This window comes from Rhopalosiphum padi, chromosome 1 (assembly GCF_020882245.1).
Source record: "Rhopalosiphum padi isolate XX-2018 chromosome 1, ASM2088224v1, whole genome shotgun sequence".
Taxonomy (NCBI): domain Eukaryota; kingdom Metazoa; phylum Arthropoda; class Insecta; order Hemiptera; family Aphididae; genus Rhopalosiphum; species Rhopalosiphum padi.
In genome coordinates this window covers 23,645,846-23,751,073 of record NC_083597.1, presented here as the reverse complement: position 1 = coordinate 23,751,073, position 105,228 = coordinate 23,645,846, and the positions used below count along the sequence as shown (strand labels likewise).

Here is a 105,228-nt window from a genome sequence, read left to right as displayed (position 1 = left end):
CTGTCATACAAATTTACGACATGGCAAATTAGTATTCAATTAAACCAATTTTGTAGTAAGTTCGATTTAATATTAAATTAGAATGACCAATTTTTAAACAACGGGTAAGGACATTGTATTCTCTCGTTGATTTTTACAATATTTTAAATTCTCGTAACCCACTTAAAAATTATAGTATCATATAAACCGATGAAAAAACACAGTTCTTACCTTTAAAAGTATAATATGTCAATGCACTCTAATATGATATATCTTAAAACTAAGGCTGTATACTAACTTATTGCAGTATACAATTTTAAAAAGATAGATAATAGAATCTAAAAAAAAATATACAGTTTAAAATAAACTTAGAAAACCAAAAAATGCGTAAAAACAATGTTATACATTTAACATGTTTTGTTTTAAAACAATTTAAATTTAAAAAATATCTTTGGCGTCTAATGCCCTCTAAGTTTGCGCTAGTCATGATACCCGTACACACCTAATATAATATACGTAATATTATTTATATTTTCGAATTTTTCTCGTTTATTGACTTTTCTACTGTGCACGCGCGTTCACGGAGCCGACAAGATTATCTGGTACTACGATTTAATTTCCGGTTAAAACAACTTGGTCTTGTGAATTATATTTCCATGACAATGTCGGCGCGCCGCAGCAGCGGAGTATAGTATAATCAGGCAGGTAGGTCGGTATAATAAGTGTATATATAATATTATAATGTATTATATATTAACATAAAAACCGCCTTAATATAAAATCGTGTCGCGTCGTCGTCGCCGGCAACGAACGAATCGGCGTCATAGGCCGTAGACATATAATAATGTGTTATATATATATATATATACATATAGATCCAGGCCGACCACCGACTACGCGGTATGTATACGTTCGAGTCGGCGATCGAGATGATACGTATTTGAATATATGCAGTATACGCACACACCACGGTGGCGTGGTTAATGGTTTACAATAATTACGGTAAGTATATCCGGAACACGAGGGATGGGCGACCGCGGCACCGTGGCACCGTCGTCGCATACATTATTAATACACGTGACGCATTATTATAGGTGTATATACCCACGCGTAATGTACAGCAGTAGGTACGCGATGCGGTTTTTCGAGAGGTAATATATTATTATTGTTTTCGGGTTTTAATCATCAATTAACATCACATAAATTATTATGATGCGCGTGCAGGTATATATACTGCGCGTATTATTATAATAATAAAGTTCTGCGGCCGAATGCCTCTCGCGTGCGCGCGCGCGTGTTCATTAAGCGTGCAATTTAGACGGCATATTATGCGTGTGTGGCAAACAATGCGGAAGGGGTTTTACACGCGCTGTTTAATTCCAGACGCTTTTGTTACGCCGAAATACCTGTTCATCAGCGAAATCAAGAGGAACCATTAGTAACCGTCAAAAGTTCGCGGTACGATAAATTGAGCCGGATTTAATGCGTCGGGACAAAATTGTATACAGTTATCGGCGATTAAACGAAATGTGCTTTGCAACGGATTTTTAATGAACACCGCCGCGACTCGGCGGCAACAGAAGCTTTATATATTATATTATTAATATGTTGCACGTACGCGACCTAGGAGCTACCTGCGCGGCGTATATAATATAATCACGAACCATAAACATGGTGGTTCTTCTAAAGGTTTTTAACACTCGGTTTCTCAAACGGCTTTAATGCGTTTTTGGGAGTGATTTTTTTGGTTTTCAGATAATATGATACAAATTCGTTACAATACGACATTTTTTCTTCTCTTTTTAACTCTAACTCTTTTTATATTGTAAATAGTGCGCAAGTTATTTCACTCATAATTTTCGTAAAAATGTTGACACATCGAAATTAAAACTCGAACGAGTACTTTTTGAGTTGTTTAACTTTGTGTTCTAACCATAATATAGATACATTATAGTATAATTGGTTTGGAAGATAAGGGAGCTACGAGTAATTTTACAATGATTATTCATTTGTAAAATTCACAAAAATCCTAATAAACACTAGATCCAATATTACATCTACTTTATGTGTTCGTAAAACCATTTGTAAGTATACTATTATTCTTAGTACAAACATTCTAATAGCTGAAACACTACTCGTTCAAATTTTGAATTAGGTGCATCAACATTTTCAAAACAATATCCACTAAATAATTTATAGAAAAAAGTTAGTTCTCATTTGAAAAACTGAAATTTGTGTCAACACATATACTGCTCAAGGGATAAAAAAAATCGCGATAATTTGATAAATTTTTAAATGGAAAAAATGGGGGTAAGCATGCGCTTGGTGATTCACCCTGTGTATTACACATGCGTATGTGTAAGCTTATGGAATATTGTGTATTTATATATTAAATTTATATTATATATATTTTTATTTTATATATATATAGATATATATTATTTAATTTACTATACATACTTACATACAAATATACAATCATAACATAAAACTATTTATTAAATAATTATAAAGTTATACGGTAGTCCGTTATTAACAATCATCATTTTGCCTTTTAATATCACATCAATCTATTTACTTATAATATCCTATGAAAATAAGTTATTATTTATTATTTATTACTTTATTTGCATAGAAATTTATTTTTAATTAATTTTCGCCCTATAATATCGGATGAACTCTAGACTTTCATTATAATTTAAACTCATGAAATTATTAACTGAATCAGCCATCGATAATAGTGTATAAAATATGCTGAACGTTTTAAAAACCAAAATACATGTAATTATTAAATAGTAAGCAGAAGTCGCAAATGGTAGATACAGATACGTAACAATCAACGGTCAAATATTGTGCATGTTGCTACAAAAACCTAACGTGACAATATTGTCATTCTCCGAAACCATTATTTTTGTATGTTGATTACGAATTTTGAGAATTTTAGATACGTCACTTTACCGTGACATCACCAGCGTTATTCGTTAATTATTTAATGAATATCATTGTCGAATAATCAAACTAAAATACCCTGCAATTGTTAAACCAACAATATGATTTTGATTTTACTTTATTATTTATAAATTTATAATATATAGGTAGGGAATAGGTATAATAGATACAGTAAAGTGCACCTATATATGTACTATCACTACGTCTGCAAGAGTAGATAGATTTTCAAGGACGACTGTCTATCATTATTATAACAGTTATAATTGAATAGTTACTATAAATATTGCAAATTTAATGTATAATATAATATAGGTGTCTACTTTTAAAACGAAAAGATCGGTGTCCATTATAACAGTGAGCAGTAGATCGTTTGAAACACGATTACGCGAAGTTATTGAGTGTTTAAATTCCAAAGGTCCATAGAAAAAATAAACATTCTAAAACCAATAAATTTCTCCCATCGTTTGCATTTTTAAGGTACAAAGTATTTCTGTGTATACCCATACTATAGTCTGTATAGACAATAATAATTTAACAGCATTTTAGTTCTTTTGTCATAAATCAGCGTTTTGAAAAATTAACGAAAGTTATGTGATTTTTCAGCGCCTTAGCATTTAATTCGTGTTTATTTCAAAATCAGGCGGTAGTATAGTATAGTATGATAATAACTTCAATAAGATAAAAATTAAGATATTGCGGTCTTCTTAAAGAAATCATATTTTTAATGATTAGCATGTTATATTTTAGTTTCATTCGTTTTTTTTTAATTTTATAGTTAAAATTTTACCGTTTTAGTGCCGCTCGCCCTGTTTAGCCGTACCAACAAATTGACTTAGTGATTAAAGAAAGTTTATCAATCGCCGGTATAAAACCATTTACCTAAATTCTTTCACTCCGGAATGATTGTAGCTAATGTCGGCCTACCTAAATTATAGACTATACTCACTATAGTGTAGTCACTACACTGACAGAATTTGATAGTTGAAGAAATAAAAACTATTATCTTCATTGATATTGCTATATCGGATATTGCTTGCATCAAGGTCCTATTCATTCATACTATATAGTCTTACTGCATGTGGATATTCGGTTTTGACTATATTAGCTAATATTGTATTGATGACAAGATGATCGTTTATAGACGGTTTAGATAAACGATTTTTCATTATAAGTAAACGTGACACTATTTATTACTACCGATTGTTTAAGATTGAATATTTTTAACAGGGGGCTATAAATAGTGAAGAATGGTTATATCCTATACCTAGTTGCTTAAATGACTAAACGGATATATACAGTATCCAACACACAGTAAATCATCTATACAGATCTTGCTGAATAAATTAAATTAAAATTACAAGGTAATATATTATGCTATAAATATGTAGATATATACTTAATTAGTCGAAAGAGTATGGATAATTTCGGAAACAGCTTGTAAAACCGGAACAGATTAAGGTTACGTCGGTATATAATATAAAAATAGTTATTGAAAATTATAGAATTACGATTAAAACCAAAAAACTATTAAACATTCATCATATTTTATCATCACTAATACACACAGTTTAGTGTTTACGTTATTTATTGCAATTCCATCTGTATTACGGATCGATCTGTATATTAAATTATACACACCAGTTTAATATAGTTTATAATTTATGTATAGCCGTATAGGTATAATTCTTAATTTCTTTATCAAAATAAATAATATTTACTTACATCACACCGAATAAAATGTATATACAAAACATAAATAGATTATCCTATACGCATATACTGGTAAGTACCTAATGTACCTAATCTATGACATATAAATACCTAATGATATGTGTAAATATATGTTCAAACACATATTATTATTATATATAAATATATAATTATTGAATATTATAAATATTTAAAAAGAGATAACACGTACTCTACTGTACAGTAGGTATTGAGTGTATATCTGGTCAATTCGTCATTGAGTAGGTAGGTAAGTCATTGCAATACATGTGTTAAATTTGAATTCAATAATGAAAACATAAGTGCTAAAACGGTTCTGAACGAAGTCTGACCTACATTTCTAATTATATTTTATAACATATTTATATAATATTATATTGCTATTAAAGTAATTTATTTTATTATTATTAATTTCAGCAGGTTTTATTTAATACAAATTACACTTATATAATTAATTTTTGCCAAAAACATTGCATTTGAAAATGTCATTTTATATAAAATATTATCATAAACTCGTACGACAAAGGTTTCAAGTACTCACGAATAATATTTTTAGATTACAACAAAATAAGTAAAATTATTATTCTTTGTTTAATTATCTAATTTCGTCCAAATTTCAACTTACATTATCTATAAAAAAAAATATGTTTGTATATATTTTAAGATTTTTTAGTTACAGGACAAAAACTACTTCTACAAAAGTATTTGGAAATTTCGTAATTTTGATGAATTTTGTCTAAACTTGAATTTAAAATACTTAAAATATTAAGATATTAATTATCTTTAATAATATTAAATAGTTATGATAACAATTAATAACTAGTGAGAAATATTGTATTCAATTTTCAAACTATAAGTACCAACGAAACTCGATATACTTCCAGAAACCACCCCCCAAAATTGGTAAGGTTATACCTAACATAATATTTTTACCCACAAAAGAAGATAACAAACACAAAAATAAAATGGTAGACAAAAGAATATCGTTCTGCTGTACATTAGGTATCGAGTAGGTCACTATTATAAGTGTATAATTAAATTAAAAAATATAATATCAATAATATCATAATACACGAAAAATGATTCTGTGCGAGAAGAACTGTCAGGCTATATCACTGAGTAAATTCCATGATATGTTTTTTCGATAAAGTCATTTATATTACTTTTAGTATTACGACAGGTTCATATCATTTTTTCCTAAAATATTGCATTTATTTAATTGTAAGTAAATATATTTTAATATTTATACCATATTGTATCAACTTATATAACTCAAAATATAAATATGTAATAATACCTTTCTGTAAATGCCATATAACAATAAGAATAAATTCATAGTAAATATAGATAATATCTTAAATTAAATCTAAAATGTTATTGCGTATAGTAAAATTCATAATAATGATATTATATAAGGTACATAAATGTGTTAAGATCCCGCAAATAATGTTTTTAAATTATAACATAATAATAATTAATCAATAATAAACAGACTTACATCGGACACATTCGACTAACACAAGGATATCTTATGACAAAGGAAGAAAAACCTATGTGCATTACAACCTGTGGTACCGAATATCAGACAACCATATTTTTACAGAATGTCTCCAGTACAAAGATGTACTCAACCACTTCAACATTCCCAACACCCTAGACGCAGCACTCGGTCCAAACGCAGACGTTTTACAAAACATTGTTATCGACTTGTCGTTCATTAATTAAATATATCATCTACTATAAAAAACGAAAATTGTTCTTTAAGTACGCATTTTAGTTAAAATATCCACTTTTACAAGGAACTTTGTATTAAAATTTTAAACATTTCTATCCAGCGAATAATTTTTAATCAACATTAATAGAAAATAAACTAAAAAAAGATAGACAATTTCTCATGCCTATATAGATAACTCAACAATCAAAATATTTGTAAAAAAGTTATCGTAAATAGAAATGATAAGACAAACATTTGGTGACAATTATCTACAGTTATTCGTTCTCAAATTTCACCAAAAAAAAAAAAAACGAAATCGACTTTATCAAAAAATTAAGTATATGTGAAAATTCCCGTTTTTCCTCATTTGATTTTCGATTTTCCTATTCTAAAAAAAAAAATGGGAATTTTTAATTCTGATATCTTTAAATAATCAATACATTCATGTCTCTGCTCAGAATCTAAAAATATATAAATACGTGTATGTATAATATACCCTCATATTGTACAAGTTTCTCCTTTTTATTTCCAAATACCAAAATGATTGATCAATATTATGATATTATATAGGTTGGATTATTATATTGGTCCAATTCGTTTTACAACAGTCTCAAAGTAATTTAAGCTTGCGTATTATTTTTCTTTATTGCTGTAAAAAAACGTTTCTCAAACGTTGAAATTGCATTTTATAAGTTTATACAAAACGGATAATTTATTATTGTATAATTCTATGAAACCAAATTCTCCCGAGACCAAAGATAGGTACGGCTAAAAAAATATATTCTTAAAGTTTATACTGCAGCAATGTGTTGAAAGAATCGAATTTGTTTCTAGAGTTGGTTCATATAATACTTCTCATATAATATATAGTGTTCAAAACTACAAATTAATCTACTAAATCGTTCAAATATTTCTCCTATCATCGTTTAATCTATCTATATATAGATGGCTAATGGATATTGGCTATATATATAATGTATACTAACTTAGAAAAAAATCAATACACCTAACGATATTACCGCTATAAGTGTATTAGACAAAGTAAATACATCATAAATAATTACGTGTGTTTTCAAATGTATAACATATATTATAGTAAACGTACCTCTGCCTACATTTTTCATAAAGAAAATTTAAAAATAATATAAATCGTTTCTAGTTATTTTTTTCCCCCATTTATAATTCATAGCTATATTAGCGTCCCCCCCAAAAAATAATAAAATATAATATTATGACATCAGTGAAAAGATTGTTTTTTTTTCCATCATTAATTTTACGCGATAAAAATTATTAGTTGATTACAATATGATTTAACGTATATTTCGGTCAGATTTTATCATCAAAATATTTTAATTGACTTATTTTCTCGTAACGTATTTTTCATTGTGTTCCCCAAAAATAGCTAATTTTGTTGTCCAACATAACTTATCCACGTCGATTGATATTATCGTTACTATATTTATGTATATATTACTAATTTATTGAGAAATCAGATTATAAAGTTATACTATAATATCTAAACCTAAAGTCCAACAGGTATACCAGCGCATTTCAATGATTTATCCCATTCTGAACAAAAATTCATCTATATAAAAAAAATGCTCTCTCTTAATTTACAGACAAATTATACGCCCACTTCTCACCTACGCATGTCCAATTTGGGGTAATTGCGAATCATCGCCCATAAAAAAAAATGCAAACTGTCCAAAACAAAGTCCTCAGAATAATTGCAAACGCCCCGTGGTTTGTTAAATCTCTACAAAGAGTTTCAAATTCAAGAAATCGAAGATCATATAAAACCTTTGGCAAAAAATGTCCATTGCTCTCTTCCAAACTCATCAGGTGCAGTTCATTATAATCTCCTCACTCACCCAACTCAATGTCGATTAAAACGAGGCCGTCCCCGCGACCTTCTACGCTAAGCCACCCTCACAACATTCAAATCTTTATACTACGCGTCCGCTTCTTCCAAAGCACTCTTACACGCTAATCACTCTGTAGTTATACTTATAGTTATTTAAACATTGTAAATATTAGTATATTATATAATATATGTTAACTTCTATAATTTATCCCATAGTTCTTATGTAAAAATATTTATAATTCCCGCGTTAATCTGTTAAAACTATTGTAAATTGTCTAAATATCCATAGATATAGATATCCTATGGCTAGGAATATCTTATTTATATTATAATAAAAAAAAATCATCTCAACAATTACTTATATAAATGAAAAATAATATGGTTATATAGTATACATGAAATATTATTCCTGTACATTACAATAATATATAAATTGTATTTATTATGAAATATAAATAATAGACGATGGAAAATTATTTAATAATGTTGTTAATAAGTATATTAGGGGCCAACGAGGGACTTAAGTTCTTCGAAGGATTTGTAGATTGTATTTTTTAGTTGAACTGATGGTGACAAAATTAGCTATGATACTGATTACTAAATACTATAGCCAGTAAAGCCTATTATTGTTTATATTTTAGATTAGAGCTGGGAGCGAAGTCACTTTGAGACATTACTACAAAAGCAGGGATAAAACGATTATTGTATTTGAGTATTTGACCAATTAATTATTTATACTAGTTGAGATGAGGTTTTTGTAATGAGGACATACTTTATATGAAGCTGTATAAAGCTACGAGCATAAAGCATACTTGGTGGAATTCGATGGCGTTATTGTTGATATTAAATAGTCGTTTTGAAAAAAATATTTGTTTTAATTTTTTAACACTTGTTAGCAGTTACGTATTTTTATTGAAAATAATTTAAAAACTATTTCTCGTTAAAATAAGGAATGAACAAAATCAACACTTCAATAATATTATGATGACGTAATTTAATCTAGATATTGAAGACGTATTTATAGTGGATAAACGTTTTTTATTTTTGCAACCATTTTATATTTCAAAACAATCGATGGAATAAGACAGCTAACGTTTAAGGCCTAAAACTATGGTCGAATGTGAATGTTAAGGGAAATCACTTAAGAGGGATTGTCGGTGCACTGTTTATTTTCTCTATCTGACCAACGCAAAACATAACAAATTTAGGACGTAATTAAATAGGTTTGATTATATATTATATATTATAGTGACTATGACGATTTGAAAATTAGGCATAGTAATTATTATTTATAATGGTAACTACATAAATGTTTTAAAATATGTAAACAATTTCGATTATCATGATAGTCATAAGTCATAACACTCATAACTATATTAGTCAAAAGTATATTGAATTGTATTGATTTTAATGAACAACCATTATTAAACAAATAAAGACTACATAATCATGAGTATATTATTATATATTTTAAAAACTAAAAAATATTCAAATATATCAATATTTTTCAAAAACTCACTCAGTGAAAATTAATATAGTTATCATTTGAAAAAAAAATTCTGATCACTACGGGACAATAAATTCGTTTTCCTCTCCCTCAAAATTGTATCAAAACTGCTACTGCCTTAAATTGTGTAAACATGATTTAAAAATAATATGTTCCTTAATAGTTCACTTTAAACGCAGAATTTGAATAAATGCATTATGCATTATTAAAGAATTAAAGGGAGAGAGTGAGCATGCTTGGTGAATTACCCTATAGACGTGTATGTATAATGACGCCGCCCGTCATCAGCGTACGCCCATCAACTCTCACTACAGCATGGGCTATACAAAACATCAGATCGACCGGATAACTACTTTACAACTGATGATATCGCGATTCGTCTGACTTACATTTCCGACACGGGTATACGCGTACTTGGATTTCGATTTAAGCCAGAGACAGCTCACTCCGGTAAGTTTAATTAGTCACAATCAATTAAGCTAACTGCAGTAGGTAACTATATAATATATAGGTATAGCCGTTGTTTCAGCTAAAGTTTGCCTCTGCTATAACAGTCGTTTATTAATTAGTCAGAGCCGTAGGTAAACCTATAACTATTCTATAGCCATGGACGCCATGGTGGGGAGGAGCATAACAAATTGCATCCGTTTATTGGGAAAAATCGCTAGTTTTCACTCGTCTGTCGCCTTACCGATTTGTAACAGGCGCCGTTAATATAAGCTATATAATATGATATGTACAATATTTACACTTCATCAATGTACTTCGTCATTAGAAATTATAGATTTGAGCGCAATTATGAATGTGTCGATTTTACAATGCTGTAATATTTTATTTTATTTTTTATTTTTTTTTTGGGGGGGGGCGGTTGTATATGGTAGCATACATCTTAATGATGTTTTTGGGGGTTAGAAGAAAAACAATTTCCATTACTTATATTCAATATTAGGAAAATACAAATACAATTGAGCAAAAATAAGAATTTTGGCGCTAAACAAGTTTTGAAAATATTGATTTCTTTATTTTGTTATAATTCAAATACAAATACTATAAATTCTTGAAAATTAATAGAATATCTTATAAGTTATTCTTATATCTGTAAAAATTCAAAAGCATAATTATTTTTTATAGATATTTGAAATTTAAATTTGGACGAAATTACATATTTAAACGATGAATAATGATGTTCATTATTTTGTCATAATTTAAAAACTTTACTCGTAGGGCCTTTTAATTTTTATACAGTAAATTCTTATTATGTTGAACGTCGCTATCACAATTTTTTGTTATCTCGAACTACATTAAAATCCCCTTGAAATTACCATTGCTCTTAAAGTTTTAATAACGTTTTGCTTTCGATAACTCGAAATAAAATTAATCGTTTTTCGTTACCTATCTCAAATGCATAAATAATATTTTTATTTCTATAAGAACAAAAAATTAAAAGTATATTCAGTATTATAGTGATTGTGATTTCACACGTTGGTAGTCAATAACTGTAGACATTCGTATACAATACAAAGTGAATAGAAAATAAGTGTAAATTAAATTTCCTTACATAATTTTTACATTCTTACAAAAACTAAAGCGATATTAAATAAACTGTAATGACAGATTTAAAAAAAATTAATCTATTCATTATTGTAGTTTATTTGATATGTAAGTAGTATTAGCACTTTATATAAGTACTCAAACTATGCATTTTAAATTTTCAAGCATTCAAATTATTTACCAATTTTTTCAATTTTTTAAAAATGTTAATAAAATTTGATATCTCGAACTTTTTCCTGTTCCTTTTGAGATTTTACATAACGAGAATCTACTGTATTATGAATTTTACTTTACACAATAACATTTTCAAAATCTGTTTATTAATTTAAAGATATTATCAATTTTTACAATTATACCATAAATCTATCTTAATATAATAAAGTCAATGTTTTTGACAAAAATTAGAGCAACCTTCTGTAACACCAATAATAAAATAAAGTACTTTAATAGCAATATCAAACAACATTATATAATGTGTTATATATAAGTGATATAGGCTGGCAGACCGCCTCTGCTCAAAATTGTTTTTCGTATATTATAATGAGATATTATTGAATTCAAATTAAACACATCTGTTACAGTGACCCACTTAATACCTACTATTATACAACAAAGTGATACCCACTTGCCCATCATTGTTTAGTTTATTATTTGTTAAACTATTAACTTCTAACTTAACAAAAAATAACTTAAATATTAATAATAGAATATATATATTCTCGTGGTGTTATGTCAGAGGACTCCTGATGTTGGATTATTGAGAACTTGTCGGACCCGATGTACTATTGAGTATTTTGAGCAGGGCTGGGCCTAGGGCCTGGCAAGGTGGGCGTCTGCCAGGTGCGCAAAATATCGAGTAGGAATGGGGGCGCAAAATTTGATATCATAAAATTTGAATTTGAAAATCTAAGCCAAAATATTTTAATATATTAATATCTGTTATTAGATGCGAGTTGATTAATACTGTGTTAATTCATTAATTGTGCTATATATTTAACACTTAATTTTTATAATTAAGCAAAAAATTTACTACAGAAATTAATTTTCATACACGACGATCGACGATAATTGTTATTGAATGGTATCGTAAAAGGAATATTATATTTTATTTATAATAATGTAAAAAATATTAATGCGTTTCCCATGGCCGACAATTATAAAAAATAGAACAACTATGATATATTATGTATATAAAATGGTTATCAGTTTTAAATCGACCAAAATAATATTTTCAAAGATTATATTAAAGCATTGAAATAAGCTATACAATATACAGTATACACATACACAATCGTATTATTATATTACAAATTACAATAATAATTATTCGGTTATTTTACAATAGCATTCGATTGAATGACAACGCGCATTACGGAGTTATACCTACCTAATCTACGCTATTAAACAGTGAAGCCTGAAATAGAACAAGGTAATTAGGTAAATATTCTAATAGAATTTATTTAAAATTTAACGATTATGAAAATTTTTTAGCATTAATATTGTATCATTTTTCCCATTATTTTTTCATTATTATTTTATTCGCACAAATTTGCGTGCTTTTGGATTAAAGGACATCAAAACACTTTTTTTTTCTTAATTTTAAGTTTATTGGTGTATTATTGTAGTTAACACAATGAAAAATGTTTTGATTAAAATCCGAAGTTAAAAAAATGATTATTTAACAAAATAATGAGAGTATAATGAGTAGATGGATAGCCGCGTGACGTCATAGTGCCGACGACCGAGCAGCCGCCTATGTTTTACGCGTAAAAGTAGTTTGATTTACACAATGATATTAATAACTTAAAATTGTATTTCAGAATTTTTTTTTCATAATCCGAAGTATATTTATGTGCTTAAGACGATGGTGTGATTTAAAATTGAATATATTTGTTGTTGCATACATATTATAAATTATAATTTAGTAAAATTATTGAGTTCACAACTCGCATTGTATTGTTGCGCAAACCAAATTTTACGAAATTGACTATAATAATTTTATCTTTTATAAAAAAACTAGAAAGTATATTAAAATTATAATCACACCAGTGTCATTAACACAAAAAAACACTTAAGGTTACATAAAAAAAATTTAAAAAAATTTATTTTTTTATTTTGCAGGGACGCAAATTTTTATTTCGCCAGAAGCGCCGCTAATGATCGGCCCGGCCCTGATTTCGAGTAGTATATAATTATGTGTTTAATAATATTTATATTTTAAGGGCTAAAAAGTGTATTACATAATTGTCTGTGCTCTTTGATCAATGATGATATGATAATAGTAGATAAGATGTGTCGATGGGAATGCCCTGTTCTATTCATGATTATTTGCCCTCTCTGCTAATCGAGTAGTTTGAAGTATAAGCTTATTTGACCATTTTTTTTTTTATGTCCCATGTATTAAAGGTATATAGTTGTTACATTAAAAGGTTTATACAATTGTTTGAGATCGTACAGCTTAGACAATCGTATATTACTAAGAGTTTTTTTTTAATTTATTCATATGGTGAATTAAAAGTTGATAGGCCAAAATATGATATTATTGATATTCTACTCAATTTGAATTATTTTAAAACATTACAATATTATCGTTATCTAACAGTATTAATCATAATACAAATAATATGATATCACTACCATTCTTTAATTATTTATACAATACTTAATGATACGTATATTGATATATTTTAAGTTGATCACTACTTTTAGTAATTATTTACAAATAATGAATGAAAATATACAAAATTGAATATATTTATCAATTTTTATATATTTTATGTAATATTATAAATAATAACAATAACATAATATTTGAATAATATTATGTTATATTTTGATATTTTAAAACAAAGTAATTCTATCGTATTATTAAATTCGTTTAAATGTGCAAAACATTGATCATTAGGTATTCACTATGTGTTTTTTATACGGTTGACATATCTAATTGTATTTTCGTTCAATTTTAATTTAGTCCAACATTCTTTAATCCAATAATACAATGGGTATTTACTTTTGAACCATGCACACCAAGTGGCACAAAAAACTTATTTTTCTAATTTGAATGAATTGTTTTTTCTATTACTAAACGATATTTTATCACAGAGTTGGCAAATTAATTATTCTGAAATACGTATAAATAATATAATAAGAATAACGTTTTTATTCTAAACTTCATCCATCTTCACGAAGATTACCGTGTACCTACTTATTTTTAACTGAAAGAATACTGCTCTCGGCTAAATACTGATTTCATTATTTTTTTCCATAACACTCATTGTTTCTTATTATCTGTTCAGCTGTTCTTTTATTAGAAATGAAATATTTGAAGGTAGAGGTTTAAAGTAATTTAAATCATAAATTGAGCCTAAATAGAATTTAAATTTGAATTAATTAGACAACGTTTATTAAGTGTAGCAAGGATTTTACAAATTATTTTGATTCGACCTTACGTTAGAAATATACTTTCTGAACCTTTTTAGATAAAAAAAAATAAATAAATAAACGATATACTTGGTTACGTAATAATTGTATCTATACGTAGCACTCATCAAAGGGGTACATAAAATCGAATTATTTGAAAATATGATCCTTAATTATACATACAAATTCCAAAAATCATGATTAAAATAAATTCATTATTAAAGAAAAACAATTTACACGTGAGGATGCTTGTTGTGCACTATGCAGCGTATGATGATACGATAATACACATATATATATATATTTAAGAATACAATATATTATCATAAAATATAAATTTAAACATTTTGATCTCAGTTAGTGTTCATATAACCATTAGATTGTAGCAAATACGAATAATTAAATTTATCGATACAGACTTCACACAAATTTATTTTACATAATATAAATTACGTACCAATTACAACTATAAATTTTAATATAATATTAATTAGTTATACCAACTGCAAAAAAGTAATATGCTAGCTAATCCTGTACGGTGTTGCTTGTGATAAATTGAATAATACCAGTGGATTTACCCTGTCTTAAACTCCGTTAAAAAGTAAGCTACACATATTTTTAACACAGTCATTTGGGTGGTTTTGACCAAAAATAAAATACAGGTTTAACATTTTAATAATTATTTTATTATATGTAACCAATGACAACCTTATACAAACAAAAACATGTTCGTTTTTCGTGAGCCTACAAATCCCTGTGTGAAACCCCTCTCTAAAATGCACAGTTAAAAAATTAAATTAAAGTACACATCATACTCGGGTATAGGAGGGTATAGGATTACCTATGTACCAAATTTCAAAACCATGAATGCGATAGACTTGGCTGTGAATCGCTTACATATACACGTCATGTTATAGCAAATAAATATACTAAAAAACTATGAATAAACAAATAACAAAATAATTATTAATAACCACTAATAAATTATATCGCTCGTATAATTGGGAGTTTCAAAAATATTATACAAAAAACCAGCATTCAAAACAATATCCCAATATCTTACTTGCAAAAACGCCCAATACCAATGCCACTGCTACGAACATTAGAGCCCGTGTGCAAGGATTTATTTGAGGTCCCAATTTCATATCAGTATTAGAATCTAAACTCTGAGTGGAGCAATAATTTATTAATTTTAAAATTATGTTATCGTCTTTTGAAGTAGTAAAAATACTTCAAACTTCTTTTTTAATCTTCTAATTTCTTAGGCTAATAAACTAAGAAATCATCTTTTCTCAGAATCGTTTATCGTGTGCAATGATTTATCATGTATTTCAAATTTAACACATCCATTACAGTGATCTCAATGAAAAGATACCTTCATTAATAATATTAAAAAAAATTATTAATTATTAATTAGAAAAAAATGTGAGCTTAAAGTCAAACTAATTTTTTATGAGCGTTTGAAATTTAAAGTTTTATATTCTATAATCATCAATTAAATAACTATTTTATCCTTAAATAATTTTCGTTATTTCGTTATAATTCTAAAATGAATAACCATAGAACAGGTGTGTCCAACCTTTTTCAACTTGCAAACCACATTCGAAATTTATATTTATAGGTACTGTAAGCCGTATACTTAACGGTTTTCTTGTTAATTTTAATAAATACAATAAATGTAATATTATCTTTCATCACATATCGAATATACAATTGTATTTATAAATGTTTATTAATAAACAAATATCTCGATTAATACATAATTAAATGATAACCAAATCAAGAAGTAAAATTATAGCAAGACGGATGAGATGATTAGTATTCAAATTTCAGGCATACCTTTGCCCAACTGTGTTTTTCGTTACACAAAATAATAGTATTATTGGGGAATGGCGAGATTTAAAATATGAATACATAATATTTTTATTTAGTTACGTTAGTTCGATACGGTTGTTTATCGTATGTTACAAATTATATTATAATAACTGTATTCGCCCACTAGTACATTTAGAATTTATTATGCGCTCTGATATCAAAACTCCTCCCTCTCACCAACTAACATTAACATATCACAAAAATTATATTTTTTATAAAGTTTTATATTTTGGGTAAGTAAATAAAAATGTAAAAATAAATACTATATTAGTATATTTCTTATTTTAATTAGGTGCAATTGTTTTTTCATCTAGACCGCGGTCCATCACTGTTGCCGCCCCTAAAATTTGGCAAATGGGAATTTGGTCCTTCCCTATTCCTTCCCCTTAATTTTCCACTGTATTAATCTATTACGATAAGACATTATAAGAGTATTATTATATTGTACAATATTAATATTTATAGTATAATAAACTAATAAAGTATAACGTACTTTGGTTTTGGGTACATGTAATTAAATTGCATACATAACGCGCCGTCATGCAAAAAATATTCGTACTAATAAAATATTATTATATAGTGCGTATTTTTTAATTCTTTAAAAGTTATGATGACTTATAACGCTGTTGGTCTTGTTCACGAAATTAAGAAGAAGTCAAAAAGTGATTCCTCTTTTCATTTTTATATTACACGACTGAAATATTTATACATGCATACTTTAAGTTTTAAAATCACATCATTATTATTTTATAAATTTTACTAATATTATACCTATTGTAAAACATAATTTATTATAACTTACTTTAAAAATACATTATAATTGGTTTTATTTCTTTCTCGCGATATCCGTCGTGTTATTTTCAAAATTTAATAATATAACCTGAATACTGAAACGTCAGAATATAAAGGTAAGTGTATAGTGCGTATGTGCTTCAGTTAGTGTAATGAATCACATCGTTTAACGATAGCAATTACAATTTTTAATTAAATTGAATTTTAAAATAATTAATGTGAATGTATAAACACTTTCGCGTAGCTTAATGCATTTACTTAATTTTTACGAATACAAATTATAATACCTGTGCCTTAAAGTATATTATGTTCACTTTCAAATATATTGATTTATTTTTTTTTTTTAAGAATTTATTCTAATTTAAGAAACAATGTATTCTTATATAAATGATAATACAATATACTCGTACATAGCAATGTTATGACAACATTATACCAAAATTAAACGGATAGGGATATTTATCAAATCAGTAGCGGTAATCCCTCGTGGCAACTTTCAAATTTGGCCTACAGTATATTAGTCAATTTATAATATTGTATAATATTACGACAAACAAATAAAAATTATTTTGGTCTTTAGTTACAACTTACAATGTGATTTATATTACGTAGGTATACAGTCTGTACCAATGCAGGCAATACTATATATTAAAATTTATTTATATTACACAACAACCGTGGGTTGAATTTTATCTAAATATTTACATATATAGCCGCCATACTGAGTTGCATTTATAATAACAATATTTTTAAAAGTCCACTTATTAAAAATGATTTCCATACTATATAAGGAACATAAAAGCAACGCTCTCTATTTCATCACGTCTGAACTATACAGTATCGTTTGAAACGTTATGACCGAGGTTAAAATAATTATTAAGTTATATAAATTATTATAGCTACAGCATTGTTCTGTATGTTATGTTAATTGTATGGAAACGCAAACGTCCTTATTATTATTATATTTTTTCACTTTCTCCGGCCCGCGCCGTTATATATATATATATATTTAAGGCTCACTCAGATGATGAGTCAAGATTGAAAAAATAGAACTGTTTTAGAGGTCAACCATAATTGTTTGATAATAGTTGGGAACGATAAGGGGACTTCAGCAAACTGTTTTTATAATTAAAAGCCTATTCGAACACAGATTATAAGAAATTAAGCTGTTAATACATTTCTTTCAATTAACTATATGTAAGTGCTCACTTACGAGGGAAGTCTTTCGTGCGCGTCTATTATAATAATGGAGTACCTATACCTAGTATGCCTACTAAATGAGGTTTAATATATGGCAATTTCAATAGAATAATGAATAATATATACAATACTAATAATAAAAATAATGATAATAATTTCATGGAAAAATGATCAATAATTGAAGTGCGTGTTCAAATAATTTACAAGTGGTATCGTGCCAGTTTATTATTGTTGGTTTTAACTTATTGTTAAGTTACAACAAAATCATTTAAAAAAAAAAAATTTTTTAGATGGTTTAGTATAATATAGCTTTTGCTTTCATTACAGGATTAAATCGTATACTCGTATAATACAATATAGGAATTTAAATGTTTACACTTCAGCTGCAGTATACAGAACAAAGCATTACTGTACCTATTGTAGTTTGAACATCGTTAATTTACGTCCAATAACATAAATATGACAAATGTTACATCACTTTATAAAAAACAAATTACTTTTTTTAATATAAAATTAAAAAAAAAATAAGACGATGTAACCCTAATTATGTTGACCTGCATATTGCATACACGTTTATGTTCTATTATTATAATTTCGACTGATGTGGCCCGAAAACTCTTATCTCCGTGGGACTTTTTTTTCTCTCATCAAAATGACTCGTGTGTGGTGTGTCTCATCGTTCTCTAAATGTTTGATAATAAATAAACATATTCAGTCACTTTGTACTATATCCAGTGACGTACTTACTGTAGTGGGAAGGTCAGTTGCTATTGTACTAATCATGATACCCCCTCCTCCCCGTCAAGCTATCGTGTATCCCGATTGAGCCATTACACTGCTGTCACTGCCGGGTCTGCCCACCCGATAGTGACAGACTAAATACAAATATTTAACACTGTGATAATGTAATATGTATCATTATAATATAGATTTTAGTTTGTACTTTGCACATTAAAGTATTCAAGTATCTACATAGTATACATATAATAGTGTTGACGAATTCATTCTTTTTTCACTAACCTATAGTAGTATAGTATATTTACGCTCAAACATTTTATTTAAAAATTTAAATTAAATCCGCGGTACTATATTGTGTTGTAATTTTCCAAGTGAGTAATAATAATTATAAATACACAATAAAATAAACTACAATTTATAAGTGTAATAAATACATAAATTTAGGTGATTGGTGTCAATATATAGTTATGACTTATGTTAAATCTAATACAATAACAAGAGCTATTATTAATTGAAAATTAATCATTCAATATTATTCAATATTTAAGTATAAAAATCAAGTTTAAATAATCCGGTTGGAAAATTGAAAATATACGGATTGCCATTTAAAACTCAAAAATCGAAAGTGGATTTACCAATAAACGTGTAGGGGTTGGATAAATTAAGGATATTATTACAATTGCATTGATATATATTATATCACATCCCAAACTCTGAATTTAAATTTTCTAAAAGTTCCATTTAAAATAATTAAATCACTTAGCTAGCAATTATTATGTTCTCGAGAAAAGGTACGCTTTTTTGGTAAAATATTTGTAGTTTCTACAAACTAGTGGTGTAAATGGCCTATAACTTACTCTGCTTGTTTTCAGTATCTAATTGTTATGCAAAAGTGGTGGCGGAAAATTATGCAAATGTGTATAATGTTATTTGCTAATTTTGCCTCATTATTTAATTAATTACTTAAATAATATTATTATATGACGTAATATAATAGTTTTAAACTGTACTTATTACTTAATACCTATATTTATATCTATATAAACATTTCATCACCCTGGAACACATCAGCATCACTGTATTCACTTATGAAAACATAACATTTTCAGTAAGTAGGTACAGAGAAAAAAAATTTACCGTATAAATTAGATTACATAATTATAATAAGTATTATAATTTATGAGACAAAATAAAAAAAATAGCCATATTACCTCTATTCACCCACAAAAAATGTGGTAGTTCCCTAAATACATCCTAAAATAATCCTTATTTAATGTCCCAAGTGCATCTGAAATAAGGTATCATCCGAATGCCTTCAATAAAATAAGTATTTTAAAATCGTATATTTTACGTAGCCCGAACGCGTCCAGTTAATTTAAGTTACCATAAGTGCACTATGAGAAAATAAACTGCGGACTTCACCCCAGATATATTTGGTTATTATTAATTATTTTATTAATTTGGCATAGCTACACCTATCTTTTACACATTTTAAGTTTAGGTAAATGTACTAATTTTTAGTATATAACTGAATCATATATTTTTTGAAATTTTTTGAAATTTAAAACACGTGTAAGCGTTTAACTACTTGTCTATATTATCGCACTACTTCACACATCAGTTCATTACTCACACTTACAAAAAAGTTACAAGTATATATTATAGTGATCGTAAATAAGTTTTAGTCGTTCTCAGATATTATCAAAGATAAAAATGAATTGTGGTATCCCCCACCACTGCCAATTCCTAGTCATTGACCATTGCTGTAAAAAATACGTATATAATTATACATTTATACTATAGTATATTATTTTATAATATTATAATATTCAATTGTTGGTTCTGTCTCTTAAAGTTTGGACTGCAGATCGAATACGTACTTAGACTATTATAAATTGTTATAATATATAATTTGTGGATAAAACTACGGACGCATTTGGGCTATGAAAAAAGTAAAATTAAAAATGAGATAGGTACACTCACTCGGGACATTCCCGAATATAAACCTTGTTAGTTACTCTACTTCATACATATAAATATTTAAAGTATCTAAATATCTTTTAGTTTTCAAAGAACTTTTCCAAACAACGAGTATTGTTATTTATATAGTATATTATAGTTTAATATAATACGTATTTCTACTATAAGGGAAATGCAAAAACTTAAAACATCCAATACAACATTCAAACTTTCCAAAATATTTCGCTATGGAAATTAATTAATGCCCCTCGCCTAAACATTTCTACAATTCATTTCAATCTCAAATTGAAAACAGTCCATGAAGAAGCTAAACTATTTATTTACAAACGCTTCTATACTAGTCGTCTAATCTCACACTCTAATCCACTTGTAATAAACAACCTATAGGTGTCTCCATAATTCCTGATAATCCACCAAACGTCTTAAACGTTAATTTTGTTGTGATCTGCTATAGATGAATATTAATTACCAATTACAAATTATGTACAATATACATACTCAAATTAAAATACATTTTTAAAAAAATCATCTCTCCTCAAAGTTTGACTGACGTATATATTTATTTTTTTAATATATAAGTATAAGCATTAAGCACTGCATATATCAAACATTTTTAATCATACCATTCTTAGTATTCCATAGAGACAGATTACATATATTTCTTGTATAAATAAACAAAATAAATATTTATATTCTATATGTTATACGCAAATTTATATACATTAATTATATACAATCACATGAAAAATATTAATTCATTTCCCATAACTTTGTTACATGGAATATCATTTATACTATGGTTATAATAGCAACATACGAGTACATATAATAGTGACGATAATTAAGTGTATTATGTTGAAATTGGGGAATTTATCAATTCCGCCAATTGGCGATTACTACTCATAATTATATCTATCTATCGACTCCCGCTGAGCTTAAAATTTATAAAATTAATAGAAAGAAGCTTTATAAACCTTATACTGTAACTGTTTTAATATTTAAATAAATAAAGATTTATGAAATTGAACACTTGTTGTAACTTGTTGCACTTAAAATTATCGAAATATGCAGTCAAAATCATCAAAATATGCAACTCATTTTTATTTTGTTTTTGAAACATATAAAGCATATTATAATTATAAAAATAAAAATTTAAAAATTAGATAGGTACAAAATCGTGACTAACGAACGAACGCATACTGTTTTTTATTTCGTCGTACGGTTTATAATGTAGATGTCATTATATTAGGTTTTACTACAACAATATACAATTGTCAATATTGTCAATAAAAATGTTGATTTTTAAGCGACAAAGAAAGTATCGTAAATAGACATACTAGTCAAATACGACAGACTACGACCTTAATTTATTTAAAAAAATATTTTTGAATGTTTTCCAAAAAGGATTTTTCCAGACAATTGTACGTACATACAAATTTAAAAAATGCAAAATATGTACAAATATGCTAAAAATTACTCAAATATGCACTTTTCCAAAAATATGACGAAATATGCAAAAATATGCAAATTTAAATTTAATATTTAGTTTCTCCATTTCCATTTCATGCAAATGCAAGAAATCCCGAACCCTCTTATAACTTTTGATAATATTGGGTCACATATTTTAAGTAAGTAAATTTAGAAACATTTATTTACAAATATTATACTAAATACTAATACCTACATAATTTATTAAGTTATGTTATTAATAAATACTTACTATTTAGTATGAACAGCAAATAGCCGGCTAAGTCGAAACAAAATAGGTGGTCAAATAAATGCAACATATATGCGGTATCTAACTAAAAATATTTAGGTAAGTTTCTTATTTTCGCTTTACATTGAATTCATAATGATACCTTTCGGTTATCATCAAAAAACAAAAAAAAAGCATAAAAAACTTGATACAATAAATTTATACTATAATATTATATCACGTTCCACCTCCGTAACTCGTTGAATACTTGAATATCGTCGTTTATTACCGTGTTTTATTATTAACTCAATGACACGAATATTATGCGTGTTCTTATATCATTCATGTATAAATAATTTGTTTTATTGTTATTGTTATACACGCGTTATAATTGCACTTGTAAACCATGGCTCGTGACGCTCGTGCAGTCGTGTGGTGATGTTCTGAAATCACCAAAATTCAAACGGAAAATATTTACATTCTACATTTATTGGAAATCGTTCATTGCGTCCTAATTATATATGCCAGGAAACCACCTAACTTATTATTATTATGCTGTCGGATGTGTATATGCCCGCGAATACATTGATGTAGATATCGTGAATATAATATACCTAATATCACACGACCAATGACCATGGCTGTCGAATTAACAAAAACCGCAATTATATAATTTATCGGAGTTGTACATTTGTAATGATTAGTATTATATGCCTTGATCCATACGCCAGTCGAGGGGGGAAAGCGGTAGAATGAAAACGGCGTGGCGGTGGTGTGGATTTTCGAGGTATGAATTCATGTTGATGTTAACTTCCTGCAAGTTGCAGCCCCTAAAGTGTATAATATGCGTTATTTCATTGTCGATTACCATATTATGCCATATAATATATGTAGCTAATGTTTTCGTCTAATAAAATCAGAATTACATTTTTTATTACATCGATAAAAAAAAAAAATGCGCAAACTATACGCGTGTACCTTATTGGCTATTGTTAAAAATTACTTTGGACAACATTGTATAAAAGTGAAAAATTCCATTTAAAAAATAAATATTGTGTTCAGACTTTGAAAGTTCTAATTGTCTGAACGCCGCTTATCGCATATTATATACGAATTTGTATTACCGTTTAATCAAATTACCTCTTCTAACTGCAAAGATTTACAATTTTTGTTTTAAAGGATGATAATTAAAAATATTTCTTTATTGCTCTTTACTATGATTGACCTTAAACTACCATAAGAAAAACTTTAGTTCCATATTTCAATAAAACACTACTCTTATACCAGTATAGCGTAGCCAGAATTTTAAAATGGGGAGGGCACACCCAAAGTACTAAAAAAACATAATCAACAATTATTTACAATAACAGTTCATTTTTATATTAAGTTGATACAGGCGATGGGGGGGGGGCAATGGCCACTGCCTCATGGGTACTAATCTATTTTTACATTATTGTTATTTAACCATATTTTAATTTTTTTATTACATAATATTTTTTTTTCGTTAAAACACGCAAGTTATTAGAGCCTACATTTAGAATTATTATTTTAACCATTTTTAAATTGTAATATTTTACATAGGTATTCCTAACTTTAAGTTAGAATAGGTTAATTTACTTTAATATACTAAAACTAACAACATGAAATTTATTCTGATCAATGAAAAATTGATAGGTACGTTACAAGTTTTGCAACGTATGTGTTAGACAAAAACTGGCAAAAGTTAACTCCTCTTTAGTAAATTTTCTTAACATTTCCATTCAACCATAGTTTCAGGCCTTAAATATTTGCCTACCTGTGTCATCGATCCTTATATCAACCTGTTGCGGCTACGGTCGTGACTTATGTTACATGGTTTTGGTAGCATTGATTATAGAATAGACTATTTCTTAATTAAAAGATGATAATATTTTGGAGGGCAAGGCGATGAGTTCTTTTTTTTAATTGAAATTTTGTAAAGGTTATTTAAAAATGTTGAAATTTACGTTATTTATAAACGATATAATGAACGTTATATTGGGAATAATGAAAAAAACTTATTGTCTTACCCTCAAAAATATTGTCATCTTTTAATTTTATAATATAGGTATATTATTTACTCTAGAACGACTAGAACCAAAATTTAGCGAGTTCTACTCAGACTGCGTAAACGCGTTTTGTCCATGTCGTACGTGTGTAAGAGTGTAAGACGGAGACAATACATTCGGGTGTGACATCCTCTTAACAGGGCGCAGAACTACAGAAGATAATAATTCTAATATAACCATTAATCATGGACTAGTAGTGCGCAATGTGGGAGTCAACAATAAATTAATAAATTACCTAAAATTAACGATTTAATTTACATTAATAACATTTTTGTGTACTTATAAAGACCATTAAGCAAATATACTCGTATATTATACACTTACCTACATAATGTAGGTATGAAGGGGGTCGTATCATCAAAATAAATAATTTTGAGGGTCGTGGATCAAAAAAGGTAGCGCACCACTGCCATAGACCAAAGTATTATTAGTAAGTGGAGTGTGTCGTGTGTGGTAAATATGGTTTAAATCGCAACATAAACTTTTGACACTTAGTCGCCACGAGCCATAATTGTTATCATAAATTCAAAACATATACTGATATACTTCAATAAGCTACGGATGGGTCATAATTTTCAACAGAATCAAGTGTTTAAGTTAGAGCTTAATCACAGCCCCTCGTATACCCTTTCCAACCTGAGTAGTGAAGAGTAGTGAATCCTGTTATTTCTGTCACTATTATTGTTCTACACATTTTCTCGTTTTCAAATGGCTCTATTAAAAAAGAAGACAAAAAAAAAAATCACTTTTGTGCATATTTTTCCCATGTTGAAGATCAATTCTCTAATGTCATCCTAATTAAATCTGTTATAAATTGCTTATTAATCACTAATCAGCTAAGTTTTAAAATTAAATAATCATATAATATATAATATTTTGGTTTTTATAAGTACACTTACTTCACATAGGTAACGGTTTTTTGTCATTATTCATGAGATATTTATTAATATTTCATTAAAATAACTACATTTCAACCTATATTAAATTAATTATTAAAACATAAATATTTAAAACATACAAATAACAACGGCTCTGGGGTTACTATCATCCTGGCTATCTAACGTGAATATCACTGCTTGGCCTTCCGCCGGCTACATTCAAGTGTTAGCAATCGGAATGTCAACGATTTCAATTTTCAACGAACTTACCGGAAACAGCAATCTTTTGGAAGGACCGCAAGTACTAGCCCGACTATTGACTAACTAGCACAATTAATATTTAATTTATCATTTATCGGTAACATTCGTAATGAACTAATGAGTAACTGACGCAGTGAGCGCTTTACGTACTATATTCAATGTTGTCTAAAATGTAATAAATAACAATAAGGTAGTTAGGTGGATAGGTGCGTCATAAGCATTACGTAACCGCAGTTGAATGAAATAATCACGAGACGACTAACAAATAACAAAAATATAAAAATAGCGCGGCCTATGTTATTTTTAAAAACGACGGTGCGGATATTTTTGGCTTGTCGCCGTGAGCCGCACTGGAATTCGCCACGCGCTATGCGAAGGCGATATTAACATTTAACAGTATCATCACTCATCAGTATTGACATTATAAAATTATAATATTATAATAATTATCTACTAATATGGGTAGGGTCGACCACCGCACTACGAAAACAAGTAAAACGATATCGTAAGCCTGCAAATGACACGTTTTTCTTATAAATTGCGTATTTAATATTTGTCCACGCTGGTCCGCCAGTTACCGCCACCACAGCAGCTGTTCCCCGCTCCGCTCGGGCCGCTCACTCTGCTCGACGATTTACACTTCACTCTGCCGCGCCACTCCAGACTTCGCTGGGCAGTCGCCAATCGGCAATCGCCAGTCGTGTCGTATCAGTAGCTTTGCACGGTCTTTCGTGAGTTGTTGTTTGCTCGAGCCCGGATCCATCACTTCTTTCCATCGGCCTTGGCGAACGGCCGATATTAATGTTATTTTTATTATCATTATCAAATGCCGACCACCGCAACAGCCTTTATCAACGAAGAAAAAATACCGAGAAAAATAAGAAAACTCAGAATCGTTCGCGTTATTCTGCATTCGTAATCATCGCCACCACTCGTCGATCGTGGGTACTTTAATCGTTCTGTTATCTTCTGCTGCGTGCGATGGACTAAACAGAAAGCTGTGCACGCACAGCCCGCCACTACCGATCTTTCGCCAGACGCGCGTTACGCTTATGTCCGACACGCCGCGCCGTGCGAGTGCAGTGCGTAAATTACTGTTGTTTAATAATATTATTTATCATAATATTCCATCGACGGATATTAAATCATAATATATTGTTATTAACTAACCGCACACTGCTGTTTGTTGTTTATGGTTTTGTGGTGTTAGTAGGTATCGTGTTCGAAGATCACAACATCTTGGCAAACTTAAAAGCACCTATGTTAATGACAGTTTGCAAAACCTGAGTATCTACAGCTCGATAATAATTGTAGTAAGTCTTACCTGTACAAGTCGTTTGGATTCGTGTATTACACGAAATAATATTATAATAATATGAAAGCGGCTAGTCCGTTCTCTGTGAACAAAATGGAAAACCAATATGTCGACAACGACGAAGACAACTACTCAGATGCCAGCTCATCGCTGGCTCCCAATGGTTCAGTAGTATCAACAGTGCCTGACAGACATGGTTTCCTAGGTGGTGCCCAATACCTCAACGAATCGTAAGTGCTTGATCACCTATCAGTATAGTGAGACCATTTTACATTTTGATATTAATTTTAAATTGTGTACAATGTACATGACCTATGGCTTTTGTGGTTTATAATAACTAATGACATAATCTATTATAATTATTATAAAGAATTTTGGAATAATTGCATGTTTTATACATAGTTTTCTTATAATAATCATCATTTCAATATTTTTTTATTAACAAGTCAATTAAGTATAATTATTTTCTTTTTCTGTAAATGGATAACAATAATTTAAATACATAACATAAGATGTGATAACAAAAGATAATTATTGTTTATAAATCTAAAAATATTATTTTAATACTACTCATAATTTCTTTTAAATTGAATGAAATTTATTGCATTAAGTCACATTATGTTATAGACCACCTTTAAAATAATACCTATCTAATAAATAAAAATATAATTATCATAATCATTATTATTTAAATGAAACAAATTACAGTAAGAGCTAAGTGTGATGTGTTATAGATTGTTTTGTATTGTATTGACCACACCTTGATTATTATTGTGAAATCAATGTTGACACTCATAGACATCTAAATAGAATTCTTAAACTTTCTTTATCATTGTGAAAGTTTCATAAAAATAACTAATCAAACACAATAATATAAAATATGATAATAAATATAATCATGTAAAATTTATTATGTCTGACTTATGAGATTATAAAAAAAAAAAAATGTGCTATATTTTAAAAATTCCGTAACATATAATTTTGACAATCCCAATTTGAAAGATTTTAATTTACAGTCAAATCAGGTTTGTATATATTATACAACTATATACTTGCAATATTGTATATTGACAATAGTTTAAAAAATATTGAACACAGGAAGTTAAATCCTCTTTTGGTCATCCTAGCTATTTGTTATGCTACAGTGTGTGCATTGCGTACTTCCTGTTTGATTCAATATAATTATGCATTTATGGGTATTGCATGAAAACAACATTATAGTTCACTAGTTACACTTATGTTTAAACTTTAAAGGAAGTATATTTGGCTTGCTCTTAACTCCTCCCTGTTCCATGTGTGAGAACATTTTCTATACTTTCTACATAAATCTTGAATACATACCTACATTTTATCTCATTGCTGTGTGAAATTTTTATAACAAAATGTTTGATTGTAGGAAACACATGATATCAGCTAACAAAACAATAGAACGTGAACGAAAATGGCTTAATATGACTGCCAATTGGGATAAACAAATGATTAGGAATTTTAAAAAAGTAATAACATTTAAAATAATAATGGTACTTGTACATATTTTAAACATTTTATCTTAACAAAGTTTTTTTTTTAGGTACAAAACAGATGTAGAAAAGGAATACCTCAATCGATCAGGCCCAGAGCTTGGTTGTATTTAACTAAAGCAAATAAATTGTTGGACCAAAAGAAAAATTTCTATTTTAAGCTATGTGACCAGCCAGGAGATCGTAAATGGATTGAAGACATAAAAAAAGATCTACATCGACAGTTCCCATATCATGAGATGTTTGTTGACAACGATGGAACAGGGTAAATTCTAATAAACATTTATAAAATTTTAATAACATTTAATATTAGTTAAGTGTTTTTATTCAACAGCCAAAAAGAATTATTCAATGTTCTCAAAGCGTATACAATATTAAACCCTGTAATTGGATATTGTCAAGCACAAGCTCCAATTGCTGCATTTCTTCTCATGCACATGCCAGCTGAGCAAGCATTTTGGTGTTTTGTAGCAATTTGTGACGATTACCTTAGTGATTACTATAGTCCAGGAATGGTAACTGAACGTTTTTAACTATAGCTATGTTTCAAAAGAGCATTGTTTAATTTAATGTATTTATTTTATTTTTAGGAAACATTGATTAGAGATGGTAACATACTTTTTGCATTGTTAAAAGAACGTGAGCCAAAAATTTACAAACTTTTGGTGAGTGTATCATTTTACATCTTAATAATGTATGATTTGTGTTTATTATAATATAATATATTTTATTTTTTAGAAAAAGCAATGCATTGATCCAATTATGTATATGACTGAATGGTTTTTATGTGCTTTCACAAGAACATTGCCATGGCCCACTTTGTTGAGGTTTTGGGATATATTTTTATTTGATGGTAAATAATTTTAAAATCTTCTTATAAATTGAATTTTATTTTCTTTATTAATTGTAGGCATTAAAGCATTTTTCAAAATGGGTTTAATAATGATTAAAATATCATTACCAGAAAAATCATATTCAGATCTCAAAAAACGTTTTCCTACCATGTGTGAAACTTTAGAAGCCTTGCGAAATCCACCATTACATATGCTTGAGGAAGAGAGAATTATTAAAAAGGTATCTTTACCCTTATATTTGATTATGTCTTATTGATATTTTTTTAGTTAAAAATATTTCTATAATTTCCCCGTTTTCTGTTCTAATAGCTCATATTGTTAGAAATACCCGAAGATAAGTTCAAATATTACCACATACAACAGTCCTCGTTAAGACGAAAAACAAAAGAAACAAAAAAAGTTCGAGAAACTGATGTGTTCTGAACATTTGCAATGACTATTTTACAAAAAGTTACCTTAAGGAAAACAGGTTAATAATAAGAGTATAATTCTAATCTAATATATAAAATATATATTAAACTGGTCCTTTAATATTATATATTGACATAAAAGAATTTGTATTATTATTGTTAGTCTTCCATATTTGTAATATTATATTTAATATTATTTTATTGTTATATATTTTAAACTTTATTTAGAAGACTCAAGTAAAATTGTTGACTAATAAATTTTAATTCATTTGGTGCTCTAAGTGTAAATAAAATAATTATTACTTTCTAGTTTGTATTTTTATAAAAACAACCTTCTAGTAGATATTTAAAAATGAACATTTCTCTTGAACAACTTGAAATTTATTTATCATTAATGCATTAATGTTTTTTCAGCATAATATTAAAATTTGTATAACAGTCCACTAAAACGTACAGGTAATTCTGTTTATTTCAGAATTAGTTTTACTAAAGAACTTGTTTATCATTAAATCTATTAATATTTTGTTCAGAATTTTTTGTATCTTGTTCTGCATTAATAAGCTAACAAAATTGTCAATGTCCTCTGTGTACAAAAACATTTACAATACTATTATTCTAATTAAAGAATTTGTTTCTAAAAGAAAAAATGATAAAATTCCATTAGAAATAATGTTTTTGTGCATAGAGGAAATCTCACCAAAAAATTTAAGTGTCTTAATTAAAAAAAAAAATGTATAACTAAAATCTAACGGGACACAGCTAACTTAGTGCTTACAAATTTTATGAATGAATCTTGATTTAAAAGAACATGACAACATTTGTTCAATCGGATAAATGTTATCTGGTCTATACAATATTTAAGGATTGTAAAAAAAATATCTACGTGTTTTCTTGTACCATTGTTTGTTAATTACGTGTTTCAATAATGTTTACATAATTAGAGAAGCATTGATAAGATATTTCTTAAGAACATATAGTTACTCAATCATAGTTATTCACATGAGTCATAAATCATAATGTACCTGTTAGCGCACAATTTTTTTGACTGACAACATTTCAAAATAATAATATAAAAAAAAATTCTTTTCAAATTTCAAAACCCTTATCAAAATTGTAATGAATGAAATTGCAGAAACTTGTTTCATGTTATAATGGATATTACTAGAATTAAACTTACAAAAACCTATTCATTTAAGTTTTTTTTAATACAATTACTTTGCAATTTTTATGAATCTTGTCAAAATTCTAAATTTAAATGCTTATAAAAAAAAAAAAGATAGATATATTTTAATTGAAAAGTTAACCAATTAAGTATTTCTACCCAGTGAATAATTGATTATTTCTCATTCAGTGATACTTAAAAATGATGGAAATATTTTGAAAATTTGATCATAAGTATAAAATTATAATTTAAACTTTTAATGAATATTTCAAGTATCCACAGTTATTCGTTTTCGAGTAACACTAAAAACCATAGTTGAATTTAGTGAAAATTCCCGTTTTCCCTTACAAATGAAATCGTAACTTTGAAATAATAAATTTTATAAATCATATTATAGCGCTGCCTATAGATTCTAGGCCCTAGAGTTTATGATATCGAGTATTTAATAATTTGAACAGGATATCTACGTCTGGATATAATTTTGATGAGGGACATACTATAGGCAACTTATCATACGATTTGGCAATGTTCAATACATAAACGTCTATATTATTGTTCTACGTGAGGATTTCCTTATTAATGGCTGGCCCCGCCCCGCCCCTTCAATTTCTTTATTATCGTTATTATTAAAAAAATAGGAAAATATTCAATCAGTGTCCCGTGTTCATCATTGATATTGAACTAAAGATATTTCATATAATATATTATAATAACATAATGTATTAAACTTATGCGTTAGTGCATGTTGCACGTGTCACTGAGTGTCAGTGTCATAAAAATCTCAAATCTGTAACTGACTACTATCTAGCCTATTGAAGTCCTGTCTCCTTTGTGGTTTGTGCCGTTTGTGGATTCGTGTTAATAATCACTTCTGTTTTTATGAGACATTAGACTACATAATGTCCCTATTTAGGTAAGTACAAATATGGTTTATTTGCTCTGTTGCTCAAAAGTCAAAAACCAGTTTATTAATTTATATATGTATATTAATTTATAATTCCTCAGTGTATTACCAGCACCCACACAATTCCTCCAAGATTTAGAAGAAGATGACGAAGCTAACGAAACACTTGCTGAGAAAACCAATACTTTTGAAGTGTACGCTGTAAAAATTCCACCATATGGAAACAGAAATGGATGGGTACCAAGGACTGTTGAAGTAAATCTTAAAATATTGTAATGTAGTTTTGTGTTGTACTAATGTGTTATATTATCATTGGTTACAATTTTATAAATAATATTAATATGTTTAATTAATGCTCAAGTAACTAAGTACGAATAGTTGTTAAAATCTTATTTATATAGCAAATTTTGTACTTCAAAATAATATTTTTCATTTATACAAACTAAATAAAATATACGTGTTGTATAAAACATGTTATTCCCTAAAATACATTAGATAATCTATATAAATGTATAATTTTAATTTTGTACACAAGGGTTGATATTTGTTTACTAGTCTTGGTCAATCCTTTATCAAATCCATCAATATAGAACATAGACATAATATATTATATTATATTAATGGTATAGAACAAAATTACATTACCAAATTGCAGTTACATGGCATCGTGGTTGTCATTGTATAGTACTTTTGAAAATAATAGTTTTAATACGTTCAATTATTGTAAACTTTATTTGGTTAAATTTATATATTAAATTATTAACCAGTAAAAATAAATACAGATTTAATTTTTTTTTAAATCTTGTTTTCAAAGATCATCAACTACTAATTGTTAAGAGAACTTTGTACCCATATGTGTTGTTTCCATCTTATTAATGTGTACCGTACCAAAATATATGTTCAGTAGTTCAAATGTTGTGCGTTTGTATAATATTAATTTTTAAAAATACTCATAATTCACTTACAAATTATAGTATCATAATAAACTAATGAGAGAACACAACTAATATTCTTGGCTTTAAGTTGATTATAGATTAATTCAATCTAATATTTAAACTAAAAACATAAATTGAAAATACGTACATTTTATTAAGACGGAAATAACATACGAGGGTTTGATGTCGTCCTCTTAAGCAATTTTCTTTTGATTAAGATACTTTTTTTTAGAATTCAATTAATGTATACAGTACATTTTTATTAAAATAACAATTTTTTTTATCTAGGATTTTGGTGATGGTGGTGCTTTTCCAGAAATCCAAGTTGCGCAATATCCATTGAATATGGGAAAAGAAAATAAAGAATCTGTTTCAAATGCTCTTGCATTACAGTTAACTTCTGATGGTAAAGTTAAATATGATATGATTGCTCGTCAAGGTCAAAGAAAAGATAAAGTGATTTATTCAAAACTATCTGATATGCTTCCATCTGAGGTGATAAATGAAGATGATCCTTCTTTGCAAAAGCCTGATTCAGAAGAAGTTGCAGACATCACTGAAAAAACAAGAGCAGCTCTGGAAAAGTTGACTAATTCTAAAGTTTCGGCTGCATTACCAGTACGGGCGGCAGATAAACCTGTAAGTTAAAATGTTCTTCATTTTTATGAATTTACTATCTTATTTTACAGATATTTTTATTTACACAATATTTATGATTAGGCTCCTGTACAATGGTTTCGTTATACCCCTACCGAACAAGGAAAAGAATACAATTCCGGATCAAAACAACGTGTAGTAAGATTAGTAGAGGCTCAGAAAGATCCAATGGAACCACCAAAATTCAAAATAAATAAAAAAATACCTAGAGGTCCTCCATCACCTCCTGCACCTTTAATGCATTCCCCCACTAGAAAGACATCTGTTAAGGAACAGAAAGAATGGAAAATTCCTCCATGTATCTCCAATTGGAAAAATGCTAAAGGTTATACAATTCCATTAGATAAAAGATTAGCTGCTGATGGTCGAGGTTTACAACAAAATCATATAAATGAAAAATTTGCTAAGCTGGCAGAGGCTTTATACATAGCAGATCGTAAAGCCAGAGAAGCTGTTGAAATGAGAGCTCAGTTAGAAAAGAAAATGGCACAAAAAGAAAAGGAAAAGAAAGAAGAACATCTTAGAGCAATGGCTCAAAAAGCCAGAGAAGAAAGAGCAGGTATTCGGCTTCCTGGATCTGCTAAAAATGATGAATCTCGTGAGCGTGATCAATTACGTTTAGAACGTCAAAAAGACAGAGCTCGTGATCGAAACCTTGCTAGAAATGCTGACAGCCGTAAAAACAAAGTATTGCGAGATCGAGATATTAGCGAACAAATTGCTCTTGGACTTCCAGCAATTACTAGAAAAACAGGAGATACTCAGTACGATCAACGTTTGCTTAATACAACAGCAGGTATGGATACCGGTTTTGGTGATGATGAAGAATATAATGTGTATGATAAACCTTGGCGTGGAAATAGCTCTTTGGCTCAACATATTTATCGCCCATCTGCTAATATTGATAAAGAAGTGTATGGTGATGATTTAGACAAAATTGCTAAGACAAATAGGTGAGTGTGGTATTATATGGTTAAAATACTTAATTAATAATTTATATTTAATAATATTAAATATTCAATGAAGCTTTAATTTAAGAGATTCCAAAAATGAATAATTCAAAGCTGCTAATGCAATTTTGTGTATTTCATGAATTATGAATTTTTATAAAACAATAATATTGTTTATTAATATTAGAAAAATTTTAATTTTAACTGTGTTAGAAGCTTTTCTTAGTTTTATAAGGAATATTCAAAGGGTTAGTTTCCCTATGCTAAGAAAAAAAAATTGCATTAAAATGTTGTAATTTTCCCACAGTAAGATTTAACTATTTTTTATATTATAACCACTGTTTGTCCCCATACATTTTTGTGATAAGTTTCTTCAAACTCTATAAAAAGTGACATTTCTGCAGAATCAGTTAGTTATATTGTTTGGAGGCCCATATAAAAGGGAAGTTTTAGGGGTTGAACCCCCCCTCCCTGAAAATTGATCCTGGATATGTGCTTGATTGTTTGACTTCTGAACTATTTTCTTCACAGAAGTTTTTAATGTTGGAAAATTAAAAATTCTTAACAAGTTAGTTTGTTTTTGTCATTAAAATCTTTTCTCGGTGGCAATTATTCAGAAGAAAAATCGAGTCTATTTTATTAAGAGGGTTTGAAGAAACATAGACCATGTTACTAAAAATGTATAGATGAACAGCTATTTTATAAAAAAGAATATTCTACATCCTGCTTTAAGTTATAACAATTTTATTTTATTTTTTTCCTGGTATAGGAAAATTGATTTGATTCTCAAACAAACGTTTTATTTAAAATCCTGACATTTTTAATCAGCTAAATCTAAAGACATAATTTAACTTTTATTGTCTTGTCTTCCATAAAATTATAATTTTTGCTTTTATTTAGGTTTGTGCCAAATAAAGAATTTAGTGGAACAGATCGTGATCCTAAAGCTAGTGGTCGATCTGGTCCAGTTCAATTTGAAAAACATCAACAAGAAGAGGATCCATTTGGTTTGGATCAGTTCTTAACTCAAGCCAAGCATGCATCTAAAAGGTCTCAACCACAACAACAAGATCGTGATAAACGTCGTAGAAAAGATTAATTTCTTTTTTTCCTATTTGATTGAAATTGTTTTTTCGTTTATTATTTTAGGAATATTCTTATCTTTAAAACTAGATTTTAGACAAAGATTCAAGAAAATAACATGGAATTATTTTTTTTAAATTAATTATTCAATTAATTAAAAATATATTATCTCTATATCAATTGTTTAGTATACAAATTTATATTTCCATTTTCCATAGATAATAAGAATGGTAGAATTTCAAAGTGTACAATTTTCCATTTTCAGCGCTGAATTTGAATAACTCACTATTGTCAAGCAAAATAATCAAATTTCAATATATTTTTAAGTTTGAAAATTACATTTAGTTTAAAGAATTTAATCTCCTGTGATTAAGTTTAATTTAATTTAATTTAGTGAATATGGAGATCGTATATTTAGAAATAAAACCCCTAGTGTGTACCATTAAATTTTTGGTCACATCATGTTCTACATAAATAATATTACTTAATACAGCTAAAACTACTTTGTTCCAGTTTACACATCCCCTTGTACAATTTTTGTCAACAAATAATTAAACCATTACAGCGAAGCTAGGAAAGTAGGAACTAATGAAAACTGAAAATTTATTAACCACACGCCCACACAATACTATGGTTATAATAGCCAATAGGCAAATTTTATATCACCAGAGGCTTAACATCCAATATGTGAAAACTAGTTTTTTGATTGAGGATTTAAACTGTGAATACAATATAACATTTTTTAGGTAAGAAAAAATCAAAACTTTAATATCTCATTACTTAATTCTATTTTCAAGACATTTATATTCAATTGTACACTTTTAAGGTATTATATTATATTGACAGGTATTGATAGTTCTACATAACTATGACCATAAATGTTTATGTTGTCCTGTTCAAACATATTTTTCGGCAATGTCTTTCCATTGTTTCTGCAAAGATATAACGAAAATATACACATTAAAAAAATACATTTTTAAATTCAATATAATTTTATATTTAAACATAATATTTTGTAGTTTTAAATTGGTTTTTATATATTAAATACTAATTGTAAAAAGTTCATAAGATAAAACTCAATTATCACTTATATTTTATCATTTTATTTACTATAGGGATGAGTTTAACTTCATTTTTAACAAATTCACTAACTTCCTTATGAATAATTCTTATTGTCATGATATTTATTTTTATAATTTTGAATACATATAGACATCAATCAAGTATTTAATATTATATGTATATATATTTCTAACAAAATACTATTTTGATATAAACAAATAAGATATCAATACTGAGACTAAGTTTTGAATTTATTATAAAATATTTATTTATAATTTTTACTTACACCGCGGTTCATTTTATCGAATAAGTTTTCAATACCGATATCCAGTGTTCTTTCAAAGAACAGGGATCCAACTGCTATTACGACAAAGAAGCGAGATGGCCTCCTCAAAATTGTTTGGTAGAATACTTTTGTGATTGACATGGTAATAGTCTGAAAAATAATCCAATATTATAAAAAATAAAAATATTTCTAACGTCGGATAAATTGTATATCTTAATACAATGAAGGTAAATGTTCCTAAACATTGAATTCATAGTTTTAATTAAATATAACACTGGATTTACCTACTTTGGTGGAAAATCAATTAAAAATGTTAAAAAGACGGACATCATGTTAGAAAGTAAATTTTAATTTTAACATATTAACAACGCTATTGTACTAAGAATTTCTCTAATTTGTGGAACATGTAACATGAAATAATGGAAAAAGAGTTCAGTATCATGCTACAACAACCTCATAACCATCAAGAGTAGTTAAATACATACAATTTATAGAAAAAAATCGCTCCAAATTGTACTGTTAAGTATAATGTATGATATTTTAAGCGAAGAAACGCAAGTGTCGTAAACCTCAAAGTTCCCCAACCGATGTTTAATATACCCAACGACCGGATCGTAGAGGTCGAAACGAAACAATGATTATCAAAGATACTTTGGTCTTAAGTCGTCGTTTCAGAATCATCTCGATACCATTTACGATACCGTAAATGTGTCGCTGGCCTTAGAGCAAAGATGCCGAAAACGATTAGTCAAATTTCGGACGTCTGTTCCAAAAACAATACTGACCGTAGCTACGGTGCTTACCTGTTTTTACGTGATTAAACGTTCCTGAAAAAAGGGATATCTGCCGTCGATCGGATGAATAAAAACTCGTACTTACAACCTAATCAAATTTTTTACTAAAAAATGTAGATCACGGTTTTGGAGTTTCGGACTTCGGTGTTGGAACAGCAGTAGCTGAAGGACGTCATGATAGTAGTTATCAGCTGCGAGAGAAAAATATGCATGGAACCATAGAATACTTGTCGCTTGTACCACTATAATAACTGCTACATACTACTACTGCTACATAATTATAACCTCCATGATTATGCTGCTGTTGTTTTGTGGTATTAATGTTTTAAGGTTTTTCGACGAAATGCTCTCTCATCAGTTATCATATTAATTTTTTTCGCGGGAGAACCGGCAGATTTATTAATATATTTTTTGTTTTGATTAATTTTGTGTATATTTTACCAGTATCCTGTTCTTTTCTATATTGACGGCTGACAGTAAACCAATTACCAAACGACAAAGCGAACTAAGCAATTTACAATTTATAAATTAACCAATAAATATTAACCGTCGTCCCATTGTTTAATCACGGTTTTGAACCGTTGAATCTGCTGAGTCGATTTCCTGTTGGCAGTTTATCCTTTTTCAATCTCTCAGCTATAGCGAAAGTGTATTTGGTTATTAATCCGTATGTTCACAGTGAATTTATTGAAGTATAATTCATAAGATCAAGTAAGCAAAACACGTTAATTTTATTAATTTACTTAAAATCTGAATTCGTGATGACAAGTAACACGTTTTACAAAATCACACGAATCCTTACTTGATAAATTATATTGCATAAATAATTTTTTTGTTATTAAATGTAAAGTATTGAATAGGTTTTGTGTTTGTGCAAGGTATTTAAATAGTTTTCGATTTCGACTATTAAATAGATGTTTCCCTACACAATTGTAACAATATATTCATTCACAGTAAATTATGCTCATTTACCTATGGTTGTGTAAAGATCGACCATGACATTATTGATCATCACAAATTCACAGACGTTCATGCAATAATTTAGTGCAACTACACTCCATAGTTGAGGGTTGGCCGTTACCATAGTCTTACAAAGTACTGACATTAATCAGTAATTTTTATGTAATTGAATATGTTTAAAAAAACTAGAGAGGTCTCACAACCCACCCACTGAAATGTGATCTATGTAATTCAATACAATTAATTGCATAATTTGTATTTGAATTTTAAGTATAGATACTATGTAACGTCATGTATGTGTACTATGTATACATAGGCGCAATTTCAATATAAAAACTGAGGATGCTTAAGCTCTACATTTTCCGGGCATAACGTTGAATAGCTAATGATTTTAATATTATAAAAAAGTATTTGGGGGCGCTAATACCCTCTAAGTGCCCCCTTATTTGCGCCCATGTATGTATAATCTAGATTTTACAAATTAACTCAAAAGGCCTGCCAAGACTTGAGACTTCAAAATCATTCCAACCCTGTGTTTCATCATTATTGAAGTACAGTACTACAGTTGTCAAAAAGTATTGATAGTGAAGACTTAAAAAACCATAACTTTACAAAAATATTTCAAATGCTTGTAAATATTCTGATGGTTGTCTATTCTATTTCTGTTTACATTTTGATAATATCGTACTAATTTAGTATATATTTTAATAGAATAGTTTTATAGAACTACATCTCTATATGCACTACATAATATTCATACTTAAGTGTTTCTCAACATCTTGTGTAGGTTGCTGGATCTAAATCTCTGGGTAATATATTAATTTAAGTTACCCATTGCTATACATAATTTCTATCTATGAATAAGACTTTAATAATTATCAATAACTCTTACCTATGTAATATTTAATACTTCGAGTCTTGTATCTAAGTATTAAAAAGTATTCAGAAAATAATTCTAAGTAAACTGTTATTTTGTTAGAATTTTGTGAAAAATATTTACAAATTAGGCTGGGAAGTACTTAGCATAAAATATGTACCTAACACTTCTTTGACCAATTTTCAATATATACTTAATGCTCAATTCCGGGATATAATATTTCAAAAGTGTTAGTAAAAGATATTTTTATAAAATCTTCTACCTGTTACCATGGTGTATTGCAGCAATTCCCAAATTTTTACGAACACGGCACCCTTGAAAAATAGTTTGTGTTTCGGTGGAACCCCTTTTTACAAATAATATAAAATAATGTTCTCAATAATCATATACATCTGGCGCAACACACTTTGGGAAACGCTGGTATATTGTACCCAGTGCCGGATTGGTAAGATATTGGCCTACCAAATTTTAGAATAACGTTGGATTACAGTTACAGCTAATGTACGGTTTAAATATTTCAAATCAATTATATTTTTTACCCATGTTTGCACTAATTTATCAAAAAAAAAAAAAAAATACTACCAAACACTCAATACCGGCCCATCGAGTTTTACTCGGTAGCTCGCCAGACCAATCTGGCATTGATTGTACCCCTACTCTAAATCTAATATTTTTTTATATATTTATTTCAGGATGCCAAAAATTAAGAAAAGTGTTAATGATGAAAATAAATGCCCAAGTAAAATTACTGTTAATAAAAAAAATAAATCAGTTTTCAAATTTGATATGAAAAGAATTCTAAAAGAAAGACAAGCTGAAGGTGAATTTTGGAAAAAAAATGCTGATCTTGATAAAGAGATGAAAGTTGTAGACGATTTGTTTCAAAAAGAAGTAAACAATACTATTAAACATAATGATAAATGTCCTATTGTATTACCAACAGTTGGTTATATTATATTTAACCACTCTAAGTATAATATGAACTTCAAAAACAAATCTGATATGATAGAATCATATTCACTACAGCTACTTCTAATGTCGATTGAAAAAAATGAACTTAAAGCTACCATTATTTTTAATAATCTAATGAAATCAAATTGGTCACCAGTATTTAAGGTATGTAAAATAACATTTATTTTGCCTACTATAGGTACATAAAGCTAAATTTAAAAACAATATCTTAATCGTTATTTTTAATTAAAATTATTTTTAGGATGTTCAATATATTTTTTCAAACTGGGGAGCTGATTTGGATTCATTGACTAATAGTTCACTATTAAAGTGTCAAATTAACAGTTGTGAGAAAATTGGAAGGCACAATTTTGAACTAGTAATAAATTTCATATCTTATAATATACTAAAAAATAATAAAAAAATTAGTGATGATGAACTACTAACATTAGCCCAGTATATTGTCAAAATATCTTTTGATCACCATTGTGGACAAATGATAAATGTTATAAAAAGATTATTTAGTGCTTGCATCGAAACTGCATTACAAGAAAATGATGATACTTCCATTATAGCATTTGCTCAAGGATTGTATTCACAGTATAACTATAAACTTTTAAAGATGGTTGTTGATTTGTTCCTACCTTTAGAAGGAAATACTATGAAAAAAATATATACTTATTTAACATTCAAACTATTCAAGTCACTTTTAGAAAAAACCAACAACATCAGATCATTTCCATCTAATATTAATGAATGGTTAGTGTTATTTATGATTATTTTAATTTAAAATATGTTAGAAGGTATAAAATAAATAAATGTATTATACAGTTCAATGTGTTTTTGAAAGAAAAATGTAAAATTTAACTCTTCTATATTACATCTATAGCTCTGTTAAATTGTAGTAGATAATTGAAAAATAATTTGATTACATTTTTCCAGGTTTGTTCAAGATTTGGTAAATAAAGATTTTTTCAATAAAAAACCAAAAAGATTATTATACCGCCTTATTCGGCTGTTAGAACACGTTGTGATTGTTTTTGATTTATATCAAGATGAAAAAAAACTGAGTGATATGTATGATTTTTTAAATTATGTGGTTAAACCAACTGGATTATCAGATTCTCTTAAGCTTGTTAATATATTGGATCAATGGAGGTTGCGATTATTCCGTTTACATGTAAATCGCAAAAATAGTTTACTCTGAGAATCTTGTGTTACTGTTCATACATTATATTATAATTTTTATTTATGTTTATTTCTCTTATGAACTATTTATCAGTGATTAATTTTTTATCGAGGAAGATATCTGTTTTATTTATTTGAGTAATTGAACTTAATTCTAAAGTTAACAGTTATAATGTCAAAGTAAATTCATGACTGCTTGCATATATTATATTATAATACCAACTAAATTATTTATAATTATGTTTAATATTTATGTTAGTAAATTATTTAGAATTGTCATTCTTAGTCAGTATAATATATTAAGATTGAATTATTAACATAATTGTTTGAATTTATTTCCAACTAAAAACAATGTATACAATTAAATTATCTCAAAGGACTGTAGTAGCTATATAACGGCAAACTCTAATGAGCATAATATGAAGGTGTTCTTCATAACAAAACTAGTGTATTGCCACATCATATGCTTTTAATTTCATAAAATCAGTGATGACAAACAAAAATGATTTAGCTTACATAAAAATAATTTTTTTATGTTTGTTTTAATATATAAGGTGTTTCTCTTTCTAACTATCAGTAGTTTTGAAAATATTGGTAAATTCTCTGTATACCTTATTATATTTAAAAAAAATGAAGTGAAGATTGTATATTGCTCATAAATTCTGCAGTAGTTATAAGAATAAAGAACTGTTATGTACGCCATATGAGTGTTCAACTAATGAAGTCTAAACCTAAAGGAGCAATTAGAACTAATCTAACTGTGTTAAAATATAGACACACCATAGTCCATATATTTTCTTACACTTTGAAAATAAATAATAGAAAAATTTAAATAATTTTTGTTTAATTCAATACATTCATTTAAAAAAAAATCATTATAAACTAAGGCAGTGTTGGGCAGTGAAATAATATAAGTATCGTTTTATATAATTTTCTTAGAATTTAACATTTTACCAAATAACAAAAATATAATGGAAATTATTTTTGATAAGTAATATTCCTAAAATATACTTCATTGTTTTAAGTATCAATTGAAAGATGAGTGAGTACTACTAAGTGAGGTACCTTATATTCTGACTTAGTTTTTGTATTAAAGTAACTTAACTTAAACTAGTTGGAAAAATTACTAATCTTCCCAGCATTGGGTAAAAAGTAAATTATGACTGAAACAACAAGAAAAACCTAACTCGGCATCCATCATCTATCCATAGTTTTTGAGCACAAACATTGTTCAAATTAATACATTTAAGGTAATATAAATGAGTATTTAGTTAAAATAGATTGCAAAAGTTAGTTTCTATTTTTAACTAGATTATAGCTATAATTTATGAATAATAACTAAATAAGGAATCAAAAACAAAAAAATTACAATAACTTCGGGAGACAGTTTAATATTTTATTTACTGAACGTGGCATTACAAAATGTACAAAATAAGACTTTTATATAAAACTTTAACAAGGTCTCGCAGCGTTTAACAATTTTTCTCATAGATTTTCAATACATTTTGTTTATGAAAGTCCAAGGTTGGCCGCAACATGTAAACGTATATTACATTTAAAACAAATTCTACTAAATAAATTACTCCCAAAAAAACTAACAAAATATTTTTTTTTCAGATTGCGATCGTGTTGCGGCCAATCTAACAATTTGTTAAAACTAAATAGAAAAGTCGAGCAATTTATATATCATACGGCAAATTAATTTAAAATAAATTTGTAACAAGACTAAAAAAAAAAAGAAGAAAAAATCACAATACATATTAATTTTCAAAACAAATCGCCAGTAATCAGAGATAATATAACAAGATTTTGTTCTCTGCTTACTGGTAATGTTTAATGTAAAAATTATAATTTCAGCTAAATATCACATATCCCAGAAAGACATTTTCTCCTTATAAAAGAAATATCAGCCGAGGAGTATAGTAAAGTTAAAACAATGTATCTGACACAATATTCATAAATATATATATTTAATATATGTATATATAAATATGAATAATGTATATATAACATATATAAGCTGATATTGTTAACAACTGTGCTTGTAACAGCTGAATTTATAATTTCAATCTTAAGTTGCCAACAAGATGTCATGCAAAAATGAATGAAAACTAAAAACATTAATCGAGTCACAATATTATTATATATATTTATATACGAATTAATAAATGTTCTAGAATTTTCTTTTTATACTGGCATAACAAACAAAATGAAGTAATCTCTGAAGGATTCAATGGAAAAAATAATAAAATTAATAATAATCATTTGTAAAGAACGAGAAAATAATAATAATAAATAAATAACAGTTACTGAACAACATTTAGCCAAAGCTAGCTCATAGTTATTATATCATTGTAACCATACATGATGGTAAATTTTGAGCTTGAAGCTTCTTGACAATCAAGATTTTTCGGTTGAACTGACAATTGTTTTGTATGACTTGATAAACGCCGAGAAACTATTAAATAGAAATAGTAGTTTAATAAACAGAATATATATATATATATAATTTGATCACATTGATAAAATACCATGATGAATAATACTTACTTTTTTATTGCTCTTACTAAATGTGGACTAGGATCGAATGAGTTGGCTATATCTCATGACTCCCGAATGGTTGAATATAAGTGGTATTGCCCATGGGGCGCTTGCGTAGATGCTGCTTGGTGATGCTGATGTGGATGGGAAATATATTGTTGGTGCTGCTGTGGTGGAGGTTGTTGCATTGGAGGTGCCGAACCCGGTGTATTAGGTGCCGATGGCTGTTGCGATGCAGTGGGTGTTGGCAAAATAGGGCACATAATTGTAGTACCCGCAGGGAAAGGAGGTGGTTGTGATTGTTGGGGTGGAGGTTGTTGGAAATTTACTGGAGTTTGAGACTGTCCAGGTGTTTGTGGTGGCCCAGGCTGTGGTGCTGGAGACTGAGCAGTCTGCTGTTGATTCATTATATGATGTTGTGATGCTTGGTGATGATGATGGTGATGGTAAGAGGGTGGACCTTGAGGTACACCACTTTCCATTTGACTTAACTGGCCTGCATTAGCTGGATGGTAGGCTATTGAAGTAGGCACTAGAGTAGGCATCATTCCTCCTCCTTGCTGTGGTACCATACGAACCATCTAAAACCAAAGTAAATTAATACTATACTATAATTTATATTTTATTTACTATATTTAATACTATACTATAATTTATCATTAAAATCAAATTTAACACATTGAGTAAATGACTCTTTGTTTGGTTTAACTGGTGACATTAAAAGCACTACACTGAGTTTGTTATAGTCAGTTATAGGTACACTAAAAATATACTATAAAGCTAAGCAACTTCCCAGATTTTTTGATAATTATATTGCTGTTTAATAGCTAAAGTTAGGTCTCTGTGTTTTTCATTAAACATTTTTATAAGATTTGGTTATAATTAATTGTGCTTGTTTATTGCGAGCCATTCCTCAGTAATTTTTAATAGTAATATTAAGTACAGTAGAGCGTCAATTATCTGCACTAATTGGGACCGAAGGGGGTGCGAATAATAGATTTGTGCGGATAATCAAACAATCATTGGAAATTTTAAAATAAAGTTAAAAACTAATTTAATAGATATAATACTAAATATAAAATTCATAGTAACATAAAAAATATAATAAAGATATAAGTAATGTATTTATTTGAAATAATAATCAATTTTTTTTTCACTTCACTACATTTGAGTGAGCCAAAGTAGATAATAAAATAATCTCGCATTTCATAATATGTACACGATAAAAGGAACATAACAAATGATAAAACTAAATTAAATTGAACTAAAAATAAATTTGTACATAAAAATTTTGTAGTGTAGACAAATGACGCTTCACTGAATTATATTTTTTTGAATGAATATATAATACAAGCAGGGAGGGGAGTATATTTCACCATGGCTAAATCACAGCATATTTTTAAGAAAAGAAAGTTATATTATTTAAAAATATTTACCTGTACTTGTTGATAAGCTTGAGGTGTGGGCATTGGTTGAGGACTATATCCTGGTACAGCAAATTGTGCTTGAAGTGGCGCTGGTGCCAAAAGGGGTTGTCCAGTTGCAGCAGCTACTTGGATTTGTGAAGCTATATCACTTCTATGAGACATTCCCACTGTCACTAAATTATTTATAACACCAAATTATAAAAAAAATAATATAATAAAATATTCTTATTATAACTAATAACTAACTCATATTATTTTAAAAATACTATAATAATACTAACTTTTACGGAATCGTCCTGCTTGATTTGGTGGCTGTGGAGGCATTGAATGAGGATGATGATTGAATGCAGAATTTGAAGTAACAAATACAGTAGGTAACATGGTAAACGCTGGATGGGGATGAGGTGGTGCTTGATGTGTAACCATCTGCCCAGTACCAGGTGCATGTTGATGATGGTGATGATGATAAGCAGCTGGAATTGCTATCGCTGGTCCATGTTGTGCTTGAATCATTTGTTGATGTTGATTAGTTGTAGCAACTATATTTGTTGTTGGCGTTTGAGGCGTCATTGGTCTAGATGAATTTGGAGTACTAGGTGAACGCTATAAATAATTTTAAAATTTAATTTCAATACTTTTTATTTATAATATCATTTATGCATAGACACATAGTATAGATGATTTTAATTAAACTTACTGGAATAAAAGGTTTAGTATTTGGATTAAAAACAAATTCTTTGGCATTAGGATTGAGCTTTGATGTCTGTACAACAGTTTTATCTGGCAATTGAGTTATGTTTTCTTCAGGAGTTTTTTCAGTTTGATCTTTTTTTAAATTTTCTACATTCTTTTCAATCTGCACTTCTTGAAGTTTATATAATGTCTGTGGGGGTGATACAGGAGATTCAGTTACTTCTTCAGGTACGTGTGATACTTCCTGTACAGATGGAGAAGGTGGCTCAGAATGTGGTATTTGAGCAGCATGTTGTTTAGGTGTTTCAGATACAACTGATGCAGGTGAAGAAACTCTAGGGTTATTTTGAGGGGATGGTGAAGATAAATTAAAGTCTGTACTAAATCGCTTCAGTTCAGAATTCAGACTTTCATCCCTAACTGTTAAAATAAAAAAAAATGTATGTTTAATAAAATAATAGTACATAACTGTTTTTTTTTTTCATATATGATTTATCATTAATAATAAAGTTTTAATACAGCATCAAATAATTTATTTACCTCTAATAGGTGGGGGAGGTTGTGTTTTTGGCACAGATTTATCAGCAGCTGCAGCATACGATGTACTAACATTAGGCCGAGAATTTGTTGTACTTGTCTGTTGTGTGTAAGTGGCTGTTTGATATCTAGGGGGAGGTACACTTGCTATTTGATTATGATGGCCTTGAACAGTTGGTGGAGACGACCTTGATGAAGAAGGTAATGATTGATTGTCATTGGATGAATAATTATTACGACCAGAAACTAAAAATATAAAAATTAATTAATAAACATAGATTATTATTATACATAAAATAGAACATTAAATACCATGTCTTGAACCAGACGAAGAAGTTTCTCTACGATTATTAATAGGAGCTGATGTTCGTTTATCACTTTGCCCATTGACAGAAACTGGTGATTCACGACTATTGGCAGCATATGTTTGATTAGCACTGTTGTGATAAGGAGGCAAAGTGGATTTGTTCACAACGTTGTTGTTACCATTTTGCTGATGAGCATGTCCTCGATTCTGATTGCTATTTTTTGTCCCTGAACCAGAAACACATTCCCATCGCTCATTAGATCCACTGCTAGGATATTTTTCTGGGTGTTTACGGTTTCTATTAAACAAACCATATGCACTGTTAGCTGGCTGCTGTGGTCCAGGTTTACGACGTCCAGACATGTATTTGTTATCATTGTGATTATTAGACATCTCACTTGCTGGTCTTGAAACAGCAGCAAACCTGAATAAATAAAATATGAAGTTAGTTGAAATAAGTACTTATATTTTTAAATTAAATAGTATAGGATAAGAGATTCTTTTCAAAATACTCAGGTTTCTACATTAATATTATCTATATTCTATACTTTTGGCAAGCACAATATTTTAAAAACTAACTTAAATTAATTGTGGTATTTATAAAAGCATAGAACTTTTTTAAAAACAAGGTAATATGTGACATTAGAATATTATTTTTTGAATTTATAATTTTACAAAAAAAAATTTCTTGAAATTCCAAAAATAAATTTAATCATTAACACATTTAACTGTTACGTAGTTGGATAAAATGTATTTATTTTTTTTTTGTCATTTATTATAGTTTGTACAATTTGTATAAAATTTTTTACAATAAGCACAATAGATGATACTTAGATATATATAAATAAAATAAAAAAAAGACTTGATTAAAGAAACTATTGAACTACTTCATGGCATGGGTGGGAGTGGTTAGTCGACTAGTAAGTTGGCAACCTAGGGTTGTTGGAAAAGCGATTATGGATGAGGGGATTTTAGTGATTTGCTAGTTTAAGGTACAAACATTTGTATAGAGCAACATTATTTAATTATTATATCATGAATTTTTTAATTTTGAGTTGTCTAGAGTTTTTTTTTAATAGTAATATTATTACAAATTTGTTTTAAGTTAATTATATTAGTTGGAATCCAATACTTTTGATACTAACAACAATACTCTATTCAATTATATTTAAACATATTTTGATATTTATTATTTATTTTTACACAGAATATGAATTATTATTATATTGGACGTATTAGATAAATATTAAATCAATATAATAATTTCATAAATACCTCTAAAGAGATAATAATATTATTATGTCTTTAAATAAATAATGATAATATTCCTATAAATTAATTACAATAAAATAACTAAAATAGCAAGTCAGTAATTTTTAAAAAACTAATATGATCTTGGATTTTTTATTTTTTAAATCTCAACATTTAATTTTATACATCATTTAAGACATGAATCATGTAATATATATAATATGAAAACTCAAGTTCATGTTACAAACAGGGCACACCCAAATGATATAATATGCTTTTTATTTTATCACTGCCTAAATTGCAACTTATGGCCTATGCTTAATTGTACATGTTAATATACTATGAATGAGATCTAATAATATTTATATTTACATCTTAATATGCATATCATATATTAATCTAATATATCCAAAACCAATTGTCGTAATAGTTATACCTATTATTGTGTAATTGTGTTATATACAAATTTTATTACTCTAATTTATTTAAAAGTAGTATTATATATTATATGGGTTTAATATTTATCTAATACACCATGACCTAAGCTTTAGATATAAACACTGCATTATTTTTACATATTTTTTTTGCATTTTTAGAGTTAGGGAAATAGGAAATAAAACAATGTAGGGGAAAATATTTTAAGATTAATTTTAGATTATATAGGATGTAGCACAATATGTTTTAAATTTTTTTAAGCATAAAAATCCTAAGCCCAATTATAACTATTAATATATTAATCGATAATTATTATTTACCTTTCTTCTTCATCGCCATTTTCTAAATTGGCTCGATTTTGAGAACTTGGATTACTTTCAATTTCTCGAGCTAAACGAGCAGCTTTTGCTTCTTCATTCCTAAAAAATAAAAAATAAATTAATTGCACTTATTATAAAGATGAAGCAACATCAGGTTACATAGAAAATTTAAGAATCACATAACAACTTAATTGTTTTTAATACAGCAGTACATTTTTATAGTATCATACTTGTATAAAAAAAAACTCATAACAATACCAGTTTTTAAAAATATGTTTAGTATGGTACAAATTATAAGTTAAATTTTTTTTTAACTTATTAAAAAATGTTCATTTTTTTTTTAAATTTATTTTTATTTTTACTATAGTTATTTTAATAAACAATATAATTTTACATAGTGTGAATTAAAAAAATAAATACTCAATTACAATCCAAGGTACTGGTAATACTATTTTTATTTAAAATATCATCTATCATTAATTCAAACATTTTAAATCTTTTTTTTTTGCTAAATATATTTTAATCTAATAATTGAATATTTAATACTCTGTTCCAATTGCTACAGTCATTCTTTTATGGTTGTACATATCTTATATTATTAGCCTGAAGCAGTTATAATTCTGATTGCTAAGATCACAAGGTTTTGATAATAATTAAACCATTATGTTATTTTCATAATAGTAACAAAAGATTTTAAATTATTTTTCTAATTTATTATTAGTAATTATTACTAAATAAGTATACTTTAACTAGATGAAATTTACTAATAGACAAATTATTACTTGAAATTTGATAAATCTGTTCGGATTTCTGTTGTATAACCACTTAAATTTTGATCAAAAGAAGATGTTACACCATGTTCTTGCTCATTTCTTCTAAACATGTCATCAGCATCCCAACCATTCTAAAAATTAAAAAAACAATTATAAAATGGTAAGAAAAATGATATGTTAGCATAACCAACTTTTGTTATGTGAATGAAAAAAATTTGAAATTCAAGTTTAAAAAAATTAATATAATGCCAGTGTGAAAAGATTTTTTGTATTTTATACACCAAAAAAATAAAATTATTAAGATTAGATTAACTAAGACTAGGCTATTAATATAATTAACATAATTAATAATATCATTTTTGGTGCATTGAATTAACAAGAGCTATAATAAATTATATATTTTTTTAAAAGACTAATAAACATAATTATTATTGATACCTACCGCATTATTATTTCCAGAACTTAAATCAAAATCATCCATATCACCATTCATAGATGGTGGTTCCCACATTTCCAATACTTTTTCACCTGAAGGTTGCCCATTATATTTACTAATAGTTGTGTCAGTTTGGAATGTATCTATTAATGAATAAATTAATATATTAAACATTTATAAAAATTGACTTATACACTAATCAAATATATACATATATATTCAATATATATTTACTTACTTCGAGTCATACTATCTAAATCTGTTTCATATGCAGCAATTTTTACTATACTGTCAAATTTAAATATCATTTTATCAGCTACAATCTTTAAACCTATAGCTTGACTTGATGGGGGAGGATCAGTCCTATGCGGTAGTTCTAAAACAACATCAAAATTGCTAGAGAATGTGCGCAAAATACCCGAATACATTTCTTTAGAATGAGTTACTATCTGAAAAAAATAATTATTATTTAATATATAACCTGAGAATTAAATAATTAAAAATTCTTACTTCAACTTCAAGTCCAATTAAACTAGTAACACGGTGCATAAATGTTTCATTTAAATATATTCCATCAGCACCGGACACTTGAGCATTAACTCCATTTCCACCTGAAGATGAGGCTCTAGCCCGAGGAGCTCTAAAAATACAAATAAATATATACATATTTAAATAGACTAATAGACTAACTTTAGAAGTATATGAAAATGTATTAATATTTTACTTAAATAAAATTTGACCTATTCAATTGATAGTCATTAGTCCAATACTATAATTGTTATATTATGTAATGTGATAGCAAAATGTAATTGATATGTGACAAATCGATTAAATAATGATAGGTTACATTCTACTAAAGAAATTAACATTACTAACTTAAAAATTAAAACAGACTACCATCAGTAAATGTTAAACAACTATAAAAATAATATTTTATGGCTAAATCGGGGCGGAGTAATTAACTTTTAAAAATGAAAAAAATTGTATGTTTTTCTACCTATGTTATGCAATACACACAAATATATTAACTATCATAACATATAAAATAAATAAATTTTTCCTATCTTACATTTTTGTGTTCTAAAAATTAAAAATGTTCTAAATAGTAGTTACACAAAAATGTTAACATAAAAATAATAGGTAGTTTAAATTCATATACTTATGTAATTATTATTACCTAAATTCCTTCATTTAAATTGTTTACAGATTTAATTTTTACCTACCAAAATTTAATTTAATTTTAAGTTGATATATACACAGGGTCGGCCTCTGGCCAGGGTCATGATTCCTGCCTGGGCACTTGCCATATTATAGTTCCTGGGCCCTTGTACTGTTACCCAAAAATACCGTATACAATTATTGGGCACCAGACAATAATTCCTGCCTGGCCTTCGGGTACCCAGGCAGACCCTGTATATACATAATATTGTTTTTAAATGTCAATACCATAAAATTAAAAATTTTAGGCAGATATTGGTGAAATAAAATCATTTGTTCCAGTGTTGCCTATCAACTATCATTATATATAAGTAAGGATATTTTTCTTAATATTTCTTTATAATAACATTCATTTGTAAGTCATAATACTTTATAATTCACAAAATAACATTGAAGTTATTTTTAAATAAATCTTGTTCTATTTGGTTACATCAAAATATTTTTGAGTAATTCCTTACAAAATTCCTATAAGTAGGATTTTTGCTTTTCAGGAATATTCTTATAAAATTAAATTATACCTATGTGGCTATATATATATATATATGTTTATCTTGAATGAATTTAATTTTATTTAATTACTATAATTAAGATAATATATTTTAATATTATACATACAAATGTTGATCCTATATTAAACATATGAACCTCTAACAGAATATAATATATTTATATAATGAACAATGAGTTTATAGAATAACCTTTGTTATATCTTTCAAATATGTAAATAAGTAAATAAAAATGCATTAGTATTTGCTAATACAAAAAACTAAAGAGGCATTGAAAGATTATATTTAAACAGATACTTCAAGAAAATTAAAGATGAATAAGAACTGAAAACAACTTTTTTAACATAATTTTATTGTCTTTAATAATTTATATTCTAATATTCTTGTAGTAAAATTAATATACTCATTACTCTTACATTCATCTAGATGGTCATATTTTCATTGATTTTATAGTCACAACTCTAATGTAGGTCTCTGAATTGTATTCAAATAGATGTGTAATTTTAACAAAATCAAATGATTGGTTTAAAAAAATAATAGAGAATATCAAATAATCATATTATTATAACTGAAAAATAGAATGATAAACGAGCATGGCATGCATTGCATATATAGGGTTTTTTACAAGATTTAATCCTCACAAAATAAGTCATCATACTTATTCATAATCTCATATTAAGGTATGTCGCATGCACAGGTCATTTTGTAGGCGATCAAAGGCCGTAAAATAAATGTGAGCAAATTACAATAAGCACTTCGAAGTGGTGATTTCAATAAGCCAAAAACAGAATTCCTAGAAAAGCCAAACATGAAAATAAACTACTATGAAATATAGACGTTTCTAGAATTTGAGAAAAAAACGTGTGTGGTGGCGGCGATATTCTAAGAAAATGTGTAATCCTATAATTCCTATGAAGTATGAACTCAGTTTTCATCCAGTTACCTAAGTTAATAATAAATAATAACGTATACTATGATATTAGTATAGTATTACAGTAGGCATAGTATGCGGGGTATATAATAGAAAAATCCCCGACAAAATGGCGACTGTGTTGACATTGATTAGCGACAAAAAAAATTGTAAAACAAATAACAACAGTCGCATCGTCGTTATCGCCGAGCACGAATATAACAATAATACAACGTTATAATGCAATTTTTTCACATATACACAAATATTATCAATTTATTTCGAATTAATTATGGTCGCGTTTCAACGAGTACGAGCGGGCGGCGTCAAAATACCATCGTACCTTTAGTACCTACCTACTCGACAATACTGGACGAGCACACGTCTCTTCGATTGTCATTTAAAAACACCTACAAAAAGACAATAATATTGGTCTACCTAGAATGTACGTACCTCGTCCCGGTGCTGTTGGTGTTGGCGCGACTTTTTCTCTTAGTGTTCATCCTGCCGTCGTCGTTTCGGCCGGAAAAGGCGCAGTTCTTCGTCGGGACCGGAATTTTGAATAATTTCTAACACGGAACGATTAATAATACGACGTGCGGACGCGGCGGCCCTCTTCCTATGCGCACAACGCTACGGGTATATGCTATTGTAGAAGGAAGATGATTTCCCGGAAGGTTTTCGCAATCGGTCGGGGAGGCGATTTGAATAGGTCTCGACCGAGTGCGGGTAACGTAATGTCGTTGTGCTCGGGAGAGCGACAGAGAGAGACTACTTGTGTTGTCGGCGGCGGCGGCGGCACACGCGAAAAACTGCAACGAACGTCCGTTTGCGCGATACGCGTCGACGTCGGACGGTCGAACAAAGACGGACGAACAGCACGAGACGCTTTTGCGATCGACGCTGATCGTATTCGATTGATAAACACAACGACTTAAAAAACGGACGCGTATTGTATTACTATTATTTATATTATTATTATTTATTATGATTATTACTATTATAATATTATTACTACGCGTGCATACGTATACAGATATGTATAATATGCGAAAGCGCGCGCGCGTGTGTGTGTGCGTGGGAAAAAAAAAGAGATAAAAAAGGGGCGAACTAGAGGCGGCGGCGGCGGCGGCAGCAGCAGTAGGCTAACGACGACGCGCGCTGACGTAATCGATCAAGTTCACTGCACTCGGCGGCGCGGCGGCGTACCTGTGCGTTGTGTGGTCGGTCGGCACTGCGGTGCACAAGACGTGTGGCGCGGCTGCTTGACTGCGAGACGGGCGGCAGCAGCGGCGTGTCGTGTACGGTGTACAGTAGTAGTAGGAACGCGCGCGGCCGATCTCACAGCGGCAGCGGACGACGCGGCATGTCGAGTTGTCGACGTCGGTCGGGAATAAAATAAATAAATAATAATAATAATACAACTACGATAACAAGACCACTTTTCCTCCGGAACTCGCTCCAAACTTCGTACTTTTCGTACACCGGCAACGCCACACTTTGCCAATAAAACAGCATATACTCTTTAAACGTATTTGTGTATATAATATATTATATATATATATAGAGAGAGATATATACACAAAGTATGTTTATAATATATATATATATAATCGTGTTTGGTACTATAATAGTAAATAGTAATACCGTCTTATGAGCGTGCGCGAAAGTACGCGCGGTAAGGTTGTTTGGCGGGGATTCAGGGAGTGGGTTTTTCAATGGCGGGGAACCGCGCGCGGTGCGTCCACCGCCACCAACAGAACTATTGGTCCATGGAACCACGCATCGCTCATGGAACAATGCGTCATCGGACATATGGTTTTTTTGAACTGGCAGGGCGCCCGCCAACCGATCATGTTCGGTGTGGATTGTGAAAACGCCGAAAACGGTTTCGAATTCTATATTTCGAGGAAAACGTATGTAACGTGCATCGAAAATCGAAATACGGTGGCGCGATGTGATTTGTTTTTTAAAAAAAATGATTTCATATCAAGTCTGTTTGAACAAAGTATTAAATTCTCTTGTTCTTACTGTGATCACACGTCATCTCAACATGACAACAAATGAACAAAACCATTGACTATTCCTGGTGATCATGTGTGTGTTGTGAGTTTGTGACTTGTTTTATATATTGATTTGCGAGTTCATAGTAACTCAGGAATCAACATCTGCACCGCCCGCCACCTTAGTTAAGTTAAATATGACCAATTTATTTTCCCTATTACGATCATCACAATCAAGAATTAAACATAATATAAACCAATTTTAATAAATATATATTGCATAATAGTTTATTGGTTACAATAAGAATTTGGCACACAAACTAAAATATAGAAAGATTTTACTCCATGATATGAAAACTTTTATTATTTGAAACAAATAATGTATAACAAAATTATAACATAACAACTAACAACCCAAAATATAATAATAATAATAATAATAGTGTAATAATATATAACACTATATAAAGGTAATAATATAATAATGGCAAATCAAATTAAAACATAATAATAATGATAGCGAGAGAGCAAAACAAATAATGCTCCAATCAGATTGTTTATAAATGTATAATGCTTATTATTAAATAATAAAATTTTATATTAATTTTTTTTTTGTTCCAAAGGTTCAAAATTTCTCAAACTTCTTTACACATAATATCACATAAATTCCAATATAAAAATTGTGGACGCATAAAATATTAAAATATAAAATAAAAATAACATTATAATATTCAATTATTTTATTTCTTAGATTCTAATGGATTAACAGCAACACTTTCGGCAGCAAGTTTTACATATCCATCACTACTAGATCGATTTTGTTGCTGATTTAATTTATCTGAAAAAATAAAAAGTTAAACACTAATTAATAAAATATTGTTACAAATTGAATAGATAATAGATTAATTACAAGATAATTATTTTATAGCATATTTTATACTAACTAATTGGTTTTTGAGAGGTTAAATTACTTCCTGAAGGTTTGTTGGGAGTATTAAATAGATCATCATCACTATCATCACCAAATATTGACTTGGTTTTATCAGAGTTCTTTTTTGTAAATTTTTTGTTAAATTCAAATTCATCATCACTATCAAATAAATTTGATGACAGTTTATTTGTTTTACCAGATTTTCGAGAGAATAAATCATCATCGTCGTCATCATCATCAAATAAAGAATTGGATTTATGAGGTAACGAGGTATTTGAAATCTTAGATTTATTTTCTTCTAATTCTTTCACACTGTATGCTTTAACTTGTGTTTCAAATATTGGATCAATTTCTGAAATTTCATCATTAATCAATTCAATTTTTGGTTGTTTTCCTTTTAATGGTTTAGTTTCTAGTTGTTTTTCTTTTACTGGTTCATTCTGTTGAAGTTTTTTATGAACTGATTCAATTACAGGGAGTTGTTCTTGCACTGATTTATTAGATTCTAATAGTTTTTCACCTAATATTATTTTTTTGTTATCATTATCTTTTTTATCAAACTCTTGTTGAATTGACTCAGATGAATCTGAATCGTCATCAAATAAATGTTTTATAAGCTCATTTTTTGATTCCAATTTATCACTAATTACATCAGTTTTATTATTATTTGCTGCAAGTAATTTATCATTAATTGATGCTTGGATTTTATTTTTAACTTCATTTGAAGAATCTGAAACTGTAATATCGTTATTTAGTATTGGACTAGATTGATAGTCAACTAAATCTGACGTTGAAACAAATAGGCGAGATGATTCTTCAAAATTTGTTTCGGAACCAATATCTATAGATGACATTCGAGCAGCAGCTATTCTAGCTTTTCGACTTTGTGGACGTCTTTTTACTTGAATTCTGGCTCTTTCCTAGAAAAAATAGTACAGTAATATAAACACAAATAAAGAAATAGAAATAACATTATTCCAAAAGGTTTTAAATATTATTTATTTATTTTTATTAGTATATATACAACTTATAATATGTTTTGGACTATTATATTTAAAAATATTAATTACTTTTTCAGCACTAAAAAGCTTTGTTCCATCAGTTGGTAAAGTATCATTTTTTTCATCTAATGAAACCGATCGAGGAATATCCGATATTTTCAATGGGCTTTTAGAATTGGGAAGTAAACTAGCAATATTTATAAAAGCACCAGCATTTTTATTTAATTTTCCTGAAAAAAAAAAATTTAAAATAATATGATGATAATTTGTATTGATGAATAAAAAAAAAACCTTTTTTAGTTACAAAACAATAATATATTTTTCCATTGTATAAATATATACACATTTTACTTAATTTTCCATTAAAAAAAATTCTATCCTGTTAACTTGAATTTCAGTTATTTACTGTATCTTAAAGTCCTACATTATTTCACTTATGTTCTAAACAATCAGCTTAGATAAATGTCAGCTATTTTTAATAATATTAAATTGTTATATGAATCCAATATTTATGGTAATCTGAAGTATTAATGTACCTACTTTATTATCTGTCCAAATTTATCTTTATATATCAGTTTAAATCCAAAATATCCTTTGATTCAACAACATATAATTATATCAGCTAGCTTATTGTCAATTTCCAAAATTTCCTAATTTAAACACAATTGAACTTAATTTGTACTAATTTAATTTCTACTAATTATACTAATACAATACTGTGTTTTTATATTTTGTTAAATGTATTTCAGAATATTTATTTATCTTAATAGTAAATTATAGGAACATCAATAATTAAAAATGTATTATTTAAAATTAGCTTTACCTGGAAGTTTTTTTATAGTTTCATTCTTTGAATTTGGTGAACTGAAAAAAGGTCCATCAATAGAATCCTTAAAGGACAATTCTGATGTGGGACAAATTACGTCAATTTCCTGAATAGTATTCACATTTTGAGTACTTGAATTGAAAGAAAATTGTTGTCCATCACTATTTGAAAGTTTAGAATTTTCGATACCCTGTTTTGTGTTTTCTGAAGAAATCGATTCTGTTATCATATTGGATGTATTTATATCTTTTTCTTTCAATGATACTTGATTCTTATTATTTAGTAAATTTTCAGGTGATAGATTTGATGTTGGAGAAATCAACTTAGTTTCTATATTAGAATTCTCATTTTTAATTTGTGAACTAAACATCAATTTTGTTTCATCTTCACTACTTGATATTATAGAATTTTTATTATTCTGGATTGTATTTTCATTAGACATTATTTCATTTTTAGGCATAAGAATCTCTTTTTGACTAAATAAATCATAATTCTTACTTTCTTTTAAACTATCAGGTGTATTCTGAAACATATCTTGATTGTTTTGATCCCTTTGGGGGCTAAAAAATTCTTCAGATGACAAACTTATAGTTGATATTTTCTCGTTTATATTTTGATTATTAGATGCAATAATATCAGAAATGTTTTTATCAAAAGACAAATAATTTTCATCTTCATCATCATCAGACAATAGATTACAATTTTTTATATTTTTTTTATCTATTTCATTTTCCATTTGATTTATCTTATCAATTTTTGGTATTTTATTCAGTATGGCACAATCATCAATCTCTTTTGAAATACCTATATTTTCAATTTCATTAAAACTAGGTTGTTTTTTGATTGTTGAAGATGTAAGACTATCACTTGGTTTAGTAATAAATAGATCATCATCAGAAGAAGAATCAAATAATTTTATTTTTGATTCATGAACCTCACGATTTGTATTTTGACTAAATTCACTTGCATTAGAAATTGATTGATCTTTTTTAATACTATTTTTATTTGGTTTATTAACATTAAGCAATGTCTCATCATCAAAATCGTCTTCATCCGATGAAAAAAAATTACTTAACTTTTTAGTCTGTTGTGAATTTGAAGGCTTTTGATTTCTTTGTATTATTTTATCATTGTTTGGAGATTCTATAATATTACTATTTGAAGTATTATTATTTGGTAATAATTCTTTTTCTATAACTTTATTATCAACCACATTCAAATTTACTGTATGTTTTTTTAATTCATCAATAATTACTTTATTTAATGCATCTTTAACTTTATTTTCTTCTATGGATGGTTTTGATATATGTTTTGTTTTATTTGATTTATTTACAACTTCAACATGCGTTGGAGAAGAACTTATTTGTTTTGGTATTATATTATTAATAGATTTATTACTAAATAAATCATCATCAGATGAGGAGTCTAAAAGTGTTGTAGAATTATTATCAATAGTAGAATGAAAAACTAATTCTTTTGTTTTCAGTTTTGAATCCATAAATTCTTCATCTGAATCTGATTCTGAAAATATATTTCTTGATGAAATTTTATCTTTAGTCAAACTTGCTTTAGATTCCAACATTTCTGGTTTTAAAGTAGGAGCAACTGTTACTGTGGTTTTGGTAAACAAATCGTCATCATCTGATTCTTGATCAAAGAGTGATCGTTTTTTTATTGGTTTAGTTTCTTTTATTAAATCTTTATATCCCACATTAACTGAATTTGGATTGGAATTGTCTATAACTTTATTTGAAATATTAAAATCTTTTTTAACATCTTCAATAGTATCATTCTGTGTTGTTACAGCAATTTTTTTATTTATTTCAGATGTTGTTGATGGTCTGTAAATAATAATTTTATGAATATTTGCATTATTAACTTCTGAGTACATATTAATTAATATACTATACTCCCATTTAAAGAGAGAAGGAACTCGTTTTGCTGGTCGCTGCGCATCTCCCACCTCCCTTGTACCTGTTTGGGTAAGAGAAATGGGGGAAAAGTGGCTTCTGTGCTATCACCGACCATCAATCATATTATGCATTAAACGAGTTCCTTCTCTCGTGAAACAAAGTATATATAATTATATTACAATATTTAATGTAATTAGCTAAATTTATTTTATAATTGAGAACTCATAATTAGTATCATAAGAATATGACTATATTATATAGATATGTAATATTTTATCCACAGCAAAATATGATTAAATTTAACTAGATATTTGTAATTTAATTTAAAATACCTTATGTTTAAAGCCGGATTAGAAATGTATGGTTTTATATCAGTTCCACCAAGAATATTAACAGCTCCTTTGGGTAACTAAAAATGTATAAACAAACAAATAAATTATTTATAAATTTAAGATTACTAATAGCAATAACACAAATACTTTTATTTTGGACGATGTGACATTTAAATTATCTGATGAAAGAGACGTACTATCTAAAAAATAAAGAATTATAGAATTAATGAAAAAATAATCAACTGTCACTTAAACATAATATAGCTATATAAAATAAATAACCTTTTTGGAATCTTTTTCGCAATTCATCATTTAGTGTTTGTTGTATATTTGGTACTTCAACCTTTACTTGAGTATCAGATTTAAGTTCTTGCAGAGGGGGTTTGTCTGAGTATATCGGTAAAGGTGGTTCATTTGAAAAATCATTGTCATCATCATCAATATCATCCCACAAGTTTTTTTCACCAAACATATTATTATTACCATTACCAAATATATTATATTCGTTCTCTAAATTGTCATCGTCATCATCATTAATTAAAGGTGGTGGACTAAATAAATCATCTATTAAAACAATTTGGTAAAGTTTTTAATTAAAAAGATTAGTACAAAGAAAAATAAACTTAAAAAATGCATGATATATTATACTCATCACACATAAAACATAACATAATTTGGAAGTGTGTAACTATTAATTCTAGTCTAATTTAACTTATTTATCACAAACAGTAATTTTTGAAAATTAGTTTGATCTAGAATCTAATGCTGTCAACGTAAAAACAGAGAAAATTTAATCAACATGCTATAGTTAAAGCCGCACAACAGCAATTTATAATTGTACCCTAATCAATAAAGAGCTATTTAGACAACATATATTTAATGTATAATACTATGTAAATATATAAGAAAAATTCCGTCCTGGAGTAAAAGCTGTTTTTGGCCCTACTATAAAATATAGCTGCTAAAAATTGTGAAGTTTTAAATGTGCCAAATTGAATTAAATAACTTAAAAAAACTGTTAAATAACTCGATGAGTCAACTATGTTTATTTATTTTTTAGTAATCAAATTAATTTAAAAAAGAAATTTACAGAAACTAATGAAAACAATTTGAAATAAATAAAAATAAAAAATTAATAATTACTTTTTATACAACATTAACTGAAATCCATAAAAGAAATGGCTTGAATATCATTATATAGTCACAAATCTCTAAACTATATAATATTATGAACTCAAATGCAAGTATTTCAGTATATTGTAACAAATAATAAACAATTAAATACTAATAATAAATATTTATATATATTAGTATATTACCTTCATCATAATCTGCATATGTGGGAATATTTTTAGGTTTAGGTTTTTCTGGTTCAAAAACAATATTATTGGTATCTATTGATTCAGGATTAGGTTCATATATATTTTTTGATTCACTAATAGAATAGTTATCCTCTTCAGGTACATCATTACTAAATAATGATTCCTAAATAAACAAAAAAAAAAAATTGTAACATAATTTAAACTGTATACATAAAACTGCAAAAGCAATTATTTTCAAGCATTTTAAGTGAAAAAATAAATAATTTGAATCTAGATGGTGTCTATAAAAATATATATTTTTATCAGTTTTTTTATTTTGTTTGTTGTAAGAATATGATCACATGACACTATACACAACTCCAGCTCACTTTCTTACCTTTTATTCACCTCACTCTCTTCTTCAACCTTATTTAATGATTGGTTATTATAAATAATAATGTAGTTGGTAAAGACTAGTTTTGGTTTGTGTGCATTCATATTCCCTTAGTAAACGTTGTATAGATTGATCTTATCAATAACCAATACATTAATTTGTAAAACTAATACTACCTGATCTTTAAATGTGTTTGTAGGTTGTTCAACATCAGAATCTGAATCTGAAAACATAGCATTATCTACAACAATTTCAGATAATGTATTACCACTTAAAGAAGGAAGATTTAATTTTTTGTAAAATATCCTTGGCCTCAAAACAGTTTCTTCATGACTATCACAAAAACATAAATGAAAATATTATAGTCGACACAAAGAAATAATTTTAAATAATTCTAACCTAAGTTCATCATCATTATCATCAGAATCACTAACTACAACAGTAATTTTCTCAAAGTGAGTATCAATAGCTTCAAAGCTATTTTTAAGTGCTTCTTTTATATTATTTACTAATGTATCAGCATTGATTTCTCGTAACACAGGTTTCTAAAACAATGCATATTTGAATTAGTAAATACAATATTATTATTTATAACAATCAACTATATTATTCCTATTTTTTTCTCATAAAAAAAAATAATGTTTTTATATTTACTTCAACTTTAGTTTGCACTGTCTCATCCTCATCTTGAACTTTATTTTCTATAAATTGTTTATCTGCTAATAACTGAAATTCATTGTTGATGTTTGCTATTTTAACTGCAGTGTCATCTATGCTAGCCACTACATTTTCCAATTCATTAAGTGTATTTTTAGCACCTTGGGTTATTTTCTAAAAATATTGAAATTATTATCTATTAAAAAATACTATTACTTGATTTAAAACCTAATCACAAAGCATGATTTATATCTAAAATAAAATAGGTTAAATGAAAACCAATACATTTTAAAAGTGACATTTTTTTAAAACAGAATGGATATGATTCACTATTATTTGTTAATTAATATAACAAAGAATACAAAGTGAAATCAATAAGAAAATACATGACTACAACATTATACAATCATAAGAATTAATAACAAATATAATATTATTATAAGTTACGCTTACATTGGACAGTTGTTGAAGGTATTCCGCTAACCGTGCTTCATCTCCTTGATCCCATTCTTTGCGTCGTTCAATAAAATCGCTTAAAGTCCAAACATGAGTTTCCTTGGATGGTAATTTGTCCTATTAAATTTGTTTGAGATAATATAAAATTGCATCGTAAAATAAATTTAATATGTATTATGTAACACTTACCTCCATAAGATATTATTGAAACACTGAACCAATTTTTCCAAAACCCACAATTCACAATTATCACAGCGACATGGACAAATAATGATTGAAAATGAAAATTGTTGATTATTTTAATTGACTAATTAGTACTTAGTAGTCGATTCGGCGTGACGTAAAAATTGTATTAATATTATTTAATTTATAGTGACTGACTATCGAAAAATCAGAAAAATATTATAATAATTAATTATTATTATTTTCATAATAATTGACACAAGACAGTAGACACTATAGATAATAGATTCTGAGAAAAATATACAGTCAGTGATAAAAGTACAACTGTTATCAGTGTCAAAAAGTACAATATAATAATATAATACATCAGCTGTACCCAATATACATTATACATATATTATTTAATGCTGTGAGAAGTCTGAAGATGATATAACTGATGGAAAAGAATTGGCATTTGACAATATTTTTGAGAAGTGAGATTGCGAGAGATGAGAGAACAAAACTATAAACTATGTTAACTCTGTAATTTATTGAGTACCGGTTACGCGTCAATAAAATTTAAAATTATATACCTAAGTGAATATTTTTTATTGTATTATTGCACCCAGCAGTTGACACAATCGCGGTCATTATTAATAAATTATTTATCATAAGTTATTCTAATTAATTATTTTATGCACCAAGTGACATGTTTCACACACATAACATAGACAAATTATTAACAATAAACGATTGAATTCATCAATAATAAATTTGCTTTTCATAATAATTGAAATGGCCTTATTAGTTTCTCGATAAAAATGACATTTGCTATAGGTAACGATAATTTTCCATAAAAGATCAATCCAACTATACCCAAGACCCAACCCATTCTAATCTATTGCTCTTCAGATATGTACGAATAATTTCTTAAAATAATTGATAGACCTTCTAAGTTAATTTTTTATATTCTCCATTGTCTATTATGAGCATAATATAGATTCGACGACCACTCTTCACGACGCATTTCACATTTTTCACAAGTATCGTGTGTATAATAGGTACCTATTTAGTAATATATATTAAAGTAGGTTAAAATTAAAGTAAAAAAATGTAAAATAAGAAATAAATATGTAATAAAATTTTTTTTTTCCCCACTTCCCCGATAAGATTAATTGGTTATAGTTATAACTTTATAAGCCTCATTTTGTGCGGGTGAATCTTATAAGTGGCATCTACTGTATATATATATATATTTATGCTCATGACGTCATGGTACCATTCACAATGTCGAACAAGTCAACAGAATGACTCCCAGCCATAAGATATATACATGTCAAACAATAATAGAATAGCCACAGAATATAAAAATTATTCAGAATATTTTGGATCTAAATATAATCAAACAAATTATCTGTAAAATATAATATTATATTTTTAACTGCATCAACTGTTTACCTAATAAAAATAATTAGTTATATTATATATTTATATAATTTTACATTATGTATGACAAACAAGAATATTTTCATTACAATTAATAATGCATATTTTTATATCAATAATAATATTTTAATACATATGTTTCATTTTAGATTTAAAAACAACTATTAAATAACATTGTAAGTAGTTACAATAAGAAATTTGCAGTATATAACGATAAAATTTGTAGGTAGACTAATTGCTAAACAAATAAAAATATAGAATTTAATTATTTCAGAAACATAACATAAATAATATAACAAATAATAATAATAATAATAATAATAATAATAATTTCACATATTTAAAAAATAATGTATGGGAGCTCTAACAGACTAGAAAACAATGTAAATATACAGTTACAAGCAACAGTATAATAATAAAATAATAATAATCATAATTATGAATGAATTGTTCCAATATTTTTGATCTTATTTATCAATATTTATTTTTCTTAAGTATAGTAAAAACTACTATTGAAGTAGTTTAATAATATGGAATGCATTAAAGGCAATATACAAATAAAAATGTGCAGACTGTGATTAAGATTGGTAACTTTTTTAATGGCATAAGTAACCGGCAATCATTGCAACATTACTTAATCATTAATATGGCATTTCATCACTTTTTTTACAAAATAATAATAAAAGTAACAAATGAAGCTCGTGTAAAAATATTTCAATAAATCTTTTTCATTGATTTATAAAAAATATATAAGCTCAAAGATCACATCATAGTACAAACTTTTTTCAAGTCAGAATCAAAATCTTGATCAAGGTCCTTGACATCAACGGGAACACGACCAAACACATTGGGCATGTATTGATTATGACAAAGACCTTCACGTTCATAAAACAACATGTATGCTCCACTAGTATCTATTTCACCAGTGACTTCCTAAGAAAGATGTGTAAAATGCATACATTTTTTAATTTAATTTAAAAAGATTTATTCACTTAAGCTGAAAACTTTACCTTACAACTACTGTCATTATAACAGTACCATTTTCCATTTGGATTGCAAGCATACGATACATAATGACCACCTCCCAGAATTCCAGAATGACACTGTTTAAATCAAAACATTATATAAAATATAAGTAATTTTAAGACTAAAAAAAATAATGAGACTTATTCGTTCACGACTACCTACATAATTTTCTGTAGACTAATTGTTATGCGAAAACCACTGGTTAATACCCACATTATTTTATGTGTTTTTATATTGTACTTGAGCCTTCACAGAAGTTTAAATAAATAAATAAATATAGTTTAATATTTTCAGAAAATTATTTAAGTAAGTTTGTGCAATAAAACCCAAGTGTAAAGTATATAAAAATAATGTGCAAATGCCCTATAACATGTATTTTCACCTGAAAATCTGGAATTTACCAAGAAAAGAAATTACTGGCTTTTTCAAAGCATTGAACATAATTTTTTTATCAAAGATATTAGTAAGTAAGTCATGAATTCAAATTATAATTAGGTAACAGATATTTTGGAAAAATAATGTAAAATACCATAAAAAAAAAAGTAAATAGGTATTTATATGTGTTACAGAAAGTTGCCTTATGCTTACACATTCAATTTTGTTAAACAGATCTATAATATTATTTTATATAGCAGATTACAAAATTGTCTTGAAAGTTAAAATAATATAATGCAGTATTAATCTGATAGTTTCAATAACAAAATGAGTTAACTAGAAAATTGTATAAATAGTCGTGACAACTGATAAGTATCTAAATAATATTATTTTGAATAATTTACCACGACAGCATATAAATTGTACTTCAAATCTAATGGGTTAAATTCATCAACCAATTTGTGCTGATGAAAATCTTGCAAGGCTTTATCATCTATTGGTGTACGTAAAAGAGAAGTAGATTCTAACCTTTTACGTTGTGAACCTTCTAGTTCATTTAGACGACTATTGATATTTAATGGACTATCATCATCTAAATAAATAATTATAAATATATACATATTTTAAATTAAAATATTATAGTTAAAATTAAATAGTATCTTATTGGATAGTTCTACATAATATTGGGAATATGACTGTTATATTTTTGTATTCATTCATTAATCAATCACAATAGAGAACAAAACTTTATCAAAAAGCACTTTATTTTTATTTTATTAGAACATCAGATCTTACCAATATTTAATAAAGCCGGTTTTAAATCCTCTTTATTGTTTGATGGATACTGCTCTCTATTAAAAATATATAATGATTCATTAAGTGATTAGATGAAGAAATAGTTTTTTTTTATTTATACTTTAAATTTTTAGTTGTATCTTGTAACTCTTTGTTTCTTAAAACAGTGTGTTTTGGAACTGAAGCCAAATAATCTGTTGGATCAAAATCTTTATAAGGAAATTTTACCACTTTATGTGATTTTACCCATTTTCCTTGAAGGTATTGAAATCGTTTCAGATGAACAATCTAAAAAAAATATATTTATTGTATAAATAAAATAAACTAATCATTTATAAAAACTTACCAAAATTGGAGGTAATCTCCAAATCTGTAACTTTTTAGATGCTAATTGGTGGTCTTGACATGTAGAACAATAATACTTTTCATTTTCACTAAGTTGTTCTTCTTTAGTAAATGCTGCAAGGCACGATTCAAGACTTATTGGTTCTGTATGTGAACACTGAGATTCACCAACGCATTCATGTTCCTTTTAATAATTGTTCTTAGTCAATGAAATGTATGCTAAAATAAAACAATTTAAAAACTTACAGACTCTTGAGAGGTTTGATACCGTAAATGTAGAGCTGTTGGATCCCAGTCTATAGCAATATGGTTTGCAGCAAAATTAAAATCAGTATCACAACATAAAATTGTACATCCTCGACAGAAACGATACCAAGGGCACCATGCACAAAGTGTTCCTTCTCTGTTGACAGCTTTCAAAACAAAAGGAAATTCATAGCCAAGACTATCATCACTAAAATAATTAAAAATGAATCATTTATTAATGATTTTTTAAATATATTATATTATATGATTATTAATATTATTACCAATCCATAGCATGATTAGGTACTGTAGATTCAGATGGTGGCAAAGGTGATACTAATCTGGCTACTTGTAGCCAAACAGCTTGATAAAGATCTTGATTCGTAGTAGATTCATTACAAGGTAATATTATTGGTAAGCCAAAAATACTAGGTTTACTTTTATGAGCAGATATAAAATACACATCTTGTCTGATCTAAAAACATTGTATTATCATTAAAAGATAATTTTTGAAATGAATTAATAATTACATTATTATTTCTTCTTAACAAAACTTACAATTAACTAAGTTTTTTCAAAATATATCTAACTTAACTGTAAGAAACTGTCATGGCAAAATTGAATGTCTTTTTTTAAGTAAATGTTACAATAAATTATTGTTTAATAGAAAATATATTTTTTTACCAGTTATTGGGCAATTATATAGATAGTTTATAGATTATTATTTATAAATATCCAGTAACTAGATTGATCTAGTTATTTTTTTACTTGATTCACTAAAATATCTCAATAATTCTTATACTAATAGGAGAATAATTTTAATGACTGGTGAGTAACATTATATTCAGATTTAACTTAATATACATAAAGACATACATAAAATAATAATTAAGTACATTGCAATCTACTTCATCACGGCATCTTTACAATTATACTTCTGATAACAGTGAAAACCCTAATTTGTTTTTAAAAACAACGATTAAAGATTAATTGATACATTAAATTCAATTACAACCAACATATAAGTCAAATTGACTGTACTAATGTAGTAATGTCTATTTTAATCATACCAATAGTTGAGTTTATTTTTAAACTTTTTAGATTAATTATTTATTTAGTTTTCAAAAAATTAAATTATGTATTAATTATCTCTCATAAAAATAAATGCAAATCAACAAAAAAGATCATTTTGCTTAGCATATTACTTTTTTGTTAATAATAAGTTTATAATTTGAATGGTTAAATAAAATGCAAAATTAAAAATTAATTTAAAAACAAAATGTTAACAGTAATAATTATTTTACTTATATAATTACCATTTTCCTGTGCAATGCAACAACATAATTTGGAGTTTGATGGATTGTATCACCACTATCAGTCAAACTAAAACTGCTAGCACTGCAATTCCCACTGTCTGCCATTGTGGCATGAATAGGTTCTTCTAAATTGATGTCTGTGTCCATTTGAGATCCACTAATACTCTAATAATAATAAATACTATATAAATACCTAAGTTTAAACATAAATAATAATAAAATTAATGTAACAAACAAAATTACATCAGTATTATCAGTTGTTGATATGTCTTCATTTAAACTACTGGTACGATTACCATTTGATTGCACTAAAGAAAATTATAAAATTAAACAAATTAGAATATCAGTAGTAGCTAATGAATGAATAACGGGCGGCAAAAGTCACTCTTTAACAATTAATATTTCAGAATCCTCATACTAATTGACAAGTCATAGATCTACAGTAATGCTGACACTTAGTATATCCAAACGTGCTATTAATGTTTTTACTTTTTTAATTCAATCACTGGCTTAAACTTTAGTATTTATAGTTTTAATGTTGGCATTTTATTGCCCTACGAATGTATAAATTAATATATTTAAATAAAGCATATAAAATTCTAATTAAATAATAAATAGAATTCATAAATTTCTATTTAAGTTTACCTAATGTATTTCCTGGCCTAACAGTTCGTTGTATAGTGGTAAATGTTTGAGCAGCTTCTCTTTGAGTACCAGATTTAGTTGAACAAATGGATGAACGCTCTTCATCGCCAGACATTTCTGAACCAGGACCTACCGATGTAGGTGGAGGTAGCTCGTATGCATACAATAAGCTTCCCGGTTTTACTTTTTGTTCATCAACAATGATATTCTAATTAAACAAATTAAATTTATAGTGGAAAGTTAAAGCCCATTGCACATAATTATATAAATTATAAAAGCTAACTTTAATTTGTGCTCCGATTATTTCTGCAAGTTTCAAATTATTGGCAGGGATTCCACTTAATGAAGAAAGTTTTGATTTAACAACAGAATGTTTGTCGTCAGCATTCATACGTAGACCATATTTCACAGGAACTGTTCCGTCCAATTTAATCACTAATAATTGTATAAAATTATTAATTTACATTTTCTAAATTAAAATAAGTTAAGGTATTCTAGATTAGTTGTTAAAATTAATTTAGTCCAAAACTTAGAATATTTAATTTAAGGTGTTAGAACAAATACATAACATGATTATATAAAATTAGAAATAATGTCAATTTTGTTATATTTAATTTTAAACACCATTACATCATTTTTCTTATATTAAAATAAATATAAATTTTTAAAAATTTAATAAAAAATACTTTATTAGAACCAAACTATAAAATATAAATTACCAATAACTTGAAGACACACATATGATTCCATTGGTAAAGGCAATGATAAATAGTTAAATGGATCAAATCTAACAGACTCATGGCCACATTTCTTACAAGTAACCTTTGATTTTAATTGACCATGAAATAAATCTACCACAATTGATTTGTTTCTCACAATATGATTTTCCCATGCCTAGTTAAAATAAAGTACAATTAAATAATAAATAAATAACAGCTTTATTTTTAAGATATATTATATATATATATAAAAAAAATAAAGATAAAACTAATAAGACAAACCTCTTCTGCAACTGTAACATCAGGTCTTCCTTCACTATCTGTTAATTCAGAATATGGCTTGCCATGTACTCGATTCAGATCTTCGTGTAAACCATCTAATAAGAAGGCAAGTAGTTCTTGAGAATCGTGTTGTTGAAAACCATTAAAACGTGGTGCATATTTTCCAATTGTCCACTATAAATAAAAATATTAAGCCATTAATATTGTATTTGAAAAATAATAACAAAAAAATTTACTCTTAGTTTAAGAGGTGCTATAGTTTTAGCGGTTCCTCTCCAAATTTCATGAATTAAATCACCATAACGTTTAGCTATACATCCCTTCATACCTAATGGATTAGTCCTAGAAAATTAACTGTAATGATTAATAATTTTAATGGAATTTAATTTAAGAAATAAAAATACATACCGATTAAGTTCGTAAAGATGCATATCATTGATAAAATATTGTGTAAGGAGTCTAGTATTGCTTACACACTGTAATGCAGCATTCATAAAACAAGTATTACCTAAATTGTTTAGACCCGTAGCTCCTTTTTCAGCTGGTACTATAAAAATAATTTAAATTACAATAAATATATTTAAATATTATATTAAATAATACTGTATTGTTATTTTGATAGATTATACTGGCAAAAACTGATAATAAAAATATTGAAGTAAAAATAATGGAATAGTTGTGTATCTATCACTGTAAATTTGAATAAAATGATCAAATTAAAAACAACATTGCTTAACAGAAAAAAATATTGAAAGCCAATTTTTTATGTAATTTATAATCAATTCAAAGCCAAGCTACTTTAATCTTTTTATATATTATTTACTTATTTAGTATATATTTTATTAACTGTACAGCCAAAATATCTACAGAAAAAAAAAACATTTTTTGTTTTCCCTACTATATGCCATTCAATTTATGTTACGATACACACTAGTTATACAGCATTGCCGACCATAAACAGTTGTGATCTTACAACGTCGGTAAGTAAAATAGGTTGGGATGCGCGGAATTGAAGGCAATTTTGTTGGGACATGGATTACTTCTCTCATGGTGCAGAGTATAAAACACTTGCATAAAAAATGAATCTATATGAAACGGGATAAGTACTTACATTGTTTACATTTATCACCAGAGTTAATAGAGAGAGAACCGATTTCTTCGGGCCATGTCAAATCTTTGTTTCTTATTTCTATAATTATTTGATCTTCATCACATACACCTAATTCTTCTAAAGTTTGATCTTCATCTTCAATTAATACCATATTATTCTACATGAACAAAAAAAAAATATATATATATATTAATATTGATCAATTATTTTCTTTTTTAAATATTCAAACCTCGTCATGAAAATGCCAAAGCCTCATATCTTCTGCTTTTAATTTCAGTCTAATACAAAGAAAGTCATATACATGTTTAACAGTTGATAACTTGCTGAAAGATGCAGTGTATGCGAGATATCGCCGAGGCATAGAATTCACTAAATTTGATACATAATTGTAACCAGTAGAACCTTTATTTAAAGTATTCAAAATTATTATCAATATAATAAAGCAAATGTTACTATATTGTTATAAGTTACTTAATGCTGCTGCACCATAACCTCCAACTAATCCAGACCATGATCCTGCATTCGGTGTAGGTGCCCTAACCACATTAGAATTAGGACCCGACCCATTACTCAAGGTACCATTATGATGTTTTAACAGTCTTAAATTTAATGGATAAAGTTCCAACTCGGTTTCACCTGAACCTCGATTAGATTGAATAACCTATAAAAATATAATTTTATTATTTAAAGTTTTAAAAAACTACTTTTTTGTTGATTCAATATTAAATTAATTAAAATTATGTTATTATTTACCTGTCTAGGAAGTGCTGGTGAACCTCTATACCACTGCACAAGTGCTTTCCATAAAGAGTTGGGAACCAACTGAAAATCTCTGCCACGTAGCAGCATATTTCGTTTTAGCTGACCTCCTTCGCCTGTCAATGATGTTACTTTTGTGGTTGGCACAGACACAAGACCAGAATTGTTTATTGGACCAGGTTTGCTAAGACTAACTTTTCTACTCATTATTGGAGATTGAGTTGGACTAAAATAAATTATAACAATAATTTAAAACATTAGTTTCAATAATAAATTTGTTTCACAAAATTAGGTACATACGATTCTTGCAAAGATGAATAAGAAGTGATTGAACCAACTCTTCGATGACCACCAGTACTAGGATCCAGAGTAGTTATTCCAGTAACAACCACCTAGTATAAAATAAAAATCAATAAACAATATAAATTTTGATTATCTTATTTTATTTTAAAACTGTATACATACAGAAGATATATCAAGAGCAATACTATTTTCCAGAGATGATTGCGATCTTTTCGATGAAAGTTTTAAACTTGAAGTTTTTGAAAAAGAGCTAGTACTTTCAAAAGAACAATAGCTGGACATTTCACCGCCGTTCTAAAATCAATAGATTACTAATAACATAAGAAAAAGAGTATAAAAATATTTTTTTTCATTAACTTTACCTTATATGTATTTGAAACATAGTCATTCCAGTTTCGCCACCAATCTATTGAAATTAAATACCAGAGCTGACCAACAGCTAAGCCTCTACGTTCTTCACGTTCTAACCAGCCTTTTACAATTTCTCCCTCCTCAACACGTGATACAGGTCTCAAACCAAACACAATATGGCAAACCTACAACATTTTATTATACATAAACAGAATACTAAATTAAATAAAACCTATTTACTTGGAAAATTAAATTTAAAAAATCCATTGGTAATGAATTATGAACAGTCCACATCAAATATTCTCCAATTGCAAGACCTTTGTCAGTAGAACGTTTGATTAAATCAGATACAATTATCTCTTTTACTAAAAATTAACAAAATAAAAAATATTTTAATAACATAAGTACATAACTAAACAAATTAATTATGAATAATACCTGATTCGTCAGTAGCTGCTTTATTTTGAGTTGCTATATTATCTTCACATATGAAAAGCATAACATCAACCATTTTAGAAATTTCATCTCTCGATAAATAGCCATCTTGATCATTATCAAATACTTTAAAACAAACTAATAAAAAAATTATTAAAAAAATTTAGACAGAGATTTAAATTAATAATTCTTTTATTTAAATAATAAAATTATAACAATTTACATTTCTGTCGTTCAGTTAAAGGTCCTCTACAAGCAGCTGATATCCCACAAGCCATTTCTTTAAAATCTATGTGACCATCCATGTTCTCATCAAAAGCAGCAAACAAACCAGAGCAAACATTTAATGGCATAGGTGGACTTATCAAAGGTATCAAAGTTTTTAAGTCCAATTTCCCCGAAGAAGATTCACCTTTTACTGACCAGTAACATTTTTCTAATTCGATGATATCCGTTTCTTCCACTAAAAAAAATTGAATACCTTATGAAGTTAGGTTAAAAATATTTTCAAAGTAGTTATTGTTGAAAAGATCCTCCCTTGTATTAGTAACATTTAAAAAAAAAATGTCATATATTAAATAATATATTATACAAGGCAATTATCAAAAATTAATTATCTTTGCTTGATTCTAGAATATGAAATCGTTAAGAAAAAATCAGCAAACTTATAATTATTAATTACATTACATTTTTAAAAATAAATAAAAATAAAAAAAATACTTGCTTGATTTCCATTTTACTATCTTAAACATTAAATTAAGAACATCCATTTTTATTATATTTTTTATAGTATTTCTCATCATTAAAATGACAATACATATTATATTTATTATCAAAATTCTAAAACTAGCTTAAATATTGTTTATGAAATAAATTTTACTTAAAATATATATAACACAATAATACTATGAGATGATAAAAAATTTACTGATTAACTTCTATTATTTTTTTAACTAAAATGCATTAGATACTTACGATGAGTTACCCCAGCTAGTGTTTGATAGAAAGTTGGCATTTCTAATTCATTACTAAGAGAAACTGAACATGGTTTTGACAGTAACCATCGACTTAATGACGTAGCATCAGGATGTCTCGTTAACCAGGATCTAAATTCATCATAATTGACACGATCTTGCTGAAAGTATTATTATTGTAAATTACATAATTATTTATTTAGACATGTGAGAAAAATATTATAACTTACTTCTGAAAATAAGAATTGAACATGTTCTGGTACAAAAATACACTCAGACCCTTGGATAAGTCTTTGAAATTCATCTCGTAAAATAACATTTTCACTTTCATTAGAATATAAATTAAATAAAACTGAAAAATTCATAAAATAGTTATGATATAAATAAACAGACAATATTTTGATTTCTTAAATTAATTACTTACATTTGTATTTTTCTTCATTGGTACCCAGAGTTAAAAGTACCAATCCACAAACTAGATCTTTGAAAATAATACCTTTTATCGTTCCACCACAAGCTGAATATATATACTATAAAATATTCCATTATAATAGGTACAGATTATCAATAACTATGGTATTAAAAACATACTTCAGCAATTGATAGTGGAACCCCATCACCAAGTACTTCTTTAATGAACGAATGCTTAGTAATTGCTCCATTTACTGGCGACAGTCTTTTAAACGCTTCTCTCAGTCTCTTTATTTCTGAATCACTAACTGAAATACATGTACATTTTTTCAAATTGACAAAATAATAATAACTACCACCAAATGAGCATGATAGTACTATAATAAAATATTGATGGTTAATTATATTATGCTAGTACTTCTTTTAACTGCATCCTCATAAGTTATGCAGCTCGGTTTCGAATCTTTAGCTCCCATGTTGTAAAACTTGTCGCCCGAACTAGTAGTTGTATGACACAGACTGATTTCCTGGCGAGCGCATTTTGCGTCGATTTATTTTGTTGGCTTTTAAAACAGCAGCTCACAACTTTGTTCGAATACAAAAATTGCAATTTTGCAATGATCAGGACTGATAACAAAAAACAAAACGCCATAAATTATTATCCGCCATTACTCTCCTAGGTGATAAAAAAAAAAACGAACGAGTAGTTTATTTATTCTTTTTTTTTTTAATTCAACTAACTGATATTATATGCTATTATTTGGAATCGGTTTAAAATTAATACGAACGTATTATGACGTAGAAAATCGCGTAATTACTTCGTCATGTTCGAAAAAAAAATCAGTTTTCCGAACGACGACATAACACTATAATTTGTTGTCGTTATTGTCGTTGTTATTGTTGTTGTTGTTATTGTTGTCGTGATCGTGATGTAACGATCGAGGACGAGACGAGTGCGCGGGATCTCAAACGGATAGATTGAGAAATTAATAATGACTATTGACTGAATATGCGACGACGAGGGCGAAAAGCTCACTTATTGGTGTAGTTGTAGTACATGTTATGTTATTATAATAGATAACAACATTTCATGGCCAAATAATAATAAGAGTGACATGCTCGCGAGATAATAAACCCACGTCATGTGGTCATGTGTTTCTTGGCGGGGTGGAACGGGAAATAAATATTCATGGAGGAGACGATTAATCGATGTTTGGTGAAGACGGTAATTGGGTACTTACTACTTATAAATATTATTATATTATATAATCATCTGTCGCTATTACTCCGAGTAATTTACTCACTAATACTGTGCTAATACAACTGTATCCATCGACGGCGTTGAGGCGTCGACGTCGACCAACTTACACCGTCTGTCGTCTGTGAGTGTGTTGTCTGTGCGACTACTGCGATTGTGCATGTGCTCAGTGCTGTGCAGTGTGCTGCGTGAGAGCAGTAATACGTTAATAATTTTCTGTTATTACTCACTTTTAATATTATTATAGATTAGTTAATAGTTATTAATTATTGCTGCAGTTTTCATATTATTATGCGATTGATTTTACGTCTTAGAGCATAATATAATGGTAATTTACGGCGTAGCCTGTGGGATAATAATTTAAGTTGTTTCATAAATTTACCTATAAATTATATATTATAAACATAAACACATACGCATGCCATCGAACACGCGTATTTGTCAATTAGGTTCCATCAATATATTAAACAAAATTTGTAAAGACTAATATACCTGAGTATCTGACAATATTTGTAGTAACAAATGAAAAGTATAATAGTTAAATAAAATTATAAAGTATTTAATAAAACTTGTATATTTTCAAAGAGGTATAGCAGCGAGGTGACTACCAAAATACCTGGACGATTGTTATTTTCTAATATATACAAGTTAATTCATCATTTCTAACGAAACTGAATCAAAATTGTTACGTGTAACTGTGTAAGGTTCTCTCCATGTATATAGTCCATCATTTATATTTCGTATTTTAATAATAAATAATACCAAGACGAAAATAAGTCACAAGTCACCGTGAAAACCATATGATACCCATATGTCCTTAGAATAAAGTTTTTTTCAACATCTAGATCAGGGATGGGCAACTCAAAATTACTATTAAGGAACCAATTTTTATAATTTTAATGTCCAATTGGTCATAAAAAGAAAAAAACAAAGATTTTGCTCATCAGTCACAACTGATGACAATTTGTTGAAACCACCAAATGATTGAATAAAATTGCAGTTTTGCAGCATTAAATATATCACTTCCTTTAGATAATTCATTTCTACGTTTTACGATAAACATCTATCGAATTTAAAAATATAATAAAATAAAATTTAGTTATGTAATTTGAAAATGTAACATAGGCCAGTTAAAAAAGGTTCATGGGCAGCCAGTTTCCCATCCCTGGTCTATATGTTATATTGTTATTTACATTAAAAAGTAAAAATTAATAAAATAAATTAAAGCTCTGAAGCAATATAAACTTTTAAACAGTAATAAAACTATAACTATTACTTATAGTTATAGTACACTAATAATAACCCTGATATAGTGATATTAATATATCATAACTAATAAAATCATTCGATATTTTGATGTTTTTTATTAGAAGAAAAATTATCACAGTAAAAATATATTAAAATACCAGCAAATGGAATTCATTTAACTTGATAAAATATAAAATATTAAACAATATTTTTGAAATGGACTCGATGGACGATGAGTAAGATGGTTCAACAATTTACAACTAATAAGATTTACATTTTGTACGGTTATGGTGTTGGTGATTATTAGGGATGAGAAATTATTGAAATTTCATTTTTTTCCATGTCTTCTATTTATAGATAAGTGAGTTAAAATTTTGTTCTATAACCTATAGTAAGTTCATATTTGTAGTTTTTTTTTTTTACATATTTTTGAATATTTTGGTATTTTTTCAAGAAGAACATATTAATGATTTTTCGTGCATATAAATGCATTTTTAGACAATATGTATTAATATTAATTTATTTTTTATACAATTTATCCCATAAAACAATAATTGAACATATAAAACCTGTTGTTTCATAATCATTGAATAATTGTTAGTTGATACAATGAAACAGAGGACCAGGGGTGTATTTTTTATAAGGAAACAAAGAGGAAGGCAAGTAACAGGGAAGATTGCTACAAACCAATCTCAGGATTGCATACTGAAGAAGAAGACAATGAAACAATGGACTGCTTATAATTTAGAGGCATGAAAAAATAATAATAATTAAATGTAAGTCTCAAATCAATATACTTTTTAGATTTATAAAATTTTCCCATTATAAAAATATTTATTCAGACAATCGTAGTCATTTAGGTGTTGAAAATGTTCAAATGTCATAAATGTCTAATGTACCAAATTTATTTACATTTATAGATGCATTTATTTTTTGGTTGTGAAATAATTTAATAAATAATAATAGTAGTTAAATCAAATTAGTAAATATTTAATTATATAATAACATAAACCAATTTTTATACATATTTTCGTGTTTTTTTTTTGTATGTTTTTATCAATTTTACCTGCTATAATTTCTCATCCTTAGTGATAACTACGGCCCGGATTTAAATGGGTGGTCGTCGTTTCCGCCAAAAAACTCGATTTTCGTTTCCGCCAATTATTGTTTCCGCCAAAACGAAAAAGGTTTGATTTTCATTTCCGCCAAATCTATTTCTACCTACCTGTCTACATTATAGTTTGAGAACCATTTAGAGTTACCCAGGGGCCACCACGAGGAGGTGGTTCTCATTGACCCCCCAAAAAATAACTTTGAAAAATTGACTTAATTTTTGGATTTAAGTTAAAAATTTGAATTTGAATTAAATTAAGTAAATTTATTAATATATCTAGTAGTAGTTCTATACTTCTATAATTAATTATTAATTATTATTTTGAATAATTATTGCATACCTTTTTTAAAAATGTCATTCTTGAAATTGTTTTACTTTTGTATTCGTCTATTGCGTTTGTTGTTTTTAATACTAGTTTTTTTATATTACATCTTACAGGTTTTTGCATGCCTAAGTTGCAACTGTTAATTTGAATGTATACGTTGTTTTGAACATTCGAGATTAAAATTTTTAAAAATGTATTATTATGTGGATGTGATTTATAAAATTGTTCATTAAAATGTGCGTGGAAAGATTCACAATTATTTGTGGTTCTGGTCTTCTGGATTTACTTGCACTAAAATTGGACCATATTGTTGGCGGAAACACACTATTTTCAGAGATATAATTGTCAGTTAAATAATCAGCATATTTATAGTATGCTGACTCTTCTGGTATTATAGACATAAAATCGTCGACAAATGAATCTGAAACTTCTTGAGGATCTAAAAATGTTAATCCGAATGTAGTCCCAGATCCCGATAACACAGACACTGCTGAAATATCTACACGTGATATAGATTAAATCGATTTATATTTATTTGTAATATTATGTAGGTATTTCTACGTTAAAAATAAATTATCTCTTTATGATATCTTCAATATACCATGGCTTATCGACATGGTACATGTACATCGATGGTCGATAGCACTACAGACAGACTAGGGGTTCTCAAGCTCCAGCTCAATAATATAGGTAGAAATAGATTTGGCGGAAATGAAAATCAAACCTTTTTCGTTTTGCCGGAAACAATAATTGGCGGAAACGACTGACGCTCATTTAAATACACTTAAAACCATACAAATATGCTTTAAAAAAATATCAAAAAATGACCTTAAAATGTCGTATATTTTTTTATTCAACTTGTAATTTATAAATAAGCTATAATCATTATTTATTATTTTATTAAAAAAAAAAAAAAACTGAAAATTTGAAATGATTACTTGATGCTGACACGCTTACGTTTTGGCCGTTTTATTGAAATATTGATCATTCTAAACATACCAAAATATAGATTAAAATGTATGTAAAATTTAAATTCTCTAAGAGCCTATTGTACTTATTAAATTTTGAGCATTGCATTGTCGCATTGAACAATAATATATATTGTTTAATAATAATATGTTCAAACTCCAAAGATCTTCTATTTATCGTATATTGAACAAATATGCATTAAAAACCAATAAAATGCTCTAAAAATGAAAAAATGTCGAAATATGCAAAAAAATGCAAAATACAATTTGTAGCTTCGAAACCCTCGTTACATGAAACGAATTATGTACTTAGAAAACATTGTGTAAGATCAACCAAAAAAATATGCACTGCATTGAAATCCGGGTCCTAGTGATAACTGTTTGCTATTTTGCTAACTAAAATAAATATTATACTTGACTTCACTTAATAATTAGTAATAAATAATGATGTGTTTTTTACGTTAATTTATAGAAAAGTAACATAAATATTAGATATTACTATACCTATTAGTTTAGAAAATAAAAAAAAAATGGTATAAATATTTGTTAACAAAAATGTGTAGTTAATAATAGTGGTGCGGTACGTCGTACGTTATCGACAGTACCAATTATTCATTTAAAAAGCTAAATCCATAAAATAATATAATTATGAATATTACAATTTTCTCAGTTTGCGTTTGAATTCGAACGCACATTTTTAATTTTGTAAATTATTATGAAAATTAAAATTAAAACTAATTGGAAAAACTATTTTCCCTTTTTTTATTATATATTATAGCAATTTAAATATCGATTTTGTTCATAATAATTTACCTATATATTAATATATATTATATATTATGTGGCATGATAATTTATATGTGGAATGTTTTCCATATAAGCAGTGGTGGCACAAAAACTTAGATTACCCGACGCAAAATAATGCAGTGGGCCTTTTATAGTTTTAGAAATTTGTAAGAAAAGGGGTATGAGGGACATGAACCAACCTTCAATTTCATCTCTATATCGCCCTTTCTATTAGGCTATAATAATAATTATAAACATATTATATCACTCTAAATAAATAGTACGTTTCATCTGTTCCACAATTATTATTGCAGACTTTAATGAGCAAATACTGCACATAAAATAATCTACAAGCGGTATGTCAGTATTTTTTCTAAATATTAAATTAGATTTATTTTAAAGTAATTTAATTTTACCTAGTTTTTTCTAATGATCATTGTATTTTTAAATTTTGTAATAATGATGATCTGATTTTTGGATTTCATACATTCTTTGATGGACTTTCTGGAGTCATAGGCTCGTGGATCATTTTCCGTTGTTCCATCCTATCAATATAGCGTATTATCCATTTGATATATAATAAGAAACCCACCTGACATCACCGTATGGCGTATAGGATACTGTTAAACATTATCTCAATATTTCGTAATAGGTAGTTTGTAATTATAAAGTGATTGTACCATTAATTTATAACAATTAATAACACTATATAATATTATATTTTTTAAAAACCCTTCCTCCATCCAAAAATTTTTTGCTGTATTTGCCTTTATTTTAATGAGTACAAAATACTACCAGTAAAATGTATATTAATTTGAAGTCTAATATCTTGTGAATTGATGATGATGATTTATGAAAAAATTAATTTTTATTACGTTTTATTTGGGCAAAATGAAATTCAATAGAAATTTTTTTGATTGTTGGATATTATTATTTATCATTATGATTTATAATAAATATCATTATTACATTGTAATAAATAAAAATGATATACTATATATGTTATCGCGTCAGCGGGTCGAGTGTTGATTACTATGTATTACCGACTTAGAGACAATCTAACAACGACATATATACATATATATATATATAGAAATATAATAATTTCAATAATCTATAAAAGTGTTAATTACGTTATAATTGCTATTTATTATAATAAAATATGTAGGATTGTGACTGAATGTTACTGCTCTGTATTATTTTAATATTACTAAAGTATACTATTCGATAATTCGACAATTTTTGGATTGCAATTACCATCACAATAATTATATATTTTTTTGTATATACATATATAACATATGAAAGTAGTTAGTAGATAAAATAAACTCCGAAATCAGATCACTTCATTAGGTCTGTCATTTTATTTAAATTTTACTTTATCGATTACTAATATTAATTATATATATGATGTAGCTGCCTGTATTATGTACAGTGTACACTATATACACACAACAAGCCTTCTGCCAACATATTGTATATTTTATTAATATGATAGTACATGATTATTATATATTTAATTATTTTAATATATTTTATGCTCACTGGTCAGTAAAACTTGTTCAAGATGGCGATCTATTTACGATCTATTTAAGATCAAAACTAAGATTTTGTTATCACGCAGATTTCCATTTAGAATAAGAAGTGTATTTGATGCGAGCGGCTTGGACAAGTTATATTCACGCTGTATATTATTTTAATATACATACTGCGTATATATTGAAAATTATTATAATTATAATTTATAACTATAATCTATTATAGGACACTGATTTAAATTTTAGATTCTGAGTGAAGCGATGAATGCTGTATTATATTGATTTTACAATGTGTATTATTTTTTTTACGTGTGTCTGTCTGTCACCATATTTGGAAGCAGTAAAAAACTTTGATTTTCAACTTTGTAGGTATTATTTCTAATAGATTTTTAGATCTAGTTGGTATTTTGAGGGTCAACACATAAAAAGTCTAGTACTCTTCTTAATAATCAGAAGAGACAAAATTGATTTCTTTATTATATTATAATTTAAAAACAAATAATCGCAGAAACTTGGAATATTCACCAAATGTTTATATTTTTATTTTCTATACATGGAATAATTTTCAAAAACTGTTGATTCTTTTTAAGCTATTTATAGGTAATACTGTAATAGTATTTTTTTAATATTATAAATGCATTTGCAATTCAAATTTGTCAAAATCACAAACTTTTGAAACTACAACTTGCAAGTATTTTGTTGTAGATAATTTATAAAATATTCAATTTTTATATCTATTATTATATGGTTAGAAAATTTAATTTAATTTTCCTTAGAAGTAGTTAATACTGAAATGAAAAATTTAAAAAAATCTATAAACATAATTATTTTTTATAGACATTTGAAGTACAAATTTGGACGAAATTACATAATTAAACAATCAATAACGATGTCAGACGTTCATTATTTTATCATAATTTAAAAACCTTATTCGTAAGGACTTAAAAATTGTATGTACCTATAAATAAATAAATTATGAATTTTACTATATGCAATGATATTTTTTAAATATATAGATATTTTCTATTTATAGTTTTGTATCATGAGTCAATATGAACCTATTCAAAACTTTTTAAGTTAAGATGATATTAACTAAAAAGTTAATAAAATAGTAACAATAATATGATATATGACATATAAATTAGTATTATAATAATACAAATAAATATATATTATATTCAAAAAAAATATAATAATATACTTTTATAGTTTATACTGTATTATAAATATGTGTGTATATAAGTTATAATATCACTCAAATATGAAATAATAATAATTATTATAATTTATTAAATATATATACAACAATAGATCAAATAATAAAAAAAATGCCATTAAAGGACTTTGATTAACAAGTAAGTAAATATAAGTATAGTTTTATTACTCACACACAACTGTCTAAAATCACCTATAAGCACCAAAGATGTGATTACCTAACTGCTTAAGTTACCTACTGGCTACTTAGTAAAGTTAGTATATACTAATAGTATAGTTATATAATAATACTTTAACTAATTGACTTAGAATAGAGGTTTCCAAACTGTGGGTCTGGTTATATTTTTAAATAATATATTTTTTAATTTTCTAATCTATTACTTTTCGTTGATGTTCAAATTCAGTTTTATCACGGACAATCGTTATCTGTGAGCAAAAAAAAAGTCGTTTGTAGGTCATCAAATTTTAAAAATTCCCAAAATAGGTCGTACAATAAAAATTTTGGGAACCTCTGGCTCAGGGCCGTCTAAAAGCTTTTTGAGGCCCTAGGCAGTGGTATAATGGGGCCCCTACGACTTGGACAGAGTATTATTTTATTAAAACAGGTAAATAGGGCGGTGGTAGATAAGAAATTATAGTTGTCAAGGGGGTGGGTCCCTCACCCATAAAGGTGGGGGACCTTGAATTTACCGCTGTAATAGTAACTTTAATTAATAATTATGTATAGGTACAAAGTAATACCTTCAGAAAAAGTATATAATGACCTTATCTTAGCATTTTTGTGGATATTGGTTAAAAAAAGTATAGGTATGTCTATATATACCTAATACACATGATAAGTATAAAGAAATATATTTGTAATTGTTGAAATATATATAATTTACATGTTAAAATCTCATTAATAAAAAAAATTGTATATAAATAAAATAAATAAGATCTGTATCTGTATGTATGGTATATCTATACATATATGCCTTTTTCAGTTTTTCTAAATATCTATGATACCTACTGCTCGCTGTATGGGTAACAATGTAACTACATGATATATGCTGAGTTTCCACAATATTATTATACAATATACACAGTATAGAGACATAAAGTTAAATAATAAATATGTTTTTATGAAATTATATATGACATTTTGTTACTAATATCATCCTACTGTCCTAGACTCTAGGTATAATCTTAAACGCTGTACAGAACATGACACGATTTAGTGTAAACTAGACCAGGGGTGGCCAACCAGTCGATCGCGAGATGAATTTGAGTCGATCGCAACACCTTTTCCCATTTTCATAAAATTTTGAATTTTTTTCAGAAAACAATATTATTTTTTTTTTTTGTAAATTTGTATATTTTTGTATATCCCAGGAATATAAAAATTATATTTAGAAAAAAGCAATAAATAAAACGAGATTATACACAAATATCGAATAAAAGAACTGTAACACACATTAACAACCTTTTTTTTTTTTTTTTTGTCGATCGCGACAACCTAGAAAATCTCGGAGGTCGATCGCAAGTCTGTTAAAGTTGGCCACCCCTGAATTAGACTACCTATAGGCATAACGCATAACAATTGTCAAATGTAAATTATTTATTACTTTTTCAATTTATTTATTTTAGAAAAATATTATTTAATTTCCGAATACTTGCAATACTTCTAAAATCCAATCAAACAGAGTAGGAGAAAAAACCTGAATACACATTATAATATGTAGCGAACCTGTTATATTAGACGTTTTAAATGATGTCGCAGGAATGCGGTATATCTTCAAAGTGATTAGAAACATTAAAAATTCAAATAATGTAGGTAATTTAAATATTCTTTTAGTAACAAAATTGTTAATAGAGACAATATAGATAGTCGTTAATATTTAATTAAATTTTAAAAAATACAATGTGTATAATGTATAGGTACCTACATAAATAAGTTGACATTCACTATAAACATGGTCATTGGACACTATTATGTATTTATGTACATTATATACATATAATATATGCATATTTAGTAGGTATTGTGATAATGGAGTTTCTATATTATCTCACAATAAAATAGTGAGATGGTTTAGCATATGCATGTATTATTAGGTATGTAAATGGTTTTTAAATTAATATTTACATTACATATAAAACGCAGATAGTTTATTTATTTTGAAGACCACTTTACCTGCATATATAATATGTATGGTTAAAATGTTAAATAAGAAGGATATTTAAATACTTGATATTGTTTGTATAGGTAATTATTAGGGTACCTAAATAATATATTTTAATTTTTTAAATTAATACAACGATAACTCTAAATTGTCTAAATTTGTTTTAAAACTTTTCATTTTAGAAAAAAAAACATACCAAATTGTTTTTTGAAGTGCACTAGTGCGTATACGTATATTTTTAATTTTATCATTGGCATAAATATTAAATAGATTTATTTTGGACAATTATATTTTTAGTAATAAACAAGTCTGTAATGGTGCAATTATCTTTATTCTTTAAGTGGACTTTTCAAACAACAATACTTGGAAATTATTGAAATTAAAAATTTACTATTAATATTTGGAGCTTACATTCATATTAATAATTATATTTTCTACAGTTTGGTATTCAATTTGAATATTATACTAAAATATATGTATACAATATATGTGTAATGATTAATGAATGTGTATATATTTCTAATATATTGTGAGTTATACATCATATTTGTTTACACTATTCAGTTAATTTTAAATTATAATAGTTGCTTTATAATCAATGGCATTCAGCCTAGCTAATAGGTATGTAGGTAATCTTTATTATAATAATTTATATAATTTACAATCAATATTTTATTTTATAACTAGGGGTCTAGGGCTCGGATTTCAAAGCAATTACATTTTTTTTGGAATGTCTTATACAATGCTTTCGAAGCTAAAAATATGGTTCAAGTACCTTCTTCAGAATTTAACTAACAATTTTTCGGGACATATTTAGTATAGTTAGTATAGTTATAAAAACGAACTGCTATACTGAGTGACGAGTGTCGATGCGTGAAATAATCTATAGGTATTCTATATACACACGTATACGAGCAGTAAACACGTGTGTGGATACAATAACTACACACCGTGTGTCATCCAAACATACAAATTACAAATATTACTGATAATTAAAATATATAATAATTAATAGATACAATTTTATACATAAAACTATGAATTATGAAAGTATGAAGCACTCTTTGTTCTTAAACCTCTTGGGCTCAATCCCTATGCATTTGAGGACCCTATTTCATAGGCGTAGGTAAGGGGGGTTGGGTGTTCACGTATCCCTCAAAATTAAAAATAAATAATTCATATTTATAATTTTAATGTTTTATAGTATTAATATAGACCTAAACCAAAACCCCCTCCGAAAATATTTCTTATCTACGTCATTGCAGGGTTAATGGTTATATAACTGTTGTAATTGGATTACATTTATTTCAGTCGCGGGTTCCGGTTTATTTTTTATCCCTTTCATTTTAAATTAATTATTAGATATCATGAAAATCAAATAAATTAAGAAAAAAATACTAGGAACGAACAAAAATCACGATTTACGATTACTAAATATTTTCTGTATAGAAAGGAATTTGTATAGGTTGCATTTATGGTTTATATATTATGTGACTATTGTGATTTGTGCCTACTCAATGAGAAGACTTAATTATTACTTATCAGGCGATTAGGGTTTTTTAAAAGATAATCAAATCTGCATCATATTTTAAAATAAATTTTAAAATAATTATGATAATTGTTTATAAAATAAAGGAATGTAATAATATATGTGTACCAGTACACTATTTTAGTATATTCTATAATCAATGGCAGGCATTAGGCATATACTACAATATAATAGCAGGTCGTATAAATTCGTACAAACAGCATTTTATTGAATTTTATTACTGTTTATTGAAAGTTATTCATTTTCATTAAATTATTGTTATTATCCCAGTACATTTTTCATTCTCCCCGTACACACATCATGTTAAAAAAAAGTGTAGGTACTTACTAATAGTTACAACTTTTAACTTGTTTCACTACTTGTTTCAGTGGTTGTTGGTCAAAAGGAAGTGCTGGTTTTATAAAATTAAGAATCTCGTAAAATAATGACCTATTTTCATTAAAAAAATTAAATTTAGTTTAGACAAGATAAAATATTTTATACTTTTTTTAAAATTTATATATAATATGAATATTATACAGTATTTGTGTAGTTACTACTTACTAGTTTTGTAAATAAATTTCACCGGAGCCGGTATATGCATAGGGAGCGTCTATACTTGTCAAACTTGACTTGTGTAAATATTTGCATGTTAGCACCATATTTTTTAAAACTAATGTTAATTAACCAAGATTTTGGAGGTAAAAATTTTTAAAAAACGCGAGCCAAACTGCAATATTGATTCTAACCTTGTATCAAAGAAAAAACGGATATACGTATTACTTATTTATATTTTGCGATGAGAAATGTGTAAATAATTTTTAATATGAGTATTTTGTAAACGAAGAGATCATCGGCTTTGATGTATAGTAAATTATTTTATTTTATTCCACGCTCAAATGCTCAATTATTCTGAAATTAAGTCGCTGATTGGTGACTTACGAATAATTACGGTTGTATTATACTAATATTAGTAATTACTAATACATAATAATTATTATCATCGATCAATTATGGAGCCTAGTTACAAGTTTAAGTGCAATAAAAATAGGTATTTTGACTTCGTCTAACTAATACAAGACTTTAAGAATCCTTAATTTTAACTTATTATTTTTTATATTAGTGATTATAATCTATGATCAAATTTAGAGGTTAAATTAAAAAGCATATTATTATCTTATTCCTCACGTAGTTTTTTTTTTTGATAATTTATTTTTTTTCGCAAGTTATGAGCATTTTAGACATTTTAGTACAAATTTACAATTTTTAAATGCTCATAATTTGCTTTAAAAATTAAAATTTAAAAAAAAAGACTGCTCTATGTCCTGGTTAATTTTCTTACCTTTAAATTTTATAATAAGTTAATTCGTTCTAGTATTAAAAAATAATTGTAAAAAATGGATTTTTTTGTACGTAAAATTTGCAATTTATGCGTTAGTAAGATACAAATGAGACAGTACACGTGGGCACGTCTTTTTAGTTATTTCACTGGTATTCGTGTTAATATTATTATATTATAATAGTTGTTCGGTGGTATCTGTAATCTGTATTCTATAGTATTATTAGATACTTAAATACTTTAAAGTATTTGATCATTGATAATTTATTCATATTAATTCGTGGTAATACTAATATAATCACAGAATTTCCATACTATAGGACTATACAGAACTAGTAAGTCTATAAGACTATAAACTGTAATAACACAGAACAGTTATAAGAAATACAGGCTTTTCATGTTTTAATCTCAGTATGCACCGCTCTAGCTCTACCGAAATCTCATGGAAACATCGATTTTGTATTTTTACATTATGGTGAGTCAATAACAATAACTAAATAATATATATTTTACATTTAATACGTGTGAATCTGTAAAACATTTACAATTATAACCGGCATCGCAAATTACGAAGTCATTTACACAGCCTAAATGCCCAATGTACCTATTGGCTATTAATAGGATCATAAAAGATATTAAAAAATAAAAAAATAAAAATATATAGACATTCTAAATTCTAATAATATTTTCGTGTGTCTTGTGTGACTACTGACTACCTACTGTTCAACTGTTGTCAATGAGCTAACCGTCTATAGCAGCCTAACCTGTATGCCGTACAGAAGTCGGTAAGTACTCAACACGGCGTTGTGTTTTACTTATTCTTATCTATTGTAATTATGTCCACTAGTTCCTTTAGTTCCTTATCAAAAATGTAATATATGTATAAAATTTTAGGTAAACAGTAAAGCGACTGAATTACTGAAGTGTGATTTGTAGAAAAAATGCTTGTTTGTATGTAATGTGCACTTTAAATATTCAATATTTCAATTACGATCGATTAAATTATCATTGATAACGGCGGAATTGGCCGGTAAGACAGTACCAGGACGACTTCAAAATGAACCCAAACGTAAACGAAGAAGATACCAAATATTGTTTCAACTGGTAAGCTTCAATATACAATACCTACTTGATCAACAGTTTTATTTTACCACTTACACTCATCAAAACCGAAATTACTAGATAAATATTAATAATTGGTTCTGTTATAATTTAGTCTTGATATATGTGACCCATTACAATTTTGTGTATGGTTTTAACAGTTATAGTATGATTATTTTACCAACGACCGTTCTGCTAACATATACTATATACACAATACTTCCATGCAATTCCAATAGGAAGTAATCATATTGAAACTAATAAAAAATGTTTTATTCCAATGTTAATTTATAATTTCAAAGTTTTAACCTTAACTTATATAAATATATAAATGCTTTTTGCTATATCTTTATTTAAAATTTTGACTCTCAGTGCATAATTAATAAGGATAGTTACAAATTATTATTATTTAGTTGTTTTTTTACATGTAATATTGGTACCTATATCATTGAATTTTAATCCAAAAAGCAAATATTTCAAATACCTAAGCTAAATATAAGTATATATAAAATTATTGATACTTAAAGAGCTTATATTAATCTGAAAATAATCCAATTGAATATTATCATTGAATACTGACAATAATTGAGCTTTTAATTGGTTACATGGGCAATTTTTTTTATATTTACTTATTTAAGTAGTATATCTGACTTAACTTTATGGGCAAAGAGGTAGAATTAAATTTGTAGAAAATTTTTTAAATTTTAAGAATTTGGTAAGAATATAAATTAAATGGATTGTAACAAAATTCTGAGTATAGTAAATTATTATTATTAATAATAATAAAATAATTTTACTTATTATGCACCATTCAACCATTGTCACTAGTTACTTATACATTTTACTATTTGAACCTTGTACTTAAATAGTTCACCATATTTAATCATAAAAGTTAACCATTTGTTTTGCAGTAAACAATTGATAATTTATGAAAAAAAAATGTATTCATATTTTATTATAAATTATAAATAATATAAGCAAAAAACGTTTTTGATAGTTTGGTTCCTAGTTATGATGATCTGCTGTACTTACCATTGATTTATATCTTACATACTCCAAAATATGTGTGATTGTGATAAAATAACTAAAAATATTTTAAGATTTAATAACACCTGATAGTTACTGAATGTAAGTACTATTCTCTTGTGCATTAAAGATTGCAAGTGCTAAGTACCTACTGCAAATGAGTATTCTAGATAATCTATTCCATATTGATGTTATAATCATTAATCGTGATTGTTTATTATTCACTTACACCTTCTAATGTTCATTAAGATTATATAATACGTTTTTATTATACTGTAATAAATTTGGAATTATTGAATTTATATATTCATATGATAGAATCTATCGAGGAAATTATAATAAAATAAATAATATATCAATAGTATAAGCTTAAGTATAAAACTGTAAATAATGTAAATTTTCTTCCTTTTATTTTACATCATAGTAATAGAAAATAGTGTTAGTAATTTGCACCAAAATTAGTATCTATGTATTCAATTATCAAGTATTAAATTATTTTGTTGGTACTCTCGTTGACATCGAGACTTACTGAATGATAATAATACATTTTTGTGATTTCTAAGTAATCTCTGTCTTATTTGGTAATCATTATAAAGTTTGATGTTTGGTCCATTGTAATTGCTTTATTACTCATAGTATTTAATATTGTTTTATTATATATATATAAATATATAAATAATGCTTTTATTATACTATCTATATTTTTTATGTATTATTGTTGTTAGATAGCTTTAAAGTCAATACTAATAACTGTCCTGTAGTTTTTGCATGCAATGGATTTTAAAACACTCATTTCTATACCTTTATTTTGTTTATTCTGCTACCCTCCTATCCATACAAATGATTTCTGAGGTAATAGGTATTATAAATATATTTATGATAAAAATCAAGATTTTTCTTATATATATCACATCACACAAAATTATTTCAAAGAAAATATATCAATATTTTGTTGGGCAAAATTGTATGGAGGTAGATTTTTTTTCTTTGTACATTCTTTGGAGATAAATTAGAAAACATATATTTTATAGCCATGTACACCATTTGCCCACCCATTAGCTATAGTATTGATTTTTGTATTATAAATTGTATTGATAGTTAATTTCCTAGTTTTATGTAATATTTTTCTTTTTATTTTTGCTTGTGTATAAAATAAATTAAAGTAGTACAATAAACATACCTGTTTAATAATTTTGTGATTATTAACCATTATTTTAGGTTTTTGATAGTTTCAATAACACATATAAATATATACACACTCAATTTACATGGATTTATTCAACTATATATTATATACTAATCTAATGTTTATTAATATCACGCTCTTTGTTATCAAATAATTATATATTTTATGATCATAAAATATATTTTTATTGTTTTAGCCGAAGAAATATTCCACTTGTTAACCATGTAATGCACACTGCATACTGTCACCGTAACCTGAAGCTTTGCATGAAATGTGATGAACCGTTCTTAACTTCAGAGTATGAAGAGCATCAAAAAACTATGCACTCGATTATTTTATGCAATGCTTGTTCTGAAAAACTTGAAGCAATGGATTTAGAATCACATAAAGTATGTTATTTTTATGTTATTTTTAAATTTTGGTATTGACATATGTTACGTTAATTAGTTAAATGATTGTTGTCACCGTATGCAAACATGTAAATATTGTGAGATTGATATGGAAGCTTTCTCGTTACCTGCACATATAGATATGTGTAGTAGTCGTACAGAACGGTGTAAAAGTTGTGGACAATTTATAATGCTGAAATATTTGGCTGTACATCAGGAGTCCCACGAACGCAAAGAATTACTTAATAGTAAGAAACATTATGCGGTATTGGATATTTGATTTGATATTTTCTATACTTTTGACTATAGTTGCCAAACCAGTACTAGATGACAGTCCAGGCAGTTTGGCTGCATATCCACCATTAATAAAAAAAGTGCCAAACATTGCAGTAACTGCAAGACCAACAACAAGAACTACTAGCATGCCCACATTGAGACTACATGAGCCAGCCATGACTAATCATAGGGTTACGCCACCAGTCAAACGCAACAATGATCAACCTCAAATTAATACTCACAGCAATAATGATAATACACACAAAGATCCAAAAAAAAATATGCCAATAGTAGACACACCAAGTGGTAATCTTTTACTTATTTTTTTTATTAATGATTCAAAATTTTGATAAAAATAACGTTTTTGTTTATTTTCAAAGAATTTATATTATTGATTTTATTGGTCACAATTTATATAAATTTGATAATTCTAATTTTTTTTTTTTAAGTTAGAATTATTTATTTTTGATAGTTAATATTGTATTATATCTTTGTCATTTCATATTATGTAAAAATTTGGTTTATTCATAAGCAAAATGTATACATTTGAATATTTGATCAAATGTATTAGTTTTACATAAATATCAATATGTTATTATATTTTAAATTATTTATTTCAATTATTAGAATTAAAACGATTTTCTTTTACTAGATCTAGATGATGACGATGATGAATTTCCTATACTTGGTGCTTATTCAATTCCTAATAACCATTCTGCAAATATCAATAATCATTTAACAAATGAATACAACAATTTTTCCGATGCATTTAATAGTGTTAAACTACCATGCGAGTTTTGTCTGGAAATGATTGACTCAGAAAATCTTGTTTTGCATGAAGTAAGTTACATTATAATGTTCTTTGCATAGTAAGTGTAATTATTTTTCAATTGATATTTTGTAGACTGGATGTCGTCCTGATTTGGCAACATTTCATAATGTTTTGCATACAAATAATAAAAATACCAACGACGAGAATGATATGTTTCCAACTCCACCTAATGACTTGGATACCTCCAGCAGCAGTGGCGACAGTGAGCTGAATTTGAATACATTGAGTTTAAGTTCAGAAGATGAAGATGATAGTGAAAAAATCAATGTTGAAAAATTACCTTGTGAATTTTGTGAAAAATTAATCTCTATTAAGAAGTTTTTAAACCATCAAGTAATTATTTTGTAGTTATACTAATATTTAAATGAGACATTGGAGTAACAAAATAATTTTTTAAGTACTCATATTAACATTTTTAATTTAATTAGCTCCATTTGTAGTAAAATATTTTAATTAATAAAATGGTTTTTCTAGTGGAGATGTGAAAAATTACATTTGGATTTACCTGTGATAAATAATTTTGATAAAGATGTATATCCACAGCAACTTATTAATATGAATACAAAGTTCCCAAAATCAGTAAACTTACTTGAAACTCAGCGTAATTTATTGAAACCAACATCTGGTAATGATGGTAATATATTATTGCACTTAATTAATATGTTCTGGTATAGTAAAATTTCAGTGTCTTTTATCATGTATCAGGATTTATCTATTGATTAGTATTTATTAGAATTTAAATAGTCTTATAAAATAAATCTAAATTATAAGCTTTAAAGATGATTTCCTTTTCTAACTAGTAAATATATAGAGTTCCACTTTTGCTAGATACAATTTAAATGCCGGTTTACAGTCGGATTATTTTTATTTATAATATTTAATTTTAAATAATAGATGTTTACAATTGTTACATTAAAATATATTATATAGAAATATGTTATAATAAATTATTATCAAGATTCACCAGAGATATTGCTTTTCTTAGAGTTGGTTTGTTTTTTACTGTATCTATGTAGTATCTTTCTTGAACCCTTACATCTAGTATTGATGTTTAAAGTTTAAAAGGCTATGTTACGTATAGTCTGTCTCACAAAATTGAATATTATTCCCACTGAGACTGGGTAGGTACTCGATTCACATTTGGTTTGGCAACGGTTCATAGCTCAGTCTACATGCACAAAATAAATTATTGACATACTATAGTAACATCAGTGTGTCAATTGATCCAGGAACTAAGCTGTTACTGTAGACCAGAGGTTCCCAACTTTTTTTGACTCCGGCATCCTTAGTTATTTTCTAAAATCCGTAGGCATCTTATGATCTATACTCTAAACTGAATACATTAGTTATATATTGTGTATTTATATTCTGCAACTTCCGTTTTATTTAGCTAAGTGCCTGAGTATAAACAAAAGTAACACACACATATTATACTGTACAATAGGTTTTATACTATAGTCTATAGTCTGTTTTATTACTCACATTGCTTTATTTTTCAAATAAATTTGCGGCATCCTGGTTAAGAACCTCTGCTATAGACTAGTGGTCGGCAACCTTTTTGGACTCTCGGGCCATATTCAAGAATTAAAAAGAGTTTGTAGGCCAGATAAAAATAAAAATTTTACATTCTTAAATTATTTTCTATGAAAAAATACTGTCTAAAACTTTGAAATAATGATATAAATTTAAAAAAATATTATTGTTCTAAAATTTAAAGCGGGCAGTATACAATGGCGGCGCAGGCTATCGGTAGCCGACCACTGCTATAGACCATACCACAGAACAAATTAATTGTAATATAAGACTAAAAGACATTTACCAGACATGATCAATATGGCACCAGAAAAATCCAAGTATTATAGAAATAATACTTAATAGTCTTATAAAATTTTGTTATGTATACGTATTTTCATGTCCAATATCAGAGTTCTTAATTTTAACTCTATTTCAGCTCCAGATAATCTATCTCATAGAACATTGACATTGAGAAACTGTGATGCTAATGCTCAATCTTCGGCATCTTCAATATATGACCCACAAATGAGACAGATGCTACCACGGGTTAAACTGAATAGACAAAATCCAAGTAGATCAAACATACCTATGGATAATCGTTATGCGAACAACTCTGCTCGGAACAATTATGTGCAGTTTATATCCAAGTAAGTTATTATAATCAAATCCCTGATAAGTTATAATATATCTTATCATATCTTATTTATTTTATATTTTGTTTCTAAAACTTAATAATTATATTATTATTGATGGAATATGTTCACTGCAGATGATGCCAAATTATGTAATTTACCTTATTTATTAATACTTATTAATGCTCTACAATTTGGTCTTTGGTCAGCGTTACGATTAAACTATTGGTTTTTTGTTACCATCTCCCACAAGTATTATTTCATATGTATATTCAAGTCGTTCTGACATTTTTATTTTTCAATTTCATTCTTAAAATCCCAATTTTTTCAGCGTCACAACAAATATATTCAAACATTATAAATAGCTAACCTGTTAAAAAAATAACCAATAAAATTTGTTTGAATATGACTTATTTAAATTAATAATTCATTTTTTAGCTATGATATTATTAATTATTTTAAATGAATTAAAGAAATAATTGATTGACTTTTTTGAATAACAGTAAAATTCATTAAGTTGATAAATTGTTTATTTTATGGTAAATAATGTTAAAGGTTTTTATAAATTTTATTACAATAAATAAATAATGATACCATTTATGTAAATGTTATATTATTTGTGTATAATAGATAAATTATTTAAAAGAAATGTAATAGCTAATTTTACAATTTAATAGCATAACCGAACAAATTAAATTATCATTGTCAATATTTGTATAAATGCTAATGTAACTTAGATTATGTTAATAAGGAATTCAGTGTGTTCGTGTTAGTGTATTATTAAATATTTCAGTTGGACGACCTTGTATTTAAATGGGATTTTGAGGGAATTTAAAGTATCAAAATACATATTTTTAGACAAATTTTAAATTTCTAACTCTTTTGGTGCCCAATATAACTTACTTTTATTGAGATGGCAACACCATTGAGTTTAGTATTTTTTTTTTTTTGTTTAAGAAGTTTCTTTTTAATTAGGTACAAAAAAGGCAAATTAAATTTGATATTTACGAATAATCTGTTTTTAACAAAATTTTAACTATAATCAACTTACCCGATTATGAATGAATGACCAAAATGAGAGTAAATCATGGAAACAAATTTTTCGTTTATAATAAACTTTATACAAATCTGTAGAAAAAAATGGTGTTCTATAAAAAAAAGAATGTAAGTTGTATTGCCCATGTTGTATGCACGAACCGGGTTAAAAATTTGAAATTTGTCTGAAAATGTATATTTCACTATTCGTTTTTATTCCTCAAAAACCCTATTTTAAAATAAGGTCAACTAACTGAAATATTTCATGGTGTCTCTTAACATTAACATAATGTGTATTTTATCTAATAATTTATTTTTTCAAAAGTTCAAGATTAAATCATTCAGAGCAGACTTCTGCAATTCATAATTCCCCTGTATACCTAAATCCATCTGGTGGTGCTATACCAAAACAAAAAAATACGAAGTCATATAATAACAGAAGAGTTATAAATGACTGTGAGTAGATTAATATATTAGTTAAAAATGAATACATGAAATAAATTAATATATATTATTTTTGTTCGCAGTATCTAAACGTAGAGAGTCTGATTCATCAAGTGACTGAATGGTACTCAGATTCCTTTATTTTAATTGCTGTTTATATTTTTAAGAAGACTATAACTAGTGAAATTTATATAATCTTAAGTATTAAAAGTTTTTTCTTAACTTGTTTTTAACATATCCTAATAATTTGCTTTTTATAAAAATAAAGGAAATAAATTAAATAATAAGGAAAAATGAAATGATTTGCATTTATTATATTTAAAATTAAAATATTAACTTTTCATATCAATGAGTTAATTTTTTTTCTATTTGCTATGTTATAAAATATCATATTTGTAATTTGTATTATTATTTATTATATGTATGACAAATGTGATAACTTTTAAATAATAAATTGGACAAAATTACAAAATTATATACTAGGATGTTTCTACAAGGATTGACCACAGTGCCACTAGGAAAAGATACAGACAATTTTTTATAATTTTATTCCACAGTAACTTAACAATTTGTATGATTAAATACATAATTGAAACATAGTGCAATTGTATCATTTCGTTTTTTTATACTTTAAATTAATACTATAAATTTGATAAATATAATAAGAATCCTATAGCTAATACTTCGAAATACAAAATATCGTTCTTGGTGCCAACGACCTTTGTAAAATTGAGGTTCATGATATAAATAAATTGAGTTGTAAATGTTTGATATAAATAATAAACATATTATACTTAAATATTACTAATTGATTGTTGTATTTTTTAATATTTATGTTACCTACTTACAAAACAACCAACAAAGATGTTGGTATTAATAAAATATAATTTTTTTTTTTGAATTTTTATTGGGCATTTAGAACTACTTCACAAATCTAGCCAAGAGTAATTTTTTGAGATATTCTTAATATGTAAATTAGTTGAGTTAAATTTAATTTTCATGCTAGCCATTGCTTTGTTACATTTAAGTTTTTGAATCTGTTTACTGAATGGTGAATATTATTAAACTCTTAACTATTAAATAATTTTTACCACAACAGAATATTATTATTGTGATTTTCTACAACCAATTAGATGAGTGGTTCTCAACCTTCAAAAAATTAATCCGTATTGATATAAAAATAAATCAGATAAATTTAAACATTTATTTTTTATTTTTTGTAGTTATTAATTTTTAATTTTCTGTCCAAAGTATTGCAAGTTGAATAATACAGTGTGAAGATTAATTATAATTATTTTATACAAATTATAACATATACAATTTAAAATCAAAGTAACATTAAAATATTAAAAATAAATGCACCCATATTTTAATAACATGTATTGTATTTTAAATATAAAAAATAAATTTTAAAAAGAATTAACAATATTTAAGATTTACTTATAAATTAATTTATACTTATTCATTAGTAGTGTCATTATTACAACTAGTTTTGCGGTTGACATGTAAACGGAATAACCGCAACCTCCATTGGTCCAAAATATTAATGAGTCTTAGAGAATCTATCAGTCCGGTTGGTTTAACTGCGGCATTCAGAAAATCATACATTTTATACAGTTCTTCTTCTTCTTGGTATAAATCAAATATAATCACAACATGTTCTAATAATTGAATAACACTAAATAATACTGTTTTTGGATTATTTTTGAAATAATTCTTATCCACCAAATCTTGTACAAACCTGAACAAAATTTTTTTTAAGATCAATACCTTATGATTATTATTAAAAAGTTTTACATCAATTATAAAAAATAATAAATAAAGTACAACTTCATTACTTTTTTACTCATATTTTAACAAAATATATATATATTTCATACATTTGAATAATGGTGGGATTATGAGTACTTCTTCCTAAATATATTATGTATATCAAAGTATAAACGATAGATTAAGTTTATTATTTTGATTAGCAATTATTATTGCAACAGTTTTTATAAGCTGTTTGTTAATAATAATACATGCAAATATATTTTTAAGAGCAATTAGTTTTATAGACACTAGTTGGGTGAAGAATCTAAAGCTTTTATTATAAAATGTTATCATAAATGATACATACCAATCTTTTATGCTAGATGGAAATGCAATCGTATCATCAGTTTTTCCTAAAAGTGACTTGTATAGTTTGTACGTTAAGTAAGTATACATTTTTTTCATTATTTGTCCTGTCAGAGGTAAAAATAAATCTACCACCATATTTAATAAATCATCTTTATTGTATTTTGAATACAATTCTTGAGTAAATGTCATAATAGCGGTATCATTGTCTTCTTCTAATGCTGTTTCAATACAAACACTAAACAATCTTTTAATCACATTTATCATTTGTCCACACAGATGATCAAAAGATATTGTAACAATATACTTGGCTATCGTTAGTAACTCGGCAACACTAAATTTCTTATTATTTTTCAGTATATTGTAAGATATGAAATTTATTACTAATTCAAAATTATGCCGCCCAATGTTTTGACATTTTAATGATGGACCACTACTTGGAGTATCCAAATCAGCTCCCCATTTGCATAAAATATTTTGAACATCCTGAAAAACATTATTTATTTATGTTTTAATAATGGTTATTTTTAAGCAAAAAGTTATATTTATTAAATAGATAATATGAATAGAATTTATTATTTTCAAAACATACATCAAAATCTGGTGACCATTTTGCTTTCATTAAATGATTAAAATGAATGTTAGCTTTAAGTTCATTTTGCTCAATCGACATAATTTGTAAGCGTTGTAAACATAATGAATCAGTATCTGAATTTTCTTTAAGGGGTATATTATAATTAGAGTGGTCAATCATAACATTATCCTCATTCATTAATACAAGAGGAAGTTTATCGCTGTCTTCAAAATCAATAGTTTGGTTTACTTTTTCTTGATACAAGTCATCAATAACTTTCATCTCTTCATCAAGTTCTGCACTTTGTTTCAAAAGCTTTCCTTCAGAGCGTCTCTCTTTCAGAATTTTTTGTATATCAAATTTAAAAACAGATCTTCTCTGTCTTTTAGACACAATTTTTTTTGATGTGCATTGTTTTTTATCATTCATAGAAACATTCTTTGTTTTAGGCATTCTAAAAAATAAAAATAAAATAAATATTACTTAAACATGCATTTTAAAACATTGTGCAATCATATAATATTAGAATTATTAGGTTACCTACTATAATAAAAGTTATCAAATAAACAAATAATTAACCAGCTATAAGAAATCAACAATAATCAGGGCCGGATTTAGGGGAGGGCAGAGTGGGCTGCAGCATAGGCCCCCCCCTAATTTTATGATATTTAAATTATGATACAGGAAAAATATTATGGTGATATTACTTATACTAGTTATACTTGATTTGATTGTTTTAATAATTATTTATTATTAAATAAGTAGTTAATTGTTACTACTAAATACGATAATAAATGTTATTTAATAAGTAAAAAAATAAATCTATTTCTTTGTTTATAAGGGGCTCCCATAATGCATTCCGACCAGGGGCTACCACATACCTAAACCCATCCGACAATAGTAAATAAACAAATATAATTTTTTTTTTACATATATTATGAAGAATATCAAGTGTACCATAATATCAACCAATTAAATATCATAATTATAAGAGAAGCTCTGTTGGTAGACAAACAGAAATTTAATCAATCATAGTACATGAAAAACTTTTTGGGATTTTCATTATAAAAAGTATAAACAATAAATAATAAATTCAAATTGTACATTTGTACTGTAACAACTGACAAAGATATATGACACAAGGTCCCCGAAAAAATTTTTTCCAGATAGATACCATTTTACTTAAAAATAATTTTTATCTTTTGTGAAAAGTCAAATATTTCAACTCTACCACGATTAAAGATATTTTTAATCGTGAACTTTACTTTGTTGATCGTCAGATGTTGTATTGTTCTTCAATTTACATGAAATTTCAGGATTAGCTTGACTGAACTTAATCTTAAACACTCCGAAATGCTTGGTTCACCAAGTTCAATAACGATCAATACGTTATTATGATTATGAATATAAATGTACAACGAATTACAATTATATTCTGTGTTAACTAATAACTACTATTATTTAACAGAAAACAATATAACAATCTACATCCACATTCCACAATATTCTATTTTAAGATTTTGTTCAATAATGTACTTGTTAAAATGCGTGATAAACTAATAAAAATTAAGATTAAATAATGATTAAAACAGATAAGGAAATATATTTTAAAATAATAAATTTTTATTTAAAATTAGGTTTTGTATTTTGATATTAGATAATATTTTGATGAAAAAAAATTAATGAATTAAGCGGGAATAAAATTAGTTATGATCACGGACTAAGATAGTACTATCTTAAATGGGATGGGTACAGTTGGAACCCGTCCAATGGTCATGGTTATGGTACAGAATATAACATGGTTATGATTCTATTCATGATAATAAATATTATTATCTTATCTACTCTGTATCAGTGGCAGAGAAGGGTAGGTGGCAGTCGTCCAAAAAATGATACGGACCCAACAAGTGACAAAAATGTCAGAAATCGAAAAAGTGTTTAAAGTACCTACCTACCATGTAGTCTAGAATAATGAGATCACACTCATACGGCCGCTTGCATGAAAAAACATACTGAAATGAGTCGCACGATTAAACGGACGGGCTATAGGTAGCGCTGCGTAAGCAGCTAAGGTAGCTACTTTAACCAGCGTAGTATAGGGATTATTCATGTTTTTTTGCATTTTTTGTAAAATATTTACATCACTTCAAACTATGAATTATGATCTATTATAAATTTTAAAGCTCGTAAAATTACGCATTCATACCTGTGCATATTATGGAAAAATTCTTATTTGTTTTATGAAAACAAAACGAAAAAAAAATGATTTTCAATTTTCGTACATTGTTGTATATGTATATGTATATACTATATTTTATTATGAAACACTGAAATGTATAATTTAAAGAAACTGATGTGGTTATTTACAATTTGTCCAAGGAAAACGTCCAGCATGGTAGTATTGGTAGTACCTACATACTCCAGTCTACATCTGAAGAATAATTGGATATTAGAATGTTATGGACTTTTTGGATTTTTGTTAAGCGTGAAGCGCTTCTCCTAACAGTAATTTTAATAGAGAACAGATGATTAATTTACATAATCAGAGGCCTCAAACATTTAGGTGGTTTAACTATACTGTATTGTACGTACAAAAGTAACGACTAACTGTAGAGAAGTTGGCGTGCAACGATGGAACAACCGGCGAAGAAGCCGGACAACAATGATAAAAATATTAAACACGTACTGAAGCGTTTAACACCGAGTATAGATTGCCATGAAGCGGCGGCACACTCGGACGCACGTCAATATAAAAACGGTCCGGTGTACGCGTCGCGACACGGGCGGATGCTACGAACGGCCAAACGCAATCGGGGACGCATGAAAATAATACGGCGACCGATAAAGAAGTCGATCCAAATCGCAAATGGACAATGGTATACCATAAGAAGCTATAAGACATAAGTAGCTTACTTATTGCAGTGGCGTCATTTGAATTGCTTAGGGTACCTATACATTTGCGTATTTAAAATCCAATATTGTAGTAATTTGGCTAACTTTATAATTTGATTGGCCTGAAAAATTGATAGTAGCTTGTGCTTAAAGTGACCTGCTTTATACGCCACGCATATTAAAAAAAAAAATTGATAAGACGCCACTGACTAATTGCAGCATTTTCTCCGTGTGTCGCAGTCGTCCTGTTTGACGATAACATACAAGAATACAAGATCGACTTACGAACGACCTGTATATTATATGTGATGATTGTGGTGGAAATACAAATTACATACCAAGACGAATGGTGAATTGTAAGGTGGCTACACCTACACATTTTACGCATCAAAACTATATATGATTTTAAGTGTACCAATACATTCGTCAATCAATCAAAATTCAATACTAACTAATTTTTAGTTATGTTTATGATATTATCATTTATTTTTCAATGCTTATTAAACTTTTAAACGATTATAATCTTCTAACAAAAAAGAACATTATTATTTGTACCTAATAATCTTTTTCAAAGACTTTTAACTAAAAATATCCATTCAGCATGTCAGCTATATATCATTATGTTCTCGGCTAATGGTATACTACCTACACTGAGTGTCAAATTAAATCAGCTGCAGATAGTATGTTAAAACACTTCGATTAGACATTATAATATATATTATTAATTATTATCATGTGTTGCTCTACGTATAAATGTAGTAAACTTGTCTGTACAATAATGCGTCGGACAAGCCGAGTAATGCGATACACATAATTGATTTTTACTATTATTGATTATAAATACTAAATAGATTGCACACTGGACGATTTTTCGGCATCGAACTATGAGACTCCCGGTAGATGGTGATACAAGCTAACAATACTATTAAATTCATATTTTATTCTCGCCGCCGTAACTATGATTAAGTACAATGCGGGGTCACGGGGATAATTGTTTTTATCGTTACTTATTGTCTTGACGGGGATTTATCGATTCCACCAAAACAACCGACGACGTACAGACTACAGGCCAATTAATTTATATTATAAATTATAATATAATTTTGACCAATAATTTATAAAAAAATTTTTTCATAGACATTTTGTGAACTATATGTTTCTAATGATGGTTTAACTGGACAATTAAAGAAGAAATTTAATCTGAATCTTTGGATGAGTCTTGTGGTGGTTTTGATTCTGTGTGCATAAATTATCATTTATTGATTCTGGGATTTCTACAATTACATTTTTCAAAATATCAACCATCATATGTTCATCATCGTCGGGTTCACAGTTGTTGTATTGACACGGCTACGGCGGTAGGTGCTCGGTGAGTCCGCGATGAGCCGGTCAGTATAAAAGAACAACACGAATTTCACTATTTGTTCGATGTATTTTTTATTGATAATAAACAACGGTGTACAATAGCTAGTTGTTAAATGTCACTATGTCAGGTGTTGACGACATAAAAGAGAATACACAATTATGCTTTACGCGGGCTTACGATCAGGCGACGTTGTCTTCCCGTCCCACCCTGTGCCTTTGATCGATTATTATTATAAATTATAATTCATTTCAATGTATGTAAGTTAGTACATTTTCATAACAAATTGAACACTTTTAACATTTTTTTTTATTTAATTTAAATGTTCAACACTATCTATGTGACGAATTATAATGCTGGTGACATTTGTTTTACAACATACAATTATATTTATACTGGTCCCCGACGCGCGACGTTCCCGTGATAAAGCACATAACTTTACTACGTACAGAATAACTTGACAGCTGAACTATTATTGACGGTAGATAGCGCAGTCATATAAAATTAGCTTTCGAACGAACGTTTTTATAAAATTTCATAACTAAAGTATAAAAATATTCACTCGCCTAATTTAAAAAAAAGTCGTGACTCATGAACAGCTTTAATAAAGACAATATAAGATCATATTTATTAACAAAATTCAACGAGGCATATTCATAATAAACAGAAGTACAGAACATTGGGACAGCAAACTTCACATTAAATAATGTTTTTCTATCAGAAACCTCTTTATTGTAAACCCCAAAATGTTTTTATAATAATAAGTTACTAAATCAATATTAAAAAATAAATTACATAATATTCATTGTATACTTTTTTTTGTATGAATAATTGTATTTATTGTAAATTTCAAAATAAAAATAAATAATAAAAATTAACGAAATCAAAGAAAAAGCAACAGCATGTTTTGTTTCGCAATAACTAATAACAGTATAATAGGTATGCTGTTGCAATAAATTTTTTTCCATTTGATAGTTTATTTTATTGAGTTTTTCATGAATCTGATAAATTATCACAAATGAAAAAATATTAATATTTCTCACAACAAAACTGCAGAAAATAAACTCGATATTTCAATTTAAAAATTGTAGTCACCTGTAGTTGTATCGTACGACTAAATAATATTATATGATTAGAAGTCGAAAACTGAAAAAAACTTTTATGGAATTGTACATTGAGGTATCTATTAATGATGAAATTAGAAAATTGGAAAATAAAGAAAAATTTCGTATTGAATCTGCCTTTTATTACCTAGAACAATTGAAGATTGATCAATTAGGGCTTGCAAATTACTTATTTTTGATATTTCCGAAACTTGTCCCGAAAAAATTTCGAACTTTTAACTTCAGTTATCCTGTCAGGACTTTT

At 27.3% G+C, this 105,228-nt stretch overlaps 8 protein-coding genes across 15 annotated transcripts; 4 read left to right on the top strand and 4 right to left on the bottom strand.

The window, feature by feature from the left end:
- The first annotated feature begins 26,754 nt into the window (after positions 1-26,754).
- Positions 26,755-30,627, top strand: LOC132931123 (TBC1 domain family member whacked). Its single transcript, XM_060997285.1, has 9 exons — positions 26,755-27,301; positions 27,433-27,764; positions 28,931-29,030; positions 29,105-29,319; positions 29,389-29,569; positions 29,645-29,719; positions 29,793-29,907; positions 29,965-30,128; positions 30,218-30,627. The coding sequence occupies exons 2-9, from the start codon at positions 27,595-27,597 to the stop codon at positions 30,329-30,331; spliced, it is 1,134 nt and encodes a 377-aa protein (XP_060853268.1). The 5' UTR covers positions 26,755-27,301; positions 27,433-27,594; the 3' UTR covers positions 30,332-30,627.
- Positions 30,628-32,099: 1,472 nt separating this feature from the next.
- LOC132931091 (SNW domain-containing protein 1-like) lies at positions 32,100-36,189 on the top strand. Its single transcript, XM_060997283.1, has 5 exons — positions 32,100-32,393; positions 32,486-32,639; positions 33,608-33,958; positions 34,040-34,929; positions 35,827-36,189. Exons 1-5 carry the CDS (start codon positions 32,380-32,382, stop codon positions 36,023-36,025), a joined length of 1,608 nt encoding a protein of 535 aa, XP_060853266.1. The 5' UTR covers positions 32,100-32,379; the 3' UTR covers positions 36,026-36,189.
- Positions 36,190-38,475: 2,286 nt separating this feature from the next.
- On the top strand, positions 38,476-42,449 carry LOC132931107 (uncharacterized). Its single transcript, XM_060997284.1, has 4 exons — positions 38,476-38,862; positions 40,681-41,104; positions 41,202-41,698; positions 41,882-42,449. The coding sequence occupies exons 2-4, from the start codon at positions 40,682-40,684 to the stop codon at positions 42,144-42,146; spliced, it is 1,185 nt and encodes a 394-aa protein (XP_060853267.1). The 5' UTR covers positions 38,476-38,862; position 40,681; the 3' UTR covers positions 42,147-42,449.
- Positions 42,450-43,502: 1,053 nt separating this feature from the next.
- Positions 43,503-54,871, bottom strand: LOC132931071 (ataxin-2-like protein). 2 transcript variants are annotated; one of them, XM_060997282.1, is made up of 14 exons: positions 53,935-54,871; positions 51,358-51,487; positions 51,086-51,296; positions 50,854-50,990; positions 50,421-50,542; positions 49,639-49,737; positions 47,944-48,056; positions 47,638-47,859; positions 47,329-47,571; positions 46,793-47,208; positions 46,377-46,698; positions 46,105-46,268; positions 44,678-45,249; positions 43,503-44,585 (listed from the first exon to the last, which is right to left on the bottom strand). In XM_060997282.1, the coding sequence occupies exons 1-13, from the start codon at positions 53,982-53,984 to the stop codon at positions 44,731-44,733; spliced, it is 2,748 nt and encodes a 915-aa protein (XP_060853265.1). In that variant the 5' UTR covers positions 53,985-54,871; the 3' UTR covers positions 43,503-44,585; positions 44,678-44,730. The 2 variants fall into 2 exon arrangements, with proteins under 2 accessions (XP_060853265.1, XP_060853261.1); XM_060997278.1 differs by having other exon boundaries at positions 47,638-48,056.
- A 949-nt stretch (positions 54,872-55,820) lies between these two features.
- On the bottom strand, positions 55,821-63,741 carry LOC132931913 (WASH complex subunit 2). Its single transcript, XM_060997997.1, has 13 exons — positions 63,485-63,741; positions 63,293-63,412; positions 62,837-63,013; positions 62,582-62,727; positions 62,359-62,515; positions 61,807-61,972; positions 60,770-61,051; positions 60,635-60,687; positions 60,488-60,564; positions 58,240-60,083; positions 57,486-57,646; positions 56,429-57,335; positions 55,821-56,322 (listed from the first exon to the last, which is right to left on the bottom strand). Exons 1-13 carry the CDS (start codon positions 63,488-63,490, stop codon positions 56,225-56,227), a joined length of 4,194 nt encoding a protein of 1,397 aa, XP_060853980.1. The 5' UTR covers positions 63,491-63,741; the 3' UTR covers positions 55,821-56,224.
- Positions 63,742-64,867: 1,126 nt separating this feature from the next.
- On the bottom strand, positions 64,868-76,319 carry LOC132928816 (ubiquitin carboxyl-terminal hydrolase 32). 6 transcript variants are annotated; one of them, XM_060993756.1, is made up of 32 exons: positions 76,301-76,319; positions 75,415-75,623; positions 75,177-75,304; positions 75,010-75,115; positions 74,816-74,937; positions 74,587-74,746; positions 73,835-74,074; positions 73,615-73,749; positions 73,417-73,541; positions 73,188-73,361; positions 72,988-73,119; positions 72,823-72,914; positions 72,517-72,748; positions 72,235-72,424; positions 71,993-72,165; positions 71,764-71,920; positions 71,061-71,199; positions 70,889-70,994; positions 70,653-70,826; positions 70,371-70,545; positions 69,935-70,086; positions 69,652-69,859; positions 69,250-69,314; positions 69,007-69,171; positions 67,975-68,165; positions 67,691-67,898; positions 67,446-67,628; positions 67,221-67,387; positions 67,100-67,155; positions 66,709-66,896; positions 65,914-66,006; positions 64,868-65,836 (listed from the first exon to the last, which is right to left on the bottom strand). In XM_060993756.1, exons 2-32 carry the CDS (start codon positions 75,470-75,472, stop codon positions 65,666-65,668), a joined length of 4,665 nt encoding a protein of 1,554 aa, XP_060849739.1. In that variant the 5' UTR covers positions 75,473-75,623; positions 76,301-76,319; the 3' UTR covers positions 64,868-65,665. The 6 variants fall into 6 exon arrangements, with proteins under 6 accessions (XP_060849739.1, XP_060849708.1, XP_060849700.1 ...); XM_060993725.1 differs by lacking the exon at positions 76,301-76,319 and adding an exon at positions 75,785-76,057 and having other exon boundaries at positions 75,415-75,672; XM_060993717.1 differs by lacking the exon at positions 76,301-76,319 and adding an exon at positions 75,785-76,057.
- A 12,677-nt stretch (positions 76,320-88,996) lies between these two features.
- Positions 88,997-97,721, top strand: LOC132931986 (TRAF-type zinc finger domain-containing protein 1-like). Of its 2 annotated transcripts, none has more exons than XM_060998141.1 (11): positions 88,997-89,262; positions 89,372-89,581; positions 91,987-92,179; positions 92,238-92,427; positions 92,489-92,761; positions 93,108-93,295; positions 93,360-93,620; positions 93,762-93,912; positions 95,239-95,449; positions 96,795-96,925; positions 96,997-97,721. In XM_060998141.1, exons 2-11 carry the CDS (start codon positions 89,535-89,537, stop codon positions 97,032-97,034), a joined length of 1,683 nt encoding a protein of 560 aa, XP_060854124.1. In that variant the 5' UTR covers positions 88,997-89,262; positions 89,372-89,534; the 3' UTR covers positions 97,035-97,721. The 2 variants fall into 2 exon arrangements, with proteins under 2 accessions (XP_060854124.1, XP_060854123.1); XM_060998140.1 differs by having other exon boundaries at positions 89,000-89,262; positions 93,762-93,921.
- A 473-nt stretch (positions 97,722-98,194) lies between these two features.
- Positions 98,195-101,289, bottom strand: LOC132931987 (uncharacterized). The gene is made up of 4 exons (XM_060998142.1): positions 100,871-101,289; positions 99,624-100,059; positions 99,033-99,517; positions 98,195-98,654 (listed from the first exon to the last, which is right to left on the bottom strand). Exons 2-4 carry the CDS (start codon positions 100,056-100,058, stop codon positions 98,372-98,374), a joined length of 1,203 nt encoding a protein of 400 aa, XP_060854125.1. The 5' UTR covers position 100,059; positions 100,871-101,289; the 3' UTR covers positions 98,195-98,371.
- Positions 101,290-105,228: the final 3,939 nt, after the last annotated feature.

Bases quoted from the DNA above. Each gene is read 5' to 3' on its own strand.
- LOC132931123 (XM_060997285.1), top strand. From the start codon at position 27,595: ATGAAAGCGGCTAGTCCGTTCTCTGTGAACAAAATGGAAAACCAATAT. The intron at 29,320-29,388 runs GTAAATTCTAAT...TTTATTCAACAG, and splicing joins GTTGACAACGATGGAACAGG to CCAAAAAGAATTATTCAATG. The intron at 29,570-29,644 runs GTAACTGAACGT...TTTTATTTTTAG, and splicing joins ATTACTATAGTCCAGGAATG to GAAACATTGATTAGAGATGG.
- LOC132931091 (XM_060997283.1), top strand. The intron at 32,640-33,607 runs GTAAATCTTAAA...TTTTTTATCTAG, and splicing joins GGGTACCAAGGACTGTTGAA to GATTTTGGTGATGGTGGTGC. The intron at 33,959-34,039 runs GTAAGTTAAAAT...ATTTATGATTAG, and splicing joins TACGGGCGGCAGATAAACCT to GCTCCTGTACAATGGTTTCG.
- LOC132931107 (XM_060997284.1), top strand. From the start codon at position 40,682: ATGCCAAAAATTAAGAAAAGTGTTAATGATGAAAATAAATGCCCAAGT. The intron at 41,105-41,201 runs GTATGTAAAATA...AATTATTTTTAG, and splicing joins ATTGGTCACCAGTATTTAAG to GATGTTCAATATATTTTTTC. The intron at 41,699-41,881 runs GTTAGTGTTATT...ACATTTTTCCAG, and splicing joins CCATCTAATATTAATGAATG to GTTTGTTCAAGATTTGGTAA.
- LOC132931071 (XM_060997278.1), bottom strand. From the start codon at position 53,984: ATGAACACTAAGAGAAAAAGTCGCGCCAACACCAACAGCACCGGGACG. The intron at 47,209-47,328 runs GTAAATAAATTA...TTATTTTAACAG, and splicing joins ACCTCCCCCACCTATTAGAG to TTAGGGATGAAAGTCTGAAT. The intron at 46,699-46,792 runs GTAAGTTTAATT...AATTATTTATAG, and splicing joins ATACTAAACCTTTTATTCCA to CGTTCACCTAGTACTCCAAA.
- LOC132931913 (XM_060997997.1), bottom strand. The intron at 61,052-61,806 runs GTAATATACTAA...TTGTTTTAATAG, and splicing joins ATATGCAGATTATGATGAAG to ATGATTTATTTAGTCCACCA. The intron at 60,688-60,769 runs GTTATTTATTTT...TTTATTTTTTAG, and splicing joins GCGAAAAAGATTCCAAAAAG to ATAGTACGTCTCTTTCATCA.
- LOC132928816 (XM_060993756.1), bottom strand. From the start codon at position 75,472: ATGGGAGCTAAAGATTCGAAACCGAGCTGCATAACTTATGAGGATGCA. The intron at 73,750-73,834 runs GTAAATTGTTAT...TTTTTTTATTAG, and splicing joins TTTAACTGAACGACAGAAAT to TTTGTTTTAAAGTATTTGAT. The intron at 66,007-66,708 runs GTAAATTATTCA...TGATTTAAACAG, and splicing joins ACAATTTATATGCTGTCGTG to TGTCATTCTGGAATTCTGGG.
- LOC132931986 (XM_060998140.1), top strand. From the start codon at position 89,535: ATGAACCCAAACGTAAACGAAGAAGATACCAAATATTGTTTCAACTG. The intron at 92,180-92,237 runs GTATGTTATTTT...TACGTTAATTAG, and splicing joins TGGATTTAGAATCACATAAA to TTAAATGATTGTTGTCACCG. The intron at 93,922-95,238 runs GTAATATATTAT...ACTCTATTTCAG, and splicing joins ACCAACATCTGGTAATGATG to CTCCAGATAATCTATCTCAT.
- LOC132931987 (XM_060998142.1), bottom strand. From the start codon at position 100,058: ATGCCTAAAACAAAGAATGTTTCTATGAATGATAAAAAACAATGCACA. The intron at 99,518-99,623 runs GTATGTTTTGAA...AATGTTTTTCAG, and splicing joins AATGGTCACCAGATTTTGAT to GATGTTCAAAATATTTTATG. The intron at 98,655-99,032 runs GTATGTATCATT...AATTTTGTTCAG, and splicing joins CCATCTAGCATAAAAGATTG to GTTTGTACAAGATTTGGTGG.